Raw genomic sequence first — 141,506 nt, 5'->3', positions numbered from 1 at the left:
AATTGTGATTTAGAAGTGAAATTGTCATGGAAACAGCAGAATAATCTTTTTTGTTCTTACTACTTTTAGCCAGAAACATAAACTGATACTGTAATTATTTCTGAATTGGTACACTGAGTAGACTTTTGAAACTAGTAATTTATTAGGCTTTAAAATGATACCTGGACCAAAGACTAAGGAGGCTGTTTATACATTATTTTGTGCTGTGTTTTTAGATGCTTTTTCACTGCTTATTTTTTCCTTTAATTTTTATTTATTTTACTTATTTGAAAGTCCAAGAGAGGGAGACAGCTCCTGTTCACTGGTTCACTCCTTCAACAACCACGATTAGATCGAGTCAGGCCAGAGCCATGCAGCTGGGAACTTACTCAGTCCAGGTCCTCATGTGAGTGACAGGGACCCAGCTATTTGAGCCATCACCTGCTGCCACCTAGAATGTACATTATTAGGAAACTGGAATGATGGAGAGTGGAGCTGAGATATGAACTCGGACTTTTTTTTTAAGACTTACTTATTTGAAAGCGTTACAGAGAGAGAGGGAGAGACCGACATCTTCATCTGCTGGTTTCAGCGGCCAGCACTGGGCCAGATTGGAGCCAGGAGCTTCTTGCTGGTCTCTCACTTGGGTGGCTCGGCCCAAGCATATGGGCCATCTTCTGTGCTTTCACAAGCACATTAGCAGGGGACTAGATTGGAAGTGGAACTGGTACTCGAACTGGTGTCCTTGTGGGATGCCAGCCTTGCAGGCTGTGGTTTTACCCTGCTATTCACAACTCCAGCCCCATGTCACTCCCTCTTTGTGCCTTTCAAATAAATAAATCTTAAAAAAAGAAATATTCCCTATGAATTTTGACCATTTACCTGAGAATAGCCTAAGGATATGGGAGTTGCAGGGAAAGAAGAGAAAACGAAAGATGAAGGGGTGCATGTTTGGCCTGACAGTTAAGTCGCCAGTTAAAATGCCCACGTCCCACATTGGAATGTCTGTATTTGGTCTGTGATTCTGGCTGCTGACTCCAGCTTCCCAATAAAGCAGACTGTGTGAGCCAGCAGTGATGGCTCAAGAGCCGAGTCTCTTTTCACCCAGGTGAGAGACGTAGATTGAATTCTGGGCTCTTGACTTCGGTGAACCGGCAGATAAAAGGTTTGTCTGTGTTTGTATATCTGCTTTAAAAAAAATTTATAAAGATTTATGTATTTGAAGGAGTTACATAGAGAAAGGAAGAGACAGATTTTCCATCTGCTGGTTCACTCCCCAGATAGCCGCAGTGGCAAGACTGGGACAGCCCAAAGCCAGGAGTCAGGAGGTGCTTCCTGGTTTCCCACTTGGATACAGGGGCCCAAGCCCTTGGGCCATTTTCTGCTTTCTCAGGCACATCAGCAGGGAGTTGGATTGGAAATGGAGCAGCTGGAACATGAACTGGTACTTGTATGGGATGCCAGTGTCACAGGCATTGGCTTTACCTGCTATGCCACAATGTCAGCCCCTCTGCTAAAAATTTTATTAAAAATTTTTTTCACAGAAATGAACTTTTTAAAAAATTTTAATAGTTTTTAACTGTGATTTGTAGATACAATTCTCTTTCTTTCTCTCTCTCTCTCTTTCTTTCTTTCTTTCTACTTGAAAGGTAGAGTTACAAACAGAGAGAAAGGTCTTCCATCTGCTGGTTCACTCCCCAAATGGCCACAACTGTTGGAGTTGGGCCAATCCAATGCCAGGAGCCAGAGTTTCTTCTGGGTCTCCCGTGAGGGTGCAGGGGCCCAAGCACTTGGGTCGTCTTCTACTTTCCCAGGCCATAGCAGAGAGCTGTATCAGAAGAGGAGAAGCTAGGACTAGAACTGGCGCCCATATGGGATGCTGGCACTGCAGGTGGATGCTTAGCCCACTATGCCACAGTGCTGGCCCCAGAAATAAACTTGTAATCACTTAAAAAAAAAAAAAAAACTGCATAATATATAATAAAAGTAGATATTTCCTGAAATCTATTTTAATTATATGAGCCTGTATGTGCTAGTTTTTTTTTTTTTTGTTTTTGTTTTTTTTTTAAGATTTATTTATTTACTTGGAAGCCAGAGTTTCTCTGAGAAAGGAGAGGCAGAGAGAGAGAGGTCTTCCATCCAGTGGTTCACTCTCCAACTGACTGTGATGACTGCAGCTGTGCTGATCCAAAGCTAGGAGCCAGGAGCTTCTTCCTGGTCTCCCATGCAGGTGCAGGGGCCCAAGGACTTAAGCCATCTTGTACTGCTTTCCCAGGCCACAGCAGAGAGCTGGATTGGAAGTGGAGCAGCCAGGTCTTGAACTGGCGCCCATATGGGATGCTGGCACTGCAGGCGGTGGCTTTACCTACTACACCACACACCGGCCCCATATACTAGGTCTTCATGTAAAAACAGCTCTTGCTGTGGGTTACAGTGGGAAGAAAATGAAAAGCCACTGATTTCCAATGAATTGCATAAAAAGTATGAGCTATATGTTGTATAGTTGTTAAAACAAGCTGAGATTCATTTACTGACTTTGGGGAGCAATAAAATTATTTCAGTGTTTTAATTAAGAATTTTTGGCTTTGTGCTTTCAAGTTATTTTAGAAAGCATTCTGAAAATTTATAAGACCCTCTGATACAACAAATAATTAAATTTGGTAACATTCTTGAACTGTAATTTTATCAAACATTACTGTTTACATATACAATAATATATCAGAAACAGTGTCCCAGTAATGAATTTTTTCTTTCTTTGAAGAAATGTCATCTGGATGAAAATCAAACAAAATTGGATGTGTTTTTGTATTGTGTAACACTGCTAGAGTGCACATTGATATGTCTATTAATCCAGAAATGCTTGTCTTGGAGTCTCACAGAGCTTTCTACCCTCGAAAGCCTGGGTATGGAACCTTTTTTCTGCCAAGAGCCATTTGGATATTTACAACATCATTCAAAGGCCACACAGAATTATTAGCTTAAAAATAAGCCTGCTGTACATGTATTGAATTTTGTGTCCTGCATGTGGCTGACTCAGCAGGGCCAGACCAAATGATTTTATGGGTCATATAGACTAGGGGCCAGACGTCCCTTGTCCTTTTTCTAAAGAAAGTTAACATCAGGGCTAGCGCTGTGGTGTAGCGGGTAAAGCCGCCGCCTGCAGTGCCAGCATCCCATATAGGTGCCAGTTCGAGTCTTGGCTGCCCCACTTCTGATCCAGCTCTCTGGGAAAAGCTTAGCCTGGGAAAGCTTAGTAGAAGATAGCTCAAGTCCTTTCACCCATGCACCCACATGGGAAGACCTGGAGGACGCTCCTGGCTTCAGATCAGCGCAGCTCAGGCCGTTGCCGTCAATTGGGGAGTGAACCAGTGGACGAAAGACCTCTCTCTTTCTCTGCCTCTCCTCTCTCTCTGAAACTCTAACTTTTAAATAGATAAATAAATCTTTAAAAAAAAAGAAAGTTAACACCTCAGAACAGATTCAAGCCTCTTGCATATAATTTTTGAGCTTATTTAGTGGGGACTTACATGGGAACTTTAAAAAGTTTGTGAAAAATGCATGGATGTCAAAAATTGTTGCAGCAACGTAAGCTTTGTTTTTTGTTTTTTGTTTTTTTTTTTTAAAGATTTATTTATTTAGTTGAAAGGCACAGTTATAGAGAAGCAGGGGCAGAGAGAGAGATATCTTTCATCCAATGGTTCACTCCCCAGATGGCCGTAACACCCGAAGCTGTGCCCGTTTGGAGCCAGGAGCTTATTCTGTGTCTCCCATGTTACTGCAGGGGCCCAAGGACTTGGGCCATCTTCTACTGCTTTCCCAGGCCCCAGCAGAGAGCTGGATTGGAAGTGGAGCAGCCCGGGTCGAACCAGTGCCCATATGGGATGCCAGTACTGCAGGTGGCTGCTTTACCTGCTGTGCCACAGCTTTGACCCCAGCATCGTAAACTTTTAATTCCATTTTTCCATGAATATTTTGAAGTCCCTCATTGTATGTACTTGACAGATTTTAATGTTGTGTTAGAATACTTATAATTCATTCTAATGTAATTTATTTCAGGTTAAATTTAGTGGAAGCTTTTGTAGAGGATGCAGAATTGAGGCAGAGTTTACAAGAAGATTTACTTCGTCGATTCCCAGATCTTAATCGACTTGCCAAGAAATTTCAAAGACAAGCAGCAAACTTGCAAGATTGCTATAGGCTCTATCAGGGTATAAATCAACTCCCAAATGTTATACAGGCTCTGGAAAAATATGAAGGTAAAATATTTTGATTTTTATTTTCCTTCATTTTTACAGTATATTTGGTAAATGTATTAGTGCTAGTGAATTCCTCTTACACCCATTATGTTTTTTTTTTGTTTTTTTTTGTTTTTATTTTTTGACAGGCAGAGTGGACAGTGAGAGAGAGAGACAGAGAGAAAGGTCTTCCTTTTGCCATTGGTTCACCCTCCAATGGCCGCCGCGGCCGTCGCGCTGCGGCCGGCGCACCGTGCTGATCCGATGGCAGGAGCCAGGAGCCAGGTGCTTTTCCTGGTCTCCCATGGGGTGCAGGGCCCAAGCACCTGGGCCATCCTCCACTGCACTCCCTGGCCACAGCTGAGAGCTGGCCTGGAAGAGGGGCAACCGGGACAGAATCCGGCTCCCCGACTGGGACTAGAACCTGGTGTGCCTGCGCCGCTAGGCGGAGGATTAGCCTAGTGAGCCACGGCGCCGGCCCCCCATTATGTTTTTATAGTAGATTTTTATTGCCCTAGGCTTCATCGCAAAACCCAAGAATCTTGAGACAAGTTAGAATTTTGGTTTTTAGAAGTGAATGCTAGGGTAACTGAGTTGATGAGTAATAGGCATATTGCACTAATAGTGACACTTAAATAGGGTTTAACTGCTAAGGAAGACCTAGGACCCCTCATGACAATGCTTACGCATCTAAAATCGATTATGGGAGAAGATAGGTTTCAGCAGCAGCATAAGGGAGGGATGTGCATTGTAGCCAAAAGACTGTCATAGTCCATTTCCAGAGAGTTCAGATGCAAGTTCCAGTTGTCCTTCCTTTGTGAAGTCTGTGGTGGGGTGCACTTCCTCTTCCAGATCAAGATGTGTGTGCAGAACACCTTGGAAGCAGGAAGCCCAAAATGTAGTCTTCACTGGACTCTTGATATTTTTTGCTGGTCAAGTGGGCATGTTATTGTTTGATAACTAGCCTAGACAACAGAGCCCTCTTGGGATGGGGTTGGAGCTCACTGAGACAAGGCATTAATCACAGTAAAAAATGGAGACAGGCTGAACACACCAACCTGAATATCTTTGGACCCATGATTGCAAAATAGCGTTTTTTAATGAGCGTTTTTTAATCAGGCTGTTCCCTCCTTTGACCAAGGATCCTTGCCATGAGGGAACCTTGAACAATAGATTAGTATCAGACCTGATGGAATTAACCCTCACAATGCACTTAGGAGATGAAGTGAAAACTGAGCATTTTACTGCTTTAAGAACTGATGTCAAAGTGAAATTATTAGAATAAAATGAGCAGTCACATAGTTGATTAATAAAATATTATTAAGTAAAATCAGTTTGCTTGACAAGCTTGGTTTTAAACTTTTATGTTTCTACAACAATTTTAGCAACTATATTATGTCTAATATGTAAAGCATTTTAATTTTCACATCTGGAAGCATTAAAACATACCTTTTAATATTATGAGAAAGCTCTGTTCTCTTGAGAACACTTAAAAAACTTCAACTTTATGACAGGATACAAAATAAGTATGAACTCAAATCTTATGATAATTTTTCCCTTTGCCTACTAAATGTAAAAGGTAGCTAAGTGCTTTTCTTCTTAAAGAACTTGTGTTAGAAAAAGTATTTTCATTCTAGTCATCGTTCCTCATTAGTCTTGTTAGATTTAAGATCTCTTTCATTTACTTCTACCATAGTGAAATAAAATGTTAGATTCCTTTTTTTTGAAAGGCAGAGTCTCTCTCACACACACACATACACACACACATACAGAGAGGGAGAATAAGCGAGGGAGAGATCTTATGTCTGCGGGTTGACTCCCCAAATGCCCTCAATAGCTGGGAATGGCGCAGGCCAAAGCCAGGAACTCCATCTAGGTTTCTCATTTGGATGGCAGAGACCTGTGTACTTGGGCCATTATCTGCTGCCTTCCCAAGCACAGTAGCAGGAAGCTGGATTGGAAGCAGAGTAGCCAGGTCTTGAACCAGCACTGTGATATGGGATGTGGGCATCCCAAACAAAGTCCTAACCTACTGCACTGGAACACCTGACCCAGAAAATGGATCTTTAAATTTCTGTTTCCACTTTGTTTAGCTATGACATAGGCAATCATTTATCATTCATGTGCCTTGATTTTCCCATTCTATAAATAAATGTCTTCTGTTAGGTTTTTCTGATTTCATATCCTTGGTCAAGTTTCAGCAGAATCAAGTGGAAACACATGTGATTGACAAGTATGAGGGAGAGAATCAGGACCTGGTCATGGATATGTGCTTTTTAAGCAGTTCAGTCTCAACCACCATCAGCTATTTTGAAACTTCTTACACATACACTTCTGTTCCTGAGAAAGTACTGGCTTTAGGAACTCCCCCGCCGTGGGGAGCAACTCGGACTAGACTAAGTTACTGGAATTAAGACTTATTCTATGCATCTGCTCTCCCACAATATGGCGCTGGGAGAGGAGGAAACAACTTCTACACAGCTGCCTCCAGTTCGACCAATAACCTGCAGGAGCTGATCCTGCTCCTGATTGGAGGAGAGCAGCGTACTCGGTGTGTGGGTAGCAGAGTTGGGATTGGTGGAAGAGGACTATAAAGGAGGAGAGAGACAACATGCACGAGGAACATCTAAGGGGAACATCCGAATAACATCTGAGCAGCCCCTGAGAGAGCCGGCCGGCGGTGTGCCGCTCCCCCGCGGAAGTGGGGAAAGTGGCAGGGGGAACCGCCCTTCCACGGAGGTGGAAGGATTGGCAGCCAACCTGGGAAGGACCAGCAGCAAACCTGGGAAGGGCCGAGCAGACAAAGGAACAGCGCAGGGTCCTGTGTCATTCCTCCACGAAGAGGGGGAGCGACACCCCCCCCCCTTTTTTTTTTTAAGATTTATTTATTTTGAAATTCAGTGTTATAGACTGAGAAAGAGATCTTCCATCCATTGGTTCACTCCCCAGATGCTTGCAATGACCAGCACTGGGCCAGACTGAAGCCAGGAGCTGGAGGTTTTTCTGGGTCTCCCACGTGGGTGGCAGGGGCTCGAATACTTGGGCTTTCTTTTGCTGCTTTAGTAGTAGGCCATTAGTAGGGAGCTGGGTTGGAAGTGGAGCTGCCAGGATATAAACCTGCACCCATGTGGAATGGCGGTGCCTGCTATGCCACAACACTGGCCCCAAGAACTCCCTTAATTTCTTGTCCTAATGTCCCTACTCCTGTCCCTTTACTTTCCTTATCTCCCATTTCTCTTAATCTTGCTACTGCTCTTTACTACTAAGTATTTTTAAATGTTCACATCTATACTATTTTAAAGATTAGTTTATCTTGAAAGGCAGAGTAAAACATGCACAGAGAAGGAACTTCCTTCTGCTGTTCACTCCCCAAATGCCTCCAATAGCCAGGGTAGGGCCAGGCTGAAGCCAGGAACAAGGAACTCCATCTAGTTCTCCCACTGGGTGGCAGGGGCGATAGCATTTGGGCCATCCTGTTGGCTTTCCCACAAGCATTAGCAGGGAGCTGGATTGGCAGTGGAGCAGCTGGAATTTGAACCAGCACCCATACGGGATTTAAGTGCTGCAGACAGTGGCTTAACCCTCTACACCAGAGGCAGAGAGAGATATTCCTCCACTAGTTCACTACCCAAATGTCGGCACAGCCAGGGCTGGGCCGGGAGCAGGAACTTGCTTCCTCCCAGGGTATGCATCAGCAGGAAGCTATAATCAGAAGCAGAAACTGGGATCTAAACTCACACACTGCAATGTGGGATGTGGCTGTCCCAAGCAATATCCCAACTGCTGTGCCAAATTCTTGTCTCTATTTTTATTTATTTGAGAGACAGACACAGAGAAAGAGATCAAGACCTTGCATCAGATACTCGAAATGGCTGGGATTGGTTCAGGCCAAAGCCAGGAGCCAGGAACGCAGTCCTGGCCTCCTGTGTGAGTGGCAGAGACCCAATTACTTGATACATCACTGCTACCTCTCAGGATCTGCATTAGCCAGAACTGGGGCCAGGAGCCAGAGCAGAGTATGGAGCCTGTGTACTCCCACATGGAATATGGGCAACTTACCACGGGGCTAATGCCTGCCTGAGTGTGACCATATTGATCTTCCTGAATCTCCTCCATGAGATTGTGTTCAACATTTCTGTGTTCCTGGTTGTCTTATTTTGTGGATTATTCCTCTCTAGACTTAATATTTGTCTTCCCCTTGAGAATTCCCTTTCTGCCTTCTGGACCTGTTTCAATGAATACTAGGGAATTTAATGCTGGGATTCTTTTTAATGAATAAATTTATTTGAAAGGCAGAGAGAGATAGAGGAAGATGTGTGGTAGTTCACTCCCTAGATACCCGCAACAGCCTGGTGATACTGGCCAAAACCAGGAGCCCAGATCTCAATTGAGGTCTCCCATGTGGGTGTCAGGAACCTAAGTACTTGAGCTACACCTGCTGCCTCCCAAGGTGCATATTATAGATTCAGAGCCAAGACTTGAACCCAGATACCCTGATATAGGATGTGGGTATCCCAAGTGGTGAATTTTTTTTAAAGACTTATTTTATTTATTTGAAAGTCAGAGTTATAGAGAGAAGTAGAGCCAGAGAGAGAGAGAGAGAGAAAGAAAGGTCTTGCATCTGCTGGTTCACTCCCCAAATAACCACAATGGCCAGAGCTGAGCCTATCTGAAGCCAGGAGCCAGGAGCTTCTTCCAGGTATCCCACGCGGGGGCAGGGGCCCAAGGACTTGGGCCATCTTCCACTGCTCTCCCAGCAGAGAGCTGGATCAGAAGTGGAGCAGCCGGGACTTGAACCGGCCCCCATATGGGTTGCCGGTGCTGCAGGCTGTGACTTTAACCTGCTGCGCCACAACGCTAGCCCCAATGATGAATTAACTGCTGCAATAAATGCCTACCCCGAAGATGGGATTCTTGAGTGAGTTGCTAGAAACTTGCCAAAATTTCGTGAAAAATTTTGTGTATATATATCTTTTTTGGGAAAAAGTTATATTTCTATTTTTAAAAAAGATTTGTTTATTCGAAAGGCAGAGTTAGAGAGAATCTTCCATCTACCCGTTCACTCATCAAATGGCTTCAATAGCCAAGGCTGGGCCAGGCCAAAGCCAGGATCCAAAAGCTTCCTCCAGGTCTCCCACATGGGTGGCAGCTGTCCAGGGACTTTGGCTATCTTCTGATGCTTTCCCAGGTGCATTAGCAGGGAGCTGGATCAGAAGTGGAGCAGCCAGGACTCAAACTGGCACCTACAGGGGATGCTGGAGCTGCAAGCTGTGGCTTGACCTGCTGCACCACAACACCAGCCCCAGGATGTATTTTCTAGTTTTGAACAGATCCGGTAGTTCCTTGTTATTGCTGGGATACATTCTAAGACCAACAGTGCATTACTTAACCCTGTGTTAGGGTCTTCAAAAAATTCGTGGAAAATGTGCATTGTCTTTTAATCCATTTTCCATGTATGTACTTTTTATAGTACCTTTATATACATTGTGTTTTTTTCCCATAAATATATACTTTTGATAGCATTTTATAAATTAGGCACAGTAGGAGATTAATAATAAAGTAGAATATAACAATGCATCTAATAGCCATCTGATAAGAATGTGGTCTTTCAGATTGTCCTTTTGGACTATACTTAACCTTCCTGTGATGGTGTAAGGTGACACAGTGCCTATATATTGAGATGAATGATGTACGTTTTGTGACATCATTAGGCCATTACTGACCTTGTGCTGACACATGTGCTCTGGTAACTCTGGATCATAGAGCCCCCACATTGCTGGTAGTTGAGAATCCTCAGTAGTTATTTTTGCCAAAACCTGTAGAAGAATATTGTAATCAGAAGTTGCTGTGTCTTTTTATCTTAACTCATCTGTGTTACTGTGAAAGTTAAAAACCTTGGTGATTTTTAATGCAGCATTCTATCTGAGAATCATATTCCATAATTTGAAACTCTTCACTAAATTCTATGTTGCTGGTTCTGCCCATTTCTTGGTTTTTGTAGAGGCCCCAACAAGTTCTTCCAGTTCCTCATTGTTAACACTTACTGATGGTTTTGTGTGTTTGCTTCGTCAAGCATGTCAGCAGATCCTTCTTCACCAACTCAACTTGCTGCATGGTTGATTTTCCTGACATCTCCATTGATCTCAGAGAATTCTTTGAAGACATCCACAACTTCATATGTTATTCTTCCAGCAGCCATTTGCAGTTTCTGTTTTTAATTCACTCACGGTAGCTTTGATGACTGTGCCTGCATCAGCAGCGTTGAACGATTTTCAGCAGTGCTTTATGTCCAGATTAGGTCTGCATCAGTTGTTATTGGATGCAATCAAATACCAAGTGGTTGCATGTGACCAGAATGACCTAGTAAGGTTGTATTGGGAGTTAAAAATAGAAGCTCAGTATTTTCATTTTTCATAGCAAAAATTCAGGAGAGCCAGGTACATTGTTATAATAATATTTTAAATTCCAACACTTCCTCTTGTTACAATTCTTATGCTTTGGATGAAGCATTGGTATAACCACTCCATAAATAAGATGGCTTTCATTAATTTTTTTAAAAGATTTATATATTTATTTGAAAGGCAGAGTTATAGAGAGGCAGAGCACACACAGAGAGAGAGGTCTTCCATCCACTGGTTCACTCCCCAGATGGCCAGAAGCCAGAAGCTTCTTCTGGATCTCCCACTCGGGTACAGGGGCCCAAGGACCTGGGCCGTCTTCCACTGCTTTTCCAGACCACAGCAGAGAGCTGGATTGGAAGTTGAGCGGCCAGGACTGGAACCAGTGCCCACATGGGATGCCGGCACTGCAGTCAGCAGCTTTAACTGCTGTGCCATAGCGCTGGCCCCATGTTTTCTGATTATATTGCCTAATCATAAGCAGATAATTTTGTACTGTTTTAAGAGCAGGTGTGTTGGGGCCGGCGCCATGGCTCACTTGGTTAATCCTTTGCCTGTGGCACCAGCATCCCATATGGGTGCCAGTTCTAGTCCCAGTTGTTCCTCTTCCAGTCCAGCTCTCTCTGTGGCCTGAGAAGGCAGTGGAGGATGGCCCAAGTGCTTGGGCGCCTGCACCGTGTAGGAGACCTGGAAGAAGCACCTGGTTCCTGGCTTGGGATCAGTGTAGCTCTGGCCGTGGCGGCCACTTGTGGGGGTGAACCAATGGAAGGAAGACTTTTCTCTCTGTCTCTCACTGTCTAACTCTATCTGTCAAATAAATAAAAAAAATAAAAATAAAAAGGAGTATCCTTTAAAAAAAAAAGAGCAGGTGTGTTGTTCATTCCGTACACTGTGCCTTTTATCATACACCATGCAGCAATGCTACACAGTTCCAGAGTTACTCTGTCTTCCTATATTTTATGTCCTGGGGCTTCATTTGAACTTTTATGAATGTAGCTTCTATTGGATATGTTCCAGAAAAGCCCAGTTTCATTGCAGTGTCAGTCTTGGCTTTGGAGTGTATCCTTTCACCTTAATCAACTTCTTCAATACTGTCATAAATGTGGCAGCAGCTTCTTTATTGGCCTCTGTGGCCTCTCCCGTAATTTTACAGTTTTTCAGTCCACACCTATTTCTGGATCTGTGTAACCATCCCACACTTGAGGTAAATGGCTTGGTATCCCTCGATTCAGCAGGTCCTTTGCTGGTCTTCATGCAGGCTCAGTACTGCCTGCTGCAGCGTGTCACGGCCATCCAGTGTCTTTACTGTTCGTGTTTTCCACCCACAGATTTGATACCATTTTCATCTTCACCAGGCAGTGACCATGCTCTTTTTGCAGTTTGATGTATAACAGCAAAACTAGCATGGATTTCCTTTCCCTTCTCTACAGTTCACAGATGGAAGACTCATTCTTACTTAATCCTAGCAACCTCAGGATGATTTGTTTTTCTTGTTAAATCAAGTACTTTATTACTTAAAGAAAGCCATTTATTGTTTCTCTGGCATATTTGAATGCCAGCATCACTTTCCTTGCGGTTTCGGGCCATTATTAAGTAAAATAATCACTGAGCGTGGTATCACAGAAGTAGATCAGAGCTGAGGTGACTCCAGGTGGATACTGTGAATAGTGTGGCTGTGCCAGACAAAGGGATGATTGAAGTCCCAAGCAGAAAGGAATGAGACAGTGTGAAATTTCCTGATGCTACTGGAAGTAATGCACAATCTAAAAAATGAATTGCTCATTTCTATAATTTCTATTTAATATTTTCAGACCACCGTTGAATGTAGATTTAAAATAATGGAAAGTGAAACCACAGATAAGGCAGGGATTTACTGTATTGCAAAGCATATTCCCCCTTCTCCCCCTGCCAATAAGAGTGAGAATGTGCTCTGCGCATTCCTTGGGTGATCTTTCTCCTTGGGATAACTATGGAGGTTAGGCATTGGAGTAGAGAGTGGTTTGGTTCTTTTTCTCAACCTTTCTGCATGTGCATGGCCTAATAGAGGGTGGGGGCCAGCATTGTGTTGCCACTTATGATGCCAGCATCCCATATGTGTGCTGGGCTTGAGCCCCGGCTGCTCCATTTCTCATTGTGCTCCCTGTTAATGTACCTGGGAAAGCAGCGGAAGATGGTCAGAGAGGTTGGACCCCTGGATGGAATTTCAGGCTCCTGGCTACAGCCTGCCTGTTGGAGCCATTGGGGAGTGAATCAGTGAATGGAAGATTTCTCTGTCTCTCCCTCTCCCTGTAACTGTCTTTCTAATAAATAAATACATCTTAAAAAAAAAAAAAAACTAAATCATGCATAAAGTTTTTAAAAAAATATTAGTATGTATCTTCTGACGTTTCATTTTTTAAAAGATGTTATTTTATTTATTTGAGAGTCAGTTACAGACAGAGGGAGAGATGGAGAGAAAGGTCTTCCATCCATTGGTTTACTCCTCAAGTGGCCACAACAGCCTGAGCTGGGCTGATCTGAAGCCAGGAGTCAGGAGCTTCTTCCTGGTCCCCCATGTGGGTGCGGGGACCCAACTGCTTAGGCCATCTTCTGCTTTCCTAAGCCAGAAGCAGAGAGCTGGATCAGAGGAGGAGCCTCTGGGCCTTTAACTGGTGCCCATATAGAATGCAGGCACTGCAGGCGGAGGCTTAGCCCACTGTGCCAACATCTTGTAATTTTATCTTTTGATGTGGCTAATGCTATTTTAAGTTATTCCAGAAAAAGCCTTAAGTAATATAAATTCACAAACAGTAGGGGGCAGCAACAGTTTAAAAAACATTTGTGTTGTGATTAAAATTCTCTAAGTCTTCTTTCTCATCTAAGAAACAGCTATTTGAAAAGATATACTTGTCCTCTTATTCCTCAGATATTTTAAAAATCAAAATTCTGGTACAAAATCTAAATTAACAGTGCTATACATCTTTGGTAAATTTGTGATTGTACTGGAAACGGCTTCTCCCGGTATCTAAATTATTTTGGTTTTTTATGAATTTTGTAACAGCTGTCATAATGAGATATGTAAGCCCACCTTCTTCATTTATCCAGTTAGTCACCAGATTCTGTCTACTATACACCTTCAATACCCCATATTTGCTATATTCCCTCCCCTCATTGAACCTGTGATAGTCTTTGTTAGTACATCTAACAAATTAATTGATATTAATTGCTTCCTGTAACCTACAGAGAAAAGTTCATTTCTTCACATGCCTGGCCTCTGCCTCGCTATTGAGCTGGCCTGTATTTCTCATCTGCACCCTATGCCTCAGCACGGTACTCCCAGTCTCCACGTATGCTGTGCCCTTTAAGCTTTTGTGCATGTTTTCCTCTGCCTTAAAAGTCCTTTACTCTCTGTGCATGGCGAGGCAGCCTGTCGGGTTTCCCCAACTTGACAATAAACCTTTTCCCTTAAAAAAAAAAAAAAGTCCTTTACTACCTTGTCTATGTGATGGACCCGTATTGAGCTTTGCAAGATTGAGCTCAGTTGTCACCGTTCTGTTCTCATGCACAGTGGGAGGTTTCTTTATCTAGTTTTCATAGCACTTGGTGCTTGTCTGGATTGCTTTTTTAATTTTTATTATATTCATTTGAAAGGCAGAGTGACAGAGAGAGAGGCATTGATCTTCCATCTGCTGTTTTACTTCTCCAGTGGCCACAAATGGCCAGGGCTGAGCCAGGCTGAATGTAGGATCCTGGGAGCCTATCCAGAGCTCCCATATGGGCCAGGGCCCATGTACTTGGGCCATGCTCCACTGCTTTCACAGGTGCATTAGCAGAGAGCTGCATGGGAATTGAAGCAGCCAGGACTCCCTGCTGTACCACAAACTGACCTCTTTGTGTGTGTTTGTATTTATTTTCATCCACTTGAAAAGCAGAGAGGGAGAGAGTGAGCGAGAGCAAGCGAGCGCTTCCATCTGCTGGTTCACTCCTTAAAGGCCTGCAACATCCAGATCTGGGTCTCTTCACCTGGATGGCAGGAGCCCGAGTAATTGGGCCAGCACTTGGTGCCTCCCACGTGCATTAACAGAAAGCTGGATTGGAAGTGTGTGGATTCATCAGGCACTTTGATATGGAATGTGGGTGTCCCAGGTGGCAGCTTAACCTGCTGCACCATAGCGCCTGCCGTGACACTTCACATTTGATGCATTTAAGAAGCTAACGGTGTGATCATTGAAATCCTTAAGTTTTCTCTTTTCTCTCCCTCCCCTCCCCCCCTTCCTTCCTTTCTGTCTCCTGACCTCTGTCTCTGTCTCTCTCTTACTCGCTTTCTCCTTCCTCGCCCCTTCCCTCCGGTCTGCTGGCTTTTCTCCAGTAAACCCCTTCCCTTACTCCGGTGTCTGGTGTATTTTGAGGCGGCCTTACAGTGTTTAACAGGAGGTGATACTGGAATGAACAAAGCCCTCACCAACCAGGCAGTCAGCCAGTTGATGCTACAGGGATGTACTCAGCTCCCCACCCAGGAGACAGTGGCTTGAGACATCGCCCCATGCTGGAAGAGAGTACCTCATTGCCCCATGTCAGCAGGAAGTAGCTCTAAAGACAGATCATCATCTCTCCACCCCTCCTGGACTCTTGCTTTCTATAAAAAACAAAAGAGGGGAATGTTAGTAAAATGGCTCAGTCTATGTGGCACCATCTATGCCTCACTTGCCATCTTAGGTCCTGGCCCTCAGGCTTTGATCCTGAGCCCATGGCCCAACTACTGCTGTCAGCTCCACTGCCACCTTAATGGGATACACTGCTCCTACTTCCCTGCCTGGCCCCCAGCAAAGGTTTAACAGGACCTGTTCCTGAACGCGTTTGTCTCTCTTGATCTCTCTCTTAGCCTCTTGCCCTCTCCCCACCCCAGCCTGTCAGGCTTCCCCCACCCAACAATAAACGTTTCCTTAAAAAAAAAAAAGAAATCCTTAAGTTTTGTGTTTACTGAAGCTGATGACCAGTGACTGATTGCTTCATTAGACTTCCTTCCTTCATAAAATCATTCATTCAGCAAAGAATTTCAGATTGCCGACTTTGTCAAACATTGATCTAAGTGATAGAATGGTGGCTATGACAGATGAGGTCCCTGTTTTGTGGAATTTCTGTAATTCTTAGGAAAAGAGTGCAAGTTGATGCCACCTCACACGGGGCACCAAAATGTTAGGAAAAGAGGCGCAGAACAGAGAGAAGGCAGGTTACAAATCTACAGCCAGACTGAATTAATTCAGAGAAAATAAATCTGCAGAGGTGACCATCTGCCTGCATGCACATTGGTGGAACATGTAGAAAGAGGCCTAGTGGTGGGTGACCAACTGCTGGTGTGCACAGACTGGACATGTGGTAGAGGGCCAAGATCCCAGTAGCCTGGGCCTTATTATGTCTTCAGAGGCCAAGGGGTGGGGGTGGGGATGGGGTAGGGGTAGGGACAGCAGGTGGAAGTAGATTCCTCTATATTGGTATTTCAGTTGGCGCTGGGCCTTGAACCTGAGGAAGAATGTGTGGTGAGAGGAGGGTGGAGAGGGTGAGGACAATAGGGTATGGGATCGAATTGACATTCAGGGACAAGGAATAAAGTCTAATATTATTATTTCTCTTTTGGGCCATGAGCGAGAATGGCTGAGGCTCATGTCTTTGTTCCATCAGTAACAGTGGGAGGAGATAGATAATTAGGAAGCAAATGAGCAAGATTTTCAAATATGTAATAAGTATAATAAAACAGTGATGTGATTAAGTGACTCAACAGGGCACCATGGAGACATTGGCAACTCTAGGTTCAGTACAAATTCCAACTAGGGCAGAAATTCAAGATGCTAAGTGACAGCTTGCAGGCTAGGGAGCAGGTTGCTCAGAAGGTTTATCGATTCCGAGAAGAGCTGTGACAAAGTAAGCCCATGTATTTGAGGTTGTGTTGGGGGTGATACAGGTTCTGAAGTTGTTCATATTTCTGTAATAATACCATATGTATTGTTGGAAAACCTTCAAAGTTGTATGATAGAAAAATAACAACTTATGGAAAAAAGGGTTGAGGCAGACCTTAAATACATGAAAAATTTTAAACCATTACTAACAAAATCACTGACAGACTTTAATACAGTTACCTCAGTTGAGTCTGTGCCTAGCACCGTCCCCAGGCAGTTTTTGTAGCCTTAGAATTTGAGCCTCTTGTTTCTACCTTTGAGCTGCAGGTCCCTGAGGGGTTTTCGCTCAAAAGATAATCAGCTTCATCAAAATGAAAACTCTGAACCAGGCTGAAGAATTCACTCCCCCTCCCCACCCACACTTTGGCAAATATTTGTGTATCCTTCACTTATACTCAACTTTTCCACAGATAACATAAGGGCAAATAGAGTGGCCAACTACTGTGCTAAGACTTTCTCTAGTTATGTGAGAGCTTGCTCTTGATTGTTTCAAATTATGAATGGGAGATCATATCAACCAAAACCATGGCCTCTGATTTGCTGCTGTAATTCCCCTATTCACCAGTGAGCTATTTGAAATAACTAGACATTGACGCGCAACAGACATTATGTGGGCTAAGTGTTGTTTGTAGTCTAAATAGTGTTTCACACATATCTACTATTTCCTAAATATGTGTAGATGCTGTTGTGATTAATAATAAAGCATGAATTTCTAAAGCAGTTTTGCTGACTTGGTAGCTTCTCATCTTTTTCTCAATTAAGAGCTACTAAAATTTCAGGGAAAAATAGGAACATTTGCTTTGGAGTGAAATGTGGAATACTATGTAACACATATAGGATTCTAAACAAATCTATCAGAGATCAGAAAAATCCTTGTGATTTGCCAATAGAAATGCATAGTATTGTTGAATTTCTGTGAACTGTCACACACTGTTGTGTACAGTTACTTCATTTATTCATCTTCTGAATATATATATATATATATATGTTTAAAAGATCTTACTTATTTGAGAGGTAGAGTTACTGACAGAAAGAGGGAGAGACAGAGAGACTGCAACAGCAGGAGCCGAGCCGATCAGAAGCCAGGAGCTTCCTCCAAGTCGCCTACGTGGGTGCAGGGACCCAAGCACTAGGGCATCTTCTGTTGCTTTCCAGGCCATAGCAGAGAGCTATGTGGAGCAGCTGGGATGAGAACTGGTGCCCCTGAGTAGCTGATTTTTTTTTTTTTTAAGATTTATTTATTTATTTGAAGAGTTACGGGGTGGGGGTCTTCCATCTGCCGGTTCACTCCCCAGTTGACCACAATGGCTGGAGCTGCGCTGATCTGAAGCCAGGAGCCAGGAGCTTCTTCCGGGTCTCCCATGTGGGTGCAGGGGCCCAAGGACTTGGACCATCTTCCACTGCTGATTTCCCAGGCCACAGCAGAGAGCTGGATCGGAAGTGGGGCAGCCGGGTCTCAAACCGGCGTCCATATGGGATGCCGGCACTTCAGGCCAGGGCGTCAACTCACTGCACCACAGTGCCAGTTCCCTGAATAGCTAATGTTAATACTTCATCATCATACAGATATGGACAAGGGGGTTCAGAGTAAACATGTGCAAGCTGACAAAGCCAGTAGGTAGCAGAACTGGAATTAACACCTGGCGTCTGAATCTCTGCTGCTTTTTTTTTTTTTTAATTTATTTATTTGAAAGACAAAGTTATAGAAAGAGAAAGAAAGAGATACATTCTATCCTTTGGTTCATTCCCCAAATGCCATAGCTGGGCTTGGCTGAAGCCAGGAGCCAGCAGCTCCATCTGGGTCTCCCACCTGGATGGCAGGATCCCTTGGAATTAGGCCAGCACCTGCTGCCTCCCAGCAGGGAGCTTGATCAAAAGTGAAGTTGCCTGTACTCCATATATGGGATGCTGGTGTCACAGGCAGCTGCTGAACCCACTGCACCACAACACCAACCCCCTCTGTTTCACATTACATACTGTTGCTTCACTTACTACTCCTTATATCATTTCCCTAGGGTATATGAGTACACTTAAGTAGCTATCTAACAAAACAACAACAAAAAAATGGAACACCTGATGAATTTGTGTGTCATCCTTGCACAGGGTCTGCTAATCTTCTCTGTATCATTTAGTTTTAGTATTTTTAACCACTGTTTTTGGAACATTATACTATAATATAAATTAAGAATATAAGAAGTTATGTCTTATATTAATGGTTTTGGCTTTGGGTTATTAAATCTACAAGAAGTGAATTTGTGATTTTCATTTAGTTGTAATTTTAAGGTAATATTTTTGTATCTTTAGTACTTTTGAAGGTTTCAGACAAGCAGTGAAGGCAGTGTTTTTATTAGTGGGAGGTTTAAGCGCTAGATCACCTCTTTCTATAAAATGACTTGAGTCCTAAGTGCATTTGAATTAAAACACCTGAGTCGATGATGATTTTGGAGACCTACTGAACTATGAAGATATTTCAGAAGAGTTCATGGAAAATGTAATTAAAAGGTAACATTTTGGTGCAGATTTTGAAGTCCTTTGCAAATGAGGGCTCTTCGGAAAGTAAGTGAAAAAAATATATATTATAGAAAGAGTGCATGGATTTAAAGAAAAGTCTTGCACCAAAGTACATATCCTTTAATTGCATTTTCTGTTAACTCTTTGAAATACCCTCATATTTGTGCTTTTTTGGATCAAACAGTGTTCATTATATCTCAAGTTCTTATGGTCTGAAACCTGGTATTTTTTTAAAATGAGAACTTTTATTTTATTTTTCTTTTTGCTTTCTTTTAGGAAAGCACCAGAACTTGTTGCTGGCAGTTTTTGTGACTCCTCTTACTGATCTTCGTTCTGATTTCTCCAAGTTTCAGGAAATGATAGAAACAACTTTAGACATGGATCAGGTAAGCAGTATACTTTTTAACACGAGTGGTAGAATATTTTTGAAAAGTAATGATGTATTGGAAAAGTTTCCACGGTTTTTTAGTGTCTAATTTTGGTATTTTAGCATGGCATCTTTGGAGACTGGGTGTACAATTAAGAAACAGATGGAAAAAAGAATTGTTTCAGTAGGTGAGAATAAAGATTAACAGAATATTGTACACAACTGGCCTACTTAGAGAAAATGTCATAGATGATTTTACACATGCATCTCAGTTTTGCTTTAACATGAAGAGAAAGGGAAAATAACAGTTGCTGGAAAAGGGAAGAGTAGAGATAAATGTAGGACGTAAGAGGAGACTTCTCTCTTTTTTTTTTTTTTTTTTAAGATTTATTTATTTACTTGAAAGAGTTAGACAGAGAGAGGTCTTCCATCTGCTGGTTCACTCCTCAGATGGTCACAATGGCTGGAGCTGCGTCAATCTGGAGCCAGAAGCTTCTTCCAGGTCTCCCACGTAGGTACAGGGGCCCAAGGACTTGAACCATCTTATGCTTTCCCAGGCCATAACAGAGAATTGGATCAGAAGTGGAGCAGCCGGGTTTTGAACCAGCACCCATATGGGATGCCAGCGCTTCAGACCAGGGTGTTAACTCACTGTGCCACAGTGCCAGCCCTGCCTCTCTTTATTTTTTATGTTGGGAAGTTCTCCTGAATAGTCAGGTACTTGCATAACTAAGAAACTAACCATGACTCTAAATGCTGTTTACTTCCAAATTTCTTATTAGTTTCTGACATTTAGCATTTAATATACGTGATCAGTACTATCAAGCCTTAAGAATTTAGAACAGCAGTTTGTACATACAGTGGGAATAGTTTGTGAAATATTTGAAACTATCCTTTTATAAAAATGAATTTGAAAGATTTGAAAGTAAAATCTAGGAAATGGTAAAGTTATCTGTTAAAAATGTATGTAAATTAACATGTTGAGAACACTGAATTCAGTTGAGAACTGAATATAAAGTTTTAAATTGCATGACTTTAAAAAGTAATAATTTGAAGCTTTTTCTAAAGGAAAATTGCATGTACTCATGTTTCTCATGTGAAGATGTCCAGAGAGATGAGTCCTGCCGTTCTTTGCACAAGAAAGAATTCAGGCATGAAGCAGAGAGCAAGGTCGCAGGGTTTGACTGGGGCTAGGGTATCCATCAGATGGAAGGAACAGAGTTCCCAGTCCCTCAGACTGTTAAATGGAGAGAATACACCTGGCAAGGCCAGAAGGGCAGCAGGCTCAGCTGAGAGCTGAGTGGGCGTGGTCTTTGTTCAGGCTGTGGCTTATAAAGAAAGGGTCCGGTTCCTTCTCTTTACTTCCTCTCCCTTCTCCTCTAGGACAAAGGTTTGCTGCATGTAAATTAGGAAAATTTCTCCCCAGGTCTGCCACAGGTTTATCAGACTGGGGGAGTCTGGCCCTGAGGTGCCTGCCTTGGAGAAAGGATGTAATGATTTTACTGCTCTATGTTACCAGGCCAGGTTACCCATTTGGTGGAGGAGGGAGCTTCCCTTGGAGGAAGGCCTGGGACCACCTGGAAAGTTATGATGGTCTGGGCAGGATTTGGAAGTATAGATGCTGGGCAGCTTCCAAAGTGATTCCCTGCAGATGCCAGGTTTCCTCAGGCCCCTCTCTCACACACAGGCTATTTCTAACTTCCTACCCAACAAAGGTAAGAGTTTCAGTTGCTGATTGTTAATCTTCTTAATGCCTGTGTATGTTTGAGTTTAAGTGATATTGATTTGTTTTTACTGGGTCATTAAGTCTTACAGAAATTAAATCCCATTTACTCTGTGATCTCTGGGATTATTTTATTTGTCAGTAAAGAGACAGTTTGAAGCCACATCCAGACCAGTGTTATTCAGAAGAATAAAACCTGGGAGGCGCCCAATCCCAGGTGCACGCACAACAGAGAGTTGCCAGAGAATACACAGCAGAGAGCGAGCCCTTTCCCTTAGAGTCTAGTGGTTTATGTAGTACAAGGTGGTGGGAATGGGTTTGGGGGTCTGAGCCAAAACTGGGCCTGGGCTAGTTCTAAGGGTCCTGTGAGATCACAGTGTGAGCTGGGAGAGGTTTGGGCTGAGGCTGAGCTGCTGAGTTGAGAGAGCCTGGGAGGAGTGGAGAGAGCTCAGGCTGATAGCTGGACTCCTCAGATAGCAGTGTGTCCAGCAGTCCAGGCAGGGCGGGGCTGTATTAGCAGGGCAGTAAAATGGGGATCTGCTTGCTGTTATGTAGGTGAGAGGTCAGCATGGATCTAAGGCTTTTTGTCCTTGCTCTGTGGAAGACAGTGCACCTGATAGGCCAGGCAGGCATCCAGGTAAAGGCTGAGAGCACTGTCTGCATTCAGACTGCAGTTTTTATGGACTTGACCGTGAGTCCCCTATTTCTTCTCCCCTCCTCCCTCTTGTGGGAAATTGTGGGTTAGGGGATTTCTGGTGTAGACTTCCCAAAGATCCTTTCTGGATCTTATCAGCACAGTAATAGCCTGCTTGGTGCAGGGCAGGGGAACTTCCCTTTAGTTGCCCCCAGGGAGAGAGGGCTGAACCCTCTCTAACAGGGTTACTTTAGGTATAATTGCTTCTCTGCTTTCAGGGCTTGTCTCCTCATTCCACTGCACAAAAATTCACCTCTTAACACACAGGCTAATAGCTACCTAGCTACCTGAACAGTTGTGGCCAGGAAAGTGCTATGGCCTGGGATAATAGTAGAAGATGGCCCCTGCACCCATGTGGAGACCCAGAGGAAGCTCCTGGCTCTTGGCTTTGGATCGGCGCAGCTCCGGCCGTTGCGGCCATCTGGGGAATGAATCAGCAATGGAAGACCTCTCTCCCTCCCCCTCTCTCCCTCTCCCCCGCTGTCCCTCTCCCCCCCCCTTCTCTGTCTCCCTCTCCCTCTCTCTGTAACTCTTGTCTTTCAAATAAATAAAATAAATCTTTAAAAAAGAGAGAGAAATAGAAATATACCTGCCAGACTAGGTAGGCATCTCAGTGTTACAGAAGGAGGACCTAGGATGTTACCTAGAGGAATTTCCACATGGATAGGACAGTGAGCAAAGCGAGATTTGTTTAAGTCAGAAACCTCTTGCTGCAGTGTCAGGAGAGGAGATCCAAGAGAGGAAGACCTAAGAAATTTGTCAAAGTAGGGTCTTTTTTTTTTTTTTTAAAGACTTTTTATTTATTTATTTATTTTTTTGACAGAGTGGACAGTGAGAGAGACAGAGAGAAAGGTCTTCCTTTGCCGTTGGTTCACCCTCCAATGGCCGCCGTGGCCGGTGCGTTGCGCTGATCCGAAGGCAGGAGCCAGGTGCTTCTCCTGGTCTCCCATGGGGTGTAGGGCCCAAGCACTTGGGCCATCCTCCACTGCACTCCCTGGCCACAGCAGAGAGCTGGCCTGGAAGAGGGGCAACCTGGACAGAATCCGGTGCCCCAACTGGGACTAGAACCTGGTGTGCCGGCGCTGCAAGGTGGAGGATTAGCCTAGTGAGCCGCGGCGCCAGCCTGTCAAAGTAGGGTCTTTAAAGCATGATTCTGGGAAGCAGAATAATAGCCAACGAGAGGGATTTGTGTAAAACCCACTAGAGAGCTGGAATTGTAATCCTTTCTAAACCACCAGAAGAGTAGGATAGGTAAACTTCATCTTTGTGTTCTACTGATAAAACTAGATGGAAGGGTGGGATCTCTACTTCCTTGCTGTTCTCATGATAAAACTGGAAACTCAGAGAACTGGGTCTTTCTGTCTTGCTAAAATGCAGCTTCTAGGGAGAAGCAAGCATCTTGTCCACTTTATTTATTTCTTTGAAAGGCAGAGACAGAAATCTTCCATCTGTAGGTTCACTCCCCAAATGGCCACAATGGCTGAAACTGAGCTGATCTGAAGCCAGGAGCCAAGAGCTTTTTCTGGGTGTCCTAAATGGATGGTAGAGGCCCAGGGACTTGGGCCATCTTCAGCTGCTTTCCTAGGCACATTAGCAGGGATCTGGATCAGAAGTGGAGAAGCTGGGAACCAGCACAGTGCCAGCCCCATCCTGTCCTCTCTTAAAAGGGACCCTTCTTCCTCTTTCTCATTCCACCAGGGACCTGACCTAACTGCCTACTAGCCATCCTCACAATGCCAAAGAATTTCCACGCGGACAGTGATAGTGAGGAAAGCAAAAGTTTTACTGAAAGCAGGGAGACTCCTGATGGCAGCAGTCAGAAAGGGAGGAGTTGCCAAAGTAACTTGCAAGTAAGGGCTCTTTATCATATGAAGTGGCACCAAAAAGAGTGTCTTTCTCCTTGATTGGATAGTTTTAAAGGATTGAAACTATGTCCAATTGGCAGGACAGAAAGGGTCATTGAAGTTTGCACTTCATCTGTGTTTACTTCCAAAACAGAAAGTCTTTGGGGCCGGCACTGTGGCATAGTGGGTAAAGCCAACGCCTCCTGTGCCGGCATCCCATATGGGCGCCAGTTCAAGTTCTGGCCGCTCCACTTCCAATCCTGGGAAAGCAGTAGAAGATGGCCCAAGTCCTTGGGCCCCTGCACCCACGAGGGAGACCCAGAAGAGGCTCCTGGCTCCAGATTGGTGCAGCTCCAGCCGTTGCAGCCAACTGGGGAGTGAACCATTGGATGGAAGACCTTTCTCTCTCTCTCTCTCTCTCTCTCTGCCTCTCTGCCTCTCTGCCTCTCTGCCTCTCCTCTCTCTGTGTAACTCTTCCAAGTAAATAAATAAATCTTAAAAAAAAAAAAAAAATAGAAAGTCTTCCTGTAAGAATTACACAAAAACACCTGAAGCATTATACACAAAGCCGTTAAGAGGAAGGATAGTTATCGGATAGAAGGGGCAGGACCCCCTGGAAGGTCAGGATCTGGGCAGGATGTTTAAAGTGCAGGTACTGGGCTGCTCCTGGAAGGTTAGCAGATGCTGGAATTTAGGCCTTTGTCACACACACATAAGCTCATTTCTGACTTCCTACCTAACACAAGGAAATCGGATTTATCCAAGTGGTCAGCTGCTTGAGAGGATGGTGGTCTTTGGTCACAAAGACTACGTTAAGCTCTTAGGTTTAGCAGGAGGGCTTTTCAAAGGAGAAAGGAAAATTAAGGGGGGTTATGGAGGGTAATGAGTTTTGTTGGCTAGGGTAGAATCTACCCACTCAGTTCTGGTAATCTGCCTGAAACTGGCCATGTGGTGGTTTGTTTGGCATCCAGTGAGTCAGTTTAGAGCTGGTGGTCATATTCTTTCTGTATCTGAGGTTTTGCAGTTTTAGCCCATCTATAGTGAGTTTTTAGAGTTCTTAAGTATTATTTATATGTTTAGTTAAGTCTGATTAGCTGCAAATATAGGGGGTTTGGTCTTTTGTACCCCCAGAAGGGAGAGACAGAAAAGGAGATGGAGACCAACTTCAGCAGAGACAAGTTGCTTTATTGGAAGCAAAGAGTTGGCCACAGTCTGTTCTTGCAAAGAGACTGCGCACTGTGCGCATTTGGGTAGTAGGGAATTTGCCGCAGGTTGGGCGTGGGGTGTAGAAGGCAGCTGGCTGTGGAGTGGGGGGCTCTTTGAAGTCTCTGGGAATTTCCCCCTTATCGGTTTCCTAGCTGCCCTGTGAAGCTGATCTGTTTTTCTATTTGCATTGCAAGGAGTTGAGAAGGGTCTGGGTAGGCACCAAGGATCTGGATGAAACAGAGGAAGTGGCTTGGGGGCGAGGAGAAAGGGAGGAGGGGAAAGTCCTTTAGCAAGTTCAACAGTTTTTGTTAAGCAAAATGGAAGAAAAAAAGAAAATGGGCCAGCTGAGTACCAGCTACACTAGGGTGCTGTTCTGAAGCTGCAGGCATTCTTGTTTATAACATGTATTGTCTTAAATCAGATTCTTAGTTTAAAACCTTTTCTAGATGATTTTTTTTTTTTTTTTTTTTTGATAGGCAGAGTGGACAGTGAGAGAGAGAGACAGAGAGAAAGGTCTTCCTTTGCCGTTGGTTCACCCTCCAATGGCCGCCACGGCCGGCGCGCTGCGGCTGGCGCACCACGCTGATCCGATGGCAGGAGCCAGGTACTTCTCCTGGTCTCCCATGGGGTGCAGGGCCCAAGCACTTGGGCCATCCTCCACTGCACTCCCTGGCCATAGCAGAGAGCTGGCCTGGAAGAGGGGCAACCGGGACAGAATCCGGCGCTCCAACCGGGACTAGAACCCAGTGTGCCGGCGCCGTAAGGCGGAGGATTAGCCTAGTGAGCCGCGGCGCCGGCCAGATGATCTTGTATAGTATCTTCATTTTCAGTTACAAACCTTTAAATTTGTCTCTCAGGTTATAAGGAGAATTCAACCCTTCATTGTCATTGTAGTTCTTGTAATGAATTTAGGTATTTGAATTACATGATTCAGAACTGCTTCAAGGAAATCTCCAGGGACTATCAGTTGTTTCACTGAAATTTCCGAAAGCTGCTCTCACTGTTTTCCAGCTGTGGCCCTAGGAGCTCATGCCATGAAAGGACCTGGAGTGACTTGAATGGTTTGGTTATTTTGGCTTAGATTTGTGTATAATGCTTCAGGTGTTTTTGTGTAATTCTTACAGGAAGACTTTCTATTTTTTTTTTTTTTTTAAGATTTATTTATTTACTAGGAAGAGTTACACAGAGAGAGGAGAGGCAGAGAGAGAGAGAGAGAGAGAGAGAAAGGTCTTCCATCCAATGGTTCACTCCCCAGTTGGCTGCAACGGCTGGAGCTGCACCAATCTGGAGCCAGGAGCCTCTTCTGGGTCTCCCTCGTGGGTGCAGGGGCCCAAGGACTTGGGCCATCTTCTACTGCTTTCCCAGGATTGGAAGTGGAGCGGCCAGAACTTGAACTGGCGCCCATATGGGATGCCGGCACAGGAGGCGTTGGCTTTACCCACTATGCCACAGTGCCGGCCCCAAAGACTTTCTGTTTTGGCAGTAAACACAGATGAAAAGTACCTCAAGGGGCCGGTGCCATGGCTGACTTGGTTAATCCTCCACCTGTGGCACTGGCATCCCATATGGGATTGCGCAGCTTCGGATTGGCCCAGCTCCACTTGTTGCAGCCATTGGGGAGTGAACCATTGGATGGAAAATCTTTCTGCTCGCGTGCTCTCTCTCTCTCTCTCTCTCTCTGTCTCTGTAACTCTGCCTTTCAAATAAATCTTTAAAAAATTTTAGATATTCTTCCATATGATTACAATTCCTTTGCTATTCATTCTTTCTTCCTGTTTATCTTTCAGAAATTCTGTTGTTGGAGGTCCGTTAGGTTTTATTTCTTTGAAAAAGTCTGTATTTTACCCTAGTTCTTAAAGGATGCTTTATCTGGGTGTACAGTTCTAGATTGGCAGTTATTTTCCCCTGATCCCTGTAAGATTGTATTGTGCTGTCCTTTGGTTTAGGTTATTATTAATGTTTAGAAGTCTTGGTTCCAGATACTGATTCCTTTTATTACTTTGTTGTGCTCTAAGGTGGTTTTCTTGTTTTTTTTCCTATTTGGATTATTGTGGTTTTATTCATCAGAGAATTCATGGCTTTGATGTGTTCTAGAGAATTGCCAGTTAGAATCTTTTTGAATATTGTGTTCCTTCCTTCTTGTTTTGTAAAACTATGATTGGACATATGTTATCCTTTTTCTACCATGTGTCTAAGTGCTGCTCTCTTTGTAATTACTTCAAATGTTCTAATTCACTGGGTATCTTTTCAGCACTAATATGTTGTTTAATTATTTCATCAGTTTTTTCCCTTCATATCAATTACATTTTTATTTACTTATTTTTTTAAGGATTTATTTATTTGAAAGGCAGAGGTACAGAAAGGCAGAGACAGAGAAAGAGGTCTTCCATTCGCTGGTTCACTCCCCAGATGGCTACAGCAGCTGGAGTTGGGCTGATCTGAATCCAGGAAGCTTCTTCCTGGTCTCCCACACAGGTGCAAGAGCCTAAGGACTTGGGCCATCTTCTACTGCTTTCCCAGGCCACAGCAGAGAGCTGAATTGGAAGTGGAGCAGCCAGGACTAGAATTGGCGCCCATATGGGATGCTGGCACTACAGGTGGCAGCTTTAGCTGGTGTGCCACAGCGGTAGCCCCTGAATTTTTTAATTTTTAAAATTACTTGGGGCCTGGTGCTATGGTTTTGTGGGTTAAGTTGCTGCCTGCAGTGCCAAGCATTCCATATGAGCACTGTTTGAATCCTCGCTGTCCTACTTCAATCTAGCTGCCTGCTAATTTGCCTGAGAAAGCAGAGGAAGATGGCCCCAATGCTTAAGCCCTGCCACACAGGTGGAAGACCCAGAAGAATCTCTTGGTTTCAGCCTGGTGTAGGCCCAGCTGTTGCAACCATGTGAAGAGTGAACCAGCAGATAGAAGATCTCCCCTCTTCTTTCTCTCTTGTGGCTCTGCCATTCAAACAAAATAACTAATTTTTTTTTTTTAAAAGATATTGTCTCCTTTTTAACTCTAGTGTCTCTTATTTTAAAGTGATTTTTTTTTTTTGCTCATATATTCCATTCTTATCGTTTTCTTTTGTGAAGAATTTTTAGCAAGAAGCTGGATCAGAAGAGGAGGTGGGACTCAATCCCAGGTACTCCTATGGGATGCTGGCTTCCCGAGCAGCAGCTTAATCCTGCACTGCAACATCTGTCACTCTCTCCTATATTTATTTTTCTTTTTTTAATTTTTAATAGATATTTATTTGAAAGGCAGAGTCACAGAGAGAGATCTTCCACCTATGGTTCACTCCCCAGATGGCCACAACAGCTGGAGCTGGGCTGATCCAAAGATAAGAACCGGGAGCTTCTCCCAGGTCTCCCACGTGGGTGCTGGGGTCCAAGGACTTGTTCCGTCCTCTGCTGCCATTGCAGGCACACTGTTAGGGAGCTGGATCAGAAGTGGAGCAGCCGGGACTCAACCTATATAGGACACTGGCACTGCAGCTGGCGGCATCTTTACCCACTACACCACAACGCCAATACCCACACTCACTCCTGTATTTCTTTAAATACTTTAAATATTTTACATCTAAATTTTCTCAGATTTTAATGTGTTTCTTGTTTATCCTGAGTCTGTAGTTTTTTTTTGTTTGTTTGTTTGTTTTTTTTTTAAGATTTATTTTCTTATCTGAAAGGCAGAGTTACAGAGAAGGAAGGAGAGATAGAGCTTCCTTCTGCTGGTTGGTCAAAACTACCAATGCTGTGCCAAGCTAAAGCCAGGAGCCTGGAACTCCATCCTGGTCTCCCACATGGGTGGCAGGGGCCCAGGTATTTGAGACATCTTCTGCGCTTTCCCAGGCGTATTAGCAGAGACCTGGATCCAGAAGTGGAGCAGCCAGGACTCCACCTAGTGCATGTGTGGGATGCCAGTGTCAACCACAGCATCAGCCCCACACACAAATACTTCTTAAATTTTATTTCTCATCCTGGGGTTTTCTCTGTTTAATAGGGTTAAGATTTAGCTGCAGCTAAACAAACACAAACAAACAAAACAATCCAGAGTAGATAACAGTGGCTTACACAAGAATAGTGGTTTAAGTTATGTAACAGTCTGAGCATAGCAACACTTTCGGGGCTGGCAGCTCTGCTGTATCTGGAACCTGTTCCCTCTCTTGTGGCTCCACTCTCCAGGGTGTTGACTTTACCTTCAGAGCCCAGGATGGAGGCCACCACTGTGGCGTACGAGGTAAAGCCACTGCCTGCAGTACCGGCACCCCATATGGATGCTAGTTTAAGTCCCAGCTGCTCCACTTCCGATCCAGCTCTCTGCTATGGCCTGGGAATGCAGTAGAAGATGGCCCAAGTCCTTGTGCCCCTGCACCCACATGCCTGGCTTCAAATTGTCCCATTTCTGGCCACTGTAACCATTTGGGGAATGAACCAGTGGATGAAGACCTCTCTCTCTCTCTGCCTCTCTGTAACTCTGCCTTTCAAATACATAAATCTTTAAAAAAAATAAAATAAAAAGCCCAGGATGACTTTCCGTCGTCTCTTCATTCTAGCCAATGGGAAAATACAAAGGGGGAAATGGAAGGCATTCTGGAAATGTATTATTCCTCCTCACGGTCTGTTGGCCAGATTTTATTCATGTGGCCCTCCTAGCTGCAAGGTAGGCTGGGCAATGTGTTCTTTATTTGAGTAATCAGTTCTTTACTGCAGGAGGAGGAGGAGGAGTACTAGAAATGACCAACAACCAGCAGCCTTTTGACTGTCAACATAAGCAGTAGACATTTTTAATGCCCCTGTGAAAGTAGCTTTTATCTAGTTTTCAGGTAGGAGATTCTGCCTCCTTGTTTCCTTTCTCTTGGGCCCAGACTGATAAAAACAGGTTTCCCTATTGCCGTTTATCCTGAGGCGGTTTCTGAAAATGGTCCCCCCTTGGTTCACGCCAGGGACTCCTCAAGGGCTCAGAGCTCTAGTTTTCTCCAACTCAGCTGTATATATTCACATTTGGGGAAATTGCTCCTGATATTTTTATTTTCCATTCTTAATTCCTGTATCTCTGGTGTACATTGTGATTACATTACCTTTCAGCCTTACCAGTGCACGTAATTTAATTCAACAATATCTTTTCTCCTTTGCTGTATTATCTATGCCTTCTTCATCCTTTACATCCCATTTGTTGGTTTCATCCTCTTGTTTTTTAGTTCCAGGCTTATGTTTGTTTTGTTCTGCCTCCATTAGTGAAGCTAATGGAAGGCTGTGTTTTTGGTGGCGAAGTAGGTAGAAAATGATAGAATTCAGATGTTGTGGCTGATGGGTTGGAGTGTCTTGCTGGTGGTACAGTTTATTGTTCTACATCGTCTGGGGGAGAGTGCTGGATTAGTGAGGATGCCCACCTTGGTTAGAGCCTAGTTGTTCACATGTGTCTCCCCAGCAGCCCTCTCAGAAGAGTCCTTTCCTGTCTGAGCAAGGACAGTGTAAGGACCCCGCTCCCCTGTTTCTCTCGAGATTGGGATAACAAGTGAGGATTCTCGGGGCTTTGCTGCTTCACCTCTGTCAGCCTCATTAGGACAGTTCCCTGCGGCTTTACTTCTCCCTGGCATTACCATAAGCCCTGGTTCTTGTTTGTAGATAATCTTCATTACCTGTTTAAAAAGTGTAAGAATTATATTCTGTTGATATACCATTGTGCAAATACTGTGGTTTTTTTTCAAGTTTTACTGTAACATAAATTTTTCAGAGATTTTATCCAGCCCTGCTTCTGTTGCGTTATTTCCTTAGGTTGAATTCCTAGCAGGAGAATTGCTATGACAGAGTATACCAAATATGTTTGAGTCTTATATTGCTTTCTTCATTTTAAAGGTTATACCAACTTGGGTTCTCATCCGAAAAGAGTGTATATGCTAATACCGTTAAAGCCTTGCTAGTGTTTGGTAGTGGTTTCTGTTTAAAAAAAAAAAAAAAAAAAAAAAAAGGTGTAGTGAGATCGCTGCCTGCCATGCGGACAATGCTATAATAGTATCTCAAGGTTTTTAAAATATTCATAACCTTTATTATCATAGCACTTTCCTGTGGGTTACTGTACTAATTTTCTTCTCTGTGAGTTGTAAGTTTTTATACTTGCTCATTTAATGACCTTGATGTTTCTCTTATCCATGCAAATACCTTTACAAAAGAAAATGCCAACTGTTATAATTTTCCATCTTATCAAGCTGTTTTTATAAATTTATTATCTTTTAGAAGATTAAACTTATTCAAAAATTTATACTTGAATTTAATATTATATAGTTGAGTCATTGATTTAAATTGAGAAAAGTTCATAAATATTTTGTTCCTTTCTTTTGCTTGCTTTCTGTAATTTTGATTTTAATTGCATATTCGTTATAAAGTTCACTTTTAGAATGTGAAGATGTGCTCTGATTAAATGGAAGGCAATTAGAAGCAATTTCTCTCAACATCATTTATTGAATCTTTTTGTCATCTTGTTTTAGAAAATTGACTCACTCTTTTACATTAAGCTTTTATGTATAATTTGTCTACCTAATGATTTTTAATTCCTCATAAAGGTAGACTTTTTCTTATTTTAAATGCTCTCTTAAATTTTAGTCATTTTGTTTTGTTTCAATAAGGGATTCCTATTGAACAATTACTAAGAGTGAATAGCTGTAAAGTTTTGGTTTCGTTGTTCCTTTTCATTACTTCTTGGCCTTTTGACTAAAATCAAGTATAGTTTTCTCTTTAGTTCTTTTAAATCTGCAATAGAAATTATCTTTATAAGTGTTCTTTATTATCAAGGTTTTGTATCTAAATATTTTGTGTTTGTTTTTGCTGTTGTAAATGAGATCTGTTTTTCATTATGGTTTCCTCCTGGTTATTGCTGGTAAGAATTTATTGAAAGAAAGAATTTTGTTTTAAAGATTTTATTTATTTATTTATTTAATTGAGAGGGAGAGACAAGAGAGATCTTCCATCTGCTGGCTTACTCCCCAAATGGCCACAATGGCCAGAACTGGGCCTATCCGGAGCCAGGAGCTTCTTCTAGGTCTCCCACATGGGTGCAGAGGCCCAAGCACTTGGGCCATCTCCTGCTGCTTTTCCCAGTCATATTAGCAGGGAGCTGGATTAGAAATGGAACAGCTGGGACTTGAACCAGTGACCATATGGGATGCTGGCACTGCAGATGGTGACTTTACCCACTGTGCCACAGTGCTGGCACCACAGGAAATCACCCGTTTTATAAAGTATTGAACATTCTTTTGGTAATGTTCATGGAAGATGTTTCAAACATTGTTTAGGAAAAATATAAATAATAAAGAATACTCGTGGGGATCTATATATCTTTAGCACTGTACTGTTTCAGATGTACTTGATATATCTGGAACTCTTGAGTTCATAATAAACAGAACTTTACATTTCCTAACATTTGCTTTTATTTGAAATGCAGAAAGAAACAAAGATCTCCCATCTACTGTGTCTCTTCCAAATGCACACAACAGCTGGGGTTGGGTCAGACTGCAGCCAGGAGCTGTGAACTCAGTTCAGGTCTTCTACTTGGTGGCAGGGACCCAACTACTTGAGCTGTCAGTGCTGCCTCCCGGGGCGCTCATTAGCAGGAAGGTGGTGTGGAGCGTGGAGCTGAGACTTGAACCCAGACAGTACAGTATGGCTGCAAGTGTCCTGAGTGTCAGTTCAACTGCTGCACCAAAGGCCTGTCCGTGTGTGTGTGTGTGTGTGTGTGTGTATTTATTTGAAAGACAGAGTTACAGAGAGTCTTCCATTTGCTGGTTCACTCCATAGATGGCTGCAATGGCCGGAGCTGAGCTGATCTGAAGCTAGGAGCCAGGAGCTTTTAGCAGGTCTCCCACATGGGTGCAGGGGCCCAAGCACTTGGGCCATTCTTTCTACTGCTTTCCCAGGCCATAGCAGAGAGCTGGATTGGAAGAGGAGCAGCTGGGACTAGAACCAGCGCTCAGATGGGATGCCGGTGCTTCAGGCCAGGGCTTTAACTTGCTGCGCCACAACACCGGCTCCTATATATATATATTTTTACAGATTTATTTATTTGGAAGACAGAGTTACAGAGTGAGGTAGAGACAGAGAGAGAGGTCTTCCATCCACTGGTTCACTCCCCAGATGGCCACAATGGCTGGAGCTATGCTGCTCCGAAGCCAGGAGCCAAGAGCTTCTTCCGGATCTCCCACGTAGGTTCAGGGGCCCAAGGCTTGGACCATCTTCTACTGTAATTCCAGGCCATGATAGGGAGCTGGATCAGATGAGGAGCAGCTGGGACTAGAACTGGCACCCATATGGGAAGCTGGCACTTCAGGCCAGGGCTTTAACCCACTGTGCCACAGTGCCGCCTTCCCCCCCTATATTTCTTAATGACTTGAGATTTCTTAATAGTTTTGACTAAGTGAATCACTTAACTCAAAATGTTAGTCAAATTTAAAGTAGAAGAAAATATTTCACTCATGATGACCATCTTTACCTGTTCTTTACACAATATAGACAACTTTTGTTCTGCTTACAGGTGGAAAACCATGAATTCCTTGTGAAACCTTCCTTTGATCCTAATCTGAGTGAGTTAAGAGAAGTAATGGATGACTTGGAGAAGAAGATGCAGTCAACACTAATAAGTGCAGCCAGAGAGCTCGGTAAAGATGGATCTTTGGAGGCTTGAATGATTTTGTTGCCTATGTAGTGTCTGAACTGGTGTTGAAATTATTTTAATAACTCCCCACCTCAAGATGACCCCACATTGCTGCTAAGCAGAAGTGTCCTGGCAGGGTCTTGCATGATATCACACCGAGAGAGGAGGAGAGGCAGAGAGAGAGGAGTCTTCCATCCAGTGGTTCACACCCCAGTTGGCCACAATGGCCAGGGCTGCACTGATCCAAAGCCAGGAGATAGGAGCTTCCTCTGGGTCTCCCACACAGTTGCAGTGACCCAAGGACTTGGGCCATCATATACTGCTCTTCCAGGCCATAGTAGAGAGCTGGATCGAAAGTGGAGCAGTCGGGACTAGAACTGGTGTCCACATGGGTTGCCGGCACTGCGGGCGGCGGCTTCACCCACTGCACCAAAGTGCCGGCCAGTGCATGATATCTTAAAAGCTCTATTTTAAATAATCACCCCCACTGGAAGTCTGATTCTTCTAGGAATATTTCATTGATTTGCCTTTAGAGTTTCCAAGTATGTCATTAACATCAACTTTTTTCCTCTGTATCCCTCTTTACATTTTATTTACTTTTTTAAAACCTTAATTCTGAAATTTTTAAATCAACAGCAATTTTACATATTTGTGAGTATGATGTGACATTTTAATAGAGGTCGACAGTGTGTACTGATCAAATCAGGGTGAGCACCGCCTTTTCTCCCTCTGTCATTTATGACTGGAGTTCTGGAGCTCCTCTTTTCAGTTTGCTTAGAAAGCATGTGAGGGGCTGTTGTTAAGCATAGTCATTCCACCTTGCTGAGCAACATCACTAATGTCTGCCTGCCCCGGATTATTTGAACTTATTTGTGCTAGATACCTTCTACACATTTGAATAAATAAATGAATCCTAGAATATTCTAACTAGAAAAGCCCTTGGGGAAATAATGTTGAAATTTTCAGAGAATCTGATAGGGATATCCTTTTAATAGAAATATATACCTATATCTACATTTGCAAAAAAAAATTTGGAAAAAGTTGTTTGTTTTGTTTGTTTGTTTGTTTTTCCAAATTTGAAAGTGGCAGAGAATGAGAAACAGAAAGATTCTTTATCTGCAACTTCATTTCCAAAATAGCTACAATATGCTGGTCTGGGCCAGGCCAAAGCCAGGAGCCAGGAATTCTATCCTGCTCGGCTGTATGGCTGGCAGGAGCCCAATTATTTGGGCTGTCCTCTGCTGCCTTCCCAGGTGTATTAACAGAAAGCTGGATTGGAAGCAGAGCAGGAACCCAGATTTGAACTAGCACTCAGAAACTGGCACTTCAATATGGGATGCTGGCATCACATGCAGAGGCTTAACCTGCTGTGCCATAGCACTAGCCTAGTAGTTTCATGGACTGTGCATATATAGACAGGATTTCAAATTAATAACCTTTGCCTGAAAGCTGTGAAAGACCAGCCTTCTTCATTTCATAGCTAAATTTTCTTGAGTTAAAATTATTGTTGTGTTTTCTTAGCGATTTTTGACTTACTGGAAAATTCAAGTACCTCAGATTCCTGTGTTTCACAGCTTGGTATTAGGGAGAAAGAATTGTATTAACAGTTTGTGCTAGTGTACATTAATAATTGCCTGCTCTTGGTCTGTTTTGTTGACTGCTAATGAGAAAATTAATGGCAAATATATCTGTTGAAATTAAGTTTAATTCCATTTTAGAATTAAATATGCTGCTTTAAACTCAGAAAACAACTTTCATATCAGAAGCCAACATTCATGAGGTAGAAGTTTAAGGATTTAATAGACATACTTAATTCATGTAGTTTCTGAGTGAATTGGAATGGATTTTGGATTTTACCAGTTATTTCTAGTATGTGTTATGTAATACAAGTGTGTTTCTCACTGTTGAGGTTTAGCGACTTTAAACATTTATCTTGAATGATGGCTGTAGATATTTATGACATACTTTCCTCTTTCTTCCTCATCGTGAAGGCTTGGATCCTGGCAAGCAGATTAAACTAGATTCCAGTGCACAGTTTGGATATTACTTTCGAGTAACCTGTAAGGAAGAAAAGGTCCTTCGTAACAATAAAAACTTTAGTACAGTAGATATCCAGAAGAACGGTGTTAAATTTACTAACAGGTTTGTAACTCTATATTCTGCGGTGTTTTTGTTTTTCTTAAGATTTTGTTTACTTATTTATTTATTTGAGAGGAAAGTTAAAGAGAGACAGACAGAAAGGTCTTCCTTCTGCTGGTTCATTGCCCAAATGGCAGCAGTGAAGCCAGGAGCCAGGTGCTTTTTCTGGGTCTCCCACACATGGATGCAAGGGTCCAAGCACATGGGCCATCTTCTACTGCTTTCGCAGGTGATAGCAGAGAGCTGGATCGGAGGAGGATCAGCCGGGACACAAACCAGCACCCATATGGCGTGCGAGCGTCGGTCCCTATATTCTGTTTTGAAGTCTTTGGTTGTTCCGTGGATTTTCTGTTAAAATGTGAATGTTCTGATAAAGAAGTTTTTCCTTATTTTTTGGTAAGAGTCAGGTGCCTCACACTCACTTGATAAATAACGCACCGCTTCCTTCCGCCTTGACTGGAGTGGTATTGAGTCTTTTTAATAGTGCTCTTTCACTTACCCTTCTCACCATTCTTGTGTCAATACAAGGTAGACTGTTACTTATTTCATTGTGTGTTTCCATATCTATTAGAGCTCATTCTCCCTGTGTCTCTGCTTCAGTTTTTTTCACTTTTTTCCTGAGAAAATGTTGTTATTTATTGAATTAAAAAAATTCTTCTGATCTTTGAACTGGATGAATGGCTTTAATGAGGCCATTCACTGAATTTTACAAATTTTTGGGTCATACTTCATGTTACTCCACAGCGCCAGCCCTATTTTCCTTTTTAAAAACCTTTAGCACATGGGGCTGGCGCTGTGGCATAGTGGTTAAAGCCACCTCCTACAGTGCCAGCATCCCATACGGACACGCCAGTTCAAGTCTTGGCTGTTCTACTTCTTACCCAGCTCTCTGCTATGGCTTGGGAAAGCAGTGGAAGATGGCTCAGGTCCTTGGGCCCGTGCACCCGCATGGGGGACCCGGAAGAAGCTTCTGGCTCCTGGCTCCTGGCTTCAGATCCGTGCAGCTCTCTGGCTGTTGCAGCCAGTTGGGGAGTGAACCAGCAGATAGAAGACCTTTCTCTCTCTGCCTCTCCTTTCTCTGTGTAACTCTTTCAAATAAATAAATTAATTAATGAAAATAAAAAAAAAAAAACCTTTAGCACCTGTTGAAATCTGGAGTCTGTTTTGACCCATTGCTCACCTCCACTTTGGTATCTTGACAGCTCGTCCCTTCACACTGTGGTCTTACTTCTATAATACCTTTGCCTCTTGCTTTTCTTCCTTTAATTCTTTTTATTTCCCCATTTCATAGCAGTCATTTTATTCTGTTACTTGCCCTGTATTGCTCTTAAGTTGCATGTGTCTTAGGGGAAAAACAGAGAAAGAATTTTCTATCCGCAGTGACCAGGGCTGGGCCAGTTCAAAGCCAGGAGCCTGGAACTCCATCTGTGTGTCTCCTGCATGGATGGTAGGAGTTCAAGTACTTGGGCCATTTTCCACTGCTTTTCCAGGTGCATTTGCAGGGAGCTGGATCTGAAGCAGAGCAAGCCAGGACTCCCATCAAAGCTCCCATATGGGATGTGGGCGTCACAAATGGCGGCATGACGCACTGTACCACAATGTCAGGCCTTTACTTTGTTCTGTTTCATTTACTTCTTTAATGCCAGTGAATGTTGTTTTCCTCATTTCATTCTCATCTTTCTTCAGTATTTTTTGGCTTCAACCAATATCATTTTCAAGTTATTCAAAAGATACTTTTCAAAATATTGTGTTATTAAGGCTGTCGCCGTGGCTCACTAGGCTAATCCTCCACCTTGCGGCACCGGCACACCGGGTTCTAGTCCCGGTTGGGGCGCCGGATTCTGTCCCGGTTGCCCCTCTTCCAGGCCAGCTCTCTGCTATGGCCAGGGAGTGCAGTGGAGGATGGCCCAAGTACTTGGGCCCTGCACCCCATGGGAGACCAGGAGAAGTACCTGGCTCCTGCCATCGGATCAGCGCGGCGTGCCGGCCGTGGCGGCCATTGGAGGGTGAACCAACGGCAAAGGAAGACCTTTCTCTCTGTCTCTCTCTCTCACTGTCCACTCTGCCTGTCAAAAAAAAAAAAGAAAGAAAAAGAAAAAAAATCAAAACATTATATTTTTAAAACTTTCAGTATCAAAAGCTATGCACAGTAAAAACATAAAACGTGTTTGTTTACTTTTAAGAGGGAGAATGGCCACATCCTAAATACGGACTGCATTTCATTATTTTTTATTAGAATTTTACTTAAGAGGTTTACTTGCTTGTTGTAGTAATGATTGTGCCTCTGTGCTAACCCTAACAGCATAAAAGCACATTAATAAATTGAACTGCAGCCACATCTATCCATAATGAGTTGCCCATTTTGTGCTTGTGTTTCTGTTTTGTTATTGTTCTGATGCTTTGTAAGGTAGATACTCTGGTTATGTTTCATATAATGTTTTTAATGATATATTACCTTGATTTGCAGTAAATTGTCTTCTTTCAATGAAGAATATGCTAAAAATAAAGCTGAATATGAGGAGGCCCAGGATGCCATTGTTAAAGAAATTGTCAATATTTCTTCAGGTAAAATTTAGTAGAACCAGTACATCAAGGGTTCTGAATGTGACCTCATTTTGGTTTGAAGAATGTTTTGTTTTGGGGTATGTTTTGTAAGTCATTTTGTAAGCCATCCTACGCTGTGACTAATTATGTTAAGCTACCTGTAAAAAAACATTATGGTAGGAAATGTAACTGGAAATTACCTAAACTTTAAGTGCAGACTGAGGAATGAGAATAGGCTAAAAACAATAATTTACAAAAGAGCAAAAAACTTTTAGTTATAACAAGGAAAAGAAAAACCAACAGCTACAAGGCAATAATGTCTTGGATTGTCTGTGGGCTCATGCTGTAGGATATGGAAAAACCATAACTGAAAATATAAGTAAGAAGAGCCTTATTCAAAGTCCATTCAAGAGACTGTTGGAGAAGGTTTTTTGAAAATGAAAATGATAGCGTGAATTGGCCCCTTGGGATGGCCCTTACAACGGAAGGAATGTATGTTTAACACAGGGTAGGTGGTGATGTGTTACACTGAAAGGCCTTGCCCACACCATGTGAATGTTGACTGTAACCTTTATTATGCCTTTCAAAAAATCCTGACAAACCACATTAACCAAATGATCAGAATCAGCATCACCACTCATGCCACAAATGAGTTATGTGCTTCCTGGGGAGATGCAGAAGGAAGCACACGATATCACCTGTGTAGAGTTCTTGATAAGAAATATTTAACCTGCGTATAAACAATCAGATAAATTTAGAATGTGGAGTTTTTCTTGTTTGTTTGTTTTTAAGATTATTTATTTGAGAGGCAGAGTTACAGAGAGAGGAAGAGACAGAGAAAAGTCTTCCATCCATTGTTTCAGCTCCTCAGACAGATGCAGTGGATGGAGCTGGGCCTGTCCAAAGCCAGGAGCTTCTTCTGGGTCTCCCATGTCAGTGCACAGGCCCAAACACTTGGGCCATCTTCTACTGCTTTCCGAGGTCATAGCAGAGAGCTGGATTGGAAGGGGGCGTCCAAGGACTAGAACCAGCACCCATATGGGATGCTGGCGCTGCAGACGGAGGCTTAGTCCACTATACTGCAGTGCCATCCCCAGGACATTCTTTTTAAGGGCCAAACTCTTTAAAATGCCAGTTCATGAAGCAAAAAAGGAATGGATAATGTCCTAGGTTATGGGAGGCTTAAAGAGCAGCCAAATGCAGTGGATGGTCATTGATGGGATACAAGATTATGGTTTGGAATTGAGGAATAGGTATGAGGACACTATTGGGACAAATTGAGAAAGTTTAATATGTGATAGTATGATAGTGTCAGATTTCTGGGGTATATTAATGGCATTGTGATTAAGTTGGTGGATATCCTTGTTCTCTGGATAAGTGTGATGAATTATTGTGGAGGAAAAGAGCCCTTCTTTGGTGAAAGCTGTGTGCATATATAATTCTGAAATTATTTTACTGTTAGGGCTTTTCATAGTAAATCAGAAGGAAACCCAAGACTTAAAAGGGTTTTATTTTAAAATGCTTTGTATATTGGTGTTGAGATGAATAGGATTGATTTAGAAGGATTACATTTTTTTGGTGGTGTCGGATAACTAGCACTATAATCTAGCTGAATTGTGTTCCTGAGCCTAGGTTGCATCTTTAAGAACCACTTAAACATAATTTATTTAAGCTGTTGCATCTTACCTGAGAGAAGTAAACTTAGCCAGCATTCATGAAGCACCTGGCTGGTTCAGAGGTCTAGAGCTTAACATTTAAATTGAAGGCTTTATACTTGGAGTCACCCTAAATTTATGTAAAGCCTCATTGTTATACTTTTCTGTAATGTTAAACAGGGAAAAGTGTTGTTATTAGAAGCCAGACAATGTGAGATGTTCAGTACTGTATTGCCTCTTTTTTTTTTTTTTTTTTTTTTTTTTGACAGAGTGGACAGTGAGAGAGAGAGACAGAGAAAGGTCTTCCTTTGCCGTTGGTTCACTCTCCAATGGCCGCCGCGACCGGCACACTGCGGCCGGCGCACCATGCTGATCCGATGGCAGGAGCCAGGTACTTCTCCTGGTCTCCCATGGGGTGCAGGGCCCAAGTACTTGGGCCATCCTCCACTGCACTCCCTGGCCATAGCAGAGAGCTGGCCTGGAAGAGGGGCAACCGGGACAGAATCCGGCGCTCCGACCGGGACTAGAACTGGGTGTGCCGGGGCCGCAAGGCGGAGGATTAGCCTAGTGAGCCGCGGCGCCGTGTATTGCCTCTTAATTAAGATACTTTTGGTGTGTGTGTGTATATATATATATACACACACACACACACACATATATATATTAATTGAGTGTATTCTTGTCTGTATGTTAGATATCTTGGGGCAAGCATTGTGATATAGCTGGTAAAACTGCCACCTATGACACTGGCATCCCATATGGGTGCTGGTTCATATCCCAGCTGCTCTGCCACTTAACCAGCTCCCTGTAAACAGCAAGGGAAAAGCAATGGAAGATGGGCCAAAGTGTTTGGGAGACTGGGATGGAGCTCATGACTTTGGCCTAGTCCAACCCTGGCTGTTGTGGCCATCTGGGGAGTGAGCCAGCAGATGAAGAGATCTCTCTCTCTCTCTCTCTTTGTCCCTCCATCTTTCTGTAACTCTTTAATAAAATAAATAAATCGTAAGAAAAATATCTTACAAGTTTGGGCTGGCATTGTGGCACGGCAAGTGAAACCACCACTTGTGATGCCAGCATCCCAAAACTGAGTGATGGTTTGAATTCTGGTTACTCTGCTTTTGATCCAGCTCCCTGCTGACACACCTGGGAAGGCAACAGGTAATGGCCCAAATACTTGGGCCCCTGCCACCCATCCGGAGAATGAACCAGTAGATAGGAGATCTCTTTTTCTCTCTCTTTCATGCTGCCTTTCAGATAAATAAATAAATAAATAAATGCTGATTTAAAAAACCTTATGTGCTTTAAAATAATTATACTAAGTATTCTATTAATGTTTAATTAATTCCTACTGATTCCTATTGCCACAAAAGAAAAGTGTGAATACCTCCTCTTAAAAACAAGTCTGTTAGAATAAGTTTTAAAATTGTGGTGAAACAGAGGAGGATAATCATTTGTACGTTTTCATTAATGAGTCAATTTTTATTGTCAAAGCATTTATCACTTTTAATGGGAATGAAAGAATAAAATAGAGTCAGATTTCCTGCCAGTTGATTAAACTCATAATTTAGTAATCTTTCTAAAATTATGGACATTTTCTCCTGAATGTCCAGTGAAGCGTGCATATGTGTGATGACATGTGATATTCTCTGTGACACTTGTTCTTTTCCACCAACTCCCCTTTCTGTTAGCATTTAGAATCCAACCTGAAAGTTTTGACTGCTGTGTTCCTCACTGTGATTTGTCTGGAATGTGCCTGGAACCTCTTTTTTTTTTTCTTTTCTTTTTAAGGTTTATTTATTTATTTGAAAGGTTACACAGAGAGAGAAGGAGAGGCAGAGAGAGAGGGAGAGGTCTTCCATCCGCTGGTTTACTCCCCAGTTGGCTGCAAAGGGCGGAGCTGTGGCTGATCCGAAGCCAGAAGCCAGGATCTTCTTTTGGCTCTCCTGTATGGGTGCAGGGGCCTAAGGACTTGGGCCACCTTCCACTGTTTTCCTAGGCCATAGCAGAGAGCTGGATAGGAAGTGGAGCTCCTGGGACTGGAACCGGCTCCCATATGGTATGCTGGCACTGCAGGCTGCGGCTTTATCTGTTATGCCACAGCGCCAGCCCCAGTGTTCTCGGAACTTTAATGTGTATAGTAACTTTCAGTTTTAATGCTCTTGCAGAATACTTCTATAGTCTTGAGAATGTTTTAAGTGATAATTAGGGATCTAAATTTATGTCAACATTCTATGCGTGTGGTGGTGATGGAAAACAACTAAGCTCGTCTAGTAGCCTTGTAGGCAGTCTGTACATGCACGGACCTTGACGGTCACGTGACAGCTCGCTGCATGGTGCTCATTTATTTCTTATGTTGACAGTGAGGTGCTGTCCTGGTTTCAGATTCTGAAAATTGAGGAAAAGATGTATCTTGGTTGAGTGTGTGCTTCAGATATTACTTCTCTTTCCTTACCAATGTTTTTTGAAAGCTTTTTCTTGTTAATATTTTAAACTGTCTCATTTTTTAAAAAGTAGCTTTCCGTTTTTATATTTTACTGGGCTTTGGTAAGGCAGGGCATCACACTGTTTTGAAATCTCTTCACAATGGGGAAGACTATAGAAGTTAAAGACCTTTTAACTTTTTAGATGTTCCTGTCAGATTTTCTTAAAGTAAACTTTTGCTGATTTTTGAAAAGTTAATTATTTAGGAAATGGGTTTTGGATTCTCAAATGTTTTTTTATTTGTTCTTATTCTATCTCTTTTTTCTGTCCAGTATTGCTGTGTACATTCTGTTTTTATTTTTCTATAGGCTATGTAGAACCAATGCAGACCCTCAACGATGTGCTAGCTCAGCTTGATGCTGTTGTCAGCTTTGCTCATGCGTCCAATGGAGCACCTGTTCCATATGTACGGCCAGTCATTTTGGAGAAAGGGCAAGGAAGAATTATATTGAAAGCATCCAGACATGCTTGTGTTGAAGTTCAAGATGAAGTTGCATTTATTCCTAATGATGTGCACTTTGAAAAAGATAAACAGATGTTCCACATCATTACTGGTAAAACACAGACACACAGAAAAACACCTGGTTTATGGGCTTCTGGGGCAGGAGTGAGGGATAATATTTTCTTTTTAAATGTTGGAGTAGAAATATATTTAAAGTTAATGAAGAAAATCATAGTTACATGTTAAAAAAGGAATATGTTATTTGTTCTAGATAATAATACATGTTCACGTTTTGATTAGAGGGTAGATTTGGAAAGAGGGATAAAGCTTATGAGGGAATCTTGAGTTCATGTACAGTTGTTTACAGGGGTTCAGAGCATTTGAAAACAAACATTGCTTCCCTCTTAAAACTTAGCTTTGAGCCATTCTCTTCAGCAGTGAGATCCTTGATGGTCAGGCGGCATTTGGCTTCAGGTAGCAGTGCTTTTAAGAACTGGCACTGTGTGAAGTGAGGATAGTAGTCTGTGCATTGACCAGTACAGCAGGACTCAGCTGAGGTGTTTCTGAGAGCATAATCAGGTTCTAGAAAACAGAGGGTGTAGGAGTCTTTGGACATACATATTTGGGAAAGGGTCAGTGATTGTATTCTGTTTCCCCAAATGAGTCTTCAAGTTGTTATCATCATCTGACCCCAACAAGTGAATGGCACATTTTTCAAAAGAAAGGTCATGTCTTAGGACTTCTGTGTAGAATTTAAGCTATTTGACCATAATGATCCATTTACTAGTAGCCCCATTTATTAATGAGTAACAGTGTTAATTAATCAGTTAGGCCTGTGCTGCTTTTCTGAAAGTCATTTAATTGGCCTGCAGGCTGGTCTGTGAAAGATAGGGAAATGTATAGTCTTTCTAGGCCGTAGTCAGGTAACAATGTATTTTTCATGGCTGCTTTTGATGAAGAGCCCAGTATAATTGTACTGTAGTAGGAAGTAGTGTGGGTGCTGATTTTGTCCACATTTCTGAGTTCCTTGCATAACATATCAGTGTGAGCTAGGTGGCTAATCACTTATGCACACTTTAGGAATAACAATCATTTATTAGAAGAACAAAATTAACAATCTTGGTTTTTTTATTTTGTTTTATAGGTCCCAATATGGGAGGCAAATCAACGTATATTCGCCAAACTGGGGTGATAGTACTTATGGCCCAAATTGGGTGTTTTGTGCCGTGTGAATCAGCAGAGGTGTCCATCGTGGATTGCATCCTGGCTCGGGTGGGGGCCGGTGACAGTCAGTTGAAAGGAGTCTCGACGTTCATGGCTGAAATGTTGGAAACCGCTTCAATCCTCAGGTATGTGCGTGTTCTTGTCCCCTGAAATCAGAAATGAATGTCCCTGTCTGGTGAGAACTCCATTTGCAGATTTGCATATTTATAAGGCATCAGAGACTATTTGTCTCAGTTTAATAGTTTTCCTCTGATCTTTAAAAGGGTTTTTTGAAAACTACTATTTTTCTTAAGATTTATTAATTTATTTGAAAGTCAGAGTTACACAGAGAGTGAGCGAGAGGGGGCGGGGGGGTCTTCCATCCGATGGTTCACTCCTCAATTGGCCGCAGCGGCCGGAGCTGAGCCGATCTGGAGCCAGGAGTCAGGAGCTTCTTCCTGGTCCCCCATGCAGGTGCAGGGACCCAAGAACTTGGGCCATCTTCTTTCCCAGGCCATAGCTGAGAGCTGGATGGGAAGTGGAGCAGCCGACCCCCAAACTACTTTGACTTTTAAAGCTATTTGGTTTCTACAGGTGTTTGGCATAGCAGTTAAGGTATTGCGTCTGATATCCGGGTGCTTGGTTTTGATAATCAGTTATGGGTCCTTACTGCAGCTTCCTGCTAACGCAGACCCTGGAAGGCATTGGTGGTGGCCCGAGTGATTGGATTGCAGATGCCCATGTAGGAGACATGAATTTTGAGTTCCCGATTCCTGGCGTTGTTCTGGCCCAGCCCAGGTTATTATGGGCATCTGAGGTGTGAACCAGTAGATGAGAGCTCTCTCCTTTCTCTGCCTATATGTCTGCTGTTACTCACTGTCTCTGTCTGAACCTCTCACATGAATCATTTTCTATATTTATTCATTTGAGAGGCAGAGAGACAGACATAGAGAGCCTCCCATCTGCTGGCCCACTCTCGACTGTCCATCATGGCCGAGCTGAAGCTGGGAACGAGGGACTTAGTTCAGGTCTCGACCCTTTTGGGTGGCAGGGACCCAAATATTTGAGCCATTGCCTGCTGCTTCCCAGGTTATGTGTTAGCAGGAAGCTGGACTCAGGAGTAGAGTAGAATATGGGATTCAATGGTCCCAACCAGTGATTTAACTGCTAAGCCAAATGCTTGCCCCTTTGAAAAAAATTTTGACAAAAGTTGTCTCCTTCAGATTTCTTATATGGGGCCGGCGCTGCAGCTCACTAGGCTAATCCTCCACCTGTGGCGCCAGCACCCTGGGTTCTAGTCCCGGTTGGGGCACCAGATTCTGTCCCGGTTGCTCCTCTTCCAGTCCAGCTCTCTGCTGTGGCCTGGAAGTACAGTGGAGGATGGCCCAAGTGCTTGGGCCCTGCACCCGCATGGGTGACCAGGAGGAAGCACCTGGCTCCTGGCTTCGGATCGGCGTGGTGCATAGTGGCCATTTGGGGGGTAAACTAACAGAAGGAAGACATTTCTCTCTCTCTCTCTCACTGTCTAACTCTGGCTGTCAAAAATAAATAAATAAAAAATAAAGATTGCTTATATGGGTATTTGACGTAGTGGTTAAGTCACCACGTGGGACACCTGTATACTGTATTGGAGTGCCTGGATTCCTGGCTGTTGTGGACATTTGGGAAGTTAACGTGTCTGTATCTGCCTTTCAAATAAACAAACACTAATAGTAATAATTTTAAAAGCTTTCTTTTTTTTTTTTTTTTTTTTTTTTTTGACAGAGTGGACAGTGAGAGAGAGAGACAGAGAGAGAAAGGTCTTCCTTTGCCGTTGGTTCACCCTCCAATGGCCGTCGCTGCAGCCGGCGCACCGCGCTGATCCGATGGCAGGAGCCAGGAGCCAGGTGCTTTTCCTGGTCTCCCATGGGGTGCAGGGCCCAAGCACCTGGGCCATCCTCCACTGCACTCCCTGGCCATAGCAGAGAGCTGGCCTGGAAGAGGGGCAACCGGGACAGAATCCGGTGCCCCGACCGGGACTAGAACCCGGTGTGCCGGCGCCGCAAGGTGGAGGATTAGCCTATTGAGCCACGGCGCTGGCCTAAAAGCTTTCTTATAGTACATTACCTTATATATCTCCCTACTACCATGCTTTTGCTTGTGTTGTTCATACTACTTAAAATGGTCATTCTTGCCCTTTACCCAAATCCATTCTAATCTTTAAGACCTCAATGATGGAAGTTCTCCTATAAAGATTTTCTAAACTACTTTGCATACAGTAGGTCCTTAGTTAATTATAACTGAAAGATTGAAGACTTTAGTTGGCAAATCACAGAAAAAGAAGTACATAACCAACAAGCGCATGAGATACTGTCAGATTTGCTGATAAAAGACTTAGATTTGGTTAAAGTTAGAAAAGAATGTTGACATAAAGAATGGTAATATTTGGTTTTGGTAGGGCTTTGGCAGTCATACACTTTTATGTGACCACCAGCAAGAATGCAGGTACTCTTGGCATCAGACCCCGGTCCCATCTTCATTCAGTTTTATTTTTAAAAAACCTTGGCTGACTGCATTGGCATGGAATGAGTGATAGTGGCTTTATTTGGAAATTCTTTATTTATTTGAAAGTCAGAGTTACACAGAGGAGGAGAGGCAGAGAGAGATCGATCTTCCATCCAGTGGTTCACTCCCCAATTGGCAGCAATGGCCGGATCTGTGCTGATCCAAAGCCGGGAGCCAGGAGCTTCTTCCAGGTCTCCCACGAGGGTGCAGGAGCCCAAGCACTTGGGCCATCTTCCACTGCTTTCCCAGGCCATAGCAGAGAGCTGGATCGGAAGTGGAGCAGCTGGGATTTGAACAGGCACTCATATGGGATGCCAACACTGCAGGCTGGGGCTTTACTCGCTACACCACAATTCTGACCCCAGTTACTGCTAATTTGATGGTAACCCAAAAATGTATTTATTTTTCCTTCCATTTAATTATTTGTTCATGTCTGTGTCCATTTTTCTTAAAAGTCTTTGTGCTTTTCATTTACTCTGTTGAATTATTTTTACCTTAGGATTATTACTCTTATGTTTGTGGCATTTTTTTCTCAGTGTATTGTCTTAATTTTGTGTTTGCATTACCTCATTTTGTGTCATGGAAGTTTTCACGTGGTTAATGTTTTTCAGATCTGCAACTAAAGATTCTTTAATAATCATAGATGAATTGGGAAGAGGGACCTCTACCTACGATGGATTTGGGCTAGCATGGGCTATATCAGATTATATTGCAACCAAGATCGGGGCTTTTTGCATGTTTGCAACCCATTTTCATGAACTCACTGCCTTGGCCCATCATATACCAACAGTTAATAATCTACATGTCACAGCCCTGACCACTGAAGAAACCTTAACCATGCTTTATCAAGTGAAGAAAGGTGAGTATCTAACACTGATGTACTTGTGAATTCAGAACATGACAGTGCAAAATTTAGTAGGCTTGACATTGTTAATTGCCTAATTTCTTCTGAGTTACTATGATCATTGATTATTTTAAAGAGCACATTTAGCTATTAACTCATAGTCTGGGGTCAGAAACATTGATACATTATCCATATTTCTGTGTCTTGCAGTAAGATTACTTGTTCTAAAGCAGTGGTACAAAGAATAATCTAGACTCCTTTTTTTTTTTTTAAATACTTATTTATTCATTCATTTGGAAGGCAGAGTTAGAGGGAGCAATTGAGAATTTGATTTTCCATCTGCTATTTCACTCCCCAAAAGGCTGCAACAGCCTGGGCCACGCCAGGCTGGAGCCAGGAGCTTCATCCAGGTCTTCCACAGGGGTGCAGGGGCCCAAGCACTTGGGCCATCTGCTGCTGCTTTCCCAGTCACATTAGCAGGGAGCTTGATCATTAGTGGAGCAGCTGGAACTCGAACTGGTGCACATATGAGATGCCAGCTCTGCAGGCAGTGGCTTTACCCATTGTACTGCAGCGCCGGCCCTGATAATCTAGGCTTGAACATCAGCACACATAATTCTTCCTTTCTTCTTTCCTTTCTCTCTCTCTCTTCCTTCCTCTCTCTCTTTCTCTTTCGCTTTCTGTTTCTGTTTCTTTGATTTACAGAGAGAGGGGAACAAAGAGATCTTCCACAATGGTAGGGGCTGGGCCAGGAGCCTGGAGCTCCAATCTGGGCTCCCATATCTCTGGCAGGGGCCCAAGGGCCATCTTCCTCTGCTTTTTCAGGCTCATTATTAGGGAGCTGAATTGGAGTGGAGCAGCCAGGACTTGAACTGGCTTTCATGAGATGCCAATGTCCCAGGCAGCAGCAGCTTAACCTGCTATGCCACGGCGCAGTCCGAGTCTGGGTTCTTTTATCCTTTATTACTTAGGCTTCGGTTGGGATCCTTGTGAGTTATGTTTTTGCATTATTATTGCTAGGCATTTAGCATGAAGTTGTGGTTCTGCTTTTAAGTCATGTTTGTGTTGTGTGTACCGTAGAAATGGCTTCAGAATATATATATCTTAAGGATTATTTGGAAGGCAGAGAGACTTAGAGACACAGAGTTCTTCCATCTTCTGGTTCACCCAGCAAATGCCAGCAATGTCTGCGACTGGACCAAGCCAAAGCCAGGAGCTAGGAACACAGTCTGGCTGTCCCATGCCAATAGCAGGGACCCAGCTACTTTAGCCATTACCTGCTGCCTCTGAGGTGTTCATTAGTAGGAAGCCAATGGAGCTGGGACTCAAACCTAGTTACTCTGCTGTGGTATTCAGTGTAACTGCTGTGTTGAACACCCCCTGCCCCCCGCCTTACATTTTTTTTTTTACAGTGGTGTATATATAACTGAAGCAAAAACAGAAGCTCCACAGTAAACTTTGCAGGCGTCATTTGTACTAAATGCTTAGAAAGGATGTCTTGACCCAGTTTATTTCCAGCAAATGGGGATAAAGATAATATGCCTTGTCTATAAATTTACTAGTGATTTGTATCAAAAATCCATTGTCATTTAAGTTTTATTTATTTGTTTGAAAGGCGGAGATACAGAGAGAAAAAGAAGGAGGGAGGGAGAGAGAGCTTCCTTCTGCTGGTTCTCTTCCCAAATGACCAAGGCAAGGAGCCAGGAGCTTCCTCTGGGTCTCTCCCATGTGCATGCAGGAGCCCAAGCACTTGGGCCATCTTCAGCTGCATAAGGACGGAGCTGCATCAGAGGTGCGGCAGCTGGGACTTGAACCAGTACACATAAGGGATGTTGGCACTGCAGGCAGAAGCTTAACATACCACTCAACAGCGCAGGCCCGTGTAAAGTCTTAAATGCGTTTATGCAGCTGATTTTCCTGAGTGTCGTCTCTAGGAATGACATGGGCAGATCCAGAGGACAGACTGTTCACTGGTAATAAATCAGTATATTTTGATTTAAATACTAGTCCTACTTGTGACACTTTCACATGCATCAGGATTTTTTTCTTAGTATTTTAGTTTCTTATTTAACTTTTCCTCTGCGTTTTTATTTTTCCCACTACATTTGTCAAAGATAAAATATAATACATGGGCCAGCACTGTGGCATTAGCAGGTAAAGCCACTGCTTGCAGTGCCAGCATCCCATATGGGCGCTGGTTCAAGTCCTGGCTGCTCCACTTCCTTTCGAGCTCTCAGGTATGGCTGGGGAAAGCAGTAGAGGATGGCTCAAGTGCTTGGGCCCCTGTACCCACATGGGAGACCAGGAAGAAGCTCCTGGCGGGGCTGGTGCTGTGGCGTAGCAGGTAAAGCTGCTGCCTGCAGTGCCGGCATCCCATATGGGTGCTAGTTCAGGTCCTGGCTGCTCCACTTCTGATCCAGCTGTGGCCTGGGAAAGCAGTGGAGGATGGCCCAAGTCTTTGGGCCCCTGCACTAGCGTGGAAGACCTGGAGGAAGCTCCTGGATTGGCGCAGCTCTCTCTGTAACTCTTTCAAATAAATAAATCTTAAAAAAAAAAAAAAAAGTACAGTGTGCCATGTCAGCTTTTATTGGAGGCTTAATTAAAATTTCTTTAAGTTACTCAGAAACATTTGGCTAATGTTTTTGAAATAATCCTGAATTTAGTTTCCTAATGATCGCTTCTCGGCCTTTTGGCTAAGATCAAGTGTGTAGTTTCCTGATGACAAGGTGAGAATGATAAATTGCATTTACATAAATTGCTGACTCTTTGCACTCTGTTCCCTCTTCATTCCCCTAAATTTCTTCTAGGTGTCTGTGATCAAAGCTTTGGGATTCACGTTGCAGAGCTTGCTAATTTCCCTAGGCATGTAATAGAATGTGCTAAGCAAAAAGCCCAGGAACTTGAGGAGTTTCAGAATATTGGAGAATCACAAGCATATGATGGAATGGAGCCAGCAGCCAAGAAGTGCTACCTGGAAAGAGAGGTTTGTTAGTTTCTTTTTGTAGTCACCTTATCTCTGCGTTTTATAAACCAGCTCACCAAGATGTTTTTTCCTATATGATTCTAGCTTTTAGCTTTGGACCATTTGTTGGCTTTCATTTAAAATTTTTTTTTTTTTTTAAGATTTATTTATTTGAAAGACAGAGAGTTACAAGAGAGAGGGAAATCTTCCATCTTCACTCCCCAGGTGGCCCTAATGGCTGGGGCTAGGCCAGGCCAAAGCCAGGAGCCAGGAGCTTCTTCCAGGTCTCCCATGTGGGTGCAGGGGCCCAAGTACTTGGGCCATCTTCCACTGCTTTCCCAGTCGTGCTAGCAGGGAGCTAGAAGGGAAGTGGAGCAGCCAGGACTAGAACTGGTACCCATATGGGATGCTGGCATTGCAGGCAGAAGTTTAACCAGCTACACCACAATGCCAGACCCCACTTACTTTTTTTTGCATGGCACTGAATCTGTCTGTCATTTTTGTTTCTGTACTATATATATCATCTGTATGAGAGAATTTCAAGTATCAGTATAGATTTAAAATGAATACATGAATATTAATCTAGGGTTAAAATTAGTCATTCAAATGAGCTACAGATATCCAAGAACATCTTTGATCACCTCATAAATGACTAGATCAAATCCAGTTAAATTGCATATTTATTTAGATAGGATAAAGACAAATATGAAGACATAATTTCTGAGTCTTGCCCTTCAGTTGTTAGATTGTAGTTGAGATAAGAAAAATGAATGTGAGCCGGCGCCGCGGCTCACTAGGTTAATTAATCCTCCACCTTGCGGCGCCGGCACCGGGTTCTAGTCCCGGTCGGGGCACCGGATTCTGTCCTTGTTGCCCCTCTTCCAGGCCAGCTCTCTGCTGTGGCCAGGGAGTGCAGTGGAGGATGGCCCAAGTGCTTGGGCCCTGCACCCCATGGGAGACCAGGATAAGCACCTGGCTCCTGCCATCGGATCAGCATGGTGTGCCAGCTGCGGCGGCCATTGGAGGGTGAACCAACGGCAAAGGAAGACCTTTCTCTCTGTCTCTCTCTCTCACTGTCCACTCTGCCTGTCAAAAAAAAAAAAAAAAAAAAGAATAATGAATGTGTCAGGCTAACATGATATGCGACAGATTTTTTTTTTTAAGTTAAAGTCATTAGTTTTTTTTTTTTTTAATGATGAAAGTAAAAGTATCTTAATTTGCTTTCTGTTCTGGTCACATTTACTGTAGCATAGATTGTGATAGCTTTTTATTTGTCAGCTTTCACGCATTGAACTTTTGTGCTTACTTGAATGATAGATGTCTGCTATAATAATAAATAATGTACATGGGTCTTTATGTGTTGTACCTCTACAAGCAGGAAAAATATATCTATCATAGTTGATAATTTTTCAGGTATTGTAGGTTGCCATCGTAAATACAGAATTGTCTTTGTATTAGCACTTTAATGTAAGAGAATTGTAACTCTGATATGGACTATATACATGTTAACTCTAGTTCTCACAACAGCCTTGTGAGGTTGGTAATGTTATTTCCATTTTATGGATTAGGAATGCAGGTTAAGGAATTAGCCCAAGAGTCACATGGCAAGTGATAACCGTGTTGTTGGGAAAGACAATAACTGGGCAGTAAAACAAATAAAGCAGAAGCATCCTCTGTTATATGCACATTAAAGTGTCAATGACTGTTCATTGTGCAGTGTTCTTATAAACCTTGAGCCCTCCCCCCCCAAGATTAACGTTATATATTGGTTATAGATTTGAAGAGACTTGGGAACTGCTAACATTTTAATTCCTTTGTCATTCCCTAAAAATAAATTTAGAAGGGCTTTGCTCTATAGTTTAGTAATTGCACACTTAGAATAATGAAATTGTTCTTTAAGTATTGAGTGATGTGTTTAGAAATTTATTGTAACAATTCATTGCTGTCTAATGTGACTTTTTAAAGACATTTTAATGACTAATGGAATGTTCACTTGTTTTTCAGCAAGGTGAAAAAATTATTCAGGAGTTTCTATACAAGGTGAAGCAAGTGCCCTTTACTGAAATGTCAGAAGAAAACATCACAATAAAGTTAAGACAACTAAAAGCTGAGGTGATAGCAAAGAATAATAGTTTTGTAAATGAAATCATTTCACGAATAAAGGTTACATGAAAGTCCCACCAATGAGATGAAGCTAATATTGATAAGCTATTGTCTGTAATACTTTTGTATTGTTTTCTATTAATGCTTTTTCCATAGTGTTGACTTCTGATGCCCATGGGCTGTGAACTTAAAATACTTAGTAATACTTTGCTCTGAGTTCATTTTCAAAGATCCTTATTTTGAAAAATGAGAGCTATACTGAGGACTATTTAAAAAGACATGGGCAATAGTAAGAAATATGCTGAATTTTATAAATAAAATCATGTAGTTTGAGAATTTGAGATATGTTGTGTTTATTTCAATACGACTTTTTACATACTTATTCCCAAATGGTATGGAAGAAACAAGTACTCAGAAACCTGTAGAAGTAGGCGCTTAATACTGGAAAGTACCGTGGAGGTAATTTCCAGTGATTCTCAGAGTATCCGTCGATTGTCTGCACGTGAATTGACCAAGGAACTTACACATCTAGAGTCCCAGTGTGATCCTCCACCCTGTCTTCCATTCTCCTACCTACCAGTCTGTGATGAGACCTAGAGATCTGGATTGTTTAGGTACCCCGCCCCCCTTTAAAAAAAAAAAAGATTTATTTATTTGAAAGAGTTACACAGAGAAAGGAGGAGAGGGAGAGAGAGAGACAGAGAGAAAGGGGCCTTCCATCCTGGTTCACTCCCCAATTGGCTGCAATGGCCGGATCTGTGCTGATCCGAAGCCAAGAGCCAGGAGCTTCTTCTGGGTGTCCCACACAGGTACAGGGACCCAAAGACTTGTGCCATCTTCTACTGCTTTCCCAGGCCATAACCGAGCTGGATCAGAGCATCTGGACCCCGAACCGGCCCCCTTATGGGATGCTGGCAGTGCAGGCGGCGGCTTTACCTGCTACGCCACAGCGCTGGCCCCAAGTCTCCCTCTCTTTAACTTCCCCAGTGACCATCATTCTACTCTAAGCTTCCATGAGCTTTTTTTTCCTTTAATCCCACATGTGATGAGATCATTCAACACTTTCTTTGCCTACCTAATGCCACTTAATGTAATGACATGTTTTCTCCCAAATGACAGGATTTCTTTATTTTTAATGACTGAGTACTATTCCTCTGTGTGTGTGTGTGTGTGTGTGTGTGTGTATCACATGTATCACATTTTCTTCATCAGCCGATGAACATTTAGGTTGTTTCTGTTTCTTGGAGTACAGATGTCTCTTCAACAGATTGATTTCAATCCCTTTGGATATTTACCCAGTAATGAGATTGTTGAATCATGTGGTAGTTCTATTTTTAAGTTTTTTGTGAAACCTCCAAACTGTTTTTTCAGTGACTGTACTAATTTAGATTCCTACCAGTGTACAAATTTCTTTTCTTCACATCTTGGATAGCTCTTGTTAGGTTTTGTCTTTTTGGTAATAGCTTTCTTTTGTTGTTTTACAAAGCTACTTTTAATACTTCGGGGTGTATACCATAGGAATAAAAAAACACTGGGAAGAAGTAACCTCCTCCCCACCAAGAGTGGCCCAGTCGGGAGGGCTCCTGAGGGGGATCCACTGCAGACTCCCAGAGGGAAGGGAAGCCAGGAGTTCTGGGACCTGTGAGCGCTGCAGGAGGTGGGACTGGCTCCAGGCACACAGGCCAGCAGCAAGAGGGTTGGACACAAAGCCACAAGCTACCTGGGCTCCTCCTCTTTCTCATTTGCCTTACTCTGCTTCTGCTGCCAGACCCTTCTGCCTGTGGGTGGCAGCAGGAAGCATCTCAGCGCCTTCCCTTAACCGAGTCCCTGTGCTTTCATATTCTTCTGGCAGGTGAGTTGTTGATGGTGACTGGGTAGGGCAATGGCAGCAGCTCTGGCCTGCCTCCATTGTGTCCCCTTGTTCTCTGACTGGTAATAGCCGTCCTAGCTGGAGTGAGGTGATGTCTCCTTGTGGCTTTGACTTGGCATTTCTCCAATAATAGTGATGTTAAGCATATTTTCATGTACCTGTTGGCTACTCATGTCTTTCTTTGAAAAAATGTCTGTTCAGACGTGTTGCCCATTTTTAGAGTGGGTTATTTGTTCCTGTGCTGTTGACATTCTTACATATTGTGGTTATTAATGCTTCATCAGATGATAAAGTTTGCAGATATTTCCTCTCCTTCAATATGCTAATTGTTTCTTATGCTGTGTAGACGCTTTTTAGTTTGACAAAATCCAATGTCTATTTTTGTTTTCGTTGTGCTTTTGGGGTCCTACCCATACAATCCCTGTCCATTACCATGTCCCAGAGTATTTTCCCTATGTTTTCTTCCAGTAGATTCATAGTTTCAGATCTTAGACTTAGGTCATTAGTCAGTTTTGTGCTGCTTTTTGTATATAGTGAAAGATAGGGGTCTAGGTTCATTCTTCTGCATGTGGCTATCCAGTTTTCCAGCACCAGATATTGAAAAACTATTCTTTCTACAATGCATGTTCTTAGCAATTTGTGCAAGATTAGATGGCTGTGGATATATGTAGGGTGATGCATAGGTATAATTTTAGTCTCTTCATTCAGTGAGTTTTCTACCTTCTGATATTTTCTTTGTACTTATCAGCGTCTCTTCTCACAGTTTGAAGAACTTCCTTTTACATAACTTACAGGGCAGGTCTGATGGTGTCTGCCCTTTGAATCTAAATGAGAGCTTTGCTGGGTGCACTTCAGCAATGTAAAAGTCTCAACGCTTGGCCTGGATTGTAAGATGTCTGCTGTGAAGCCTGCAGTCATGTAAATTGGAACACACTTGTGTGTTCCCTCTTGAAGCTTTGAGACTACTCTTGTTGACCTTTAACCTTGGAGAGCTTTATCACAAATCTTATTGTAGACTTGGTTGAAATGAAACTGGTGACCTCAAACCTTTCTACATCTGAATAGTTGTGTCTTTAGGTTTAGGAACTTTTCTGTTGTGTCTTTGAATATGTGCTCTGGCCCTTTAGCCTTTTCAAGTCCCTCTTGAATTCTAATAACTCATTTGTTCTCTTAAAGTTCCCAAAGGCTATCTTCATTCTTCCTTCCATTCTTCTTTTCTCCTGTTCCTGTGCATTTTCAAATAGCCTGTCTTTGAGCTCACAAATTCTTTTTTTTTTTTTTTTCCCTGAAGTTTTATTTACTTATTTGAAAATGGGAGTTAGAAAGAGAGACAGTGAGATCTTCCATCCACTGGTCCACTCCCCAGATGGCTACAGTGGCCAGGGCTGGGCCAGGCATAGCCAGGAGCCTCACCCTGGTTTCCTACCGGGGTGGCACGGGCCCAGACATTTGAGTCATCTTCTGTTGCTTTTCCATTATCAGGAGCTGGATTGGAATTAGAGTAGCCAGGACACAAACCAGTGCCCATGTGGGATGCTGGCATTGCAAGTGGTAGCTTTACCCTTTAAGTCACAACACCAGCCCCATGAATTCTTAGGTTTGATCTCTTCTGCTATTGAGGCTTTCTGTTGTGTTTATAATTTTACTTAATTTACTTTCCAGCCCAAGAATTTAAGTTTTTTAAAAAAATTTCATCTCTGTTAAATTGCTGTTAGCATAATACATTGTTCTTTGTGTTTTCCTGAATTTTCTTAAAATTGCTAATTTTTTAAAAACATTCTTTTTAAAGATTTATTTATTTGAAAGGCAGAGTTAGAAAAAGAAGCCTTCCATCTGCTGGTTGACTCCCTAAATGGCATAATGGCCAGGGAGCTAAGCTGAACCAAAGCCAGGAGCCTGGAGCTTCTGGGTCTCCCATGTGAGTGCAGGGGCCCAAGCACTTGAGCCATCCTCTGCTTTCCCAGGCCATGGCAGAGACCTGGGTCAGAAGTGGAGCGGCCTGGACTCAAACCAGCGCCCATATGGTGTGCCGGCACTGCGGCTACACCACAGCGCCACCCCAATATTGCTAATTTAAATTCTGCGTGTATCAGTTGCTATCTGATCAGTTGTGTTGTTTTGTTTATTAGTTGAGGTTTTGATTCCCTAAAAGTTTTTCTTTAAGTGTGGTAATTACAGTAGCATTTTTTTTTTCTTTGAAAGGCAAAAAGAGAGGTAGAGAGGTCTTGAATCCACCAGTTCACTTCCCCAAATGGCTGCAGCAGCCGAAGCTGAGCCGATCCCAAGCCAGGAGTCAGGAGTTTCTTCCAGGTCTCCCGCATGGGTGCAGGGACCCAAGCACTTGGGCCATCTGCTGCTGCTTTCCTGCTGTACCAGCAGGGAGCAGCCAGGACTCTAACCGGCCCCCGTATGGTTTGCCAGTGCTGTAGGCAATATTTTTACCCACTATGCCACAGTGCTGGCCCCTCTTGAAAAGTTCTTGATGTTTGTTGATATATGATACCATCTGTGCATTGAAGGATTAGGAATTTTTTTCTAGTTATAGTATGTCCTTACTTGTGCCTGTCTTCTAACACTAGGTGGCACCGTAAGTTGTGGCCTGCCACAAGTCTGCTATTCCTGCGTTGCTGTTTGAGTGCTAGGAAGGACTGCGGATCCGTGTGTGTGTGCTGGCCTGGCGCTAGAAGCCTTTGAGCTTTATCCGAAGCTGAGTCTCGCTGGGACAGACCCAGCACTGAGCTCTAAGGCAGAGTCCTGTACTGTCTGTCCATCCTGCTCACAGATGGAGTCTCCGTTGTCTACTGGAATTGCGGGAAGGGTGGTGGAGGTGATCCTTGACAGGCCTGGTGCCAGGCTTCAGTCTGAGGTCTGTACTCAGGTCCTCCCCCAGCAGGAGGTGTGGGGAAAGCTGCTTGGAGCTGGGGAGCTCCTTCCTGTCTGTCTTCCTCAGTGTGTCTCCTTGTCATTGTACTAAAACCAGGCTCTGTGGTTCTCGCCTAGATTCCTTGGCTCTTGCGAAGGTGGCGTGTTGTGTGACTAGCTGTCCAAATTGGTGTCTCTGTGGGGAGGTGATTGCTGGCACATCTTTACCTGTCCACCATCTTGCTTTACCTCCCCCTCTCTTTCAAATAAATTAAAATAATTAAACATTGAAAAAAATGGCTAGTTTTACAAAACGTGATGGTGAAGAAAAGTAATTAATAAATGCCAATGGGATGGTACAGTATCCATAAAGGAAACAATGAAATTGGACCTCTATACTATATCATATATAAAAATTAACTCCAGTGAATTTTAGAACAAATGTACAAAGCAAAGCAAGCTTTTAGGATCAGGAGTTTGACACGGCTGGCGCTGTGGCGTAGCAGGCAAAGGTGCCGCCTACAGTGCTGGCATCCCATATGAGTGCCAGTTCAAGCCCTGGCTGCTTCACTTCCGATCCAGCTCTCTGTTATGGCCTGGGAAGGCAGTAGAAGACGGCCCAAATCTTTGGGCCCCTGCACCTGTGTCGGAGACCTGGAAGAGGCTTCTGGCTTTGGACCGGCACAGCTCAAAAAAAAAGTTTGGCACAGTGGTTAAGCTGCTGCTTGGGATGCCCATGTTCCATACTCGAGTGCCTGGGTTCCAGGTGCAGCTTCGTTGTTTATTCCAGCTTCAGCTAATCACCCTGGGAGCCAGCAGTGTTGGCTCAAATAGTTGGGGCCCTGCCACCCGTGTGGCAGACTGAGTTCCTGGCTCCTATCTCTGGCCTGGCTCAGTCCTCGCTTTTGCTGGCACTGAACCAATGCATGGGAGATCTCTGTCTCTCCCTCTGCCTTTCATATAAAAATAACTCTTTGAAAGATTATCAGCATAGATTTACTTATTTCCTTTGGGATTTTTGTTTATTTATTAGTACGGGTGGGTGCTGGCTCCCTCTCCAAATGGCCAGGGAACTGGATCGTGTGAAAGCCTGGAGCCTAAACTCTCCCATGTGGCTGGCAGGGATCCATGTACTTGAGCTGCCCATTCCTTGCTGCCTTTGGGGTGCTCATTAGCAGGAAGCTGGAATGGATATGGAAGGCGGGCATCCCAAGTGGTGCCCTATTTGCTGCACCACCTGCCCATCCATTAGTTTTTTTGTTTAAGATTATTAAAGAGAAGGTCTCCCATCTGCTCATTCACTCCCCAGATGGCCCCCTCATTCACTCCCCAGGTGGCCGCATTGGGAGCTTCTGGGTCTCACACAGGTGCAGAGGACCAAGCACTTGGCTTATCTTCTACCTCTTTCCCAGGCCATAGCAAAGAGTTGCGTTAAATTGGAACAGCTGGGTCTTGAACCAGTGTCCATATGGGATGCCAGCGCCAGCCCCAGCCATTAGTTTTACAGTTTTGTAGAAGATAGGATGTTTTTGTCCTAGACTTTGGGAAGAATTTCTTAACACAAAAATCCCATATAAAGTTTGATACGTGCGGAATATTTTTTCCCCCATTAAAAGGCACCACTGAAGTGCATATTTAGCCCAGTGGTTAAGATGCCATCCAAACTGCCTGTGTCCCAGGTCAGAGTACTTGACATTGATACCCATTTCTTGCTCCAGCTTCCTGCTAATGCGGGCCCTGGGAGGCAGTGCTGGTGGCTCCCATAATTGGATTCCTGCCACCCGTGTGGAAGACCTGGATTCAGTTCCTGGCCCTGGTTCAGCACAGTCCCAGCCATAATGTGCACTTGGGGAGTGAACAAGCATTGGGAGTTGTCTCTATGTCTGTTTCTTTCAAATAAGTAAGAAAAAGATCCCAACAAAGTGAGAAGATGGAGGAACATTTGCATTACACATAAAATATCAACGGATTTATATCCAGAGTAAAGCACTCCTATAGAAACACTCAGAGAGGGGGCACCTACCAATAGCAAAAAGATAACCTGATTTTAAGGTAGGCACGGAAGCTAGCAACTGACCTTAAGTAAGCAAGATCCAGAAAGGGTCCAGATCAGGTCAAAACCACGACGAACCACTTGAGGTGGCCAAAGACCAGACCTCAGATGCTAAGTGCTGGCATAGATGCGGAGAGCTGAGAACTCACACTACTGAGAACAGAAAACAGTGCGACAGCCCCTCCAGTGTTCTCAACTCCCCTAGCTCTGTCCAAGACGAATACAAATGCGTGTCCACACAGGACGGTACAACCCACATGCCCAGCGGTGGGTGCAGGCGTGACCCTGTCCTGTGGAAGGGCGGAGCACTAACGCACAGCAGGACGTAGGGAACCGGTGACCGGTACTGCCAACGAAGCCGGTGACAGCGACTGCACACTGTGATTGTCGCTACCTGGTCGTGGGGAGCTGTGTAGAGATAAAAATAAAGAGGAAAGTCCGGATCAGTGCAACAGCGACAAGGAGCGGCCGAAGCGCTCCCAGGAGGGGCCTGCGGGGAAGAGGTCCCAGGGCTGGGGCTCCAGTAAGTTTTTCTCCGCCCTTGCCTGACGGACTGGCCCCTCACCTAGGGTCGTGTTTGGATTGGCCCCTGTGTCAGTAATTGGGTCCCCCGCCCGCCTCTGTCCACGGGCGCGGGGAGGGGTCGGTGCTTGGATCCCGCCCACCTCTGTGTACGTGTGGAAGGGTCGTAGTTGGCGAACGTTTGCCCGCACCTACCCTGGGTGCCACGTCGCCCCTCCTGCTCTCTACGGGTAGTGCAGATTGTGTTTTCTGACATTGTGTTTTTCCCAGGGCGGGGGCGTGGAGTTTTCCCGGAACTTGTCCAGGGCACTCTCAGTCTCTCCGTTAGTGCACGAGTCCAGAATAGGGAAAGTTCTAGAGACAGGAAGTAGGTTGGCAGTTGTTTCGGGCTGGAAGGATGGAGTGAGCTAGAGGGTACAATATTTCTGAGTTCTAAAACGTGATGAATTGGTCAAAACCATCGAATTATAAAAGGGACGAATCCTGTGGTATATGAATTATATCTCAATAAAGCTGTTTTTTGGAAAAACTCAGACTTCGCCCAAAAGGAAAACTGAGCGGGCCGTAAGCATGAAGAGGTTTAAAATCACCAGACAGAAAAACGAAGACAAAAACCACAGCAGGCTGCCCCCACCCTGCTCCTCACTGCCGCCTGATTGACATGGGGTTCGGGTGTGGCGGCCGGCTGTTCAGGGCGCGGGCTGTCACTGCTGGTGGCTCTGAGATTTTACCTAGCAAGGCTGGAGACAACGCAGCAGCTCTGCTCTGCGTGTCCCAGCGGTGGCGGTGCACGTGGCTGTGTGATGCCTGGACCAGAATGTTCCTGGTAGCCTCCAGCTGGAAACCTCGCCATGAAAATGAGCAGCAGCTACACAAGCGAACAGACGGACTGGGCTGATGACGTAAGTCAGGAGAGTGGCATTCTTTGTCTAGGGGCTTGGGGTGCTTTGGGGAGGGGCAAATTAGGACTTCTGGGGGCAGAGGGGGTGGTTAGAGCATTCTGGCTTTAGACCTGAGTGGTGCATTTGCAGGTGCTTGCTTTGCCGTTATGACGGTTGGATTATGCAGCTCTGTTTCATACACTTAAGTTTTGTATGAGGACCGATTGAAACTTAAAAACAGGCATCCTTTAAAATAGTCAATTTACCGTGCTCCTTTTCCTTATCATCATTGGAAATTTAGAGTGACTTGCATCAGTTTTTCTTTTCTGGATATTGAAAGCTTGGGAAGAAGGCAAACTTAAAGAAATGCTTCAGTGTGGAAATCTCTTCTGGTTTAGAGAGTCATGTAATCATTTATAAGTGAAAAAATTTATGTAATTCAAAAAGCAATTTTTAAATTCCAGCGAAACACTTGATTCCTCGGTTAGTTGTGGAAGAGTGTTTTTAGACTGCTGCACAAAAGCCTGTTGCAAATGGAAATCAGCTCGTGTTCTAGTTGTTAGGGCTACAAGGAACGCAGGAGCCAGTGTTGACTCCAAGAAATCAGGCAGTCTATGGAGCCCTGATAATCAGGCCGCTTTCAGCTCTCTAAAGAGACTTTGTGTTTCATTCTTGGATGGTTTTGAAAATGAACAAAACACGTAATAGATCTGCTTAAGGTGTTTTGGGCTTGGGCTGTACTTAGGACATGAATGTGCCCAAACCACCAGGCCTTGGATGAGACCTTCCTTCCTTTGGCAGTGGTGGGCGTCAGGTGACCTATGAACTAACTTCTGACCTGACAAAGAAGGTGACCTCTTAAAGTGCTCACTGCCATGTGGCTTGTTTTCTCATCCCTGCTCAAACTTGGACTTGGAAAGCATCGGAATAAATCTGTAGATATTATCCGAGACTTAGGACCCAACCACACTGTTTCAGTGAAATCTGTTGGCCATACAACCATGTTTCTGAGAACATGACTTTTTGCATTTAAAAACAAATGTTTTATAGGTGTTTGTGTGTGTGTGTGTGAGATTAACTGGATTGTTTCCCCCTCAAAATACTGTAGTAAAAGTTGTCATGGACCAGGGGGCAAATGTGTTAGGGTGGGTGTGTTTCAGAGTCTCAGGCTCCGGTGAGCTTGCTCGCCAGGTGACGAGGGTAGATATATTAAGGAGTAACTTTCTCCCCTGAAAATCTCAGTGTTCCATATACTAAGCACATCCTGTTAGACTTCTTGAGTATTAAATACATCTTCTATCCTTGGTCTTTCTGCATTTAGCTTTTTTGGGAAGTGTGTTTTTACCCTCAGCATATGGTATGAGCTGCTGATTCAGTATTGAATAGCTCTTTAAGCTTGTTAGTTACATTCTGTTGATTAAAATGGAGTGCAGAATAGTCAGGGAAAAAACCAGTCCTCATCTGAAATCAATTAAACAATGCTAACTGGCTTATGGGGAAGGAGGGATGAGTAAAGAGAATGTTCGCGTACAAAGGCACTCTCTCTCACTGCCTCCCCAGGTTTTTGGAGGTTGGGGTAAGGCTGGGGAACGGGATGAAACTGCCCAGAACGACACATCTCGTCTTAGACTAAAGCTGGAAGGGCAGCTCAACTGCCTGATGTCGTCCCCTCTCCTCCCACTTTCCTTGATAGGTGGCGCTACTGCTTTGTCTCCCTGCTCTGTGTCTGTGAACGTCCTGTGCTCACGGGCTGCCTGGGAACTTGGCCCGTGTGTCGTGACCCTGGTAGGTCCTGGTTGCTGGCCATAATCAGCGCTTCCTGCTCTCTCTGCCAAGGGAGAGAAAGCACCTGCCGTGTGTCACCGCAGCAGTTTTTCTGTAGCCTCTTGGAAGAGCCGTGTTTCCTGGTCTCAGAAGACCAGGACATGGTCAAATGCAGGGCATGTTGGCGGCTTTCCTCTTTGTTGCGTGGTTTGTCCACATGGAAGTGCCCACACACATTTCACATCCGCACACATGGAAAATTCAATAGTGGCGTGGACCAGGGCGCTGGTGGGAGGCGAGTGGTCTTGACGGGGCTGCCTTCATCCTTTTCTACATTAAGCCAGTGGAAGACCACCCTGTCCTGTCGCTGCCTTTGGTTCACCTCTAAGAGGTAAAGAGGTATTCGAAACTCCCTTAAATCATTACGTTTAGAAAGAGGAAAAACATGCCAGTGGACAGTTCCCCGTTGCAACTGGAGAGTAACTGCTGTGTGTCCTTGGCGTTGGGCGTCTGCCTGGCCATCGCATCCACAGCCATCACCTCGGTTATCCATCACACTGTTACTGTTTTTATTTCCTGGAACTTTAACACTTACTTGTATCAGCAGTTAGATCAGTCTTACGAATGACATTGGATGGAAATAGCTTAAAGCCAGGTTAAGTATAAGTAGAGCTAATTGAGACCATGTGGCCATTTTCAGTTCAATGAAATTTCTTTTTTTATTTTTAAGATTTATTTATTTTACTTTTTTCCTTGAAAGAGTTACAGAGAGAGAGAAGGAGAGGCAGAGAGAGAGGTCTTCCATCTGCTGGTTCACTCCCCAGATGGCCACAATGGCTGGAACTGTGCCAGTCTGAAGCCAGGAGCTTCTTCCAGGTCTCCCACCTGGGTGCAGGGGCCCAAGGACTTGGGCCATCTTCTACTGTAATCCCAGGCCATAGCAGAGAGCTGGATCAGAAGTGGAGCAGCCGGGACTCTAACAGACACCCATATGGGATGCCAGCACTGCAGGCAGCGGCTTTACCTGCTATGCCACTATGCCTGCCCCTCAATGCAATTTCAGTATGCATTGCCCATCCAGTGAGGTGTATTTTACCAATACTTATTTTCACATAATAGTTAGGACTTCACATTATTACAACTTGTGTGATGTTTTATTGCTAAACATTGTCTGACTCTGGCACATCAATGACGAAATGACTGCACCTTGAGTCCTTAATATTGGGAACATCAATGACAGTGCCATTAAAAGAAGTGCACATTCCAGAAACGTCTTTGAAGACTTCTTGTGTCACACTGTGAATTCACAATTTTTTAAATTATTTTTTATTTGAAAAGTAAAGTTACAGAGAGGCAGAGAGAGAGAGGTCTTCCATCCACTGGTTCTCTCCCCAAATGACCACAATGGCTAGAGCTGGACCGATCAGGAGCCAGGAGTCAGGAGCCTCCTCCAGGTCTCCCATGTGGGTAACAGGGGCCCAACAACTTGGGCCACCCTCCACTGCTTTCCCAGGCCATAGCAGAGAGCTGGATCAAAAGCAGAGCAGCCAAGACTGGAATCAGCGCCCATATGGAATGCTAGCACTGCAGGCAGAGGCTTTGCCCACTAACCCACAGTACCAGCCCCAGAACTCATGATTTGGCAGCACCTGTGAGTTTATTGGAACAGTGTCAAGTACTGTGGGGGTGGGGGATCCCCCTTAATGGAAAGATGCCTACATCTACAGTTTATAGGTAAAGAAACCTAGGTTCAGGGGTTCGCTGGCCCAGGGCACACAGCCAGCAAGTGGCAAAGCTGGGGTTTGAACACCAGAATGCATGCTGTTATTTTTCCTCTCTCTCTCTATTTCAAAGCTTAAAATATAGCTAGGAATCTGAGAGGTACACGTGTGATAAATTTAAGTCTTCTAAATATTGTGTCAAAAGGAGTGGTGTAGGCATTGCCACAGGAAGTGAGAAAATAGACACAGGTGTGGTAGGGAGGGAGGTAGTCTTCCTGACTGTGGGCAGGTGCGCCTCGCCTGGTTCCCACAGGTGCAGCCGGAGGCGTGCCGCCAGCCCCTGCGGCCTGCGGGCTTGTTCACGCAAAGCCAAGTGAGCAGCTCCAGACGTTTCCCAGTCACCAGATGCCAACATCTAACACACCATTGCACTGCACCAGGGTGCACTGCTTGTGTTTAAGCAAGAAGAAGGGACTAGCGTGGAAAATGGGGGTGTTGGAATGAAATATCAGCAGAGCGTGGAGCAAGGCCCTGAGACTGAGGTCCCCAAGTCTTCTAAATGTGTGTGGAGCATGCCTGAGCCAGGCCATCGGCACTAAGCCTGGGGGTTCTCTTCATCCCCCTGCGCCGAATCTGTGCTTGTTGAGTTCAGAAGACGAAGTCACAGCCGGCACACGTGGCTGAGGCAGGCGGCTGGACGTGGGTTCTCACTTTGGCTTCGCCTCTTGGCTGTGTCACTTTAAGCTGGGTACCCCCCCACTTGGTTCTTCCCTGATACTGTGATTTATGGGGGTGGGTCCTGAGAGACCTCAAAGGCATACCTTCAGGGCCAGGCGGAGACGGATACACGGAACAGCGGGGTTAAAGCAGGTGCCCCGACCACCAGCTTTCGAGAATGTCGGATCGCTGCTGGCCATGCGAGTGTGTCTTTTGGTCTGGCTCTGGCCAAAGGCTCACAATTCTGTAATCCTGGGGTGCTGTCTAACATGAGGGAACTCAGAAAACAGAATTAAAAGGAAGTTCGTTTTGGTGCCAAAAAATGTTGGAATCTGCATACAAGGGGTCTTCAAAGAGTTCGTACAGGAGCGGGCATTTAGCCCAGCGGCTCCGAAGCCCGCGTCCCACCTTGAAGCACCTGGGTGTGATTCCGACCCGGGCTCCCGAGTCCAGCTCCGTGTAGGTCCTGGGAGGCAGCGCCGATGGCTGCAGCCCCAGCCCAGCCCCGGCTGTCGTGGTATCTGAGGAGTGAACTTTCTGAGGGGCCTGCAGTTTCCCTACATGCGAGGAGCCTGTCAGGGTGGGTGTTTGGCCTGGCAGTTAAGATACCTGTTGAGATGCCTGCATCCCCTATCGGAGTGCCAGCTCCTGACTCCAGCTTCCTGCTAATGAAGGCCCTGGGGACAGTTCAAGTCATCGGTCCCCACTGCCCACGCTGGAGGTCGGAATCGCGTTCCCAGCCCCCGGCTGTAGTTCCAGCCGAGTGTTTGCAGACTGCCACAGGCATTTGGGGAGGGAACCAGTGGATGTGGGAGCATGTTCTCCCTCTCTCCCCCCTCAAACTAAAAAAACAAACAAACAAACAAAAAAACACTAAATAGCAGCTCAAGCTTCTGCAGCAGTTAGTCTTTGTTGGCATGCAAATGGCCACCCCAAGGTGGGACCACCCCTTTCCTCCTCCTTTAGTGTCAGACTAATAATCCAACTCAGGATTCTCCAACCAGCAGTGGACGCTTGCTGCTTTTTTGTTTTGTTTTGTTTTGTTTTTTTTAACTAGTAAGCTGTTATCTAAGCAACCAAAGTACTTTGAGGCTTACAAAGAACCCTAGATGCTGCTTGTATCTGAAGGCTTTTTGGTGACCACTTTGCAAGAATCAGACAATGGAGAAAAAGACCCAGGGAATTCCAAGCAGACAGAATGGGGGAGGAGCCATCGGTCATGTGATTGACAGAAAAGTCAAGGTGGTTGGAGCAAAGCAACACTTGCAAACCTTTTTCAGCCCAACAGGAATATGTCCAGGTTTTGGGGAGAGCTCGTCTTAGTGGAAGTGAGGAAATAAAATATTTTAAGAAAAATAGTAAAATAGAGAGTCTAAGAGTAACTGCTCTTTCAGTAAGATAATGTCTAAAATTGGAATATAGAGAAATGGCAATGCAAGCGTCTATTGAAAAACAGGGAGAGAAGTGCTAGACGATTCTGAGTGCAGCTTCCTCTGGGCCGCGGACCGGAGCAGCCCTGGGAAGGGGACTGCTGCTTTCTCACTGTAAGCCTTGGGGTAATATGGTTTGATTTAAAAATATGTTTATGTGTTATTTTTTAAAGTCAGTATTAAATTGAAAGTGAGGCCAGAAAGAGAAAGCTGCCTAAAAGAATAGTCACTTACATTTGCACAGAAAACACAACATCATACTCTTAACCCAGATAAATTGCCTTCAAATGTATAATGCCCTTCTCTTGGGGAGAATCTTAACTGACAGGAAAAATCTGTCCATCTTAAGAAGTATGTTTTCACCATAAAATATCTTCAAGACCCGTGAAACTGTGATTTAAGAGAATTTACCACTAAAAAAAGGTGGGGGGAGGATTGGGGGAGAAACACCCTTCCTAGGGCTGGGAGGAGGGGGAGCGGGAGTGACTGCTCCCCCTTTCTGTTTCTCTGAGGGTGACAGAAAGGCCCCCAGATGAGACTATGGTGAGAATTGCAAAACTCTATCAGTGTGCTTGGAACCACTGAGTTACACTGTAAGTGGGCAGTGCATGGTTTGTAAATTGAACCACTGAGTTACACTGTAAGTGGGCAGTGCATGGTTTGTAAATTACAGCTCCAGGAAGCTGTTTTATAACAGTAGCTTAAAGATGTAATAGTAGCCGACGCTGTGTCTCTGGCATTCGGTTTATTCTCAAGAATCTATAAGGTGGACACTATTAGTATCCCATTTTACAAATGAGGCAGCTGGGGCATGGAGAAGCCAGGCGACTTGTGAAAGAGCATCCTACATGAGTGGATTAGGACAGAAGTTCTTTCTGTTTCTCACTTAAAAGGAATCTGGCGGTGGGGCAGCCCAGAGCTGGGGATGTGGCTCTGCGAGAACCTGGGACCCTGGATCCATTGGGCGTGTTTCTCCACTGTGCACAGCTTCTCCTCTGTGGGCCACTTCATGGCCCAAGGTGGCTGCTGTGGTTCCAAACAAGGCATCCACATTTTAGGCAGCAGGGAGGAGGAGAGCACAAGGACGCTCCTCCTACCTTGCAGAAACAGAGGGCTGGGGATTTGGAGCAGCAGTGAAGTCACTGCCTGGGTGCCGCGTGCCGTTTGGGCGCCTGCTGAGTCCTGGCTACCTCGCTTCTGATCCAGCTTCCTGCTCACTGTGTACCCCAGGAGGCGCAGGTGACGGCTCAAGTCCTTGGGTCCCTCCCTGTGGGAGACCTGGGTTGAGTTCGAGGCTCCTGGCTTTGGCCTGGCCCAGCCCTGGCTGTTACGGGCTTTTGGGAAGTGAACCAAGGGAAGATTCTGTCTTTCTCTGTCTCTTTGCCTTTCAAGTGAGATTTGTAAAAGTTAAAAGAAACACAGACGTTGCACACGGTGCTTCTCCTGGTGTCTTTCTGGGGAGGACCATGTCACGTGTCTGCACTGGTGGAATATCCAGGCCAGACTGCAGGAGCGGGGGAGGGTTCCGGCCATCTGGCGGCCGGCCTCTGCCCCTGCCCCTGCCCCTCAGGCCCCTCCGGTCACCACGGGGCTTCTCAGGGCCACATTGCACGGGTCCCTAGGTAAAGGCAGAAGCAGAGGATAGCTGCTCGCGTATGCAGAAGCCGCTTCTCTCTGCCCCGCCTCCTGGGGTTGCTTCAGCCGGAAATGAGGAACTTGAGCAGATTTTCTCCGGCGCTGGGTCCGAGTGGCTGTCACTGAGCTTGGCCGCCCTTGTTTCCAGGCTGGTGAAGCCACACTTACTGAAGGGAGCCTTCGCCGCGCCCCGCCGTCCGCCATTTCTCCCTTGGGGAGAGAGCTGACAAGCAGAGGCCGACCGCGGGCAGAGCACAGCAGTTCCTGCTCTCCGGGGAGCTGTGTCACAGTCTAAGGGGCCGCAGGGGGCAGGGTCACCTCCAGGGAAGAAGGAGCAGGCCGGCACCCGCGCACAGCGGCCCGCATCCTGCCTGCTCCCTCGTCCCCTGGGGCTTCTCCTCCCGACTTCTCTCGGGGGAGTTTGTGGCCCTCTTAGGCCGGCTTGGAACCGCTCCTTCCTGCCTTCTGGGTCCTCCTTTTGTGGAGACTGACTTGTCCTCCACCAGCCGCACGCAGGGTTCTGCAGCGGCCCTGCCCGAGTTGCTCAGTCCACAGCTGCCGCCAGGATTTGGGGAGCCGAGCAGGCGACATGGCCTGCCCCAGAGCTCTTCCCAAGGTGGCTGTTGCTCACATACTGTGGCCACCAGAGCTCCCAGGGACAGTCCCGAGAGGGCACCACCCCCAGCTGGCCCTGGGGACTTGGCCATTCATTGGCTTGAAGACATTATCTTGCATACTCCCCCACACACCCACCACCATACTCTAGAAACCCAACAGCTAAGTAACAAAGGCCCAGTCTCCCCGCCTGAGGCTGAGTTGCTTCCACTCCACGTGCAGTTTTCACTGTCCCTCTCCTGGAGCTTCAAGACCTACGCCATCCTCGTCCTGTCCTTCCCGCTGCTCCTGGCCAGTCTCACCCACAGCACCCTCATTACCTCGAACGGGCTGACGTCCATTCTTCCCGGCCCAGCCTACTCACCCATGACCAATCTGATCTTCCAGTGAGGCCCCTGGCCAGCTACCTGCTACCTAGCCTGCTGGTGTTTGGCTCTGCCTGCGCCGCCCTCCCCTTGCCCCGCCTGCCCCTGGTCGGCCTCTGTTTCAGGGATCCCAGTCTCTGCTCTCGCAGAGTTGAGGCTCCAGCCGTGGCAGGGTCCCTTCCCAAGGGCTTTGTGTCATGCATCCGTATGTTCTCAGATGATCAGAGCTGTGAGGGGCTTCAGACGACTCCATCAAGTTCACACCCATGACTTAGGTGTAGGGAGACCAAGGACCCAAGCCCACACAGGTGGTAGGTGGAAGGGACGGGCACCTGTATGCGTCTTCCCTGGGCACCCGGGGCACACCTCCAGTCCACCTGGACAGGGAGGTGGTGTCTGGTGTCCCATTTGCTCACCGTCCCTTCCATAGGCCTAGCCACGGATGGACCCACGATCTGAACTGTCGTCAAGTCTACCTGTATATGCAGGTTGTGGGAAATACAGCTGTTCTTCCCCTACCATTGTTAAACTTGGATGTTCCTTCAACAGTCTGTGGGCATGCCCCCACCTCTCTTCATCTTCCCACACCTCACCCAGCAAAACTAGCGAAAACATCAGCTGTGAAAAAAAAAGTAGGTCAATGAAGACAGCAGGGGGCGGGGGGAGCTATTGCACACTGGTGGGGGAAAGGTACAAGACTGAACCACGCTGAACCACATTATTGCAGTTCCTGGAGTTCCTGAAGCCAGTCCCACCTCTGGGCTTCCAGGTCTGAAGCCAGCCCATTCCCTTTTGGCTTAAGCTGCTCCAATTCTTTGACACCAAGTGGCATCCTGCAGTTCAGTCCAATTCCTTCACTAACCTTCTGGAGCTATCCCAGACCCTGTAGGTTTTAAGGACTCAATCCTGCAAGGCTGTTGCCACTTCAGACACCAGCTACAAATGGAGTGCCCGGGCTCCTCGCGTCTCTTCCCAGCTGGCCACACATTTGGTGCCCCCCCCACCCAGCCCTGCGCAGGGTGGATCATTTTCTGGAATAACTCATAGAGCTCAGGGAAGTGCATTACTTACTACTGCCACTTTACTATAAGAGATGCAAGCCAGAAACAGCCCAGTGGAAGAGATGCATAGGGCAAGGTGCAGGGGTGAGGGGGTGGCTCAGAGCTACCATGTCCCATGGGGTGCACCGCTCTGCCAGTGCCTCAATGTGCCTGCCAACACAGGAGCTCCCCAAACCCAGCATTCAGCACTTTCTCGGGTGGTTTTTTGAGGTTTCGTTAGGTCAGCACCGTGATTAAAACTGTTGGCCATTGGTGCTTGAACTCACTCTCCAGCCCCTCTCCCTTGGTGGTTGGGGTATGGGGCAGAAAGCTTTAACTCTGTAATCACGACTTGATTCCTCCAGAAGGTGTCTAGGCATCCACCAAGGGTCGCTTCATTCACGTAGACTTGGCTATGGCTGAAAGACCCTCGTAATGATGAACGAAGTACACTGCTTTCCCTCAAGAAATTTCTAGGGGCTTAGCAGCTCTGTGCCAGGAACTGTGGACACAGACCAAATCTATTTTGTGTAATAGCAGAGGTACTCCAAGTGCAGTTTCTGTTGCTTGTAACCAGAGGGTCCCTGGATGATTTCATGCACCAGTTGTGCAGAGAAAAGCCCATGAGAGCTGACTCCTAATGGATTTCTCTTTTTTTTATGGGAAAGTATCATTTTACTAATAATTTAAGCATTTGATACCAAAGAAATACAGGTGATTTTACAAACTAAGGATTTGTAAGTACATGAAGTTTCCAGCTTATTGTACAGTTCTGTGTCACACTGGTTTAAATGCATTTCTCTATAACTATGTCAATGCAGGTCCTTTGAGATTATTTTGGTCATCCCTACCCTGTCACTTTACCAAGAAGCCTGAAGCTAAACAAGCAAAATTACAAGTGACCAACTTTTTTTTTTTTATTAAAGATTTATTTATTTATTTATTCGAAAGTCAGAGTTACACAGAGAGAGGAGAGGCCGAAAGAGAGAGAGAGAGGTCTTCCATCTGCTGGTTCACTCCCCAGTTGGCCACAACGGCCAGAGCTGCGCCAATCCGAAGCCAGGAGCCAGGAGCTTCTTCCAGGTCTCCCACGTGAGTGCAGGGGCCCAAGGACTTGGGCCATCTTCCACTGCTTTCTCAGGCCACAGCAGAGAGCTGTATTGGAAGTGGAGCAGCCGGGTCTCGAACTGGCGCCCATCTGGGATGCCAGCACTTCAGGCAGGGCGTTAACTCACTGCGCCCTGGCGCCGGCCCCAAGTGACCAACTTTTGGATGAATGGGGTAAGAAATGGTCAGCAGATGAGCATTAGGGGTGTTAACCTCCAACAAGACTCTGTTACTAGGTTCCTTCCGACCCAGCAGTTCTGTCAGAACCTTCAAAACACAAGGGCTGTCAGGACTAGAGTACACTTGAAGAAGCTTCATTCTCCCAGGCCCAATCCTGAGAAGCGAGGCGAAGCATCTTTCCTGCAAACGCAGTGTGTCCCCAGCATTTGCACCTCGTTGAACTTTCGGGGGTGGATGCCCTAGATGTATCCTGAGTCTGTATCCCACCTTGGCTCTGGCTCCCTTAGTTATGCCTGAAGAGTTTAATCCCCATCCAGGTCCAGAGGTGGAAGAAGACGCACACTGGAAAGGTAAGGGCGGGAGCAGCCTGTAGAAGCAGAGGCTGGTGGTGCAGCCCTGTGCGAAGCTTCCTGCCACAGAGGCCGGCAAGAAAAGACCTGCGAGAGAAATCAGTGGAATAAGGACGTCAGTGTAGGAAGACACAGAAACATTCTCTCCTCCCACCTAATACCTGCCATCCTGTGTGTTTTTTTTAAACTTTTATTTAATAAATATTAAATTTCAAAAGTACAACTTTCGGATTATAGCGGTTTTTTTTCCCCCATAACCACCCTCCCACGTGCAACCATCCCATTTCCTACTCCCTCTCCCTTCCCATTCTTCATTAACATTCATTTTCAATTCTCTTTATATACGGAAGATCAACTTAGTATACTGCCACCCTGTTTTAAAACGGGTATGGTATTGAGAACATTTAGGTGTGTGTTTGTTTTTTTTTTTTTTAATTATGGATCTAGTGCTGCTCTGTTTCTTCTTGCCTCTTCTCTTGATGGGTCATCCTTGCTGCCTGTGGTACCATATTAGGAATCCCGTCAATGACTGGATAGGCTATTCCCAGCTCTGCCTTAATGAATTCATTTGTTAATGCTTCATATTTGAGTGGCTTCTTGGACAAGAGGCACAACAGGAACTCCAGCAGCGCCAGGTCGAAGGCGCTGGGTGGCTGCCCCGCCCTCTAGCTCTGATTTGCTGAGGGCCGCGACCCTGTCACGTGCAGGCACCTAAGGGCGACCCGGGATGCCTGCGGCGCTGGGGCGAGCCTGCCATGTGCTCCACTAAGCATGGTCTGGATGCTGGTGACCGCTCCCCTGTGCGCCCTCTGCCCGCCGCGTGGCTCCCCTCCTAATGGATTTTGAAAGACAAGTATAGGATTCATATTCTTTTTTTAATAAGATTTATTTATTTATTTATTTGAAGGCAGAGTTACAAGAGGCAGAGGCAGGGGCAGGGCTGGCACTGTGGTGCAGTGGGTTAACGCACTGGCCTGAAGCGCTGGCATCTCATATGGGCGCCAGTTCGGGACCTGGCTGCTCTACTTCCGATCCAGCACTCTGCTGTGGCCTGGGAGGGCATTAGAGGATGGCCCAAGTCCTTAGGCCCCTGCACCCACGTGGGAGACTCCGAAGAAGCTCCTGGCTTCAGATTGGTGCAGCCCCGGCCATTGCAGCCAACTGGGGAGTGAACCATCGGATGGAAGACCTCTCTCTCTCTCTGCCCCTCCTCTCTCTGTGTAACTTTGACTTTCAAATAAATACATAAATCTTAAAAAATAAAACAAAACAAAAAAACAAGAGGCAGAGGCAGAGAGAGAGGTCTTCCATCCATTGGTTTACTCCCTAAATGGCTGCAACAGCCAGAGCAGAGCTGATCCAAAGCCAGGAGCCAGAAAGAAGCTTCTTCTGAGTCTCCCACATGGGTGCAGGGGCCCAAGCTCTTGGGCCATCATCTACTGCTTTCCCAGGCCAAAGCAGAGAGCTGGATCGGAAGTGGACCAGCTGGGATTCGAACCGGCACCCATACGGGACGCTGTCACTGCAGGCGGTGACTTTACCTGCTATGCCACAGTGCTGGTAGGACTCCTATTCCGTGAACTATTCATATTCTGAATGCACCAGAGACATCTTCCATTTAAGGCAATGCGGAGGAATCATGCAGATCATGCATAGCTTTGCACACATGGGTTTGATGAAAGCAAGGTTATGTCAGCCACGTGCGACCACACCGCTTTCACAGAGACCAACAACTGCGTCTGTGCTGCTATGTTGGTGCAGTGCAGCGAGGGCCACCTGGGTCACTCAGGTAGAATGAAACGTATGTTAGCCGGCGCCACAGCTCAATAGGCTAATCCTCCGCCTGCGGCTCCAGCGCCAGATTCTGTCCTGGTAGCCCCTCTTCCAGGCCAGCTCTCTGCTGTGGCCTGGGAGTGCAGTGGAGGATGGCCCAAGTCCTTGGGCCCTGCACCCCATGCGAGATCAGGAGAAGCACCTGGCTCCTGCCTTCGGATCAGCGCGGTGCGCTGGCCACAGCAGCCATTGGAGGGTGAACCAATGGAAAAAGGAAGACCTTTTTCTCTCTCTCTCTCACTGTCCACTCTGCCTGTCAAAAACAAAAAACAAAACAACACATGTGCAGAGGAGGCCCCGCCTGCCCCTGGACCGCAGCCACACTCATTTTCTGGGTCTGTAAAATGGGGGTCAACACAGAACCTAACCTGTTAGATTTTCCTCTATGGTGAGAATGTTACCGATCATGGAGGGGAGGGCGGTTGCCAGAGCGAGTCTCGTGGGTTCTTCTCAGCTTAGCATAGGAATAGAAAGCCAGGAAGCAATTTGCAAAGAGGCAGAAGCTTTTATTTGATTGACAAGTGACAGAGAGAGCATCTGGTCCGAGAGGCACACTGGCTTTGAGGAAGTGTCCCGGGTTTTTAAGGCATTACTGTCTGTTCATATGGTCATCCTACTGGGGGCGCCCATTGGACAGGGAGTTTCACATATGTGTGTTGGTTGGCTTGGGGCCCAAGGAGACAGCAGGGCCTGGAGACTGTCCATCTCCTTAGGGGCTCAGACCCCCTCCTCTGCTAGCTCTGGGTGAAAGATTGAACCCACCCTGATTTAAGGCCACAAGGGCACACAGGCAGCACAAGAAGCTATTAATGGGGGAGAAGCCAGTTGGCCCGGAGACAGGCTTTCCAGCCACAGCTGACAGCTTGTATATGAGGAATCTTCTATCTATGTCTGAAGGGGCCCACAGACTCCCAGCCCCACTCAGCGGCCTCAGAGAGAAAGCACAGAACTGTCCAGGCTAAGAGGGTGCTGATCTCGGGCCCACTGGGGTCCAGAAGCCAGAGCAGTGGCTGCCTGGCCCTGTTCCTGCCTGCTGCGTCTCTCCTCGAGGCTGCCTGGGTGTTGTCTTCATCCCTGGGTTCCTGCATGCGACAGGCACGTGGCTACATCAATGCGGTCAAATCCTCGCGCATTTTCTCAGAAGGAAAAAGTGCCCCTCTCTCTTCAGGGCTCTCATCTGAACCCCCAGCAGGATTCTGGCTGATACAGAAACCTGGGGTGGGAAAACTCCATTCAAGCAGGCACCAGAGACAGTGGAGGATGAAGCAGTTTATTAACACCAGCGGGCTCAGCTGGAATCATTTCCTGAGAACTGAGCATCAATCCCAAGTTTCCTACAATATTTATGGGTTCAACAGCGTCATGCCTTAGCTGTTCCAGCATCGGTGGGTTTAAATTGCAGCCCACGTGACTTAGGACCACACTTCCGATGGTCAGTGGGCCTGGTATGTTTGTAAAAAGAGATACCAGGGGCAGATGTATTAGGACAGATTTATGACTGGAGTTACAGAAGCAGAACTTAGGACGTCTTCCCTCCCTGGACAAAGCAGCAGTGGGCAGCTGCTTCACTTTCCCAGGTTCGTGTTGGGAGGAAGGGTCCGCTTTTCTTTCTTTGTCTCTGGTTGCAGCCGTATTTCCCCCTACTCAGCCACTTCCGGCTGAGGCTGTCCCAGAGCCACAGAGCCCTGTGGCCAGGCGAGGAGCGGCTCCCCAGAAGCTGTGGGGGGCGTCCCCAGGCACTCTCTCTGGCTCCCGCAGGCCTTTGTGACCATGCCTGACCTTGGGCTTTCTTCTCTGTGCTTGTAGAATGCACTTGCAGCCAGAATCCTGCGAAGTCGCTTCCGGGAAAAGCTCCTTCGGGAGCTGTCTGCCCACCGCAGCATCGCACGGCCCTCGCCTGCCGTCAGCAAGAATCAGCGGAGCCGGAGATCTCCTCTCCCGCAGTGATCCCTTTTAGCCTTTTCCCACCATGCTCCTTGGCTGCCTGTTCCTCCTGCTCGTGCCCACCCGCCCCTGGGGCAAGACCCCATTGCAGGGGTTCACCCCCCCTATCCCGCCCCCATACCAAATGCCAGGACTGCCTTTGGAAAAGGGCTGTCCTTCCACTAATATCGTGAGCAGTTGTTTTCTGTATGGGCGCCACTGAGGAGTCAAAGGGTTCACAGGCAGTCAGGGGGGTCCCCTGGAAGGAATTTGGAATTGTGAGGTGCCCCCCCCCACACACAAAAGGTTATTTTCAGCAAGATCAAAATGTCCTCTTCCTTAGAAATCCCCAATTTACCATAGCAAGCGAGTGCTGGTTCCTTCTGAGCTCACAGTTTATTGTGAAGTTACCCACCCCACCCTTCTGGATGGTTTTTTATTTTATCATGAGCAAAGCAGGTTGGATAAAGAATTGTAAATCAGAGGTCTTTTGTTGGTTTTGCCCCCACCTTATTGACTGAGAGCCCCCAAAATTGTACTTGAAAACCTTATTGTCACCAGCCCTTTGGGTCTTCTTCTCTGGGAACCCCCTGATTTGTGGCTCTGGCTGGAAGTTTCCAACTTGAAGAAGTCCTTCTTTGCTTTCACTGCCTCGTCGGCATGATAACCGAGACCATCTCTGCAGTGCCTCTGTTTCACCCTTGACACCATGACCCAAAGATGTGGGGCTGAGGGAGACAACTCAGACTCCCACACTTCTTGATAGCAGCTTGTGGGGCCTGCAAGGGAAGACGTGGGGAAAGTGGAGCCGTGTCTGGCTCCCGGCAAGCCCTCAGTTAAAACCAGCGGCCGGGGCGGGCGCTGTGGCGCAGTAGGTTAATCCTCCACCTGCAGTGCTGGCATCCCATATGGGTGCTGGTTCTAGTCCTGGCCACTCCTCTTCCGATCCAGCTCTCTGCTATGGCCTGAGAAACCAGTAGAAGATGGCCCAAGTGCTTGGGCCCCTGCACCCACATGGGAAGACCCAGAAGAAACTCCTGGCTCCTGGCTTTGGATCTGCGCCGCTCTGGCTGTTGCGGCCATCTGGGGAGTGAACCAGCAGATGGAAGACCTCTCTCTCTCTCTGCCTTCTCCCTGTCTGTATTCTACCCTAAAATAAAATAAAATAATAAAATAAAATGCCAGTTGCTGCTGTGATTGTAATGAGAAGTGGAAAGCCAGGGAGCCGTGTGTTCTGTGCCCTGTGTGCTCTGTGCCCCGTGTAAGAAGGGTGGAGGTGTGCGGGGTCAGGGGTCCAAGCAGGGGCTCCTCCTGCCTTCCCTCTGCAGCGTGCTCCGGGTGTGGCTTTGTTTGCTCTGAGCTCATCTCCACTTGGCTCTGCAGGAGCTGGCAATGGCACTGGGAAAGAGAGTTCTTGGTACTGAGGCACACAGAGCTAAAACCTCCAGTGCACCTGAGGCCAGAGTAGGGGAACTGATATTATTTAGACTCAGAAGAGAATGCTGAGTTGGAGCACGGATTTGTGGCTGGTGGGATGTTAAAAAATGGAGCCTGAAGCCTCTGAACCTGTACTGGCTTTGAATGAGGATCCGCCCCAGCCCCAGAGGAGGAGGGGCCCACACTGTATCCTGTTGGCCTCAGCAAGGGGTTCTCCTGCCTCGGCCTCCAAGGGCCCCTGGTGGCAACACAGTGTATGAGATTTTTCTCATTCACTGGCTGCACACCACACTGTTTCACTGGGAGTCATTTCCCCTCCTTGCAGTATGGGCAGGCTTGGGGGGTACGGTGGGGTGAAGAGTGGGCCTCCCCTTCCTGACTCTCCTGCACCTGCTGTTTCAGAACGGTCGGCCTGGCCCGTGGAGGCCATCTTTAATGTATCCATCATCTCCTCATTTAGCTCATTTTGTTGGCTTCCAAATCCCTCATGGAAGGTTCAATTAAAATCTTGGAAGAAATCTAGGCTGTGTACATTGTCCTCAGTGGAGCGACTAAGCCGAAGGCAGTGAAAGGAAGGCGAGACAAAGACAAAGCCATCGCCTAGGTTAGGATAATGAGAATTTGAGGCATCTTCCTGTGTGAAAGGGAAAAACAGGTCCTGGCGGTCTTCACCAGGGAGAGAAGTTTTAGCAGAGGAGATGCGATTTTGGCGGTTGTCTTCTGTGGGTGCTCGAAAGGAGACCTGGGATTGTTCACTCTCAACACTTTCTCTCTCCCTCTCTGTCTCGTGACGCTTTCCACTTTCTACCAAGTTATTTATATCCAGATTTTGATATTTAATTTTTGCTTCTGGATTATATGTTTGCACATGTACTTCTGCGGTGATTTGCAGTGGTTTGTACATAATCGGTACTCAGTTAATGATGTATGAATACGTGGATGGGTGGGTGGATGGAGGGGTGAGTTGCTGAGTGGATCCTCGGGTGGGTGGCTGGGCGAGCGAGTGGGTGGATGAGTATATGGACGGATGGCCCCACATGGTGAGGATGGAGCAGGAAGAGTTGAACTCGGAAGGGCAGTCGCGGAACTGACATTCCTGAGTGTCTATACTAGATACTGTGTCTGGCACTTCATAACCATCATTTCAGTTAAGCCTCACACCAATGCAGTCAAGTAAATTCGCTTTCCCATTTCTAGATGTTGAAACAGATTCTCAGAGAGGCTAAGGAATGCACCTAATGCCGCCCTCATCGGGGCAGTGTGAGTGAAAACACCCACTGCTCCAGGGGTGGCCCAGCAGACACCGAGAGTTTTTTATGTTATCTACCCAGAAGCGTGGACTCAGAAAACACGTGGATGTTGGGTTAAAGTGGAGCAGGCTCAGCCACAGGCGAGAGTCTGCAGTGGGGCCTGAAGGAGATTTGACTCCTCAAGGCCTCAGTAACCCAAATGTCGACTCCGAAGTCCGTTCCCTCCTTGCTGGGTGGGAGAAGTCCAAGGGCAGAGTCAAGGCCAGGGCCATCTGGTCCTCCAGCCTTGACCCCCCAGTGGGCTGCAATCTACTCTCAAGCTTGTTGTAGAGCATGGGAGCTCAGAGTGGGTGTTCCCTGGGAGGACAGAGAGGAGGCCTCTCCAGGAACAGTGTTTGCCGGGCCTGGCTTCATGTGATGTCACCTGCAGAGGAGGCAGTTCTGTGGAGCTGGTGGGCACTGGTGTCTGGGAATCCAGACTGCGCCGGGCCTAGAGGCGGGGTCGCTGGTGTGCCTGCCTCAGCCTCCTGGTTCCAAAGCCTGTTGTCAGCCTGTTTCTCTCTGAAGCCTTGTCCGGGTGACCAGTGGCAGGCCCACCCCTGATGAAAGAAGGCGCCACAGTTGCTCTGTCCTCTTTCAGGCGGGGCTTCCGGCCAGTCACAATGCTGATTAGCCTTGGTGTTCCCCCACTCGCCCTGGGCTGTATCCCTCTCCCCTACCCCTGGAGTACCGGTGAGCCCTGCTACCCTTCCCGGTAGCCTTTTTTTTTTTTTAAGATTTATTTATTTGAAAGTCAGAGTTACACAGAGAGAGAAGGAGAGGCAGAGAGAGAGAGAGAGAGAGGTCTTCCATCTGATGCCTCACTCCCCAGATGGCTGCAATGGCTGGAGCTGTGCCCATCCGAAGCCAGGAGCCAGGAGCTTCTTCTGGGTCTCCCATGTGGGTGCAGGGGCCCAAGAACTTGGGCCATCTTCTACTTCTTTCCCAGGCCACAGCAGAGAGCTGGCTTGGAAGTGGAACAACTGGGACTCTAACTGGAGCCCACATGGGATGCTGGTACCGCAGGCAGCAGCTTCACCCACAGTGCCGTCCCCTCTCCCCCCCCCCCCCCCCCACAGCCCTATAGCCTTTTCGTAGCAGCCATCTGCAAGATTCCTGCATCAGCCATTTGCACTGCAGCCAAAGTGCAGACCACAGTTCCCCTTCTCCCCTGCTTATTTGTGCTCCAATCATACTGTGGAAGAAAAGTTTCTGCCAGTCAGAACCCAGCTAGGCTCCTCATTTATTATTTTTTTAAGATTTATTTATTTATTTTGAAAGAGTTACAAGGAGAGAAAGAGAGAGATCTTCCACCTGCTAGTTCACTCCCCAGATGGCCTCAGTGGCCAGGGCTGGGCCAGGCCAAAGCCAGGAGCCAGGAGCTTCTTCTGGGTCTCCCACGTGGGTGCAGGAGCCCAAACACTTGGGCCTGCTTTCCCAGGTCATTAATAGGGAGCTGGATGGGAAGTGGAGCAGCCAGGACTTGAACTGGCCGTCTATATGTGGTGCTGGCATAGCAGGCGGCAGCTTAACCTGCCGAGGCACAGCAGTAGTCCCCACCCTCCTCATTGCTACTCATGCAGCTGTCATGGTTGACATTGTTTGTTCACCTGTGTCTCTTGTGGGGATGAATTAGGGACTAGGGCAGCCCCAGTCCGCTTGCACCTCTGTGGGAGGATCCCTCGTGTGCCTGTGGCGGGCTGCACAGTACTGCACCCAGTCGTTCAAGGTCCTTGTGGGCCTCGGGGTGGATGCTGAGTCCTGGAACCCATCCCCGAGCTGGAGGACAGAGAGGGTCCCTTCCCACCCACCGGGGCGCTGGCCGTTTGGTTGCAGAGGCTCGAGACACTGGAGCAAGCCTTGGCACTCTGTAGGGAGAGTCTTCAGGCTCTGACCCTGGGGTGCCACGTGAGTGCCCTTGGACTGAGCTTGTCCGTGACTCCTCTAGCAAGAGGGTTCCAGGGAAGAGAGGCAGCCAGGCCTACTCCTCTAGGCACTGTGAGGGGCTAGGAGGGAATTCCCCCACCTCCAAAAGAGGTGAAAACGAGGCTGATGTGGAGGGGATCAAAGTCAGAGGTGTGAAGGGTGGTGAGAGAGGAGCCCACTTGCTCACGGGGGAGCCTCATGGAACAGGTGGACAGAGACATGGCGGGGCTTCTGTGAGCGCCACAAAGCCAGCAAAGCCTGGCATTTGAGACTGAGGCCACTGGTGTCATTCTGCTGGGAGGGGACCTGGAGTGCAGACCAGCTGTGGCTGCCACTGTTCTTGTCCACTTTGGCGAGGGGCCTATGTTGGCATGACCTGGGGAGGCAGAGGCCACCTGGGCCCGAGGGCAGGCGTGTGCAGCAGTGGGTTCACTCAGCAGGCTCGGAGTAGTTTATGTCAAAGATGGGACTGATGGTGAACACTGTCTCAAAGCAACGTTCTCCACGGCTACAGAGGGAAACACCAAGGCTTTCTGCCGGTGAACCTTGCAGATCTGCTCATCCAGGCTCTTCCCACACGGCGAGGCGAGCCTCCCTGGCATGCAGCTGGGGGACTAGAGCAGGGACCGCAGTGCCAGCGAGGCATGGCTTCTCCTTGTGTGCAGCGGGCTTCTGTTCCCCTGTGCAGAGTGGGGAGCTCTGTGGTTAGCTCCAGTTGAATGCTTTCCTAATGAACACGGGAGATGGCCCTGTGATTAACTGGTCCACTAAACCACACGGAGGTGGGCTGAACCTTCCAAAAGATGGGGATAACGTTCCAGAAGAATGGGATAGGCAAAGGCTCTGGGACCTCCTCTGGGAGCAGGGAGTTTCAACTCCAACTGTGACTGTGACCAACTTGTGGGGTTTGTTCCCACTCAGTGACACGCAACAGCACCTGGCTCAGGTGTAAGATGAAGGACTTTAAGAACCTGCTTTTGAGCAGTTTTAGCAGGAGGAGCAGAGAGGGGGGCGGTGGGGGGAAGAAGTCTGCTAACTCTGGCTGCTGAGTTTCTGGTCAACACAGTTCTTGGTCAATATCACGGTAGAACACGCAAGAGGGGCCAAGGTGGAGGCTGCTGGGCAGCCTCTCGGGCATCTCTGAGCTCCAGGTGCTCCTGGCCATGCAGCTCTGATCTCCCTGCCTCTGCGGCCACCTTCTGAGAGGACCAGACTCCCCTCGACTCTGAGCTCTCCACAGGGCCTAGCACAGAGCATGCACACAGAAGGTGTCCATGTTTACTGAGTGAATGAGCACGACACCAAACAAGTGGACAGGACAGAGCTGCGGCCCAGCAGGAAGGGCGTCTGGCCTCTGCGTGGGTGAGGTGGTGGGTGGTGTTGCGCCTGCTCCTAGCTGAGCCTCCCTTACTTCCAGCTGCAGAGGCCAGTAAATGCTCCTTCCGGGTGCCCTCGCTGCGTGGCAAGGTGAACGCCCCGGCCGAAGGGAGCAGGCCTGGGAAGTTTCCCTTCTGGTCTGTCTTACTATACTGCCTGGACATAGACTTTTAATAGACATGTTTGTGTGCCTGTGTATGCATGTATGTGTTTGGGCCAAGGCTCTCATGGACAAATACATGTGTTCCAAAGAAATCTCCATAACCCTGACATCTGGGGCAGCCGTGGCAGGAGGGGCTCCCATTTTCCCCAGCGGTGCCCACAGGGCAGGGACATTACACACACAGGTCACAGGGCAACCACATGCTCTTGCCCTGGGGTGGGGACAGGATCAGTGCCCCGTGGTGAGCAGCAGAGGGAAGGTTTCCATGCGGGACAAGGGAGAGGAGATCATTTGGGGGCATGGTGGGTGGGGAGGGCCCCAAGGCCACCCAGGAGTTCAGACTTTATGTTTCCAGAATTCTCTAGGCTTTCTCATGTCACAGACCTTTCTTTAATACCAGAAGTGTTCTGTAGGTGCAGGCCTTGTGGTGCAACAGGTTGTTGCTGCCTGGGACACTCACGTCCCATACCAGCGCTGGTGCGAGTCCTGGCTTCTCTGCTTCTGACCCAGCTCCCAACAGATGATGGCTCAAGTGCTTGGGCCCCTGCCAGCCATGTGGGAGACCTGAATGGAGTTCCCGGCTTCCAGCTTTCACTTGGCCTAGCCGCAGCTCTTGTGAGCATTTGGGGAGTAAACCAGCAAATGGAAGATATCATTCTTTCTCTTTCTGTGTCTCTCTTCCTCCCCCTGTTACGCTGCATAAAGCTTAAAAAATGTGTTCTGTATCTGTGTTTTCCAGTGTAGTATCCACAAACATATGTGGCAACTGTGTACTTAAAATGTGATTAGACTGTAGAGCTGAAAACCCAACTGAATTTACATTCATGTAAACTGGAGTAACTGCGTGGCTAGTGGCTACCTTATTGGAAGGGCAACCCCAGGATGGTACTTTCCGCATCCTTGGGGAACGAAGCAAGCAGAAGCAAGTGAGGACAAGGATGTGGCACGTGTGAAAGTCCCCTGGGGCCAAGTGTGTGTGTGGAAGCTGCACTGTCAACAGGAATCTGGCCAGGTCTCTGCAGGGGACAGTCCTGTCCACCCTGCCTCCTATGGCTGGTCCTGCTCCACCAGATCCATAGAGAAAGACCTGGAACAAATGTTCCTTGCTGGGCACAGCACTTGGTAGATGTTGCTGAGTGAGGCTCTTGATGGAAATCCCAGTGGAACTGTTACATTTTCTCCCCACTCTCTTTCCTCTTCGGACCTAGAGCGACAGAGGCACAAGGCCAGCCCCTCACGTGACTGCCGTGGGAGAGTGAGGGCAGGGGAGCTGCTGGCAGTCAGCCAGGGAAGCAGAACCAAGTTCTCACAGGGTCTTCTGCCTTCTGGTTAGGCTTTTCTTTTTCCTTTTTTTTTTTTTTGTTGTTGTTTTCAAAAATATGTATTTATTTAAAAGGCAGAGATACAGAGAGAGGAGAGAGGGAGAGAGAGATCTTCCATCCGTTGGTTCACTTCCCAAATGGCTGCAGAAGCTGGGGCTGGGCCCGGCCAAAGCCAGGATCCAAGAGTCTCCTCTGAGCCTCCCATGTGGATGCAGGGGCCCAAGTACCTGGGCCATCTTCCATTGCTTTCCCAGGTGCATTAGCAGTGGAGCAGCTGGGACTCGAACCAGTGCCATATGGGATGTTGGCACTGCAGGCAGATGCTGAACCTACACTACCACAGTGCCCCACCCCTTTTAAGATTTACTTTATTTATTTGAAAAGCAGAGAGAGAGATACAGGCAGGCAGACACCATCCATCTGCTGGTTTACTTCCCCAAATGGCTACATGGCCAGAGCTGGACCAGGCTGAAGCCAGGAGCCAGGAGCTTCTTCTGGGTCTTCCACATGGGTACAGGGCCCAGGTACTTGGGCTATCTTCAGCTGCTTTCCCAGGTCCATTAGCTGGGAAGTGGCTCAGAAGTAGAGCAGCTGGGATTCGAATCAGTGCCCGTATGGGATGCCAGTGGGAGTGACTCACCCCAGCCACAGCAGGCAGCCCTGGCACCAGCCTCGTTGCGACTCCTCCCAGGCACCGCTGCAGCTGTGTGTGATGACCCTTCAGTGTCCTGAATGGGAACAGGACCCCGCCATCCTCGAGAGTCCCAGTCCCGCTTGGTATGTGGCTCCCTTAAAGAAAAGCATTTTGTGATTCCCTTGCAGCTATCACAGGCCATGTGACAACGTTCCGTCTGACTGCAAGGGAACAGATGTGGAGTATGTGACTTCGGGGCCTTGGCCTTGGAGGGAAGAGGTGTGTCCGCCACCTTCCTATTCCTTCTCCTTTTGCTAAAGTGTGGATGTTGATAGTGAATCACCCTGGGTCTTGGGAATGAGACCTCACCAGGAGAGATGGTGGGGCAGTAAGGCCGGGTACTTCTATATGGGGTCGGTTACACTGAGGAGAGAGGTGAACTGTTACTCCCTGAAGCCAGGGTCACTTTGATCTGCGAGAGCAGCTGGTTTATACTGGCTGCCCTGTTCCTGAGGAGCTCACCGTCCCTGAGGCTGCTCTTGCTGAGATCCCTGTCTCTTTGCCCTTAAACCCAGAGGACACCTGTTCCAGCCCCTGTCTTATTCCCAGTGGCAACGGCACTCCTTTTTTTGTTTTGTTTTTGTTTGTTGTTGTTGTTGTTTTGACAGACAGAGTGGACAGTGAGAGAGAGAGAGACAGAGAGAAAGGTCTTCCTTTTGCCGTTGGTTCACCCCCCAAGTGGTCGCTACACCCGGCATGTTGTGGCTGGCATGCTGCGCTGATCCGAAGGCAGGAGCCAGGTGCTTCCTCCTGGTCTCCCATGTGGGTGCAGGGCCCAAGGACATGGGCCATCCTCCACTACACTCCTGGGCCACAGCAGAGAGCTGGACTGGAAGAGGAGCAACCGGGACAGAATCTAGCACTCCGACCAGGACTAGAACCGGGTGTGCCAGCGCCACAGGTGGAGAATTAGCCTAGTGAGCTGCGGCACCGCCCCCCCCCCCTTTTAAAAAAAGATTTTATTTCATTTATTTGAGAGGTAGAATTACAGACAGAGAGAAGGAGAGAGGTCTTCTATCCGCTGGTTCACTCTCCAGATGGTCACAATGGTTGGAGCTGCACCAATCCGAAGCCAGGAGCCAGGAGTTTCTTCTGTGTCTCCCACACGGGTGCAGGGGCCCAAGCACTTGGGTCATTCTCAACTGCTTTCCCAGGCCATAGCAGAGAGCTGGATTGGAAGAGGAGCAGTTGAGACTTGAAACAACATCCATATGGGATTCCAGTGCTGCAGGCAGAGGCTTAGCCCACTGTGTCACAGCGCTGACCTTTTGAAATCCTTCCTCCCCGTGGCTCTGTGGTATCTTGGGCTCTCGGCTTTCTCCAAAATCTTTGACTCCCTCCTTCCTTACTTAGCCTGTGTGTGCTTGTCTTCTGCCTGCCCCTTAAATTGGCTCTGGTCCCTGTTGTTGTTGTTGTTGTTTTTTTTTTTTTTTTTTTTTTTTTTCTCATTCTACACATTCAGCTGGAGTGATTTCATTCACCATCTTTTAGAAATCTATTCACTCACTGAAGCATCAGAGAGGAGAGAACTTACTCTCCCATCCATTCTTCACCCCCTAAATGCCTGCAACAGTTGGGGCTGGAGCCAGGAGCTGGGAACTCAATCCGGGTCTCCTCCGTGCGTGGCCGTCACTGCTGCTTCCCAGGTGTGCATTGGCAGTGAGAAGACAGAGCCAAGAATCAAACCAGGCTCTCCGAGTACGACACAGGCATCTCCACTGCTGGACTGGACACCTGCTCCTGTTTGCCATGTTGATGCTGAGAGTTTCCGGAATGTTTGTGTAGCCTGGCTCGCTGTTCTGCACTCCGGATTCATGAGGCCCCTTGTGCAGTGGAAGCCTCTCCTGGGCTAGCTCGTGGGCCCCTCCAGCCCAGCTTCTCTCTCACTGAAATCATCCCTCCAGTCCAATCCCATTCCTACTCTCAGGTTCCCAGGCTCAGTGGTGGCACCACTGTCTACGCAGCTGCTCCCCCAGAAACTGGGGTCTACCTCTCAGTCTTCTCGCCCACGTGCAGGCAAGGCATCCACCCTGCTTACCTGCTTCCTTAGATGTCCCTCAAGTGTGTCCACATCCCTCCGTCCTCACCCTCCCTGCTTTGGCCCGCTCTGCCATCCTCCCTCAGCCCCAGGCCTGCAGCTTGAGCTAGGCTTTTGCAACACAGGCATCCTTAAACTGCTACCTTTCCCAGCATCCGCAGGAGTAAGCACCAAGCTTTGCCTTGCTGTGGCCTACAAGGCCCTGCCTGGTGTGGGCCCTCATCACCTCCCTAGCTCTGCAGGCTCCAGGCCTGCAGAACTACACGCTGGTCCCAAACAAGCCCCCGGCTCTGGTCCTCTCACATCCAGCTCCTTCTGCCTGGCTCCCTGTGGCTCCCTCTCAGGCCTGGCGTGGACAGCCTGCTCCAGGGAGTCTTCCCTGACTGGCCAGGCTGGGGTGACCTGTCCCCAGCAGCTCGGACTGTCCGTGGCCATGGAATCCTCAGAGAACAGCAGAAATGTCTTTCTCACTCTTGCCTCTTCAACCTCTAACGAGGGTGCCTGGCTCCAAACTAGACACATTTCTTCACCTACATGCCCCAAGACAAAACAGGAGGAGACGACCAAATTCCCAGGGTTGGGGCGTGTGTGTGGTGGCGATGGTGGGGTGTTAATGGAGATAGATCTCTCTCCCAAGGGCCTGGCTAAGTTCCCTTTCCTTACCTGTTTGTCATGGGAGGGTGACCACGGGAGAGAGAAGGTTGGTAGTCCATCCGGGATCGCTGGGTGCAGTCCAAAATGTCAGAGGAGTCACGGGACATGCAGGGACTAGGAGGATCACCTGGACATGTTCATGCAAGTAAACCTGAACTTGTGCCCCTCACACACCTGGGGCACCGCTGGAGAGCACCTGGGTGACGGGAGCCCAGGCCCCTCCACCGCTGCAGCCCAGCCGATGGGTCTTGGCTAGAAGCGGGGCAACAGAAAGGTCATTTTTCTCCAAAACCCTGGAGGTCAGCACTCAGCAAGCTGCTGGCATGATTCACAGGCAGATCATGAAATCAAGTTGGCAGCTGGCACTGTGGCATGGCAGGTCAGGATGGCGTCTGCAGTGCTGGCATCCCACACGGGCACCAGTTTGAGTCCCGGCTGCTCCACTTCTGATCCAGCTCCCTGCCAATGTGCCTGTGAAAGCAGTAGAAGATGGCCCAAGTCCTTGGACCCCTACACCCGCATGGAAGACCCAGAAGAGGCCCCTGGCTCCTGGCTTCAGATAGGTCCAGCTCCTGCTGTTGCAGCCATTTGGGGAGTGAACCAGTGGATAGAAGACTTTTCTGTCTCTCCCTATAAACTGGCCTTTCAAATAAAAAAATGAATATTTTAAAAAAATCAAAACTGCAGGGGCTGGTTCTGTGGCATAGAGAGTAAAGCTGCCACCTGCATTGCCGGCATCCCATATAGGCACTGGTTTGAGACCTGGCTGCTCCACTTCTGATCCAGCTCCCTGCTAATGTGCCTGGGAAAGCAGAAGAAGATGGCCCAAGTCCTTGGACCCCTACACCCGCATGGGAGACCCAAAGGAAGCTCCTGGCTCCTGGTTTCAGATCAGTCCAGCTCCTGCTGTTGCTGCCATTTGGGGAGTCAACCAGTGGATGGAAGACTTCTCTGTCTCTCCCTCTCTCTCCTTATAAACTTTGCCTTTCAAATAAAAAATAAATATTTTTAAAAAATCAAAACTGCAGGGGCCTGCCCTGTGTCATAGTGGGTAAAGCTGTTGCCTGCAGTGCCAGCATCCCATATGGGCACCAGTTTGAGTCCTGGCTTCTCCACTTCCAATCCAGCTCTCTGCTATGGCCTGGGAAAGCAGTGGAAGATGGCCCCCAAGTCATTGGGCCCCTGCACCCACATGAGAGACCCAGAAGAGGCTCCTGGCTTTGGATCGGCACAACTCCAGCCATTTTGGCCAACTGGGGAATGAACCAGCGAATGGAAGACTTCTTTCTCTGCCTCTCCTTCTCTCTCTGTGTAACTCTGACTTTCAACTAAATAATTAAGTCTTTTTTTTTTTTTTTTTTTTTTTGACAGGCAGAGTGGACAGTGAGAGAGAGAGACAGAGAGAAAGGTCTTCCTTTGCCGTTGGTTCACCCTCCAATGGCTGCCGTGGCCGGCGCACTGCGGCCGGCGCACCATGCTGATCCGAAGCCAGGAGCCAGGTACTTCTCCTGGTCTCCCATGCGGGTGCAGGGCCCAAGCACTTGGGCCATCCTCCACTGCACTCCCTGGCCACAGCAGAGAGCTGGCCTGGAAGAGGGGCAACCGGGACAGAATCCGGTGCCCCGACCGGGACTAGAACCCGGTGTGCCGGCGCCGCAAGGTGGAGGATTAGCCTAGTGAACCGCGGCGCCGGCCCATAATTAAGTCTTAAAAAAAAAAATCAAAATTGCAATGAGAAGCAGTCCACTGTCTATAACGATGTAGCTGCAGGAAACTTCTGGTTTCTTTTATTGTGCGATGTGCTGACAGCCCAGGCCATAGCCAGAATAGAGGGGAAGGCAGGGCTGCGAGAGCTGGGGGTTGTAGGATGTTGGGGGATGGGGCTGGTATGTGGGACTCATCAGTCACTGCATCCAGGGAGCAGCTGGAAGAAAGGAAGAGGCAGAGAGGGCTGGTGGAGGGGGTGGGAGCCTGAGTGAGTCTGTGCTATGGTCCCCCATCCCAGCAGTGACGGAGTGCCGCTGAGAGCGAGGTGTGTAAAGGCACAGGCCGCCCCGGAAGGGGGCTCCCTGGCCCCTTGTCCTTGTGACTTGCTTCTTACAGCGCTGACACCTTGCAGCCTGGAGCACTCTTGTCTACTTCTAAGATGCCTGGGAGGTGGGGGTAAGGCACCCCATCTTAGAGACGGGGAAACAGGCTCTGAGTGAGCCCCGTGACTGCCAGATCCAAAGCTGAATTCAGGCCTCCCGGGGGGCCTGGGTGCGTGCCCTTTGTTTGCAGTGGAGTGCCCAGACCCCAGCTGCCCGTGGAGAGTCACCAACATTCCAGGGCCTGCCTGAGCCCCTCCTCAGCCCCTGCAGATCAGACTCTGGGGGCTGGGGCCTGGACCTGGGCATCTTCTGCAACAGGAGCCCACAGCCACGTGTGGGGCCACCTCTCGACACCCTGTGCCTCGACACACACTGGCCCATGGTGCCCAGGGCCCGAGTGGATGACCCCGTGACTCCCCGGTGGTGGTGGTAGTGCTGCTGCCCCAAGTCTCCTGGGACCCTCGGGAAGGGAGGGTGAACAGAAGGTGGGCCAGCAGGCGGCAGACAAAAAGCACAGCACGAAGGGGTGGCAGGCTGCATTTTATTCATCGTTACACACCCTTCAAGTCCGCTCTTGGAGAGTGAACGCACTGTGGACACAGGCTGCAGGGAGCCTGCGCTCCCCGCCCCTCCTGAGAGCAGGCAGCAGAGACCAGGGGTTTGGGGTGGGGCGCAGGGGCTCCTCTTCACTGCGGCACACGACTGGCTTCATGCAACAGCATTGTCACTCTCGGGGCTGCCTGAAGGCGCCAGGGCTGCTCCAGGGGCAAGAGTCCAGGCCCCGAGTCCATGCGGCTGGGCCCGTCCCGGGGATCCGGAAGAGGCCTGGGTTGGTGCTTCCTCTGCTTGCTCCTTCCCACTGCATAGGGAGTGGCCGGCGAGCTCTTGACACAATCATGGCTGCAGCAAAACCAAGGGCCCTACGCTGTCTGGTTGGCTGTGCTGCCCCGACAGTGTGCATGTGGAGTTGTGCTTTTCGTTTTATAAGGATGTAGAGTTCGAGTAAGACAGAAGTGTGCAGCCCACCATGCCTGCGGTCCCGGCCTGTGTGGGCCATGGCTTGAGGCTCCTCCTCTGGCCGCGAGGCTGCAACCACCCCGCACCCCAGAGCCTGCAGGAAGAGTGGATCTGCTGGGAAGCCCGCGAGAGGGGCGGAGGCTCCGGCGGCCACTCTCAGCTAGTTTCCAGGGTTGGGCTCGGGCATGGATGCTGGCTTCCGTGGGAGACACAAGTCCGTGCACATTGCACATAGAACTCTCCAACACACAGAATTTTCCAGGGCCTCGTAGATCTCTAGTGAATTTTTAAAAATGGGAACTCTTTCTTCTTAAAGTAGCCTAGGCTGGGATTTTTTTTTTCCCTCCATGGCAAAAGGGGCTAGTAGTTTTTTTTTTTAATTGAATTTTTTAAGGTGAACAAATTTCATGTATTTGCTAGTGGCTCTTTGTAAGGCTGGTGTGCTCACGGGTGTGTGTGTGTGTGTGTGTGTGTGTAAGAATGCATGCACGTGCACATGATGCTGGCCACCTGGCCAGGGCAGTCTGGAATTTTCCACAACTTGAGGGCCTGCTTTGCCAGGCCTGGTGGCTCTGGCATGCTCTGACCACCTGACTTTAGCAAGCAAGGCCCCCCATGCGGCTGGCTGCCTAATCTGAGACGGCCCCACACCAAGCCCTTGGCTCTGGGTGGTCACAGCAGAATGGCCAGGGGGTTTTTAGAGCCCGTGCTGCCTTTATGGGGTCCCCACACCCTAGCACGAGATGGGGGAGTGTGGCCCAAGGTTAGGAAGCAGCTCCTGGAGCCTGGGGGAGTGCGGATTGCAGTGGGCTGCCAGCTGGGGGTCAAACTGGAAACACCCCACCCCCGCAGTGGGCAAGGCCATGGTCAGGGAGGGGGTGTGAGACCTTTCCCAGCGGGGGGCTTCCGAGGAACCTGCAGGGAAGCCAGGGCTGTCAGAGCCCGTGTTCCTGCGACCACAGGAGGACCCCCGCCCGGCTTCTCAAGGCTCCCCCTCAGGCCGGTGTCAACCCACATGTCCCGTAGGCCTGGGTCTAAGGCTAACTCAGGTACCCAGACATCAGGAGCCCCAGCTTTGCGGGGGAGCAGTCCTTGGCAAGTGGGTGCTGAGCCCTCTGGCCTGTGATGAACAGTGACAAGGTGATGTCCTCCAGAGTGACTTGGGATTGGGGTTGGGAGCTGGGGGCCCGGGATCGTGAGCAAGCGTGCACATGCGCCATTGGCTGCTGGGCCACCCTGTGCCTTGGGGGACTGGCGTCTCTTAGGACGCTGGGGAGAAGGAAGGGAAAGGCCCCCCTCTGCTGTCCCTCAAGCCGTGCCTACGGTCCCTTTGCTCAGGATGCCACCTGTTGCCTCCTTCCAAAGCCAAAGCACAGGAGAAGTGAAAACAGCTAAGGCTGCAGCATAAGCAGCCCCGGACAGACTGTAGGAAGCACTGCCCATGGAGAAGGCCACCAAGGAATATTGTGCGTGTCCGTCCTCTGGAGGCAGGTCCTGGTTCCTCCCGTGGAGTTGGGCTTCTGGGCAGGGTGCTCACCCTGGCTGGGGGGTGGCCCGGACGCCTCTGCAGACCTGTCTGGCTCACACGGTCTGGCTGTAGGGAGGCGGCTACTCTGCCTGCTGACAAAGTACTCCCCGTCTGCGTGCCTCTGCCCTAAGTTATTTCCTGTTGCCTAGGTGATCCCTCTAATTGGATGCCTGCTTTTAAAGGGATAGACCTGGCACTTTATACCCAGGTCCTGTCAGAGGCCCTGCCCTGGAGACCTGGGCCTCTCCAAGCCCGCAGCCCCTCCAGTGGGACTCCCATCAGCACCTGCATGGGAGCACGCAGCGCTGGCCCGACAGCCACAGTGGACGCTGGCAGCACGGCCCACGAGGGAACCTCCCTGTCAGGATTTAGCAAGGCTGACTTGGTTCTCTTCAGATCAGGGTCTGTGTTTTCAAACCAGTTCCAACCTGAGTAGGAATTAGTCCAAGGAGCTGGAGAGTCATTGAAAGCCCAGCTGATTTTTTCCTTTCTGCCATGAACATGAAAGAGAAACAGGAGTCTTAACATTCAAGTGTGGCTCTTCATGCTGTGTGTGCGCGCATGTGTGCGTGCGTGCATGTGTGTGCGCGTGCATGTGTGTGTGCGTGCATGTGTGTGCGTGTGCCAAGCACATTTGCCAGGGAGGGAGACTTCGTGGCACGGCTCACAGCAGCAGTGTACTGGTGCTTTTCTGAGACCTCCTGTCAGAGCTGTATGCCTTGGTCACGTCGTGCCTGTGTCAACATGTCCCCGGATTGTCATCCTCTTCCAATGGGAAAAGCAGGCGAGAGGAGCATTCCCTTACAATCGAGCCCTCGCCCCCTGTTCTTCAAGGACCCCCGGCTCTCTGGCTTGCTTCCAGGGTAGTGAGCTCCCACGCTGCTGCTGGCACGTTTGGGAGTCTGTGCCCCTAGGTGAGGGGTCACCCAGAGCCAGACTTTAGTCTTAAAGTGACTTCCGCCCCCCGGCTCTGCCAGCCCTCCCTCCTGCCTTCTGTGCATGGAGGAAACGAATGGACGTGAGTACCGGCAGAGGCCAAACAGGAATTGGGGGGGGGCGTTGTCTGCTCCCAGACACCTGTGGGCACTGGCGCGAGATGCCCTGACATTCACAGGATGGCTGCTTGGGGTTCCTACTGCTGCAGGTCCCAGGGTCCCCAAGGGTGAGGCTGGCAGAGCCAATTCAGAGAAGGAAAGGGGGCAGCACAGGGGCCGCGTTCTGCAACCCCAGGCCCTCTAAGGGGGAAAGGTTGACTCGATCAAGTCCACAAGGAAACCCCACGCCAAGAAAGACCACGCTTGCCCGAGAAGACTCGGATATTTTGGTTAATAGGGAAAAGCATTCCAGAGGCTGCTGCTTGGGACAGAAAAGGCGGGTTGAGGGGTTGGGAGGTGTGCGGGCATGCTCAGAGCTCCTCCCCTGCAGGTCGCCCCAGCGACTCCCCGACTGCCCTGCATGCTGCGCTCAGTGGGCCAACTCCAGGCTGAGAAAGGCCAGCGCTGCCCCTTCCCCACCGCAATTTTCCAAATCTGGGGAAATGCCACAGTGCCGGAGCTGGTGCTGTCTCATCTCATTGCATAATACTATGCCGCCGCCGGCCCCTGTGTGTAGCGGCTGTTCCCTACCCATACACCGGGAGGCAACAGATGGCTGGCCCCACCCCCACCTGTCAAAACTGTGACTCTAGAAGGAAACTGCTGGGCTGGGCTAGGACTCTAACTGCTGAGGAGGTAATTCTGAGCCGTGAAGGTTGCACCCCAGGCTGTGGCTTTGCCAGCTGCTGATATGCATGGAGACGAGTTAGCGCCAGGCTGCCAAACCCCGGGGGTGGCTCGCTCCTCACTGCAGCGTGCAGCGTGCCTCCTGCAGCGTGCATCGGGCCTGGGGCTGGGTGCCACTTCTCTCCCCGCTGCAGGGCACAGTTCTCCAAGAGGGGGCTCCCAAGGCGAACAGGTTCCCCCTAACCTGCCCTTGATAACATCGGGCCTGGCCAAACAGTATCTCTGCTTTAAAAAAATTTTTCTTTTTTTTCTTTTTTTTTTTTTTGGTTTCATTTTTATTGGATCAAGATTAAGAAAGCGCCAGCGTCTGAGAGAAGTGCAGCGAGCCCGGGGGGCGGCGGCCGCAGCCTGGTGCGGGCCCCGGGCGCGGGCGCCTACCGCGAGGCGCTGGTCTCGGCCAAACGGTTGTTCATGATGCCCAGCGCGCCCACGCCGCCCGAGAAGCCGTTCTGGCGCGTGTGCACGCACACGCCGCGCGGGTAGCCGTTGGCCGTCTCCGACAGCTGCTTCTGCAGCAGCGCCAGCGACACCTTGTTGGAGGCCGTGAGGTCGCGCATGGAGATGAGCTCGCCCGACAGGCGGCGGCCGTCGGCGTCGCTGTCGCGGGCCGCGGCGTCGGCGCCCAGCGCGGCCAGGCGGCGGCGCAGGCGCGAGCCCGGCGTGATGGCGTTGCGCCGGGCCAGGGGCGCGCCGGGCGCCGGGCAGCAGCGCGCGCAGCAGCGGCAGCTCAGCTTGCGCAGCATCCAGTTGAGCACCTGCTTGATGAGGATGGAGATGACGTTGAAGAGCGAGTAGATGCAGCACACGCCGAGCAGGATGAAGAGGAAGTTGCCCAGGCGGTAGAGCCCCTGGTTCCGGTAGGCGGCGCGCTGGCTGCTCACCAGGTCGCCGAAGCCGATGGTGCTGAAGGTGACGAAGCAGAAGTAGAGCGAGTCCACGTAGTCCCAGCCCTCCACGCTGGTGTACATGGCCGAGGCGCAGCACGACAGCAGCACGGCGAACAGGCCCAGGATGAGCAGCACGTGGTACACCGAGGGCTTCCAGCCCGCCAGGCTCTCGGCCTCGGACAGCGCCGAGCCGCGGCGGAAGGTGGCGGGCAGCAGGCCGCTGCGCCGCAGCTGGCGCTCGCGGCACGCACGCATGATGAAGGCCAGCAGCGAGATGATGCGCTCCAGGAAGAGGTTGAAGAACAGGATGGTGCCTGCGCAGCCGAACAGCCCGTAGGCGATGAGGAAGGCCTTGCCGCCCACTGTCGCCGGCGTGGTCATGCCGAAACCTGCGGGCGCAAGGCAAAGGCTCAGCAAGGTCCTGGCCGGCGGGTACCGGCGGTCCCCCCTCCCCAAACGGACACCGCTCAGGTGCAGGGGAACAGCCCGCAGATATGGCTCCTGATCTTGGCAACCCCCTAGACTGCTGGAGGGGGCACAGCCCCTCGTCGTGGGGTGGATGGGACAGGCCCTAGGAAGGACCAGTCATCAGGACACTCAAAACAGAAGCCACCGGCAAGGTGCAAGCCGCTGAGATAGGCCCAAAGCCCACCAGCCACACCTGCTCCCCTGCATGTGATTTGTTTAACTAAGGTAAGGTGTGGCAAGCTGCAGGATTCGGCTAAGGCCTTGCCTTAGGTGGGGTAAGCACTGGTCAGGTGCCTAGAGTTAACGGCCTCTGAGAAGGGCTTTCTGAGACTGCGAAAAAGGACTGAGAGTGAACGAGGCTCTGCTGTTTGAGGTCAGCTCCTCCTCACCCCAGGGCCACCACGGCCAGTTCCACTTGCTGCACTTGTGGCCAAGGGGGAGGTTTGGTGAGTGTTGGAGTTGCTTTTGTCTTGGGAGGCCTGCCTCCCTGCGGGCTTCCTCGTGACTAAATCCCCACTGTTCAAAGCACGGGCTTTCAGGCAGTCTTCATGGGCTGATTCCTGCAGGAGGCTTGGCTGCCCTTAACACCATCCGGGGTCCCACGGAGTGGCAGCTCTGCCCTCCAGCCGGAGCTCTCGGCCCACTCCTGGCAGCGCAGTCCACTAGTGGGACCCCAAGTTGCCTGGCTTTGGTGGGCACGTTCACCTGCTGCTCGCAGTGCGAGCTGAACAGGTATCGTCTGTGAGCGGCACCGTGGCACCTCTCAATACCGCTGGCCGAGCAGCTCAGGGGCTGGAGGCTATCCCAGTGCAGCCAGTGGGGGAGGACCAGCCCTGGAAAGAGGTGAAGACTTGTGTCCCCTTTGGCCACTTGTTTTTTTCCTGCTGTGGGCCATGGATAAGCATTTCTTGTACTATCAGAATAAATTCCTTACGTCGGTGTGTGCATCATTTTCTCACTCCATCACCTGACCATGGCACTCAGCTTATGTGTGCTGGCCCCAGGTGGGCAACAGGTTATGATGTCACCTGTGCTGAAGGTGAATTATGTCCCTAGCTTCAGAACTTGGCCACAGAGAGTGGGGAGAAAAAAAGGTAGCAATATCAGCAGGAACTTGCTGGAGGGATTTTGCTACACTTGAGTTCACAAAGAACTTAGCTATGAATTTACATAGTTATTTGTGGAGTGTGATTGTGTGTGTTTGTGTGTGTGTGTTTGAAAAAGTCTCGGGCCCCGAGACCCAGAGGGAGCAGCTAAGCGTGGCTTGGGAGTGAATTTGAAGGCTGTATTTAACATCTGAGCGTGACTCTCCGGCTCAAAACTGGCACGTCTTAACTATTTGGAAAACTCCAGCCTCTACCCAACATGTTGCTAACGACAGCAGATGAAGACAGAGCTGGTTCCAGCCGGACTTGCGGGCCAGCCCTGCCTCCCAGCGCCAGCCCCGCGGGCACCACCTTGCTGCTGCGGCCCCAGAAGGAGGCAGGCCTCCTTCCATGGGGAGGCTCCACAGGGCTGGGCGAGGAGGGGGCACGGCCCACAGCAGGAAAACAGCAGAGCTTAGGCCGCCAGCCACGCACGCCCTCTCCCCAGCACCAGCCTGTCTTCTGGGAGCACCGAGTGGAGCTTGGTGCTGCAGGCCCTGATGGGGACGAGCAAAGGCAGGGTACACAGGGGTCCCCCCAAGACTGAGCGGCCTGGCTTTCATGGGGCCACAGCCACCTCCTCCCTTCTCTGTGTCCTCAAATGCCTGTAATCCCCTCCTTGTCCAGACTCCTGGCTTCTGCCCAGATCCCTTTTCCAAGTTTGGGTTTTGGGTTAGAATCTGCCTTTTCCCTGGGTGACTGTAGCTAGACTCAGATCGACTCCCCTAGCCCCATTTCCCCTCCTCAGGGGTGTGGCTGGTCCTAGGGCCCCACAGGGCCACAGGCCCCAGATAAGCCATGGCTAGGACTAACCTGTACCCTCTCCTTCCTTTTCAGCCAGCATTCCCTGAGGGCCTGGCTTAGCAGCTTGTGCTGGGGGAAGGCCACAGACATTAGCTGCCGTCTCGTCTCGAGGCCCTCTCCATGCTTCCTGGGGGGTGTTACACAGACTCTGCCCACCTGCTGCCCCTGCTTCTGTGCGGGACCCTGGGGTCTCCTCATAGCCCTGGCTCCGCTTGCAGTGCCTGCATCCCCAGGTGACACCAGACACTTGACTGGCTGCGTGGCACAGCTGCTCAGAAAGAAGGGGCCGGGCAGGTCAGGAGGTCCTCTTGCTGTCCTCGTCCTGAGGTCTGGCTTCTGCTCCCTTCCCCACGCACATCAATAGGCCAGAGCTTGGAGGATGCGAGGCCCTGTCAGGCTGCCTGCTGAGGGCAGTGCAGCCTATGCCCAGCACCACTGCCTGGCCACTTGCTCGGGGAGCAGTCTCCCCAGATCTGGCAATCTGCGGGGAGCCAGGCTGGTTCTGCAGAGGGACTTCAGCCACCCAAGTGCACCTCCTCCCTTCCAGTCACACCCCGGGCTGCTCCCAGCCTGCTGTTTTGTTTATGCCACAATTGATCTGCCATCCTGGCTTGCAAAGAGCAGACACTTGGGGGCTTTATTATGCCACTTTGACAAAAGCTGTGAAGCTCGTTCCCACAGCCTGTCTGGTGCCGCCTTCGCAAATGGGGCCCTGGTGACAGGGCCTTCAGAGTTCAGCTCAGCCTGGAAGAGGGACACGGAGGCCAGCAGCTGATCTGCCTCGTGCTGCCCTGGGAGGTGCCTTTAGACACTCAACACGCTTCCCCCAACCAGGCCCCCGCCACCCTGGGAGGGAGGCGCTCTTACCCCCTACACTGCAGGCCAGGACACGGGCCAAGGCAGGGAAGGTTCTCGCTGAGTTCGTTTGGAAGTGGCTGAGCTCGTGCCCCTTCCACTGTGCCAGACAGATGGGAAGTCTTGGCTCATTACCCAGGGGACCTTGTCCTGCTGGGCTGTGCGCTGTCAGCTCTGAGGGGGGTGGGGAATACAATTTACAGTCCAATCTGGGAAACTTGGGAGAGGAAAAGCAATGCTGCTGCTAATTATCCCGGGACAGCACAGATAAAGCAGGGCTATTCAAGAAATTGGGATGTATGATTAAAATGCAAATTCCAAGGCAGGGCCCCCTCCAGAAATTTATTTAGTGGGCCAGGAAAGGGGCCTAGGAATCTGCACGTTAACAAATGTTCTGCTCCAGATAAATATGATGTAAATGGGCCAAAGTCATTCTGTAAGAGACAGTATTGAGGCTGGTGTCCCATATGGATGCTGGTTTGAATCCTGGATGCTCCGCTTCCAATCCAGCTCCCTGCTAATGCACCTGGGTAAAGCAGCAGAAGATGGCCCAAGTGCTTGGGCCCTGAACCCACATGGGAGATCCAGAAGAAGCTCCTGGCTTTGGCCTGGCCCAGCCTTGGATGTTGTGGCCATTTGGGGAGTAAGCCAGCAGATGAAGACCTCTCTTTGTAACTCTGCCTTTCAAATATATAAAATAAATCTTAAAAAAAAAAAGTGTTAATTAGGTATCACAGATAACCCTACCAGTTTGGCATCTTGCAACTGTATATATCTTCTTTATCAAATGCCCACAAAAGCCAGGGCTGAGCCAGGCTGAAGGCAGGAGCCAGAAGCTCCAACCAGGTCTGCCACATAGGTGGCAGGGGCCCAAGCACTTGGGCTATTATTAGGCCATCCTTGGCATGTCAGCAGGGAGCTGGACTGGAAGTATGGAGTGGCCAGGACTCAAACCAGTGCTCTGACATGGGGTGGGGGTGGGGTCCCAAGTAGCCACTTAACTTGCACCCCTCTTAAATTTTTCAAAAGACACTGGCACTTCTAGAACAGTGCCAGGCACATAGAACATTCTCAAGGCACTTTTGTTGAGTGAATTGAATAGTCATCACACTCTGCTTGCTTAGAGCAATGATTTTCAAACTAGAGTGCCTCGCCCTACCTGGGGAGCTTGTGGACCTGAGGGTGGCGCTTGCAATTCTGCATTTCTAAGCTGATCCCAGGAGGTGCCCCTGCTGCTGGTCAGAGGAGAGGTTTTGAGCTGCAAGCACAGGGGACTGAGAGTGTTAATCAACTTTTGAGGGCTGCCTCCGTGACGGGCCTGGAACCCCTTGCAAGAAGGGACTGTAGCACATGGGTTATTTGGAACAAGGCTGCCCAGGTTTGAATCCTAGCCCCACCCCTCCCTGGCTGTGTGTCTTGGAGCAAATCAACCACTCTGACGCTCATCTCCTCATCAGTAGAACGGACATGCTGGCCGTAGATACCTCAATGACTTTTTGTGAGTGTTAATATACACAGAAGACTTTGAACAGCACTGAGTGCACTGATAAACCCTGACGGTTTCCTACTATTACTCTTTCTACAACGAATGGGGGGATCTTGCACAAAGCAGGCAGTGATGGGTCTCTGTGGACTGAATGAGTTCAAGTGCAAATTTCAAGACCCTCAAAGGTGAGTATGAAATGTCGGCAAGAATGGAAGGCTGTAGGATTACTGAGCCTGTGACTCCTTAGGGTTGGCAGATAAAGCATAGGGCACCCAGCTGAACAGAAGTTTTAGGTATTTAGGAAACCATTTTTCAGTTTAAGTATGCCCCAGATATGGCACCATATTTATACCAAAAAGTGATTTCTTATCTGAAATTCAGACTTAACTGGGTGTCCTGTATTTTTACTTGCTAAATCAGACAACCTTACTGCTGCCCCCACTTGTCTGCCTGGCATCCTCCTCCCAAAACCCCACCTCATCTGCTGGGAAGAGGGATCAAGAGCCCCCCTTTTACAGTCTGGGACCCCAAGGCTCTTACAGGGCAGTGGCAGCAGCCCAGCCTTGCAGGGACCAGGGGAGATGCCATAGGGTGGAGAGGACCCCTGTCAGCCTGCTCTGTGGCCACAGCACAGCCTGAGGCTGTAGGAGGCGGAGGGAGGCTCCTGGCCGTGCCCCACGCAGGACAGCTGCACACTTGACCGGGCACTGGGCAGAGACTAGCCTGGGCCATGGGCCCCAGCAGGTCTGTACACATCAGCCTTCTCCCTGTCACTCCCTGGGGAGGACAACCAACCTTCCTGGAGAGGCCCTGAGCATTCTGGGAGCGCTGGTGCTGAAAGAATGGCTGGAAAGTCATTAAAGCCTTGACCGAGGAGTGAAAGCGTGGCGGGATAACAGCAGCGGCCTTGTATTGAGCCCCGACTGTGCCAAGTGCTTCGTGCGTATCAATTCGTTTAGTCCCTGCAGCAGCTCCACGAGGCACCACGTTTCACTGATTCTGAGTCACAGCGTTTTGCCTCGCATTTTAACATCTGTCAGACCAGGCTGCATCTCACACTCAGTGGCCGGCAGCACTGGTAGTCAGTAGTTCTTAGATTTGATGAGCTGTGGTGGGGATGATTATCCACCTCCATTGTAAGATCAGGAAACTGAGTCTCATTTACCAGATACAGACACTGGGGTTGAGTATCTGCCCAAGACTGCAGAGCAAACTGGGGGCGAAGTCAGGATCTGAGGAAGGAGGAAGGAGCTTGCGAGGTGACAAGGGAGAGAGGCAAACGCACAGGCTTTTGGGAGAGAGAGGCACGTTGCCTGTGGTTCGAGCCGCAGTTCTCGGCTCTGGCTGCAGAGCAGAATCACCTGGGGAACTGAAAACGCTCTGCAGTCCAGGTGCCCCCAGAGCAGCACGAGACCCGCCAGTGGAGTGATGGGGAAGAGCCTCGGGAAGAAAGGCATCGGGGACTGGCTGGGATTTCCAGATGAGGCCCCTCCCTCCCCCGAGAGCACGCCGTGCGTGGCCGTGCATGGCCTGGGCTGGCGTAGGGCTCGGTGTTTTTTCACCTTGGCCAGCGCAGCAGGTGGGTCTGTGGAAGCAGGGGAAGGACAAGGCAGGATGGCCCCTCCCACTGCCTCCCGTCTCCCGCTTCCCTGCACTGCCAGGCACCTCTCTGGCCACATGCCCTGCTTTCTGGAAACCTCGCGCTCAGCAGGTAAACTCAGCCACCGTTCCTTCCCGCAGGCCTGGGAAGAGCTGAGACAGAGGTAGGCTGTGGTGCCTCTGCTTGCTAATGGGAGGACAGAGACCACGGACCTCCCTCACACTCAGCTTCTCCCTCTGTCCAGTGTCTAAATGGTCTAAATGGCCCCTCTGAATGTCACTGTTAAGATCAGCTGAGGACATGGTTCTCGCCTTCTTTCTATGGTGCCTAAGACACGCCAGTTGCCCCCAATGTACCAAGCTTCCAGAGCCTTGGGGGTAGCACGCACAGAACGGGCCAAGCAGGACACAGTGTCACCATCTTGGTGACAAGCTACAGCCCTCGCCAACTCACTGAAGCCTGGCTCCACCCGACTGGTTTGTCAGTTTGCCTCGCCCGGCCTTCGTTCCCTCGCCTCTGGACTCATGTGCGGCTCTGGCTGCTGCGCTGGGGAGGAGGCCCAGCAGGAGGTAAGCACTGCCTTTTTACATGAGACCGTTGTGGACAGGCTGAGTGGGGCTGCTCTGCTTGTTGGCATTTGTGGCGTTGTCACGTCTGCGAAACGGTGTGGTCAGCTCTCTGAGGGTGGAAGCTCTCGCTTCCTTCCTTGCACAGCCAGGTACCTCCCTCACACCCAGCACAGAGGCATCAGCCTGTGCATGTGTCCCGCCCTCGGCCAGTCTCCTCCTGCTGTTGACTGCTCCTTTGTGGATGGACAGCAGGCGAGGAGGTGGGGCTGGTGGGGGGGGGGGCAGAGCCGGTTGAGCCGGGACCCGAGGCCTCAGCCTGCAGGTGCAGCCCCATGACTTCTGCCACTACCAGGTGAACCAGGAGCCAACGGCAAGTCCGTTATGTAGCTGACACTGCTGTCCTTGCCAGCGGGGGTGGTGTGCCCCGTCTCTGGGATGAAGCTTTTCGTTCCTCACCAGAAATCATTCAGCAAAATGAGTTATTAAAAGCCGGTTAACTACTGCTGCCTCCGGGTAGCTCCCGCTGAGCAAACCTCTCCTGGGGAGCAGCTGTCAGGCCCGGCCCCTGGGGAGCTGGCGGGAAGATGACTCATTTACATAGAGCCCGGCTCCCCCGTCCCCAGAACGGGCCTGTCTCTGATGACTAATCCTGTGAAGGAATGAGCTCACCCCTCCTGCCCTCCAGCCCAAGACGGAAGCCCTCACCTTAGCCCAGTTAAGCCTGCTGTGGGTTTCCATGGTGAGCTGGAGGAGCACGCCCCACCACCGCCCACAGGCGAGGGCCTCTGTGCCCAGGCTGGGAGGGCACAGAGGGAAGGGGCAGAGCGCTGAGATGCTGATGCCGAGTCCTTGGGGCCAACCCTAAGGGTCTGGTTCTCCCCTGCTGAGGGGCTCCCACACCCAGGCGGGTCTGGTTGGCTGCTTCTGAGGAGTGATGAGAACAGGAAGCCATGACGGAAACAGACCCAGAAATGAAAGCTGTAGCCAGGGCAGCTCTCTGGAGGGCCCACTGCGTGTCCACCTATGGGCCTGCAAGCAGCTAACAGGGTTGCCCACAGCTGCGGGCTGCTAGGGCCTGGTGGGGTCAGCAGGGCAGGCCACTGGCCACTAGCTAGGCTAAGGGGTGTGGGGTGCCCCTTCTCCCAACAGGGCAGAGCTGGTTCCTTGCACATTCCGCGGTGGGTGGAGGGGAGGCTGGGGCGCAGGAAGTGAGGGCTGGAGGGACCTGGATTTCTGGAGCCCCTCCCCAGGCAGGGCACTCAGCCGATGGTTTGGTCCCCAGGCCACCTCTGGGAGGAAGGGGTCATTATTACATAGCTGGGGAAACCAAGGCTACATGAGTGCAGTAACAAGCCCAGAGTGCAGGTGCCAGCCCCCGCTCCCTCCGCTCTTTCTGGTCCACCTCCTGAGGCCCGGCTCAGCCTTCAGTTCAGGGAATGCAAGTGCCATTTTGCTCTGAAACATGCATCCACTCATACTGCTCTGGAGGACTTGCCTGCCCGGGGTCTATGGCAGGAGGCTGTACAGACTGACAGCAGCAGGTGGAGAATCATGTCCACAGATGTTAATGACCTTGTCAAGGTCACAGAAAATGGCACAACCCAGATTGCAACAGATCTGCCCAACTCCAGAGGCATCTCCCTTCTACCTCACTGCCTTGCCTTCTGCCTCCCTGCCCCATTTAACATGGGGCGGTGGGATGACCTGGGACACAGACTCCCTGGTTTTGCCGGAAGCTCCCTCCTTTCGGTCTGTTTGTGCACACTGTCGCTCACTGGAGGCCTTCGGAGCACAGCTCTCCCGGCGTCGCACCCTGCAAGCTCCCGTGCCCGCCGTTCACCATCAGGAACGACTCCCTCCTGTCCTCACACCTGAGTTCTACCCATCGGGCAGCTTTTAGCTCTCCAGCCCCTCAGTTCTGTCCTGCCTCGTGACAACGCTCATTTGCCCTGAATCCCCTCCCACCCTCTAGAACGCAGGTGCTCAGGCAGCAGCTGCTAGCTTCCTGGCAGAACCCGCCATCTGTCTGCGGCTTCCAGCAGTCGCTGGGCTTAGTTCACGTTCATTTCTTTACTGTGTTTTTGAGACCACTGTGTGCCAGGGAGGGGGCAGGGGAATGGATACCCTTGCCATGTGGGGCAGCCAGGCCGCCAGGGACACCTGGGAGATGTAGGAAATTGGCATTCGTTGCTCCACTGGCCGAGGGAGAGTGGCTGGGGTGGCCTGGCCCAAGGAGGCAGGACTTCGCCCTGGGGCGGAAGCTGAGAACGGCAGAGTGCGGCTGGCACGGAAGCAGTCGCTGGTGTCCCCGGCAGTTGCTTGTGTGGTCACTTCTGTGGTGTGGGCCCTGGTCTTGTGCTGGTCTATCGGTGGACACTATTAGGGGATGAGCGGCCCTGTTTCCCCCGTCTGAGGCGGGCATCCTGTGACGTCACTTCCGCCTACACGGCCTCGGAGACCCCGCCCCCCAGGCCATAGAGGCTGCGCACCGGCTCCTGGCTCGCAGGCCCAATTCCATCTTTCTCAAAACAGCTCTGCCCTCGGCATTCCGTCACGGCGTGCTATTAGATGACGTGATTTTCTGTAAAGGAAATGCTTCCCGAGTCTTCCAGCTCACTTAGCGATGTGTGTGTGGCACGCGCCTCTAGGTTGAAGCCATACGGCTGAGTCTTCCGTTTCATCAGTGCCTGTCTCAATATTTCACATTTTCTGCGGCACAAATGAGTAGCTACTATTTTGGAAACCACCACTTCACCCCCAACAAGCACTGCTAGTTTGTCAAGTTCGTAAGTAAGAATGAGTTAGAATATGGTTCCTGTCCTCAATACCAACTGACCCTAATGCTCTATGGAAAAGATAGCAAAGGGATGCCAGCAAGCAGGGGAAGAGGCGGGTCAGGGGAGGGGGTGCCGCAGGAGCTGCGTGGTGGAGGGAGCGGGGACACGGCGTGGGTGGTCCGGGCAGACACTCGGGTCGATCCAACTCCCACCACGGTGCTCGCTGCGCCTCAGCTTCCTCCTCTGTGAAATGGACACAGCACTGGCTCACAGCACGGCCAGGGCTGGGTGGCTGCTTTGTGTGCTTAGCAGAGTGCTTGACCCAGAGTGGACACTGAACAGATCCAGTCCGTGAGCGCACTGTGAGGTTAGACGGCCTGCTGGGGAGGAGGGGGAGGTGGCCACGGCCAGGTTGGGCAGGTTGTGGGGCTAATCAGGGGTCCAAAGTTCCTGCCGTCAGGAATCGTGTGTTTCATGGTAGGGGACGGATGATAAGCTACAGACATAACAAGCAAATGGCAGATGCTACAGAAGGCGGTGAGTGCTGTGCAAACGAGAGCAGGCTACGGGCAGGGGAGCACCGAGAGATGGAAGAGGCAGGCAGTGGTGCTGAGTGAGGTAGGTCCAGGCAGGCCCCACTAACGAGATAAAGGACTGGAGGGAGGTGACATCTGGGGTCAGAGTGTTTCAGGCCAGTCCACAGCCTGAGCAAAGGCCCTGAGGCAGGGAGGCTGGAGAAGAGGAAGGGGAGAGAGCACACTGGCTGTTGCAGGAAATCCCTGCATGCACTGCGGGCAACCTTTAGGTGACACAGATGTCCCGGAATGGGACAGGAACCTTCACACTCATTTGATTTTTTTTTTTTAATTTATTTGACAGGTAGAGTTATAGACAGGGAGAGAGAAAGACAGAGAGAAAGGTCTTCCTTCCGTTGGTTCACTCCCCAAATGGCCGCCACGGCTGGCGCTGCACCAATCCAAAGCCAGGAGCCAGGTACTTCTCCTGGTCTCCCATGCAGGTGCAGGGCCAAGCACTTGGGCCATCCTCCACTGCACTCCCAGGCCACAGCAGAGAGCTGGCCTGGAAGAGGGGCAACCGGGACAGAATCCGGTGTCCATATGGGATGCCAGCGCCGCAGGTGGAGGATTAACCAAGTGAGCCATGGTGCCGGCCCCCTCTCATTTGATTTTAACATGAGAGATAGACAGTGGAACCAGTGGCTTTACAAAACAAGAAAGAAATACAATAGGGAGCTGGCACTGTGGCATAGTGGGTAAAGCTGCTACCTGCAGTGCCAGCATCCCATATGGGCACCGGTTCTAGTCCCAGCTGCACCACTTCCAATCCAGCTCTCTGCTATGGCCTGGGAAAGCAGTGGAAGATGGCCCAAGTCCTTGGGCCCCTGCACTTGCGTGGGAGATCTGGTAGAAGCTCCTGGCTCCTGGCTTCAGATTGGCACAGTTGTGGCCGTTGTGGCCAATTGGAGAGTGAACCAGTAGATGGAAGACCTCTCTCTGCCTCTCTTTCTCTCTCTCTGTAACTCTTTCAAATAAATAAATAAAATACAATAGAATTTCAAGTGAATTTCAAGTGACAGCAGAAATGCTTATCTGATGACTGTCTTTTTTTTCCCCCTCTAACTATCAGCAGAATCTCGTGCAATTTTAGAAGGAAATTTTATTAGAAGGACAGCCATCAACATTTTTAATAGCTCTGGACAGTAGAGAGCAAATGTTTATGTCCTGTGTAATTTGGTCATTGCTATAAACCAGTAAAGACAATATCATCATCGCTCCATTCTGTAGACAAGGAAATTGAATCCATGGGAAATAATACAGCATGCCTGTCATCTGACTTCGTGAATCGGAGCCAGAATTTGTTTCTATCTTTTGTCAACCTCAACTCTCAGACCTGTAATCTTTTGATTATAACAAAGGAAGTATTTGAGGGAACAGCAGTTTGTATTTTGTATATGGTGCTTCTATGCTCTCAGTCTTTACTGAAATTGGTGTGTGGCAGTCATTTAAAAAGAAAAAACATCTCTCAAGTCCAGTTCAGAGCCTGCACATCAGTCAGGTGGGGTGGCCTGGACCAGGGCAGGAGCCAGAAAGGAACTTGGGCAGGGAGGTCACAAAAGCAGCAGAGAATGCAGTCACCCACTGTCAAAGAGGCAAGGAGGGAAAGGGCAAAGGCTCAGAAACTTCTAGAAGGGCCTGGCAGGATGCAAACATAACACTTCCCTGGGATTTCATAACTGGGAAGAAACCAGCTCTGGATACAAGAGGAGGGAACACAGCCTCATGGATGGCCAGACTGTCCGTGCTGGACAGACTGTACGTGCTGATGGGAAGAAATGGACGCAGGTGGGGAAGGGCTGTGGACCAGGATGGAGGCTTTGCTTCTTCAGCCTCCAGGAGGTTGAGTGACTGCCCATGTGTCAGAACAGTGGCTGGATCCCAGATCCTGGGGTCAGGGCTCTGGGTCGATCCAACTCCCACCACGGTGCTTGCTGCGCCTCGGCTTCCTCCTCTGTGAAATGGACACAGCACTGGCTCACAGCACGGCCAGGGCTGGGTGGCTGCTTTGTGTGCTTAGCAGAGTGCCTGACCCAGAGTGGACACTGAACAGATACAGTCTGTGACGCACTGTGAGGTTAGACGGCCTGCTGGGGAGGAGGGGGAGGTGGCCACGGCCAGGTTGGGCAGACTGGCTCTTGGAGAACACACAAACGACAGCCTCCTCCCTCCCGCTGGCTCCTGTGGTTCCTTGCGGTCCCCACACGGGGACGAGCTGACTGTGCAGCTGGGAAGGGGGGCGCTGGGCTGCGCCAGGGGCTGCGAGTCTGGCCTGGGAAGTGAGGGTGCAAGCTTAACCCTCAGGGCTTGTGCTGGCGCCTGGTGGCCGGCAGCAGCATGTCCCCCCTTGTGGGAATGCAGATGCCTTCTCTAGATTCACACAGGTCCCAGGAAAGCAGCCACTGTGGGCCACTTGTGGGGGCCTCGAAAGGTTCACGTTACCAAAGAACACGCATGGATGCCCCATTTGCAAGCCTCTCCTGTGTCTTCTGCAAGGCTAGAGGTGGACGTCACCAGCTGTGGCCCCTCTCTACAGACCCACGAGGTCCCCTCCTCCCAGAGTGCAGGCTCCGCAGCGTGGGCTCCCACGGGCTCCCCTCCACCTGCTGCTCCTTTTGAGCCCTGAGCTTCCTATGGCCCAGCCGACCTCTCCCAGGGGAAGCTCTGAAGCAGCGCCATGGTGATTGCTCCTGCGCCGCGTCCCAGCACTCGATCCCTCGCTCACCTCTTCTCGGTGACTGTCTAGCTTCCTTCATCCCCTCCCCCTCCTCCCTCATCTCCTCTGTCCTGCGCATGCCATCTGCAGAGCACCTGCCACCAGCCAGCCCTGGGCTGGGTCGTAGCCCTGCCATGCTTCAGCTCATTCTAGTTTTAGCACTAGAATCCAGTGACATCACTATTATCTAGTTTTATCACTGAAATGTGTTCAAGCCCTTTGTAGAAGCAAGCTGGTTTTCAGTCATATGCCTAGAAGCCATGGGGATGGGGCATCACGAAGTATGTGGAAGATGGAATTAAAAGATGCACTTTCTGATGCCCTCGTAACACGCAGAGATCACAGCAGTCCCCCCGAGATTGTGGAACCCTTTTCTTTTCCCCAGGAAGAGTCTGAGTGACGGCAGAGCATTTGATCTGAAGGCGGGGCTGAATTGTATCCCCCAAACCCTCTTTTTAAAAGATTTTTTTATTCAAAAGGCAGAGTAACAGAGAAGGAGAGATTGTTCATCTGCTGGTTCACTCCCTAAAATGGGTGGCAGGGGCCCAAGTACTTGGAAAATCTGCTGCTGCTTTCCCAGGTGCATTAGTAGGGAGCTGGATCACAAGTGGAAGTGGAGCAGCCAGGACTCAAACCGGTGCCCATATGGGATGCTGGTGTCACAGGTGGTGGCTTAACCCATTGTGCCACGATGCTGGCCCTCTGCCCCAAACTCTTACATTGAGGTCCTAACTCTCCACACGTTCAGAATGTGACTTTGACCTTTAAGGAGGTAATTAAGGTGAAATGAAGCCATCAGCGACTGGTGTCCGTATGAGATCAGGACGCAGAGGTGCACGGAGGGAGGGAAGGCGTGGGGAGAACCCAGCTGTCTGCAAGCCCAGGAGAGCGGACTCAGCAGGAGCCACCCCTGCCATCACCTGATCTCAGACTTGTAGCCCAGAACTGAGAAGATGAAAGGCTGCTGCTGACCACGTGGCCTGTGGCGCCGTGGCGGATGCTCGGGCAGACTCACGCAGCCCCGTCGCAGGACTGCACCCAGGCCTTTTCCGTTTCCTCTCGCAGCCAGGCATGGGAAGCCAGGATGCAGAGCTGTGTCTCTGAACCCTGGCCATCGGGAGGCAGTGTTTATATTTATCCTGCTGCCTGCAGGGGACTGCTTATGCCCAGAGAAATAACCTTCCCTGTGAGCGGGACCAGCTGCTTGGGTCATGCCTGCTGGGGCCCTGCAGGTTCTGAGCCTGCCACCTCTGCCAGGCTCTCTCACCCTCAGCCCTCAGCCCAGGCCAATCTTTTGGCGACTGCTTCCCACAAGCGCTAGGGCACTGCATGGCCTGAGGACTGGCAGACAAGGCATCAGTGTCCTCTCTCCCAGCTTCATCATGAGGCTGGGAACTTAGTAGATGCTCAATAAACATAGTTTTCTGACTTTAAAACATTAGCCTCAACTCCCACCTTGATCAACATGGTCTCTTGTCTGGGCAGCTTTCAGGGGAGGGTCTCTGGGAGGCAGGGGGTGTGGTTCCAGGGACTGTGGGGTTGTTCCAGGGTCTTGCAACCAGGCCAGGCTTTCAGGAGCCTATGAGAGATTTTTCATGTGGGCCCTGGCCACACTGCATAGATTTTTGTTTTAGCAGAGAACTGCCTTCTGCATGGTGACCTGTGGGGTTCCTGGCAGAGGTGGTGTGAGGTGAACGTGCCAAAGCCAGGTGGGAGTGCCCAGGTGGCTTCTGTCTTGGACGTATTGGAAGCCGGCTCATGCCAAGCACAGCTTGCAGGTTCTCGTGCTGGCTGGTGAAACACACTTGATACTTGTGGGCAAACCAATGCACGGGTCAGTTCTGGCATGGACACAGTGTGCACGTTCTTGATAAAGGAGTTATTTATTTGAGCTGGAGACTTGACTTTGCTTGAGCAGATTCACCAAGGTACCTGGAGGCAAAGGGCTGCCGGGGCGTGATACAGCGGACCCTGCACAACCAGCACTGCCCACAAGCACAGCTGACAACTATGCTCTGTCTATCGTCCTAGCTGTGATGGCTACATGGTGCTAATTTCCTTGCCAAGGCTTCTGTGGGGTTTTATGGCTTCAGAGGCCATTTCACACATGGCTTACCTTCCTTCTTTCACCACCACCCAGTAAGCAGGGTGCTGTGTCCCCTAGTTTTCAGATGCACCACTTGAGGCTCCAAAAGGCATGGTAGGGTGGGCATTCGGCTCAGCGGTTAGCACACTGCTTGGGATCCCCACATCGCATATCTGAGTGCCTGGGTTTGAGTCTCAGCCACTTCCCATACAGCTCCCTGGTACTGCACACCCTCAGAGGCAGCACGTGATGGCCCCCTGCCACCCACATGGGAGACTTGCATGGAGTTCTGGGCCCCTGACTGGCCTGGGCCAGCCTTGGCTGTCGTGGCCATTTGGAGAGTGAACCAGTAGATGGAAGCATTCTCTTCCTCTCTGCCTTTCAAATACATAAGCCAAAAAGAGGCATGGCCTCAGGTCACTCAGGAAGTGGTAGAGGGGGTGTCAGAATTCGGGCCCGGGGCTCCATGGTGGCGGGCTCTCCTCTGTGGGTCTCTGACAACACAGGGGCTCTCAGAGCAGAAGCCTGTGGAAACTCGCTGGACTGCTGGGTGTTCCTGCCCCATGGACACCCTACAACGTAATCAGGTGTGGCCCCTGAGTTAGAAGCCCTGTTGGCTCCCGGGGAGAAAGGACAGATGGCAGCATCAGGACTGTCCCGAGCCCTGGACACTGCCATGCACTGGGATCTGGGGCTGAGCGATGGGTCGCTTCCCCGCCTCCCCACCACCGCTGTGATTGTGGCGATGGGAGGAAGGCTGTTTCGCATCCCCCTGCCTGGGAGTGAGGCACTGCCTGCCCTCTCCTCCCCTCCCCCCCGCCCCCGGGCTGAGGCTGTCACGGTGACTTCTGTCCATCACTGCTCCTGGGAGCAGGGGGCTCCCAGATGTGGGGCTGAGCCTCCAGGGCCTGTCCCCTCTGAGCTCTTGGCGTGGCAAAGGGCTGACAACGTTCTTGAACCACCACCAATTCCACGCCTCTTCCCATTACCCTGACTCTGCTGTTTCAGCGAGAGCGGGAAAAGTCAGCCAGACACCCCCGGGCCCTCTGTTCCCAGTGTCCTCCCTCCAGTACTGCGGGCCTGTGACGCTCCCGTCTGAGTAACTCCAGGATGGCAAAGGCTATAATTTCCTGGGCTTTGTTTTTAGTGCCCTTTGCAGGCAGACGTGGGCTTGTGGGCTCGGCAGGAGCACTCTGTAATTTGCCAGCCTCCTAAGTGGCCCCCTGTAGCTAACACAATCCACGCACCACACATAATCCCACCCCCCACCCCCACCCCGGACAACCTGATGACTCAGGCAGTCTCCACCAGGGCCCTGCCGCCCCTGAGCGAGGGCCTGGGGAGATGTGAGCAGGCAAGGGAGGCTCCGCAGGGCTTATTTCTGCATTGTGTGTCAGCAAGCGGAAAGCATGACTCCCCATTTTTATCGGACTCAAAGGCAGATCTCTGGGGGACTACGTGAGTGGTGCAACAGCGGGGATGTTTTTTCTCTCTCTCCTGTGTGCTGCTCTCATTTTAAAACATTCTATAATCAGCATATATGATGCTAGTGAATTAAAGACAACTCATTTGGTCTCGACACACGCGCACGCGTGTGTGGAGCTGGCAGGGTGGGGGAAGTCAGATTATTGGTGGCAGAAGCCTGAATGGCTAGGACAGGACCGGCAGCGGACCTGCTAGGTGGATTTTGGATGCATGGAGGGGAGAAGATGGGTAAGGGCGTCCGAAGCGCAGGTGATGCTTTGGATGAAAGCCACAGGTGGACGGTGCCAGGCGGCCGGAGCTGAGGCTGCAGCGAAGGCAGTGTTAGCTACGCTCAGGTCTGCAAAGGCCAGGGACTGCTTCTAGACCCTAACTTGCAGGGTTGGTTCCCCTGGGGGCCTGCACAGGGATGCCGCTGGGATGTCTGTAAATTCCCAATACCCACGTGGCACCACCGCTGGAGGGGGCTGCCTGTGGGACTGCGGACCCCTGGATCACAGTCGTTGCTGTGTCACTGGCAGCTCTGATCTGAGGAAGGCACTGAACTCCTCTCCACCTCGGCTTCCTCTCCGTAAGTGAGTCCCTGAACAGTGCCTTGGATGTAGATGCTGGACAGCTTCAGGCCTGGTCCCCCACAGTCTCCCAGCCTCCCTCAGCTTAAAGTCTCCTTGCCCTGCTTTGCTGTGCTTTGCTTGCCTTCCTTCCTTCCTTCCTTCCTTCCTTCCTATGATTTGTTCATTTGAAAGTCAGAGTTACAGAGAGGCAGAGAGAGAGACAGATCTTGCATCCACTGGTTCACTCCCCAGATGGTTGCAACAGCCGAAGCGGTGCCAATCTGAAGCCAGGAGCTTCCTCTGGGTCTCCCACGCAGCTGCAGGGGCCCAAGCACTTGGGCCATCTTCTACTGCTTTCTTAGGCCATAGCAGAGAGCTGGATCGGAAGAGGAGCAGCCAGGACTTGAACCGGCACTCATATGGGATGCTGCACTGTAGACAGTGACTTTACCTGCCATGCCACAGTGCCAGCCCCTGCCTGGCTTTTCTAATTGCAAAGCAATCTCTTACTAAAATTAACTCACTGAGTTGAGGAGGTGGCGCAGGTGGCCCCAGAGGGTCCCTGATCACCAGGCTCATGAGGCCATTTATCTCCCCCTTATAGATAATATCTTGATGGTCAGTCTTATCTTGAGGGGTTTCTTTTCACCACCTGCAGGTAGCCCCCACACTTTGCAATCATCACAATTCCCCAAGGCACACAAATATTACTCACCAATCAAAGGAGGGCCCGAGCATTGCAGAGCAACCAGGACCTAGACCTGAGCCAAAGACGCACCTGTCACCCTCTCAGTCTATAGGGAGCTTTACCCCACCCCTCAGGGTGCCTGGGAAGTAAGCGATCGCTGGGCGGCTCCCGGCTCTACACTTTGCAAGGACTCCTACTGTCTTCCACAGCTGGGTGCCAGTGACTGGCTCGCTGTGTGTTGAGCACTGGGCCCAGTTCATGGGTCTCTATGGCAGTTCCTCCAGCCAGTTTTGCGGCTGTTCTCTAACCACATGAGCTGTCTCTACCTCCACAGGATGGGATGAGGGTCAGCTAAGGTAAGGCGTGCACAGTGCCCAGCACAGGCCTTGAGATGCTGGCCGCAAGGTGCGGCGTTTCTGAAGGGAGCGCAGCGTAAGGACACGTGCAGAGGCGGCGGCGGCAGGAGAAAAATCCCAGGCTGGATTGCACTTCACTGCCTTTGTTTCCTTTGGGCAAACTGCTGGGCGCTGAGGCCAGCTGGCGTCCTCTACTCGCTCCCGTGGGGAGGAGCCCACCCAGCTCCCATCTCCCAGGCAAAGAAACAACCACGGGCAGGAAAAGACTGCACCAAGCAAGCGCCCTGTGCGCCCGAGTGCAGCCCCTCTCCCTTCCTGCAGCCTCCAGCGGCTTCCCAGGGCGATCACCTGGCCGGCAGTCCTCCGGCGAGTCTGTGACGACCGCCACGGCGAATGAATCTCCTTATTCATCGAGCACCGCTCACAGCCTTAACTTGGTCCCACGTGCTTGTGCTGTTAGTTACCAAATATACATGAGTGGTTTTAGGTGGAGGACAAGGTATTTAAAAAGCCCACTGAGTTAGTTCCGAGGACTTGGTGTGTCCACGTGTGTTTTCCCTGTTAACAGAGCTGGGGATTACATAGCTACCCCTCAGCATCTGCAGGGGATTGGTTCCAGCACCTGCTGCAGACGCAGATCTGTGGGTGCGCAAGGTCCCATACATAAATCGGAACCTATACAATCCTCCCTTCTACTTTCACTCATCTCTGGATAACCTATAATAGCATGTAAGTGCTATGCAAATGGCTGTTATGCTTGCATTGTTAGGGAATCAGGACAAGAAAAGTCTGTATACGCACAGATGCAATATTCTTTTTCTGAATAGTTTTGATCTTCGTTTGAATTTGCAGCTGTGGGAGCCTGCAGATATAGAGGGGCTGACTGTGTAACTTCTGTCATTGGCTGTTGTGAAAATATTTCCAGCATTTAAAATGATCCTGGGGCAGGTGCTTGGTGCCACTTGGGATGCCCACATCCCCTATCAGAGTTTCTGGGTTCCAGTCCCAGCTCTGAATCTGATTCCAGTTTCCTGCTAATGTGCACCAGAGAAGGTAGCAGCTGATGGCTCAGACATGGGTGCCTCCCACCCACCCATGTGTAGACCTGCATTGAGTTCCGGGCTCCTGGCTTTAGCCTGGCCCTGCTCTGACTGTTGTGGGCATTTAGGGAATAAATTAGCAGATGGAAGATCTCTGTCTGCATCCCTCTCTCTCTCTCTCTCTGCCTCTGCCTTTCAAGTAAATAAAAAAAAATTAGAGTGATCCTCACGTTTAAAAGAATTGAGACACTTCTGGTTCAATAGTTGACTTTATCCATTCTCCCTCTGAAGACTGCATTAAGGTGATGGTAGAAGCATACGTAAGTATAAAGCAACAGCAGCACAGATAATGGGGGGAGGGGGGGCGTTTTTAGTGGGTGAGAAATTTCAGCCCCTGGAAGATGCACAGCTACAGAAGGAATGGTGACGGTGACAGTGATGGGACAGTACCAGCAGCTCCGGGAGGGCTACAGCTGAGCAGGGAGGAGGCAAACTCTCCCCAAGAGCAGAGCTGGCCAGTTGCACAGCCACTGACCCAGAGAGAAAACTGACCATCCACAAGCCCCACCTATGCACAGCGCAGGCTCCCAGTTTGATTTTCTAACTCTTAAATGAGAGTGGCCAGGGGGCCGGCACTGTGGCTCAGCGGGTTAATGCCCTGGCCTGAAGCTCTGGCATCCCACATGGGCACCGGTTTGAGTCCTGGCAGCTCCACTTCTGATCCAGCTCTCTGCTATGGCCTGGGAAAGCAGTAGAAGATGGCCCAGGTCCTTGGGTCCCTGGACCTGTGTGGGAGACCTGGAAGAAGCTCCTGGCTTCTGGCTTCGGATGGGCGCAGTTCCGGCCATTGTGGCCAACTGAGGAGTGAACCAGCTGATGGAAGACCTCTCTCTCTGCCTCTCCTTTCTTTGTGTAACTCTGACTTTAAAATAAATAAATAAATCTTAAAAAAAAAAAAAAAGAGAGAGTGACAAGCCACAGCTCAGACATTCGAGGAGAGCCTGTGACCCCTTCTCACGGTTCTCCTCCCAGCCTAGCCTCCTGCACCTTCCAGGTCCTGAGGCTCAATCACCAGAGCTCTGCTCACCTCCCACGGTCACACCCAATGGCTGTGTGGTTACAACTGTGGCTACAATTGGAATTTACCTCAAGAATTTTGGAGTCAGAGCTGTGGTGTAGTAGGTGAAGCCTCTGCCTGCAATGCTGGCATCCAATATGTGCTCGGGTTCAAGACCTGGCTGCTCCAGTTCCCATCCAGCTTTCTGCTAATGCACCTGGGAGAGCAGGGAAGATGGCTGAGTGCTTGGGCCCCTGCACCCAACAGAGACCTGGAAGAAGCTTCTGATTTTGGCCTGGCGCAGCCCTCACCATTGCAACTATTTGGGGAGTGAACCAGCAGATGGAAGACTTCCCTCTGTCTCTCTGTAACTCTGCCTTTCATATAAATAAAAAATTTTTTTAAAAAAAGAATTTTACAAACTACTAAATCTTAAGCCCGCCCACATCCCGAGAGGATGATGCAGTTGATTGAAAGGGAACAGGGCACAACCTGGGCATCAAGACTTTTAAAAACCACGTAGGTAGTTTTACTGTGCAGCCAGGGGTGAGAGCTACAGTTGCAGCTGATTCTTGGAAGGCTTTAAATAACTTTCATAGAAGTGGTTCTCCCCCTGGCTGCACATTACAACCATCTGGAGATCTCTTAAAACATTCAGTTCCCACGCCCGACCTCTAGAGATTCTGACGGAATTGGCCTAGGATCAGGGCTGCACACTGCTTTTTCAAAAGCTGCTTCTGAGCGATTCTGACATTGCTGCAGCCGGTGCTAAGAACCAGGGGCCTGTCGGCCGGCAACTCCCACCCTGCCCCTCAAGCCTCAGACTTGCACATCCAACTGTGTACCTGGCAGCCAGCCTGGAAGTGGCAGAGTCATCTCCAAATTAACATTTCCAAAACGGAGCTCTTAACTCCTCTCTCTCTCTCTCCCAGCCACTCCCCTCCCTGATTCTACTGCAGCCTCCCCTGCCTCAGAAAATGGCAAATCTACCCTTCCAGTTGCTCAAGTCACAAGTCTTAAGGCTCCTTCTGCTTCTTTTCTCTCTCTCATCCCTTCTCTCTGATCTTCAGTGAATCGTGCCTCTCTGCCTTCAGAACACATCCAGCATCCAGCACTGACTTTGGACTTGGCCTCGAGGAAGTAGCTGAGTCCAGACCTCACCCCTACCATAATCAACTGGGAAACGGGACAGCTGTTTTCAGATGTTGTAAAACATGTTGTTTAGGACTACAGCCTGGGGAGGGGACACAACCCACACCAGCCCTGCAGCTGCTCTGGTTTTCCACCTGGAAGCAATTTTTAGCCAACACGAGAGGTAGAGGTCTCCAAACAGAGCCTGGAGTCCTGTGGAATTGAGGGAGGCAGAGATGGGAGCACACGGCAGCCGTAATCTGTAGGGCAGAATGCAGCAGAGGATGGAGCTACGAAGAGCTTGCACTTCAGAAGCCTGCACGAGGATTCCCTTGGACCTTTGGCTGAAGGAGAGTCTGTTCAAGGCCAGGCAAGAACCACCCCAGGGCTCTCAGGGAGCTGGGCCCGCTGGCGTTCCCACCTGCCAAGGGGGGAAGGTCTCACAATGGGAGCATCCGGGAGCGACCCCACAAAGTTCATGCCTTGATAGCATGACTAAGCTACTCCCAGAGCACAGGCTCCTTTTGATCTGCCTTTAAAAATAAGTCTGTACAGATCTATAAGTAACTGCAGAATAAAGCCCAGTCCTATTTAAAGGAATGCCATGCAGCTGAGCATCAACAAGGAAAATTCATAATGTTCTGATCTCAGACAAAACAAAACCCCAAGATCCAGACATGTAAAATAAGCAGGAAGATGTGACCCACAAATAACAGATTCAGGCCCAGAAATGTCAGAGTTTAGGGAATTAGCAAAGACATTTAAATAGCTGTTAAAGGGACTGGCACTGTGGCATAGTAGGCTAAGCTTCTACCTGCACTGCTGGCATCCCATACAGGCGCTGGTTCGTGTCCCAGCTGCTCCTCTTCTGATCCAGCTCTCTGCTTATGGTCTGGGAAAACAGTAGAAGATGGCCCAAGTCCTTGGGCCCCTGCACCCACGTGGGAGACCCAGCAGAAGCTCCTGGCTTTGGATCAGCATAGCTCTGGCCATTTCGGCCATTTGGGGAATAAGCCAGCAGGTAGAAGATCCCTCTCTCTCCTTGTCTCTCTCCCTCTCTGTCTGTAACTTTATCTCTCAAATAAATCTTTTTTAAAAAAGCTATAAAATTAAGAGTACCTTGAAAAAAGCTGTAATAAATATGTTAAATATACTGAAGATTTACAGGAAAAGGTAAAAATGACAAGAGAAAAAAACAATTTATAGAGTAAAAATATATTTGAAATAAATGTTTTACCACATAAGATAAACAACAGATTAGAGACTGCAGAAAAAGAGACTGAATGTGAAGACAGCAATAAAACCTATCCAAAACAAAGGACAATAAGAAAAAAAAGGACTGAAAAATAACGAAGAGCCTTGGTCACCTGTGTGACAATATAAGATGGACTCACACATTGTGAAATTGAAGACCAGAAATAATAGGGATGGCAATAGTAGTCAAAAAAATTTTCCAAATTTGATAAAATTTATAAACACACAGATCAATCAGCCCAATAAACCCCAAGCATGATAAAAACAAAACCACACAAAGGCATAACAAAATCAACTTGTTAAAAATTAAGGCATATTGTTTATGGATAGACAGAGACAAGGGTGTTCACAGAGACTTTTTGTCAGAAACTATGCAAGCCAGAAAACCATTTCTGAATCAAACAAAAAGACAAAACCCAACTTATCAACCTAGAATTCTATTTTAAATTGTTTATTTGGGAGCGAGAGGAAAGGAGAATGCACCTCCACCTTCTGGTCAAGGCTTGCAATGGCCATGGCTGGGCTGGGGCTGATCCCAGGATCTGGGAACACAGCCCAGGTCTCCCATGGGGGTGAAAGGAACCCAGTTAGTTATCACTGCTGCCTCCCAGGGTCTGCACTGGCAGGAAGCTGGAGTCATATCCAGGTATGGGAAGCAGGTGTCTAAACTGCTAGGCTAAACACCCATTCCCCAACCTAGAATGCTATACCCACTGGCTCCTGCCATTGGATCAGCGCGGTGCGCCGGCTGCAGTGCGCTGGCCGCGGCGGCCATTGGAGGGTGAACCAATGGCAAAGGAAGACCTTTCTCTCTGTCTCTCTCTCACTGTCCACACTGCCTGTCAAAAAAAAAAAAATTAAAAAAAAAAAGAATGCTATACCCAGTGAATATACGTTTTCTAATAAGTGTTCTGGGAAATCTGATCGCTTCCCCCTGGTTCCACTGTTTACATCTGTCGCTCCCCCTCTTCATGGAGGAACAACACAGGACCCTGCGCTGTTCTTTTGTCTGCTCGGCCCTCCCTGGGTTTGCTGCTGGTTCTTCCCGGGTTGGCTACCGTCCCTCCACCTCCGTGGAGGGGCGGGCCCCCTGCCACTTTCCCCACTTCCGCAGGGGAGCGGCACACCGCCGGCCGGCTCTCTCGGGGGCTGCTCAGGTGTTCCTTCAGATAGATGTTCCCCTTAGATGTTCCTGGTGCATGTTATCTCTCTCCTCCTTTATAGTCCTCTTCCACCAATCCCAACTCTGCTACCCACATGCCGAGTACGCTGCTCTCCTCCAATCAGGAGCAGGTCCTGCTGTTTATTGGTTGAACTGGAGGCAGCTGTGTAGAAGCTGTTTCCTCCTCTCCCAGCGCCATATTGTGGGAGAGCAGATGCATAGAATAAGTCTTAATTCCAGTAACATAGTCTAGTCCGAGTTGCTCCCCACAACATCTTGGTTCCAGTCGCCGCCATCTCATCCAGAACAGTTGAGAGGCTGGCTAACTGGCTTCTGTGTTTCTACACTTTGCCCCACTATGGTTTTTTCCTGAATAGCAGTGTTATGGTCTGTACAGGATTTGGCTCTGCAAAGTCATACAGACATTTAAACCTGAAAGTCTTAGGTCAACAATGTTAAGCATTGATGATGGAATAGGGTGGAGGGTTGATCCAGATATGGTGTTGGAGGGCAGGGCCTTGGGCAAGTGGACTGGATTACGTTGCTGGCGTGGAGGGGGAGGCTCATGAAGGAGAGACTCATGGACATGGGGGAGGGAAGAGACTGCTTCCAGTCTCTGCTTCCCGGCTCACCACGTGACTGCTTCTCCACACCTGCCCCATCGTGTCCTCATCAGATGCCAGACTGTGAGCAGCATAAGCCTTCTGCCTTCCTAAGTCACTTCTCTTGGGCGTCTACTTAAAGCAATGAAATACTGACCATAGACGCAGCCAGGGTGATCATCACGTTCAAGTCCGATCACCTCACTCCACTTCTCAGAACCCCTGAGTGGCTCTGCATTTCGCCCAGAGCCAAATCCAGAGGCCTTGCCATGGCCTGGAGGCCCTGCACAGATGTCTCTGGCTCTTGATCTGACTTCACATTCTAACACTCCCACGTACCCCTCCTCCAAACACCAATCCGGCCACTTTGGCCTCCTTGCTGCTCCTCCAACAAACCATCCCAGTTCCTGCTTAAGGACCCTGGCCCTGGCTGGCACACTCTCCCTACAGGTAACCACATGGTCCTCTCCCTCCCTTCACTTCTGGTTGTCACTCAAGGGTCATATCAGAGACAGCCTTTCGGACCACCCTATCAAAAAGCACTCCCACTTCCATTACTCTCTATGCCCTCACTTTTTTCTTTTTGCGGCCCTGATTACTACCTGATACTTACTCATTTGTTTGTTGATTGACTATCTCTCTCCCTAGAACATTTGGTTCAAACAGTAGAGACTCTAACTATGTGTTCACTGCTGTGTCTTGGGACTTTATAGCAGTTTCTGGTACATAATGAGTACTCAGTAAATAGTTGTAGAATAAATGTATGAATGGGATATTTTCTGGATGCCAAATTGGAATACAGGATCTCCTAAGTGGTTTGGACGATGTAGAATGGGAGATCAAATGGGGCCGGAGCTGCAGCACAGCAGGTTAAAGCCCCGGCATCCCATTTGGGCGCCGGTTCAAGTCCTGGCTCCTCTACTTCCAATCTAGCTCCCTGCTAAAGTGCCTGGGAAAGCAGTGGAAGATGGCCCAAGCCCTTGGGCCCCTAAACCCACATGGGAGACCTGGAGGAAGCTTCTGGCTTCGGATCAGTTCTCTCTAGCCATTGCAGCCATTTGGGGATTGAACTAGTGGATGGAAGACCTCTCTCTCTCTCTTGTCTCTACCTCTCTCTGTAACTCTGTCTTTCAAAGAAATCAATCTTTTTTTTTTTTTTAAATGGGAGATCAAGTATAAGACACATGCACACATACTGTAACTTTGTCAAGCTTTTCTAGAGTTCCCCATTTCTAGACTGTTAGATGCAGAAACCATTTCACATCAGTTCTGGGGAAGGCAGGCCATTGTTTTGAGAGTCAGCTCCAGCCACAGATGGCCCTGTGCATAGCTCCAGGTTGGGATGGCTTGTGTCGCACCATGGTAGTGTTACAGGGAAAGCAGGGAAGAAGAGCCAGGGCCTTGCAATGCTGGCTCATCCCATCCTGTAACAGAGCAATTGGGTGTCTCCCTGCTCAGTTCTGGGGGAGGGAGCAGGCTCAGAACATGGGGTAGAATCAGAGTACCAGCTCCGAGTCTGCAGCCAGGGTGTCCTTCAGCCATTAGTGGCTAAAAAAGAAGTTTTATGGAAGAAACATTAAAAAAAATAAAGTAGGGATTCAGCTGGAGGTGAGGGAGAGTCTAGGGACACGGATGCTGTGAGTGAAGGTCACTGCTGCACACCGACCTCTGCTGCCTCCTCCCACGCCAGTGCCTTTCCCACCAGCAGGGCACAGGCTGCTGGCCTCAGCGATTTCTGAGCAGGGAGGGCAGGGCGCCTGCTGTGGCCCACTTGGGAGGAGGGACTTTCTCCTGCAGCCCCAGCTTGACTTCACTGCCCTCTGCCCAGCTGCAGCGTCTGCAACAGCCTCCCTCCCACTCCCAGAGAGGCCCACAGATCTCCAGGTGCCCCATGGAGACCCCAGGCCCACTGGCACCCCTTTCCCTGGACCGTCACGTGTGGCCCCCACGTCAGGAAATGGGGGAGGAATGGAGAGCAGAAAGACCGAAGATCCGCGGAGGTCGCCTGGAGCTCTGCTGAGTGCCAATCTCTAAATCCTGCCCTTTGCCTTCTGGAAACACCTTTCCCTCCCTCTTCTCCTCCTTTCCAAAGGCCCCATGACCCCACAGCCCCTGCGCCATGGGCTGCCAGAGAAGCTAATGAGCAAGCATTTACTGCCCCTCGGCCAATCACGAGGATTCCACCTGTGATGGCCTCCCCAAGACATCATTGAGAGACTCCTGCATAGCTTCCAAGCCTACCCCTTCATTCAAGGCATGTTCAACAGTAACTATAATGTAACATTTTGACTACCCTAGGCCATGAGCCACTTGCAGCTCCGAAGCTGTACCCACTGACAACCCTCTTGAATGATGCTGGAATCACTCGGCTCAGAGTGCACAAGCCAAGTACATCTTCCTCAAGGATTTACTACTGATGGAGACACGTCAGCGCTTGATGGAGCGAGGGGACAGCTGGCAGTGGGCTGAAGCAAGTGTTGGAGGTAAACAGCCAGAACAAGGGCCTTCACAATGATCTAGTCGTTTCTAGGCAGCCTGGAGAGCAACAATTCAGACTAACTGGATTGCCTGGCTTAATGGCACAATGACACAGTGACAAAACGGTCAGAAGGCTCTTCTAAAACACTCATCAGCATGTTATGCCTCTGCTCAAGAACTTAGAGTGGCTCTCTATTGCTCCCACACCAAGTCTGCACATTTCTGCTGGGCCTTTGAGGTCCTCTGACATGACCCCAAGCTATGAAAGCAGTTTTCACCTGCCGTTGTTCCTTAACCGGCGGAGGGCAGGCTGCTCCAGACCTCACCCTCACCATTCTCCAGGCCTACCTCCTCTGCAACCTGAGAAAGAGGGCAAAAGCTCTGGGGTCAGAGGCCTCAGCTCAGGGCCTACATCTGTCACTTACCGTGTGACCTCAGCCAAATTAGCCATTAACAAAAACACAAGTTCACATTAGAGAGCTTATTAAACAACAGGCCAGCTTATGCACCTACATTCATTGCCTCGTATAATCAATTCCTCCAACAACCATGCCAGAGAGGTAGTATTATTATGCCTGTCTTGCAGGTGTTATAATGGAAGCTTTGAAAGTTAGCTCATTTATTCAACACACAGGTGCTGTGCGAGGCCAACCCTGACTTCTGGGGACAGAGAGTGGGCAGAGATCAAGCCACAAACCCCTGCACCAGATCATTTCTGAAAGCAGAACACACTGTTCAGGTACTAAGGCAGGGCGGTGTGATGGACGGTGACTGGTATGAAGAGGGGACCCGGGAAGGCTCATCAAAGGACGACACGTTAGCTTGAGGCATAGAGGCTTGAACATCCTTGAGCATAGCCATGCAATGACTCATGGGGCAGTGCTCCAGAGGAGTGGGAACTGTGAGTGTCAATGCCCTGACATCTAGTAAGTGCGGTGTGGCTGCAGCAGGCTGGGCCAAGAAGAAAGCTATCGTGAGGCTGAGAGGGGACAGGGCGAGCTCCCACCCTGCGGGTCATGGTGCCAAGTGCTATGTCAGGTGATGGGAATCACCGGAGGGCTTCAAACAAGGGAAGGACTTGGATGAGTCTACACCTTTAAAGACCTCTTTGCTGTGTGGAGAACAGGTTGTCAGGCTGGGGGCTTGGTCAGGAGACTGACTTAGCTGCACCAGCAAGATGACGCTGAAGGCTGGCGTAGGCTGACGGTAATGGGCACGCGGACAAGCGGATGGACCCACAAGGTGTTTGCAGAGCAGACTGCCGAGATTTGAGGATGGATTGGATATGCAAGGTTAGGAAGCAAGAAGGCTCAGGACAAGTCTTAGTTGTTGGTGACGTTTGTTGGGATGAGAGACTGAGCGAGGAACAGTTAAGGGTGGGATGGTGCCCATGATGAGCTACAATCACCAGCTTTGGGCTGAGTCTCACAACCATGAGATCAAACCCATGTAACTGCTCTGAGACCTGCCAGCCATTCCCTCCCCGAAGCTGGGGGACTCCCAGCTCAGATGTGGCTTCCTCTTAGGTGGGCTTTTTTTTTTTTTTTTGGATTTATTTATGGGGCCAGCACTTTGGCATGGCGGATAAAGCCTCTGCCTGCAGTCCCAGCACCCCATATGGGCGCCAGTTCAAGACCTGGCTGCTCCACTTCTAATCCAGCTCTCTGCTGTGGCCTGGGAAAGCAGTAGAAGATGGCCCAAGTCCTTGGGCCCCTGCACCTACGTGGGAGACCCACAAGAAGCTCCTGGCTCCTGGCTTAGAATTGACACAACTCCGGCCGTTGCAGGCATCTGGGGAGTAAACCAGCAGATGGAAGACCTCTCTCTCTCTCTCTCTCTCTCCCCCTCTCTCCCTCTCCCTCCCTCCCTCCCTCCTTCTCACCCCCCTGCCTCTCCTCTCTCTGTGTAACTGTGACTTTCAAGTAAAATAAATCTTAAAAAAAAAAGATTTATTTATTTATTTGAATGGGTTACACAGAGAGAGGAGAGTTAGAGAGAGAGGTCTTCCATCCACTGATTCGCTCCCCAAATGGCTGCAATAGCCAGAGCTAGGTCAATCCAAAGCCAGGAGACAGGAGCTTATTCCAGGTCTCCCATATGGGTGCAGGGGTCCAAGGACTTGAGCCGTCTTCTGTTTTCCCAGGCCATAACAGAAAGCTGGATCAGAAGTAGAGCAGTCGGGACTTGAATCGGTGCCCATATGGGATGCCAGCATTGCAGGCGGTGGCGGCGGCATTACCCATTATGCCACAGTGCCAAGCCCTAGGCAGGCTTTTAATTCAAGCCAGAATCTGAGTCTGCCAGGTGCTGCTATGGTACTTGGAGCTCACCACGTGGGTCTAGGTTCTGGATTGCCATCCGGCTGGGAGCTGGTGGTTGTGCATTCTGAGGGCGTCTACATTTCTGGCAATTTTGACAAAAATAAGTTAGGTATCCAGCCTTCCTCCACAGGTAGATGGACACCAACCCCTTCCTTACCATTTCCGGGCCCCAAGACCAAGAGGAGCCAGGCTGCCTCAGACCGCCTCAAGGTGTTAGATGGGATCCTGCCGCCCTATGATGGGAAAAAGCGGGTGGGGGCTGGCACCGGGGCTTAGTAATTTAAGCCTTGACAGCTGGGCAACACCTTACTTCAAGTCCTGGCTGCTCCACTTCTGATTCAGTTCCCTGCTAACTGGCCTGGGAAAGCAGAAGAAAATGGTCCAAGTGTTTGGTTCCCTCCACCCATGTGGGAGACACAGAGGAAGCTCCTGGCTCCTGGCTTCGGATCCACCCAGCTCCAGGCATTGCAGCCATCTGGGGAGTGAACCAGTAGATGGAAGACCTCTCCCTCTTTCTCTCTCTCTCTCTTTGTAACTCTGACTTTCAAATAAATAAATACATCTTTGAAAAAAGAAAAAGCAGATGGTGGTTCCTGCAGCCCTCAAGGGTGCGCATCTGAAGCCTCCACGCTTGCTGCTGGGGCTCCTGGCTCCTGAGCTTGGCTGGGGGTCCCAGGCAGTGACAGCCACCCAGCAGGAAAACAGGAGCAGGCCAGGACCCATTGCCAAAAGGAAAAGCAGCTCAGGAGGCTGCAAAAACAGGCCAAAAAGAACACAGGAAAGAAAATTAACAGATTCACAGAGGTCCTCAAGAACCCTGGACTCCTGGTCCGAGCCCAATAAAGATTTTGTTCTTAAAAAAAAAAAAAAATAGTGAGAATGGGCAAGAGTCAAGAGTTCTCCTGGTATTTTTGGTCGTCTTAAGTTTTCATCATATTAGACATCCACGTGGAGCCGTCAGGCAGGCAGTTGGACCTGTGGTTCTGCAGCTTAGCGTGGAAGACCAGGACTGTTCATCTGAAGTCAGCAGCAGAAAGACAGGATTTAAAGCCACAGGGGGTAAAGCAGGGCAGAGCACACCACAGCCAAACACGCCACTCTGGCAGAAGGATTATTCTGAGCTGCAGGCAACTGAGAAACAGGAGAAGCAGGGAAATTTACACTCCCCTGTCCACCTAAAGGCAGGACACAAATGTCCCTTTGTGACGGTGTTCCTTCTCCCATGCCTGTTAAGAATGAGGTTATGCAGGGTCTCTCGTCAGCTCACAGAGTTCATGAGACTGTGTGACAAACCTTACTAAAATAAACTACATCCTCCATTACTGTCCCGTCTCACAATTTACCATTGTTCCTGACTGGCAGGGTGCACATTAGGGAGCTGGAGTCAGGAGCCAGACTGGGGAAAGAACCTGGGTACTACAATATGGGAGGCAGGCACATTAGCTGCCTCCATTTCTCCACAATTTATCTTTTTTTGTTTGTTTTTAAAGATTTATCTTATTTACTTGGAAGTCATAGTTAGGGGAGCAGAGAAAGAGAGAGAGAGAGAAAGAGAGGTCTTCCATCCTCTGGTTCACTCCCTAAATGGCTGCAATGGCCAAGGCTGGGCTGGTCCAAAGTCAGGAGCCAAGAGCTTCTTCAGGGTCTTCCACTTTGGGTGCAGGGGCCCAAGCACTTGGACCATCTTCTGCTGCTTTCCCAGGTGTGTTAGCAGGGAGCTGGATCAGAAAAGTAAAATGCTTACTACTGGGGCCGGTACTGTGACTTAGTAGGCCAAGCCTCCGCCTGTGACACCAGCATCCCCTATGGGCACCGGTTCGAGTCCCAGCTGCTCCTCTTTGGATCCAGCTTTCTGCTATGGCCTGGGAAAGCAGTAGACAATGGCCCAAGTGCTTGGGCCTCTGCACCCACATAGGAGACCTGGAAGAAGCTACTGGCTCCTGGCTTTGGATTGACCTAGCTCTGGCTGTTGCAGCCATTTGGGGAGTGAACCAGTGGATGGAAGACCTTTCTCTGTAACTCTGCCTCTCAAATAAGTAATAGATAAAATCTTTTTTAAAAAGTGCCTACTACTTCTTTGGGTTTTCACTTTTTTCTTCCATAGTATATATAATAAATCTTTGGTCAGTTCAGTGTGTGGGCCCTCTTCACTGAAATTAAGAAGGTGGAGGAAAACTGGAGATGAGGGGAGCCGAGACTGGAGAGGGAGTCCCGAGGGAGCCTCTGAAGGCTGAGCACGGGGCCCTCCCACCACGAGAGGGAGCGCTGCAAAGGGGACCGAGCACACAGGGCTGAGGGCCAGCGTGAGCAGTGGTACCCCGGAAGCCAGGCAATGGGGTTTGTGGGAAGGAGGAATGGTCTCTGTCAAACCCGGCTGAGATGCTGAGTGAGCCGAGGACAGGGAAACCACCACTGGAATTTTCAGGAAGGTTGTGGCTGGGGACTTCCAAGAACAGGCTCAGTGGAAAGGTGGGGGCAGAGGCCCTAGGGACATGGACCTGGGAAGTGGGGGGCGGAGGCTGAGGAAGGCAGATGGGGCTGGTGCTTTTGAGAAGTCTTCCTGTTTAGGGGAGCACAGAGATGGGGAAGCAGCTGGAAGATGATGCAAGGGCCAAGGGCAATCTATCAAGAAGGAAAAAAAAATACACATTTGCCTATTGATGGAGAGCGAAAATTGACAGTGTGCAGGGTTGGGGGAGATGGCAGGAACTAAGTCCCTGAGAAAGGGGGAGGGGGCCCGGCGAGGAAGGCAAGAGGGTGAACAATTCACCCACTGTAACCGCAAGAAAACTGCCCCATGCGGTAGGTGCAATGTACAAGAGTCCTGTCTGATCCTGTATTTTCTCAATGAAGTGTGAAAGTGACTAGCAGAGGAAAGGGCGTGGGGGCTGAAGGTGGAAAGAGTGGGCAGGTGGCAACTGGACCCAGTAGGGAGCATAGTGGGGGTGGGCCTCCCGTGTGTGGTATCCACCGGCGCTCGGCATCACCAAGGTAAAGCTGGACCAGTCAGCATCTCTGTGGGGTTCTCTCCAGCCTCAGGCAGCTGCTTGGGTGCAGGTGAGGCACAGACAGGAAGCTGGCATTTTGCTAGCGTCAGAGTGGGTGCTGGGGTGTGGCACAGGGAGACAGGGACAAGGAGGTGAAGGGTCCCCACAAGGGGAGTGACTCTAAGCTGGGTTAGAACACAATGAGGCCGGCGCCGCAGCTCACTAGGCTAATCCTCCGCCTGCGGCGCCGGCACACCGGGTTCTAGTCCCAGTCGAGGAGCCGGATTCTGTCCCGGTTGCCCCTCTTCCAGGCCAGCTCTCTGCTGTGGCCAGGGAGTGCAGTGGAGGATGGCCCAAGTCCTTGGGCCGTGCACCCCAAGGGAGACCAGGAGAAGCACTTGGCTCCTGCCTTCGGATCAGTGCGGTGCGCCGGCCGCGGCGGCCATTGGAGGGTGAACCAACGGCAAAGGAGGACCTTTCTCTCTGTCTGACTCTCTCACTGTCCACTCTGCCTGTCAAAAAACAAAACAAACAAACAAACAAACAAAAAAACCAAAACATACACACACACACACAATGAGAGGCCAAAAAAGATGTGGGAAGTACAAGATAGGAGAGTTAGAGACTGTAGATCTTGTGGCAAAGGGTTAGTGTCCTGGGGGCCACAGTGGCCGGGAACTGGAAGGAAGCAGTGGGGAGGTGAGATGTTTGGAGTAAAAAACTCTGAAATCAGTACAGTTCCTGGTCATTGCAAGGACACAGAACTGAGTGGCTGCTGGAGCAGGATGGGGAAAACCATGGTCACAGAGAGTGATTAGGAAGCCAGGGTCTTGGGCAGGTGGGTGGGGGAAGACTGGAGTGGGGCAGATTACAGTAAGCATGAGCATCACTGGGGTGCTGGCAGAGCTGGAGGAAATCAGAGCTGGGCCCAGGGCCTCCCAGCGCTCTGCCCGGCCACCGCACTGCACTGCTCTGCAAGCGGTCTCAGATCTCTTCCATCTTAAAATGGAGATGTGGATGATAATACACATCTGCCTGCTTGAACAATGCACTCTGCAGGGCTCTGCCTGGCAGTTTCTGGATGTTAGGCCTGCATTCTAATTTCTGCCCTACTGCTCCAGGAAAGCCTGGACAAGCACAGTCAGTACAGGGTGCGCCGTCCACCTCAGCTCTTGTTAGGCTCACTAACTTGACATTAGGCCTGGGATCTGGGGCTTGTGTGAAGGAGCAGATGGCAGCAGTGTGGAGGTTCTGCAGCTGCTGGGTGCCTGCCACACTGTCACAAGTTACAGCTCACTTTAAAAGTACTGGGGGAGGGGCAGGTGCTGTGGCGCATCGAGTTAAAGCCCTGGCATGAAGCGCCAGCATCCCCTGTGGGCGCCGGTTCTAGTTCTGGCTGCTCCTCTTCTGATCCAGCTCTCTGCTGTGGCCTGGGAAAGCAATGGAAGATGACCCAAGGACTTGGGCCCCTGCATCCGTTTAGGAGATCTGGAGGAAGCTCCTGGCTCCTGGCTTTGGATCGGCACAGCTCTGGCCATTGCGGCCATCTGTGGTGTGGACCAGCAGATGAAGGACCTCTCTCTTTCTCTCTCTGCGTCTGCCTCTCTGTAACTCTTTCAAATAAATAAATAAATAAATAAATAAATAATTTTTTTAAGTACTAGGGTACCTGGCTAACTCACAGGGGGGCCTATGGTGAATCCCTTTGAAAGCTGAAGCTTCCTGCTTTAAAATTTGTATGTACTGCGGGCACCGTAGCTCACTAGGCTAATCCTCTGCCTGCAGCGCTGGCACCCTGGGTTCTAGTCCTGGTTGGGGCGCTGGTTCTGTCCTGGTTGCTCCTCTCCCAGTCCAGCTCTCTGCTGTGGCCCGGGAGTGCAGTAGAGGATGGCCCAGGTCCTTGGGCCCTGCACCCGCATGGGAGACCAGGAGGAAGCACCTGGCTCCTGCCTTCGGATCGGCGCAGCACTCCAGCCGTAGCGGCCACTTGCGGGGGTGAACCAACAGAAAAAGGAAGACCTTTCTCTCTGTCTCTCTCTGTCTAACTCTGCCTGTCAAAATTTAAAAAAAATTATATGTATTCACTTTATTTGAAAGGCAGAGAGCAAGGTAGAGAGAGACAGAGAGCTCCCATTCTCTGACTTACTCAAGTATCCACAACAGCCAGCGCAGGGCCAGGTCAAAGCCACAAGCTCAGAACTCAATCTGGGTCTCCTATGTGGGTGGTAGGAACCCAAACACCTGAGCTGTCACCTGCTGACTCCTAGGGGGTGCATTTGCAGAAATGGAATCAGAAGTGGACCTGGGACTCCAGCCCAGGCAGTTCTACCCAGGTGTCCCAAGCGGCATCTTGACCACTGTGCCAAATGCCCACCCTGAAACTTCCTTTTACAAAGTGAATCACAATCTGCATTGCAGAGTTCTTCATTTCTTTTTCTTAAACAGATGCCTCAGTAGGGTTGAGAATTTAGAAATGGCACTTCATTCAGGTACACAATCATTCCAAAAATCTCTCTGGAGCCCCTCCCATGGGCCAAGCCTGGTGCCAGGAATCAGAGGATATGGCAGGGAGCAGAGGAGGCAGAGACCTTATCTTCCAGGAACCCAGAGTCTGGCAAGGGAGGCAGGTGCTAAACAAATCATCACACACATAATTTCATGCTGTCCCAAGTGGAAGTGTGAGGAATGACAGAGAGGGGGTGGGGCAGGGCCTGGCAGCCCCGCTCCTGTGCCCATGTGGCCAGGGCCCTCTCCCCTGCCTCCAGGGCTGGCAGGCCTCCCCCAGGATGGCTCACGCCATCTCAGCTTCCTTACTGGGCCTCCATCTTAGAAGAGACCTCAATGTCCAACAGCCGCACAGCCTCCAGGATGCACCCTGCTCCACGGGAGAGGCCAGTGTGGCTAGCGTGGGCAGGGGTGGTTTTCCTTCCTTCCAGGGCCTGGGCTGTCCCTGCAGCTTTCCTGGCAGGCCCTGTGTTAGCAACTAAACAGGCTCAGAATTCGGAGCACCCGGCAGCAGGGAAGGAGACGGCGGCCGTTGGATCAGGGAGAAGTCACACAGAGCACAAGTCAGCGTTTGCATCAGTTTCAAAGGCAACTTTCCAGAAAGCTGCGACACCCCATTCCGATATAAACATCCCCAGATATTTCTGGAGGCATTGGAGTGGTGCTGGCCTGGGTGGGGAGGGGTGGCTTTTCCTGGTTCGTGGAGTTGCATGATATCCATCAAATCTGTCCATCAAACCCGATACCAGGTTTCTAAGGGGTGTGTCCCAGGGAAGGTGAAAGAGAAGGGCAAAGTGCTGGATGGAGAGGGCCTCCTGACAGCAGAGGGATGCGGCCAGGGCCAGGCTGGGAATCCGAGTCAGTGGGAGCCAGGCCTCCTTGCTCAGGACTGAACCGCTCCCACCGCCCCCTGGCAGACAGAGGGTGGGAGCTCAGAAGCCACTGGTTTGGTTTCCCTCCAGGGGCTGTGGCTTGGCCACAGTGTCCTCATTCCTGCCAGGCCCTGGGAGGGTCAGGACAAGGACCCAGCTGAGTCAGAAGCCAGCCAGGGGAGCCCCAGAGGGAATGAGCTGGCTGCCCTGCTGCACACCTGCCAGCCGCAGAGAGATCATTAAACCAATGTCCCAGGAAAGGCGCCAGAGCATGGCCAACACTTCCAGCTGCAGGGTGGGGAGTGGAGGCGGCGGCACTGGGAGATTCCTGGAGGCTGGGCTGGGGTTGCTCAGTTGCCTTTTTTTTTTCCCCTTAATTTCCAGCAATCCAAGGCTTTCAGTTTCTCATTCATTCAATTTGCTCAACATATGTTGATTAATCACCTACTCTGTGCTATGCTTTATACACCATGATTGACAGAAACTACCTCTTTAATTATCTCCATCTCCAGAGTGCCCACTTCATAGCTGTCATTCAACGCCAGGCTGCCTCCATCACGGTTATTATTGTTGTATTCATTGCAACAGGGCTAGCACCATAAGACAGAGATGCTGACCTGCAGGAAGAGGAAAGGCACCTTATCCCACGAAACAGGGACTCACATGGGCGCCAGGGAAGCTGCACTGAAACAAGTCATTGCCACAGGCCTGCGGCAGTAAATGAACTTCACAGAAGTCCCTGTCTAATGGCACCTCTGGAGCGGGGCCTTAAAGACCAAGCTCACCCGGCAGGAATTGGAGAGCAGGGGGAGGGAGTTTCCAGGGGAGAGGGCAGCATGAGCAATGGCCCAGGGTGAGAGTGCCTGGAGTGTGGGCTTGGGGACTGGGGGGAGGAGAGGGTTGGGGTGCTGTGTGATGGGGGGTGGCCAGAGAGGGAGGTACACAGACAGGTATCTGGTTTCATGTGTTCCCTAACATCTGGGCAGGGTTTGCACCTGCACCTGACCTTGGGCAGGGTCTCTCTCCAATCAAGCAGGTCCGGGAGACTGAGCCTGGGACTGGACGCACTCCCGGACCTGTCTAGCTGGTGTGCTCATCGGAGGGCCTCCTTGTTGGGTTTTCTGTGCTGCGTCTCTGCTCCGTGTACAAGGCTCAGGGGCCTCTGTCTGGGCCTCCGCACTGCCCCTCGATAGCAGTTCCCGGGGCTTAGGGGAGCCTCATGGGGAGCCCCGTGCTTGGCAGCCACACCCACAGAGCAATGCTGGGCTGGGAAGCACAGAAAGCAGGCAGCCCTCACCTCAGCCTGGCTATGCAGCTGCAGGGAGCCCAGCACAGCCCAGCCCGAGCGCCTACAAGGTGCTTCAGCCCTGGATATCCATCCTGTTCCACCCTCACGGCTCGCAGACCTCAGATGGGGCTGTGATGCTTCTCTCCCATGTGGTACACAGTGCAGGGGCAAATCAACCTCGGGTCCCCTCTTCTGTCACTTACTGGCTGTGCAGTGCCAAGAATGGCACATAACCTCTCTGGGCTCGTCGCTTGGTCCATGAACTGGGATATCATCTTCTCTGCTGTGCTATGGTTTGGGAGAGGTTTCTGAGCAAACACTGTGAATAGGCAAGCAGGACATGAGGTGGGGAGAGGAGTCATTCACTGAGACCGAAGATGCTTCAGTTGTCCACTCACTCCCCAGAGCAAAGCCCTGGCTGCTGCACGGTCTGGTCCGGGGCAGGCAGACATTGGTGGGCCCTGCAGCCTCCTCCTGCCCCAGATGGTCAGCCCTGGGGCTTTCTTCACCCACCTGGGGGGCTCTCACCAACACTGGGGGCGTTTACGGCTGAGCTTCCCCCACAGCGGCCTCCAGCTGCAGCCCCAATACTGGGTCCACTCCGGAGAAGCGTGGCAGTGCCTGGCCTTGGCCAGCAGCTGGCTGCTCCACTGCTCTCTGCTCTGTGACCACCCCCTCAGCCTGGGCACTGCCAAGAGGCCCTGGCATGACTGGGAGAGAGGAGGTAGCCAGGGCTGTGGCTGTCCAAGGTGCTGCTCTGGGAGTGGGGTGCAGGAAAGACCCGGTGGATGTGGCCTAAGGGCCACTCTGACCCTTGTTCAGTGAGTCTCCCTATCTCCAGGAGGGGAATGATGAAGACAGTCTGGATGCAGACCCCAGGAAAGGCATTTGGTAAGCACCTGGCGGGCCAGTTATGCACCTGCACAGGGCAGCCACTTGACAGAGGTGGCTGAGACCCAGAATTCCGGAGGGGAGGGGAGCGGAGGCCTCTGCCCACCTGCACCGTAGGGTGGCCCAGCCCGCAGGAGCTGGGGCCCCAGCGGGGTTCCCAGGCACTGACCACCAGGATTCCCTCCTTTAATCTTCAACCCCAAGGGGAAGAACCATCAGGATCTTCACTTTACAGGGGGGAAACTGAGGCAAAGACATTTATCCGCTGACCAGGAGCACACAGTTTGTAAGTGGCAGAATTGGGACTGGAACCCAATCCTGTTTCCAGTCTGCACCCATTGTGCCGGGTCTCCCATGTAAGTGACAGGGGTCCAAACACTTGGGCCATCTTCTGCCTTCCTAGGCCATAGCAGAGTTAGATCAGAAGAGGAGCAGCCAGGACATGAACTGGCACCCATATGGGATGCCAGTGCCATGACTGGAGGCTTAACCTACTACACCACAGCACTGGCCCCATAAATAAATCTTTAAGGGAAAAAAATAAAGGAATGGAGAAACTGAGGCAATGGCTGGTGCTGTGTTCTGCCCAAAGCCATGCAGCCAGTGATGGCACAGCAGGGTCTAGGGTACCAGACCCTGACTTGCTGCTGTTTCCCTGCACCTGGGCGACTCAGGTGTGGTCTTGGGGTCAGCAGATAGGCAGCACAGGGAGCTACACCCCAGACCTACTGAACAGAAACCTGCAGGCAGGGTAATGGATCCCCAGGTGATGCACCTGCACGGTGTGGTTTGGGAAGAACCCCTGGTGCTGCCCTGCCTTCCTGCTGTGACATCTGTTACTGTGAGCATAAAGGCATTGCGAACAGACACAAGATCCTGGATGCTCTGTCCCGATCACCTCTAGATGAGCCCCCTGGGATCCAGGGGAAGCAGATGGAGCGAGTTACCTGCTGGTTCCTTCCAAGGGCCCAGCTGCAACTGCATTGCTGACCCACGAATGAGCCAGGGGCTTACTCCAGAGCTGGGCACACCCCACTGGCCAAGCGGGAGGATGTGACTGATGGGTAGGGGCCAGGGCACCTTGAATCATAGCCCGGGCACACGGAGAAGAGGCTGAGATTCCCCGAGGGAGGTCTAGAGCTGGCAGTGGCTAGGAATGGTGGTGTTTGAAGTGGAACTGCCTGAGGCCAGAGTCTTACGGCCTCAAGCACCAGTTTGGAGTGAGGCCCTAGGCTTCAGCTCCACTCTGGACTCTGCCACTACCTCCCCTGCCCTACAATGCAGCTTTCCCGGATCTCATGGAAAGTACGAAGCCCCCAGAGATTTAAGACCCTCCACCCCAACCCTCCCTGTAGAGATCTGCTGTGGTGAGGGTCAGAGCCCAGGACCCTGCCTGGCACACCCGCCTTGGGCTTCCTGCTTGGCAGCCCCTGCTCCAACCCTGGGCTCCTGGGGAGGTCAATGGGAGTAGACAGAGGAAGAAAACTGGGTTGACCACAGGAACAGACCAGTGGCCTTTAGCTGCCTCCCAGCTTCATGGGGTCTGATCTGGCTGAGCAAAGTTGAGGGGTAGGGGGAGGGGGTCTCCGCTGTCGCTCACGAGGACTGGGGCACTTCCTGAATGTCACTTTCAAAGCCCGACCCGAGGCCGCCGCCGCTGCCACCACGTTCAGGTCAGGCGAGGATTGTTGGAGGGACACTGTCACTTCCTCCGGCTGCCTCTGCGGCTCCCCAGCCACCCACACCCTCCTCTCTGTACAGTGCAACGCTCCCCCTTCATGCCAGGCGGCTGCTCAGAACTGTGGCTGCAGCCAGCACTTGTCTCCCCCTCTGAGTGTATGTGCGTGCGTGTGTGTGCGTAATGGGGTATCGGGGGTGGGGGGAGGAGAGGCAGATCATACATCTTTAGGAATACTCACACGACTCTTCCTGAGTGAGAGCGAGATCTTTTAGCTCATGTTCCCCCCCCCCCGCCCCCCGCTGTGTGAGTAACCACGGGCAGCCTCTGCCTGCCCTCCCAGCCTCAGATAAGGTGAAGAACAAGATGGGTCTTGGAGGAGCTGTAGGGCTCCTTGGAAAAAGACTTCCAGGAGTGGGTGGCATCCAAGGGGAGGCCCAGCGGTCAGGGCTCCAGCCCCCACCCCAGCTGCAGCAGCTCTGCTGCTTGCTGTTTTCTGCCTTGGGCTGCTTGTTGGCTTCTGTGGGCCAAACGGTCTAAATGCGTGGAGAAGGTTCTGAGGATTTCTAAGGCACCCCCGCCGGAACCTCTGGGAGGGTATCTCTGCTTGGTCTGGCATGACTCCGGGCTGGGCTAGGTCCTCGGGCACGGTCAGGACTGAGTGGAAGGATGCTCCCCCTTGCCGGCTTGGCCGGAGAGTAGTGCAGAGCACTCCAGGAGTGAAGAGGGTCCAAGTTCCCCTCTGTCTGAGGCTTCGACGCCTGCTGGCTGCTCCCAGCTGCCTATCCTTGCCCTTCTCCACTCACCCAAAACTTCCCAAGGGAAGCAACTTTCATGGAAACAGGGGGCTGAAGATTCCAACGCCACAGCCTTGTTCAGGAGCAAGCTCAGTGCCTGGAGCTGAGCGCCATCCTGGGAAAACCAAGTGGGTTTGTGGCTTGTTCCCAGGGAGCAATTAGCTGGATAGCTGTCCGGTCTCTGCAAGGCTTTGGGAGAGACTGGGCAGTTCCTTGCTCAGAGTTGGCCATGAGCACCTTGGAGACAGCAGTACCCTCTGACTCAGCAATTCCCCCACTGGGAATTCATCCCAAGGAAGTATTCCAGAAAGAAAAGGCCATGTGCATAAAGATGATTGCTGTGGCATTACCCAAAATAGCCCCGAACTGGGAGCCACCCCGCCATGCAGCAATAGGGGCGGTAAATCACAGCACATCCACTCGGCGGAGTGAACCTACCCACTAACCTCAGCGCGGGAGGCCAAGCGGAGCCCCAGAAACAAGGAGGATGCTAAGGTGGTCACACAAAGGGAAGGCCTGGACACATGTCAGCTCGCTCCCTTTCTTTTCCCTACAAAAGCTGTGTCAAGGAGGCACAGGGAAGTCTGCAAAGACGGAAAAAGAGTCGGGTTCTGGTGGCGCTATTGTGAGCAATGTGTTCTCTTGATAAGGAGAATTTGATAACGACTTCAGTGAGTGTTTACCGTGCTGGGTCCGATGCAGGATGCTGAGGCTGGAGTAGTGCATGGATGTGCATTGCCCACTCGCCATCTGAAGCCCCACATTCAATGATATGTTTTTTTCCAAATATCTTTCCTGTGCTATTATAACATCATCTTTCAATAAAAACAAAAAACAGTGACAGGGAGAAATAGCAGAGAAGGCACTGCTGCCCTCCTGGGTAATATACGTCACTCCAGCTACTGGAACCACACCGCCAGCAGCACGACCTGCATGTCAGACCCAAATGTAAATGTGGCAGTGACATTTCAATCTTAGAATGTCTCAGTTTCCTTTGTGGCAAAAACATTTTCTAAAAATCCATGTTCAAAGGAGTTGGGGGGGGGGGGGGTTAGGACTTGTTACTAATCTCATGGCTGAATAATTAAGTGTGCTTAATTCTGAAAGTAGCAAGCTAAATTATGCAGTGCCAAAAGTGACAGCTCTCATATCTACACCATCCCGTCTACACAGCGTGATTTTAGCTTTATAGCTACAAAACGCTGCCAGAAAACCCAATAAAAGGAAGCAAAAATATTTCTGTTTATATTAAGCTGCCATTTGAGAAAGATTTTTAAATATGTTCTCTTCTATGTGTAAATCTGACAGCAGATGCATAATTAAAACCCCAGGGAGAGTTTCCTTTTAATCTTTTCAAAGTAAACCAATAAAACATCCTTTAGGATGTGAAATGATGGATTAATACTTTATGGCTCACTCTGAGTATCTCTGAGCCAGAGTACTGCCTCCTAGAACACTGCTTGGCGCAGAAGGAACAATGGCCACCCTCTTTATCTTCAGGAATTCATGTCACCAGAGCAGATGCAGGGACCCATGGTGCCACAGGCCATACAGGCGTCCACAACAGCGCTGTTGTCTTGGATGCTTGTTAAATGCAGGAACGAATAAATATGTGCTGTCGCATTAAAACAAACTGGATTTCAGCCCCTAGGGAGTAAGTCACATAGTGTGAATGGGACAAATAATAATTACCTGGGACTTCACTTCCATGGAAGTAGGCTGTATGAATAATTTAGAGCACAGAGCGGATTCTCATTTGCTTGAGCTATTCAACTACTGCTGAATAATCATGGCAAATTTTCCCGCCGGATCTGGGTGCTGTGTGGACACAGATGTGTTGACACAACTGCCAACTGCCCAGCTCTGAATACGGCGCCCAAATGTCAAGACAAATTCCATGGTGTTCCATCTCACCTTGAGTACACACAGCCACTCCTGAATCTTTATGTCTCCTGCTGGTGGAAGACCCATTGCTGCTGCTTCTTCCCGTCCCCTATGCACACTAATGTTCTCAGAATATGAGCGTGCACACACGCACACACACACTGATACCAAAGAAGGTAGGAAGCAACTGGCCCTTGTCCTTGAGTCAGAATTTGCCAGAAAGTCTCCTACTTGCCAGCGCCCCTGTCTCGGACTTTTTTCAAACTGGCTCTTGCTAGCTCAGCTGTCTCCGACCTTTCAGGTGCTTCTAAACCTGCCTAAACTGTAGGATTTCTTTGATCCTTCAAGTTTTCTCTCCACTTAATCAGTTACCGGCCAGACCAACAGGCTTGTTCCTGCCTTGGTGTCAGACATACCCCTAGATACACATACACCATCATTAAATACTTCCGTCTCAGACAAGAATGTTCCCAACAATTAAATGGTGGGACGTACACCACAGGACTTGGATTCTAGACCTCCCTGAACCCATCATTAACCATGTGACACTGGACAAGTCCCTTAGCCCTATGCCACACGGGATCGAACTAAAGGCCCTCTTCTTATTGTGGTCATCTTTAGATGAAATGAAGCCTGCTAATGCTGCAGTCCAGCTACCCACGTTGGCACATACTTTAACTTTTGTCAGGTAGAGTAAGCTCCAGCCATTCAAAATACACCGCTGGACCTGACACACGCAAGACCTCCTCCTACTTGCAGAAGGAAGGAAGGAAGGGCTTTCTACACCAAAGTCTAGATGTTGTCATTGAGCTGTGGGTACACCACACAAAACAGACGTGAGCTGACACTGGCTTCATAGTTGAAGCAAATCTTTTTGGTCCCTTGAATTCCACACTGCTGCACACACACTGTGATCGTCACTGATCCAGTGAAACTGAGTACATGTTCGTTGTCCTGTGCACCAGATGAGGTGTCAGCGGGGAATCCTGACTGAGGATTATGGACTGAGCTGTGGCTCCCTGAGCTGGCAAACCCATAAAAAGCAGCAGCAGTAATAATAATTGTCTCTGCAGACTCAGCATTTAAGGGAAAGGAAGAAGGCAAGCAGATGAGAAACTGACATAGGTAGGCCTTCCCTTAAATCCCATCCAGCTACCTTTTGCAAAGAGAAGGCGGATATGGAAATCATGCACTTGGGGACTTATCTGACGGACGGAAGTGACCAGTTTCAGTGCCTGGTGCTGTGGCACAGCAGGTAAAGCTGCTGCCTGCGACAGCATCCCATGTGGGTGCCAGTTCATGTCCCGGCTGCATCACTTCCAATCCAGCTCCCTGCTAATGGCCTGGGAAAAGCAGCAAAGGATGGCCCATGTGGGAGACCTGAAAAACTCCCTGGCTCCTGGCTTCAGCTTGGCCCAGCCCCAGCCATTGCTGCCATTTTGGGAGTGAACCAATGGATGGAAGATCTGTCTCTCCCTCTCTCTCTGTAACGCTGACTTTCAAATAAATAAATAAATCTTTTAAAAAAAGAGTGGCCAATTTCAACCACTGCCCCAGAGAGCCAGGCAGGCGCCACTCCTACCGTGTGGCTGTCTCGCCATCCCTGCAGGGGGCTAGTTCAACCCTGAGCTGTCTATAGGCTGGTTCAGAACTTTCCCTGCAGACTCTGGAAACCATGTGCTGGATGATTCAGGACAAGGCCACACTCTTCAGTGGAGGTCGCCTATACTGCCTGCCTACATCTGAAAGCACAGATCAGGAAAGAACAGCATTCCTTTCTGCTTGACTACAGAATAGCCAACCTGCCAGTAGATTAAAGGCTGGAACATGGGACAATGTACCAACGTACTCACTTGATTCTGTGCAAAGGCTGAGAGAGAAGCCTTAGAAGCTGTGGCCAGTTTGGGATCACTGCCTCCAAAGGGGCAGTGTGTGAAAGATTGACGGGAGCTCATCAGAGAGGCACAGAGACCACAGGTCACGGCAATGGGAGCCTGTGTGGATGCTCTCACGGCTTGCAGGGGTCAAGGACACTGACAGCACTTCCCCTGTAGCCTGTAGGAAGCCAGCACACACATTACCAGGGCAGAACGCTGTACCCACCCATATGTGCATGGCTGGCCTTTAGCAAGAGGGTGTGCTTACAAGACGAAGAGCACAAATCAGTAATGAGCTATGAGCACATGACGTCATCCTCCGGGACTAAGCATCTTTAGTACTTTTAAAGCATTTAAAAAAACTCGAGTTGCTATAGCAACTTGATGCAGCTCTTAAAAGGGGATTTTTTTTTGAGGGGGGGTCATTTTATATCTTCAATCACCATAACAACATGATATAGCTTTTAAAGGTATTTTTATCCAATTTGTGTGTGCTTTGGACTTGGGCCGTATCTGCCTTTCTATTTAAAATCATCAGATCAAGCATGACACATGAAAAAATCATTGAAGGCAAGGAAGGCCTTGCACAGACTCTACATATACAGTCAGAGAGACGGCGCTAGCTCACGCCAGAACACCGCTCCAGCCTTTCTCCCTGCCTCCGAGCAGCCATCCACAGCAGCTCACACTAGTCGGTGAGTCCAAGCGCCTGTCTCGGAGCTGGAATACCAAACCATACCAGAGCCCACCATGGAAGGTGTGTCCATGGAATCTCTCACTTCTCAGCCCAGCAAATCCACCCCCCACCCTCCCCCGCTTCAAAAAAGTGCACCACCAGGAGATAGCGCCTTGCTGGACAGGAGGTGCATCCCCCCAGCCTCGAACTGGAAACTGGAGTGGGTGGGACATAGAGTGCCGCCAAAGCGTTGAGGCTGCATTCCTTCTGCACTCCATCCAGGTGAGTAGCGGGGCAGGCTGGTTGCGGACTGGATTTCACAGGACCCCCAGGGCCCAGGGAAAGGACTGGTGAGGAGGCGGAAGGTGAGTGGCAGGAGAGGAAAAAAGAAGGAAGGGGTGGGCTGGGGAGCAGCGGGGGCTCCTGGCTCCGGAATCTCTACGGAAGCGGCAGACTGGGGGGTGGGGGGGGCCGGGCATCCACATAGCAGGGTTGGCAAGGTTGGGAAAACATCAACTGCGGATACCAAAAGTATAAGGGATGATGGGAAATACAAGGGAGCTATCGCTTCTCTAGGCAACCCCTTGGCGCCACTACTGGCTGGGAAAAGTGGCCAGGGAACCCGAACCGCGACCGAGAAAACGGAGGAGAGGCGGGGGTGGAGACTGGGGCAGAACACCCAGGGAGGGGGCAGAACACCCAGGGAGGGCGCAGGACAGCGGCGCTGCAGTCCGGGCTTCACTGGGAAGAGGCAAGGTGGGAGAAGCGATTCCCCCTCCCCGGGGGTAAAGGTCAAAGATGAAAGAGCAGGGGCGTGGGAAGGCAGAGGAAACAGCGCTGGGCGCCGGGGCACAGAGGGCTTTCAAAACGACCTGGGTGAGGAAACGGAGGCCCAGCGGCCCCTGTCCTGCACGTTCGCCCCCAGAGGAGAAGCCAAGTGCACGGAGCTCAGGTCAGGGGCCGGCGAGCTCTGGAGCGCGGGCACCTGGGTGAGGATCCCCCGCTTCGGCCACACTGCCTGGCAAGTCATCGCTGGGGCAGCGCCAGAGATGGGGCTCTCCGGCCACCTCCCGCGCCCAAAGCCAGGAGAGATGCGGAAGGAGGAGGGGCACGCGCGCGGAGGGGAGCGCGCGGGACCAAAGTCGGCAATGGGGCACCTCGGGCAGGCACGAGCCTTGCGGGTGCGGGCCGAGCCGCGGAGCAGGGGACCGGGCGGCAGGTGAAAGACGCGGAGGGGAAAAGCCGCGCACGCGGCGTGCCGCTCACCTATGGTCGACACCACGGTGCCCACGAAGTAGAAGGCGCCAGGAAAGTCCCAGCGCGGACGCAGCGCGTCGGCGCGGACGCCGGCGGCCAGCGCGGCCTCGTAGTGCCGGAGGAAGGCGCGGAGCTCCGGCTCGGCCACGCCGTGCGCCGCGCTGAAGTTGCGCAACGTGGCGCCCCAGCGCGCCCGCGCCTCTGCCTCGCCCGGGCTCTCCAGCGCCGAGAAGACCGTGGCGCCCGCCACCAGGTAGAGGCCGATGAGCGCCGCCAGCAGCACGAAGCGGCCGGTGTCCTCGTTGAGGTGCGAGCGGCGGCAGCAGCAGCAGCAGCAGGAGGGGCGCGGCAGGCGGCGGCGGCAGCGGCGGGGCGGGGGCCGGGGGCTGCGGGAGGACATGGTCCGGAGCTCAGCCCCGGGGCCGGGGTGGCGCTTGGGGCCCGGGCCGCGACATCCCCCCGCGGGAGCAGGAGCGTGAGGATGGTGGCCAGGGCTCAGGGGCTGCTGAGGAGCCCCTCGCCGTCTCCCCCAGAGCCCGGACGGCGGCGCGCCTCCGCCTCCTCCCCGGCGCTCAGGCCACACACGGGTTCCGCGGCCCAGCGGGCGCCCGGGCTGGGGCGCTCCTGTCCGCGCCCCGACGCCTCGTCGGCTCCCGTGACTCCTTACCCGCCGCCCTCGGGCGCGGGGCTCCGCAGCTAGGCCCCTGCCGCCCTGTGGCCGGCGTCCGCGGGGCCCCGGGCCTCATACTCCTCTCCGGACAGGCCGCGGGCTGCGGGCGGGGCGGGCCGTGGAGCCCGGACGCCTAGGACCGCGACGCGGCAGCGGGGCGCGGAGAGGGCCCCCGGGGGCGTCCCATGAGGCGTTCCCGGCTCGGCGTCTCTCCGGCGCAGGCCGCGCGGGCAGTCCTGCTCCCGCCCCCGGGGCTGAGCTGGCGGCGTCGGCTTCGGAGCCTCGGAGCGGAGCGGAGTCCAGGGAAGCGCTCCCTTCCCAGCTCCAGCCGGAGAGGCGCCCGGCACAGAGAGGCGGAGTCACTGGCGCCCGGGGCGGGGTGTCGGGGAGGGGTGAGCTGGGGAGGGAGGGAGGGTGGAGAGTCGGGCTGCGGCGACGCCTCGGGGCCGCTGGGGAGGCGCGAATGCGGGCCGCCCGGGAAGGTGTCCGACTGCGGTGCTGGCTGCCACCTCGCCAGCGAGCTCTCTCATCCTCCCTGCCCCTCGGCTCCGGGATCCCTCCCTTGTCTCAAGCCGCCGGGAAACTTTGTGTAACTTGAGGGCGTTCTGCGGTCTCAGGGCTGGGGTCGCACCTAGCGAATCCCCGACACGGGATTCTCGGGCTTCAGTCCGAAGTTGAAGTTCCCTCCGCTCACTCCGTTGCCCTGCATCCCAGCGCAGCGCCAGGACGCAGAGGGTGCCTCTGGGGGAGCTGGGGCGTTTGCTCCCCCTCCCGGCCCGGCGGGCGGGCGTCCGCGTCAGCACCGCGGACAGCGCATGGGTGCCGCAGCCGGGGCGCGGGCGGCGCCGGGGCAGCTGGGGCCGGCGGCGCGGGACTAGGCTGCTCACCCGCTGCGCCGAGCTCCCAAGCCCTCCCCGTCTTCCTCTTGGCCTCCCGCGGTGCCCCCGCCCCGAGGCAGGTGCAGGCTTTGGAGCAGGGTGCCGACAGGGTGGGGACGCTGCGGAAGAGACGCGGCGGAGTCTGGCGCGGGTGGGGGCCGGCGGTGCCACCGGAGGAGGAGCAGGCGCCCGGGCCGGGCGGGCTGCCAGGTTTCCTCTGGCCACCCCAGCTCTCTGATCCCCTCCAGCCCAGGACGAGGATAAGACCCTGGGAGAGGGGACGAGGGTAGAGGAGGTGTAGGGGAAGCTCACTAGCGAGTCCCCACGAAGCGGGTGCTGGGAAGGGGGCGCTCTGGAACGCCCCGAGGAAATGGCCGCTCCCGGCCCCACCGCGGCGGGGAAGGACGGCAGGTGCTGCGCGCGCTGCGGGCGCTTCTCCACCGGCCACGAGCCCGCTTGGCTGGGGCAGCCAAGTTCGGTGGCCGCGAGCGCCCTCGGTGCACGCGGTAGCTTGCGCTCTTTTTCTGGCCTCCC

General features: G+C 49.9%; 2 protein-coding genes, 1 non-coding gene and 2 pseudogenes across 3 annotated transcripts in view; 1 reads left to right on the top strand and 4 right to left on the bottom strand.

The window, feature by feature from the left end:
- MSH2 (mutS homolog 2) overlaps window positions 1-52,776 on the top strand; it is an 81,948-nt gene extending 29,172 nt beyond the window's left edge. The window contains exons 7-16 of the mRNA XM_051839023.2: window positions 4,036-4,235; window positions 19,333-19,442; window positions 33,399-33,522; window positions 35,510-35,660; window positions 38,125-38,222; window positions 42,646-42,891; window positions 43,924-44,128; window positions 47,138-47,385; window positions 50,178-50,353; window positions 52,337-52,776. Of these exons, the coding sequence (XP_051694983.1) occupies window positions 4,036-4,235; window positions 19,333-19,442; window positions 33,399-33,522; window positions 35,510-35,660; window positions 38,125-38,222; window positions 42,646-42,891; window positions 43,924-44,128; window positions 47,138-47,385; window positions 50,178-50,353; window positions 52,337-52,504 (1,726 nt within the window). The 3' untranslated portion in view covers window positions 52,505-52,776. The remainder of the gene's footprint in view (window positions 1-4,035; window positions 4,236-19,332; window positions 19,443-33,398; window positions 33,523-35,509; window positions 35,661-38,124; window positions 38,223-42,645; window positions 42,892-43,923; window positions 44,129-47,137; window positions 47,386-50,177; window positions 50,354-52,336) is intronic.
- LOC127490422 (U6 spliceosomal RNA) lies at window positions 18,604-18,707 on the bottom strand. Its single transcript, XR_007918378.2, has one exon. It is a non-coding gene; the product is annotated as a U6 spliceosomal RNA (small nuclear RNA).
- Window positions 52,777-71,092: 18,316 nt separating the features above from the next.
- LOC100352141 (phosphatidylinositol N-acetylglucosaminyltransferase subunit Y-like) lies at window positions 71,093-71,688 on the bottom strand (annotated as a pseudogene).
- A 302-nt stretch (window positions 71,689-71,990) lies between these two features.
- Window positions 71,991-72,529, bottom strand: LOC100345831 (protein preY, mitochondrial-like; annotated as a pseudogene).
- A 16,291-nt stretch (window positions 72,530-88,820) lies between these two features.
- Window positions 88,821-141,268, bottom strand: KCNK12 (potassium two pore domain channel subfamily K member 12). The gene is made up of 2 exons (XM_002709881.5): window positions 139,434-141,268; window positions 88,821-93,895 (listed from the first exon to the last, which is right to left on the bottom strand). Exons 1-2 carry the CDS (start codon window positions 139,822-139,824, stop codon window positions 92,994-92,996), a joined length of 1,293 nt encoding a protein of 430 aa, XP_002709927.1. The 5' UTR covers window positions 139,825-141,268; the 3' UTR covers window positions 88,821-92,993.
- Between the last annotated feature and the right edge of the window lie 238 nt (window positions 141,269-141,506).

This window comes from Oryctolagus cuniculus, chromosome 2, assembly GCF_964237555.1.
Source record: "Oryctolagus cuniculus chromosome 2, mOryCun1.1, whole genome shotgun sequence".
In the NCBI taxonomy this organism is placed as follows: Eukaryota; Metazoa; Chordata; class Mammalia; order Lagomorpha; family Leporidae; genus Oryctolagus; species Oryctolagus cuniculus.
Note: the sequence above shows the minus strand (reverse complement) of the source record. Positions and strands in the feature narration are given on the sequence as shown.

Bases quoted from the DNA above. Each gene is read 5' to 3' on its own strand.
- KCNK12 (XM_002709881.5), bottom strand. From the start codon at position 139,824: ATGTCCTCCCGCAGCCCCCGGCCCCCGCCCCGCCGCTGCCGCCGCCGC. The intron at 93,896-139,433 runs GTGAGCGGCACG...TTGCGCCCGCAG, and splicing joins CACCGTGGTGTCGACCATAG to GTTTCGGCATGACCACGCCG.